The sequence below is a fragment of the Puccinia triticina genome, chromosome 12A (genome assembly GCF_026914185.1).
Source record: "Puccinia triticina chromosome 12A, complete sequence".
NCBI classification, from domain to species: Eukaryota; Fungi; Basidiomycota; class Pucciniomycetes; order Pucciniales; family Pucciniaceae; genus Puccinia; species Puccinia triticina.
The window spans coordinates 3,464,567-3,585,221 of record NC_070569.1 but is presented as its reverse complement, the minus strand read 5'-3'; the positions used below and the strand labels follow the sequence as shown (position 1 = coordinate 3,585,221).

Here is a 120,655-nt window from a genome sequence, read left to right as displayed (position 1 = left end):
GATGCTTGGCGATGAGGGAGCCGCGTGACAGCCTCGATTACGTAAGCCGGTGACACTCCATCCGGTCACGTCGCCGACAGCTGCCGGCCGCCTCGCGCAACGCGCGACCTCGCGCGACCATCTTGGTGAAGCTCTGTATTTTATGTAGGATTTTTTGCAGATGAAACAAGTTAAGGTGTTCAAATATGGTATTCAAAATTGCATAAGATTTTTTTACATAAAATCATAAACTGCAATTTTGGCTGGGAGATGTCACTTTAAGTTTCATGCACGCTGACATCTCCCAGCCAAAATTGGCTTTGTGATTTTATGTAAACAGTGGCATATGCAATTATGGTGTTCAAAGTTGGTTTGCATAATTTTATGCATGCATAAATCATAAAATCATAAAATCTTTTTTGCAGGGGATATGACTGTCTGATTATGTAATACAAAATTTCCTCACCAAAATATTTTTATGATTTTATGATTTATGCATGCATAAAATTATGCAAACCAACTTTGAACACCATAAATTTTGAATACCATAAAAGTTGAAATCATAAAATTTTCAATGCATAAAATCATAAAATCATAAAACTTTCAAGTGATGATTTCATATGTATCATTCTAGAAATGCTGCTCTAATTTGAGTGCTTGGGTGCAACATATTTTTTTCAGCTTAGATTTTATGATTTTATGGTGTTATGATTTTATGCAAGTCAACTTTGAACACCCTATCAACGGTGTACAACATTGTGTACACAATTAGGAAGCAGAGCTTGGATTCTACCCTGTAGTTTCAGGAATTCATTTTGCAAAACAGTGAGGCAATATAAATGTCCCCTATTTCCGTATATGTACTTAACTCTACAGGCCTGAAACTTTATGTCCACCTATCATGAAATCCTGGCAAAGGTTTTTGAATTCAACCCACCTTGGCTGCTCATGGGGATACATTGTTATATAAATACATCCGACGCAAACAGCGTGTCCATGATGGTCAAGCTCATCACGGAGGCGTGTTTTAGGAATTGTTTAACTCATTTCGGCCGGAGTGTGGGTTTGGAAAGAGGGTTCACACAACATAATGTTCGACATGATGTGTCAACTCCACCGTTCAGCCCGTTCTCGCAGCTCCGCGGGGTCTTTCGATCAGAGTTCAAACGTTTAACCCCAGCTTTGTCGGCTTCAAATATAGACCGAGAATTTTCAGTCCACATCCTTCATTGGCCGAATATGCTTATGAAAATGAAGACGTTCTTCATGACATTGCTGTTTATGCACCATTCGCTAACCTCGGCGATGGACATTCCAAAAGAACCACTGCTACCCGATCTTAACATTCGCCTGGAGGATCCTACCTTGGAACCTCATTCCCCGGTACCAAGTATGCAAACGCCATCGTTGATAGCAGCTACCAATTCGGAAAATGAGCTGGCAGAATCAATAACTATGCCCTCCACTCCTGAAGTCGTTGCCACCTCCGAGGCCCGATCCTCTTCCAACAAGCGTAAATGGGAATCTGACCCTTTAAATCCGGAAGTCATTAGCATCTCGAATGCTCCAGCCTCTACCTCTAAGAATCAAGAGGATGCTGGTTCTCCCCGCTTAGTCAAAGAGAAGATTCGATCCGTTGCCGTTATCATGCAGGAAACGTTGAAAAGTGCTTCCCCTCGACGTTCCCAACGGCTAAAATCCTCAGGCAAGGATCTGGAAGCACAGCCCTCCGGTGATACATTGCCAATCAAAAATCTCTCGAAACCAGGAGAACTCCCGACCAGTGAAGTTTTGCCAGAATTTTTCAACGTTTATGACTGGAATTACGTCAAAAGCAGCTCGCCAGGTGAATCCAACGCTGAACCAGAAGAAGGTTCACTTAGAGGGTTTCTTGAATTCTTGAATAATAAATGCAAATATCCGATAAACCAGGATGAGGATCGCTTTTTCTGGATTCCGAGAGTCAAAGCCAGAGTGGTTCTGACAAAGTATCAAAAACTCAAATTTGACTTCGAAAATCTATCACCGCCGCAGAGAGCCCAGACACTACGTGACATTACGTTGAAACTTTCAAATGAAAAATTAGACCTTGATAAGTATCCTGTCTTCTCCAATTTACACAGCAAGTTGGAAGCCGGCCTTAAGTCACAGCTGCGATCAGACGCAGACCCCTTGGTGCTCGGAAGGATCACATCAATTATCTCGCATGTCAAACAGTTAAACAAAATTGCAACATTCTTAATGATCACTTATCTTTCATTGTTCAAGGAGCACCCCAGCGATCACCTGAACACCGAGTTGGTCATGTCACTCTTGTCTTTCCTTGATGGATTCTGGTTTGATATTATAAATCCAGAAAAGAGTAAATCCATGCTCAAAGATCACCCTCCGCTGGTAAATTTTTTAAATCTAATTAAGATGAATCTTAACAGTCATGAAAATCAGCAGCTTGATCACAAACAGCCAGAAGAATTTTTGGAACAAGAGTTTAAGCTACTGAATTTAAGGGCCTGGGATATTGTTGGATACTGGATTCAAGTTAACAAAAAGAAGATTCAAGAAAGTTCAGAAAAACAAAAATATTATGACCTGAGTGTGACTAAATTGATTGGCAATATCATACTTTCTGCAAACTCTTACCATATCAGATACAGTTAAAAATAAAGATAAGAATACATGATTATCCCTATATTTTCTCCTATTTTACCAAATTTTGTGAAAGTAACTTCAAATCAGAAATTATAAGAAATAGATTTACCTGTCAAAGATATTATGGCTTTCATTTGTTGGGATTTGGAGGTAGACATGGTTATCTCACAATGTGTTGTAATCATGCAGTGAATCAATGGTCATTTTAGCTTTAGCTGAGTTTGCAGTGTGTTTGATTTTTGCCTAGAGCTTTTCTCTTTTCTCCCACTGCAAGAGAGTATTGATCACGTTTTAGCAGGTGACTAATGGCACATGCCTCCCTGGGAGTTTCCACTACCTGGTAATATATTTGACCCAAATGTGTGTTCTGATAAAAAATGTGACAAATCAGATCTCATTTCATTTTGGAATTTGCAAAGATGTCCCTCAAGAGTCAAGAGTTACAAAATGACTGCAAAAATGTAATTCAAATTTTCAATATTGGCCCTTGAGATTACTGCCTTTGACAGGATCATGACAATCCTGTGAGTTGGCTTTCAGGAATTTGAGCCTTAAGGGGTTTGGAAACCTTCACTAATGTTAGTTCAACCAAATGGAGGGGGGGGGGGCTAGACTGAAAGAGCCTTGAAGCAGTTCAAGAACCAAGCAAGGGGCTTTGTTGGAAGAACTATCTCAGAAGAGATAGAATCAGTCCTGGTTTTTTTTTTTTGAAACTGATGGTATAAGAAACCAAAAGAAGGAAATTGGGAAAGAGAAAAGGAAGAGATGGCTTGACTAGAGGCTCGAGCTGGTTGATTTGGAACCAGGTAACCACAGCCTTTTTTGCCTAAAATGTGCCACCTGCACCTGTAGAGAATGTCAAACAGTACCAGTTTTGGTGGTTTATATAGGCAATGTAGGACTCCAGGGATTGATGGGTAATCAAAGTTCCTTTGAGGGGGAAATAAATTGCATGATAGGTTGAAAGGCTATTAAAATCTACGGGTAGTTTGAAAGACCTGCCCCTCTAATAGTACTATGCAAATAACCAAGGGTCTTGTAATCAATATTTAAGAAAATTTGGCAGATTCAAAGATAGCTCTTACTTTTATATAGTAATCTCTATCAGACCTAAATATCTAATTCAATGTGTTTTTAGACCATTTATAACTAAGGATGACATGGTTTGTTACAATGATTTCTTCTACTGTTGTTGATGTTAAAATTTGTACTACTACTACTACTGATATGCTAATGAGGAGAATGGGTTGTTGGTTGGTTGTTGGCAACAATGGGAAGTTACGTTATCCGTAACAAAAATTAACGGATAACGTAACTGAATTGGTGCCGTTATGTTGAAATTCGAGCGCAATCACACGCTATGAAACTTGTGCGCTCGTGCGCCCTTGTTCCACGACTTTTCCTGTGCATTTGCTCCTTGACTCTGTTTCACGGCTTTGAGATCATTGGCAATCCGGCTCGATCACTCACCGCTCACCCAGTGTTTCACTGCTCACAACTTCAACTCGCTCACGGCTTCAAGTTCCATCGATTGACACAACTTGGTGAGAAATGCAACCGGCATTTCCATTCTTCGCGATTCCCTTTTCCTATCTTCCAATCACCACTGACATCTTTTATCCGTTCATTAGTTGTGCTTCAAGATCTTTGACTGTTTAATTCTTTTTCACTAGAGTTGTATTGTCCTTCTTCTCACGGTTTGTTTCCCTATCTCAATACTTCTTTTCTTCCCTCCTCAACTAATCTTGAATCCTTTCTTCTCAGCTTCTCCAAATCACCTCTAGACCACTATCTCCCAGTTGCTGCTTTCACTATCACTACTTATATCCAGGGTTTGTTTCAGGTTCTCATTATTCCTTCTCGCATATTGTTCTACATTCTTACATGTTTTTTTCTTCAGTCTCTGGTCTTTGATTTACAGAAATTCAGTCTTGGTTCTTTACGTTATTGTTGCGCTAACGGTGTGAGAATGACAGCTGGTTAGTTGGTGGAAATGTCCGCTGACCGCCTCCTTCAAGAATATCAGTGTCCAGGCTGTGTGGTTGTCAGTAACTCGGCTCCGCACTGCTACTTTCCGCTAGCCTTCAGCGCTCCTCTACTGAGCCTGATCTATAGCGTAATAATCCGCAAGTGAATAAAGCTCCACACTTCATAAGCACAAAATCCGCAAGTAACTCTCAAAGTAAAGATAAGATCCCAGATAATCTCCTAATAACTCTAGTACGTTTGTAGTTGTAAGTACAATGATGAGTCATTCCCTCTCAATCATAGGATAAATTCTATGTCCCCCCTCCTTCTCTCCGCGCACATTGCCTTTCCCACCCAATCCCGCACGTAAGTATCCCCAATACTCTGCTTGAGCAAACCCTGATCTTCTGGTCTGAATGACAACGCTCTCTGCCGCAACGTAATGGCTTCTGCCAGCAAGTGGAACTCCTCCTTGTGGAGCCATTCCGGTGGCCCAATGTTAAGACTGGCCATCCTTTCCGCCGTAATCCGCTTTGTTGGCTTGAACCTCGGCGGAACCCAATGTAGAGGTGTCTTGAACGGATCCCGGCTCCACTTGATCTCCCTCAATGGTGGGTTGAGCTCCTGCGGCATCGCCACATTCCGCGGCTGCACCTATTTCGCCGCTCTTGTCCATTCCCGCTTCCCGCTTGTTATTTGTCCCTGTCGCAGAGTCACGGCTCACCACAGTGGCGCTGTGGTAGTGCTTTGATCCTTCCACACTCAGAGATGCACACAATGGAAAGCTCACTTTGGTATTGACTCGCCTCTCTGTCCTTTCGCCAATACCCTCCCGCTTCTTAAATGTTGACCGTCCAGGTTGAGTCAAAGCTTCCTCCGCCTGGATAGCTCGGCCGATGTGGAGTTCTGGCGCGTACTCAGGGTCAAGACACTAGGAAAAAGGCCTCAAGACCATGAAGACCTTCAATCTCGACGGCGCGGCGCGCACGACACTCTCAAGACTTTTTTCAGGCTCCTGCCTTCATTTCTCCCCTCTTTCCTTTCTTTTCCTTTCTTTCCCTTTCTCTTCTTTCTTTCTTTTCTTTTGTTTGTTTGGTTTTGTTTTGATTGCCCCATTGATTTTTCTTTTTATACATGTCTTTTCTTTTCTGTTTCTTCTTGGCGCGCATTGGAGAGGATGAGACAGAGGAGGGTTGGTTTTTTGTTTTGTGATGTTGTTTGTTTGTCTCTTTGGTTTTGTTGTGGAGGTTGTTTCTCTTTGGTTGTTCTTTTGTTTCATCTTCTCATCTTAGTTGTAGAGGCGCGGCGGGCACGAGGGCTCGTCGCGCGGCATGTCGCGGGCCTGAATCCAAGTTCAGCTGAACTTGGAGGAGGGATCCGCATGGTATCCACCTCCGAACCACGAGGAATATCATCAGTTTTTTTGAGTTCTGAGCTTATTGATCTGGATCGTGTTTGAAGGGATTTCACGAGAAGACCGCAGCACAAATAGGGCACAGAGATGAGCCTTTGGGCTCGAGAGAGGACGGTGAGGGGGATAGTGCTCACCGGATTGGCTCGGATAGTGGGCTCGGAAAAAACAAAGTAAGAACCGATGAGAGTTGATTGCAGGTTGTAGGCTATGTATATATAGACTACATACAGGGAATCAACGTGTGGGCAACATGACAATGGATATGCAAAGAAGGTGATGGAATAAGATGGAACTCGAGGAGAGATTGGTGACAGTCAAGGGATCACAAGCAGAGCGAGTGCGCACAAGGAAACACAGTAGTTGGAAAGCTAATCGGGCTAATCTAGACAGGGATCAAAGTCACATGGCTAGTGAGACAGGAAGCATGACCAATCTAAAAGGAAACATCAGGTGTGACAGGCATAAGGTGATATGAGAATGACAACCAAGAGCTCTGGGGAGACAATGAGGCAGAAGGAAGAGATAGAAATCCAACAGTGTTGATCCATCCCCGCATCCGTTTTGAGTTCTGAGTACCCGAGCTTCCTGAGTTTTCTTTATTTTTGATCACGTCCCGCCTTTTCCAACGACCGCGCCGGCTTCCCTCTGAGGTACTGCTTTCTGAGCTTTTCCATCCAACCAAACCGCCGAGGGTATTCCATCCCCTCGTTCCTTCTCAACAAATCCCCCCCCCCCAACCGCTATCACTTTTGTTTGACTTTTCCCAATACTTTTCGCCGGACCACCACCGAGGGCAGCACTCAAGCAACTTCCCCTCACCTGACTGCCTCAGCTCAGCCCTGACAGGAGTCCATACCAACAACTAAAAATCCTCCGCAGGAGGCTCCGCACAGTGATGCGGTGCCCCGTCGCCCACCTCCGTCACCCAGTCTCTGCTTTGAGGCTGGCAGATGATCGTCTCGTACTGCTTCCCATGAGTCCCTTCCACCCGCATCACTTCCTCTTGCCTTGCGGGGCAGAAGCGCAATTGCACTTGAAAAGCAAAGAGAGCCGGTCGACCAAGAATGATTTCATGAGACCTAGTCACCAAGAACAATAACTTCTTGACCACTTTTGCCACCTCCACGGCCTCCGCTTCCGCTATCCCGTCCACTTCACAAGTAACCCGCCCATTGTGCGTATTTTTATGTGAGTTTTCCGCAGCACCAAGTTGGCCTCCATTGCCAGGTCCGCCGGAAGAATATTGATCATGGACCCCGTGTCAATCATGGCCCATTTTGTGACGTTTCCTACCCTCATACTCACGTATCCCAGTGGGCAGGACACAGCCGTAGACGGCAGGATGGGAAGTGAATCCAGCAAGTTTCCAAACTCTGCACACTTAAACTCCGCCGTTTTAGTGTTACAGTCAAGCCTGTGAAACCGCATACTTGTATAAGGGCATAACCTCCCAAACCACATACTGATTTGGGTCCACCAAAATTTAATTTTGGCATGTAGCTAACCCTTGTAACCACATAACCTGCCAAACCACATAGCAAATTCTGTCCACCAAGGGGTATGCGGTTTCAAGGGTTTGACTGTAGTGGTAACAGCCAACGCCGCAAGCTTCCTTTCCCCTGATGCCTCTTTCAGCACGCTAATCATCTCGTCCGCCATCACCAGGGAAATTGCCGCCAGCTCCCTCAAGGTAAGGGCTACTGTGGTTTCCGCGCCCATTGCTTGTCGTGCAACCTCTGCCGCCTTTTTCTTGTTGCCCCCCGCCATTGGAGCTACTCGAAGCTGCTTGACCGGCTCCGGTCTGGCTTTAGGAGCGGGAACGGGATCCAAATCCATCTTTTCCAAGCGCTCCCCTAAGAAGACTTCCCCCGTCTGCACACACTTCACACTGCTGGCCACTGCCGGCGGCTTCCACACCATGCCCTTGACCATTCCAATATTCACTTTTCCCTCCACCTCTTTTCCTTTTGCCAAAGGTTGTCCGGCCCGCACCACATCCCTCGGAATTGGTCCATCCACTGGTGTACAATCCAGCCAAAAGAAAGCACGCCCCCACAAGGAAACCTTTCCAGCAGCCCAATCCGTTTTGAAGTACTCGCACTGATTCCACATATGGCCGGTTTCCTTGCAGTAGTCACACACCGGAGGTCCTCGCCTCCACGGTGGTATTCCGCCAGCCTGCAGAGCACTGTCCGCCTGAGGAGCCGCGGAAGCGGCTGCTGGTGCCATGGCCGCCTGTTGCTCCTTTGGTTGCTTGTACATTGCTTTCTGCATAAACATTTTTAGCTCCTTCAGCGTATCCGCCAAGTCACTCACGTCTTTGACCGTCACCGGCGCCTGCGGAGCCAATTCCGCCCTCATAACCGCATCTCCTTGGCTGTCATTCATGAGCTCCAACACTTCAAGTTCCGCCTTGACAGCAGACCGCAACTCCTTCATGCTGGGCAACAGTTTTGGCCCTCCAAGTCGTGGTTTGACCATCAGCCCCCGCTTGTTGAGTCCCCAAAGCACCTTCTCCGTGAAGATTCAATCAAATCCCTTCAAGAAAATCCGCTTTGTTGTGCCCATATCGGCCGTCACAATCTTGTTCCGCTCCAAATACCCCAGAACCTGATCAAAACTGGTAATGTAGGACACGTACTCCGCTCTTGTCCAAACACCGCCTTTTTCCGCATACTCCAAAGCCACCTTCTCCAAGTCACTCTCCCAATACCTAGGTCCGCGGTCTTCCCACCTCTCAAGTATCTCCTCCTTGAGCTTGGTCCAATCCTTATTCTCAAACCCCTTCATGTCCTCCACTTCCTGCAAGTCCTCGCCCTCCGGAAAGAAGTTGACCACCTGGTACGCTTTATCCGCATCCTTCAGACCTTCCTGGAGAGCTGCTCTTTTGAACCGGTCAATAAAGTGCTCCACCTCCGCCTCTGAAAACTTAAGGTGTGGATAATCCCTGGACCGTATCTTTGCTCTGCTCGGCGCAGGAGCAGCAGGTTGTGGTCCACCTAGTGCTTCTTCCATGGTCTTGTCTTCAGTCTCCTCTGGTCGAACTCTGTAAGTTCCGCTCGTCGTTCCTCCAGTTGACACTGCTGGTCGGTCGTTCAGAGTGCTCCGCTGGTACAGCTGTCGCCTCCTCGCCGCAAGTGACTGATTCGGTGAAAACTGACTCCGCACCAACGAAAAAGATGATTTTCCTAGTCACAGTCCTCCCGCTAATCCCAACCACGATTGTGTTTTGGCTGGTCTCAAAGAAGAACCTTCTCCGTTTTCCGCAATTACTGTGTCTCCACTGTCCAAACCGCCTGATCCGATATGAGCTTCTTTGTTGCCTGGAGTAAAGAATTCGTCTTCCAAAGGGTTCATTCAACGTTTCCACACGAGTCTAGTTCCCAAGTATCCGATAACAACACAAAGTTGGGTTCCCGGCCAGACCCCCACTTGTGAGAATGAAAGCTGGTTAGTCGGTGGAAATGTCCGCTGACCGCCTCCTTCAAGAATATTAGTGTCTGGGCTGTGTGGTTGTTGGTAACTTGGCTCCACACTGCTACTTTCCGCTAGCCTTCAGCGCTCCTCTACTGAGTCTGATCTATAGCGTAATAATCTGCAAGTGAATAAAGCTCCGCACTTTGTAAGCACAAAATCCGCAAGTAACTCTCAAAGTAAAGATAAGATCCCAGATAATCTCCGAATAACTCTAGCACGTTCATGGTTGTAAGTACAATGATGAGTAATTCCCTCTCAATCATAGGATAAATTCCATGTCCCCCCTCCTTCTCTCCGTGCACATTGCCTTTCCCACCCAATCCCGCATGTCTGACAATTTCCCACACTAGTCCTCCAGCTCCGCCCGCTATACCACTTGTCACTTTCCCAGACTCCGCTCCTCTCTGACGCTTGACCTCCCACCGTCCTCTGTCTAGCCCCCGTCAGTCGGTCTCTCGCCACTGCCTCCATCCCGGTTCCGCCTGCTGGTGGAACCCGCTTTGGCTGTTGTGGCTCACCCGCTGACGCGCCGCTGCTACCAGTCCACGTGTGTAGCCCCGCCGCTGTCCAGCCCTGTCTTTTCCGCTCCAATCCAAATACCCGATCCAAAATCCGCAATCCGCAATCCGTGCATTCCAGTCCGCGCGTGACTTTCCGTAAGCTTTCTTAGTGTGCTTTCCTGACCTCATCCTCAGTGCTTATGTCACCGGAATGCACTCGGCCTGAGTGGCTTTGTGCATTCCCGCCCGCGCTATCCCCGCGTGGACATTCTCCCGCGCTTGCCTATATAAATCACCACAACGGCAGCGTTGTTTTAGTTACATTATTTTTTGATTTTTTTTCTGTCTTATTAGACCCGTTACGTTATCCCCGCAATCTGAGGAGGATAAAGTGCGGATAACGCGGGTTTTTTGCCAATTTTACAGTGCTTTTACGCCAGATAACGCGGTTAGCGCGTTATCAGCGTTATTTTTTGCGGCATCAAGGCAGAAAGTACCCTCCGTTACGTTACCCAAACAAGCGCAGGAACATTTCACTAGAAAACAATAACGCATTATCTGGTAACGGTGGGAAGTTACTTTACAAAAATCCCGCTGGATAACGTAACATAAGTAACTTCCCATTGTTGTTGTTGGTTGGTTTTTGGTTGGTTGTTAGTTGGTTGTTAGTTGTTGGTTGGTTGTTGGTTGGTTGGTTGTTGGTTGGTTTTTGGTTGGTTGTTGGTTGGTTGTTGGTTGTTGGTTGGTTGTTGGTTGTTGGTTGGTTGTTGGTTGTTGGTTGGTTGTTGGTTGGTTGTTGGTTGGTTGTTGGTTGTTGATTGTTGATTGTGGTTTCTACTACTGCACTAACACTCTACTGGCTGACTGACTCTACACTACTCAAGACTACTACTGCTAAACTACTATATGTGACCAGACCTCTGTAGGTTGATGGGGAAAAAAGAGAAATTATTGGTGGGGGGGGGGGGGGGGGGGGAGAAGATGGGATTTTAGCTCCAGGGAAATGTGTGCAAGGGAATTTAGCTGCAGAAATGCTGCAACAAATCCAATACGTATTCCCCTGTATTGGATCATATTGTATTGCATATACATTGTATTTGACAGCTCTGTTTATGAAGCTTGGGGCAAAAACCTGTCAAAAATAAGGCTTTTGGGCCCTAGCACTATAACTGTGCTGATGTAAACACTGGTAATGTAAATTACTAAACTTGCTACGTGGTAAATATGGCCACTACAATGTTTCTAAACACTCTTTAAAAGAGGAGGATTCATTATGTAATTAACACCAGGAAAAAAAAATAGTCACTTGATGGCAAGTGACATGACACAGCTTTGTTTTCAGCTCCAGCACTGCTCCAATGCTGCTCCTCTCCACCAGCACATCTGGGGCTCACATGATAGGTGTCAGGATCAAAGCACTCAATGTGAAAAAACCAGATGATGCTCAGCTTTGGCCCTGGCCCAGCTGATGCTCAGCTTTTACCCTGGCTCAGCTGATGCTCAGTTTTTCCCCTGGCCCAGCTGATGCTCAGCTTTGGAACACAAATCTGAGCATCAGCTGCGCCAGGACTAGTACAAAGCTGAGCATCACCTGGGAAAGGGCTGGTCAAAAGGCTTTATTCCAATTCTGAGAGTGAGCTGCGTGAAAAAGCTGAGTATGAGCTGGACAGAAACGCTGGGTATGAGCTGAGTACCAAAGCTGAGTATCAGCTGGACAGAACTGAGGATCAGTTGGGCTCATCAAAAACTGAACAGGACCTCCTTGCTAAATTTTGGAAGTTGAGGAGATGGTTGGGAGATTGGGGTAGATAATGGATAGATATTGGATAGATGGTGGGTAGCTGGCTGGAGCTGGTGTAATGTCACTTGTCATCAACTGACTATTTTATTTTCCTGGTGTAATAATATATAATTATTAATTACAGGGAATAAATTTGGCGTAAAAAGTAGGTGGTAAGGGCTTGAACTGATTGGCTGCTTGACAGAGGCGGTGGTCTGACGGCAACTACTTATAAGGATAAAGCTTTAAATATGCTAATAAGGGATTTTTGATAATTTAAAGGGTTTAATCCAGTGGATTTTGAGTGCAGGGGATGGTTTAAAGGGAAAAGGGGCTACAGTAGTAGCAGAGGAGAATATTCACGGCAAACTTACAGTTTCTGGGTGGTGAATGGTCTGGGGGATCTTTTCCTGAGGGCCAAATAGGCCCCTATTTATAGAGGGGACTTCAGTGGGCGTAAACACTGAGTCCTTTTCTCCCTATGGGAGTATCCAGGGGTGTAGCCGTGAACAGGGCTTGGCTGTGGGTAAATTATTTGTATTGTAATAGACTAATTTCCCTGACTCTGTCACATGACATGTTTATAACCAATTGTCATGTAAAAGAGCTTCAGTAGAAGTCTACATAATACTTTCACAGGGTATTTTTACACGAGTAATATTGCTCATTAATGTACAACAGTTTATTTTTTATGTACTTTGTTTGTTTTACTAAATTTTTGTATGTAATACTATTTTTGGGCGCTTTCTGGGGCCAATTCTTATTTATACAATGGGTACATGAAGGAATAGGAATAATGACAGCTCTGTTTATGAAGCTTAGGGCAAAAACCTGTCAAAATCAAGGGTTTTGGGCCCTAGCACTATAACTGTGCTGATGTAAACACTAGTAATGTAAATTACTAAACTTGTTACGTGGTAAATATGGCCACTACAAGGGTTTTAAACACTCTCTAAAAGAGGAGGATTTATTATGTAATTAATAATATATAATTATTAATTACAGGGAATAAATTTGGCGAGAAAAGTAGGTGGTAAGCGCTTAAACTGATTGGCTGCTTGACAGAGACGGTGGTCTGACGGCAACTACTTCTAAGGATAAAGCTTTAAATATGCTAATAAGGGATTTTTGATAATTTAAAGGGTTTAATCCAGTGGATTTACGTGCTGTGGATGGTTTATAAGGAAAAGGGGCTACAATAGTAGCAGAGGAAAATATTCACGGCAAACTTACAGTTTATGGGTGGTGAATAGTCTGGGGGATCTTTTCCTGAGGGCCAAATAGGCCTCTATTTATAGAGGGGACTTCAGTGGGCGTAAACACTGAGTCCTTTTCTCCCTATGGGAGTATCCAGGGGTGTAGCCGTGAAAAGGGCTTGGCTGTGGGTAATTTAATTGTATTGTAATAGACTAATTTCCCTGACTCTGTCACATGACATGTTTATAACCAATTGTCATGTGAAAGAGCTTCAGTAGAAGTCTACATAATACTTTCACGGGGTATTTTTACACGAGTAATATTACTCATTAATGTACAACAGTTTAATTTTATGTACATTGTTTGTTTTACTAAATTTTTGTATGTAATACCTTTTTTGGGCGCTTTCTGGGGCCAATTCGTAATTATACAATTAGTACCCGAAGGAATAGGAATAAGGGGTTACTTTGAGTGGGTGACCCCCCTTAATTTATGATGAGCAATCTGATTCTGCAATAATACTTCCCTAATTATTATTATTTACTAAGTTATTGCAGTTTTTTGGATACTTGATGTATCTCTAAGGCTGACAGTATTTGTATTGTACTGCTCATCCAATAAAATAGGCTGTATTGCCCCCCTCATATGTAGTATCTTTTACATTGGCTTGGTAAATACATTTTATCTGGACTGTATTGTATTGTATAGTATTAGCCATTTTGTATTTGCAGAGAAATCCAATACAAAGTATATGCATATACAACAAATGTATTGGATTTGTTGCACCGTTGGCTGCAGGGGATCTGAGTTTCACAGCATATGTACACCTGTACTACACAGCCACACAAACAATGAGGGAATTATGCTGCAGTGGACCAATGTTGTAACCGCTGCGCTGCGCTAGAAAAAGCGGTCATTTAGCGCAGCACAGCGCTTACACCGCTACGTCCCATGGGCATTTAGCGGAAGCGGTTGAAAAACCGCTTCCGCTAGCGCTAAATTTAGCGGGGTACTGCTTCATCCTGAGGGGTGACAGCGTTAGTGCAGCAGAAGCGCAAATCCGCTACGCTATCCGCTAATTTAGTGGATAGCACAATTTTATTGTGTTTTGAATGGCTTTTAACATGATTTAAAACTGTTTTTGATAACCGCTGCACTACCTCTGAAGCGCAGCGGTTCAGCGCTACGTGGGCGCTTTTTTTAGCGTGCGACAAATCACTGTTTTTTCCTGGGAAAACAAAAAGCGGTTAGCGCAGCGGTCTGACCGCTGCGCGTAGCAGTTAGCGCAGCGGCACAAAAACCGCTGCGCTAACCGCTTTGCTACGCTAAACGCAGCGCAGTGGTTACAACGTTGGTGGCACTCTTCTACACCGTATCTGCCTGCATATTTTGCACTGCCTGATGTCATGCGTTGCTATGTAACCAATCCACCTTCCATAGCCTTCAGAATGTGTTGCTATGTAACCAAGCCACCTTCCATGCAATCTGCACCTAACTAGAATATTCCTTCTTTCTAGGATTTGGGGGTCCAAGCCTCTCTCTGATCCTCCTTCCCTGCCATTGTGTCTCCATTGTGTATTCTTCCATCCAATGTGCCATGGTGACCAAAGGGTGTATGTATGTAAATGTTGTGACTGTTTTGTAAGGCTGGCACCTCCTTGTATAACGGGTTCCACATTCATGTAACTGTACTATCACAATACCTTTGCATATGTGCTTTTTGGCATTGAAACAGGCACAGCACACTACAGCAAGCGGCATAGAATGTATTCTCACTGCAGCAGAGGCAAAAATGCAGTGGGGCAGCTGAGCAAATGCTCAGTCTAAATATCCAAACAGGCAATAAGCAGGTGTGCTTATGCGTCCCATATGTAGACTGAGGGAAACCTTGAATGTACCACTTACAAAAGGCATGTGGAAATTTGGAAACAGGGAAAGCTGCAGGACCAGGGACTTGACATGGGTGCAAGGGAACCGGGGTTTGAGCCAAATTTTGGATGCACGGACTAGTGGATTGGTCAGAGTAGGACTTTGGCGGGACTTTTGGGCGGACTGAATAGTGTGGATTCAGAAGCAGACAGCATTAAAGCGGATGACATTGGGGAGGAAGCGCCAGGTAGAGACTGGAGTTGGAGGCTAGTCATGTGAGAATTCCAGCTCAGAGGAGCGGTGCCGGTCTCATAAATTGAGAAAGGTCCTGAGAACCTCAGCTGCAGATTATGGTGAGCAATTGCAAACCATTTCCGCAGTCCAAACCAGCGCCCGGGAGTCGTGAAACTAAAATCAGCTTATGATATTACAGTTCTGACAAACGTGAGCAGCAAGCTTAGGCTCAAGAAAAATCCTGGCCCACAATCTCTTATTGAGAGAATCTCAGTCAGCGCCAAAGGTAAGCAACTGTAGAGACCTCATAAGATGATTAGATAGTCACTAGCGTGCTATCCGCTTCTTTTAGACAAAACCGTCAAGAGCAATCAGACCAATCCACCCAATACCACTCAAAGATTTGGAGAAACTATTGGTAAGAGATTTGAGTTCAAATTTATGCAAAGCAAATACAAAAGAAAATTACTGAAGCTGCAATGTTCTGTAAACAGACAACGTAGCACAACTACTTAGTTGTTTTGCCAAATCGTTGTGAGAGAATCCTTAGGTCAAAGGACAACACTAAGTAAGAAGCCGATGTCCTCTGAGAAAAGAGATCAGAGGGAACCTAAACTTATTGAATAACAATGTTCTCTTAATCAAGACCAAGTCAATCGCAGAACTCAATTTCTTTCTTTCTTAATCACTTCTCTTCACTCTCAGTAGAGAGAGGCTGTACTCCTGCTCTTAGGTACTTCATTCTTGGCTTAAAAGAAGATTTATTTTTTCTTTATTCTATTAAGACATTGAGATTTGTAATTACAAGTAGAAATTCTAACAAATGAAATTATCTTAGTTCTTTGGAGTTTTTCAAGTCAGAGGGTGAGGATTCTTCAACGGCAGGTTGGGACTGGTCATCAAGAGGAGTACATGTATACTCCTCTCTAGCTGGCCATCAAGAGGACACTCTCTCTTGATGGCCCTCTCAATGACCGGTTTGTGCTGGCCATCAGCAAGGTAGCAATTTATTCTTTACCCCCCTTGGGACTTGCAAGTGAGTTTCAATGAAAAAAAAGAAGAAGAAAAAACCCAAAAAGACCGTTGGTACCCGCCTGGAAGTGCTGGGTGTCTGATTTTGGGAAATGATGTGCGGGTGCCGGTGGTGCAACCAGCACCCGGGTACATTTAAACATTCTCTATGCACCTGCACCTGCACTTGCACGCAGCGGGTACCAGCTGTACCCATGCAGGTATTTGCACCTACTACTTACAATGCGCAGACAGAAGAATTGAAGCTGTTTCACCTGAGTGGTCTGTGTATTTCCCCTTGAAGAATGTCTCCCACACATACATGGTCACAGAATCCTTTTTAAAATATTTTATATTGTAGTTGTTGCATTTAATTCAATGACACATGCATACTGCACATGAATTCTGAAGTTGTACTTGTGGAAGCTCATGGTCAATACCTCAAGTCATTGTATCAGGAATCAAGATAGTGAAGCATAATAAGAAGATGCTCATAAAGCCTAAAGGTGTTAAATGTTTTCACTTTACTAATGTCACCCTCATGTGCCTGCATAAAAGTTTGTTACAAATTGCAGGTTAGGCCTCCTTCAGATCAACAACATGTACACCCTTGTTAGAATCAACAGTGGCTTTTTATGTTGTGTTGTGTTGTCCATGTTATTTGTGTAACATAACTACCCCACTGTGCCCCATTACGTTATGATTAACAGGCTGTTTAATTGGCATGTTGTTAGGGTCTTTTTCTGATGCCATTACACTGCATTATTGCTTGGATGATGTGATAAAAAGCCCTCAAGAGCCTTTTTGGTGCTGAAATTGGCTTGTTGTTCTGGTGCGCCGTGTGCTCCAATAATGTAACAAGCGGACAATCTACATATAACTAAAGAAATGGCCTCTGGGGGCCAAACAAACCAGGACAAATACCTGTCATGCAAGTAACGCCGGTGTCGATACTTTTTTGTATTAACCGCGTCTGTTCAATGCAGATTCTGTTCCCTCTGAATTGACTCTGCTTGAACGGACTCCTGGTGTGACTCTCTGAAAGGATTGGGTAAGAGAGTTTGCTCTTCTGCTTGAACAGACCAGCGACTCCATTGAAGCAGAATCCAGAGTCATGTTGTCAAGTCTGTTCAAGCAGACTCATCAAGTGGACATGGTGATCAAATTTAACCGATTCCGCTCAACCATATTTCTTGAATGGACTCTTATCACACATCAATAATCAAGCCTGTTCAAGCAGATTGCTCAAACGGACTCTTACAGACACCATTTCCATTCAAGCAATGTTAAACTGATAATTGATCTGCATGAATTCAGCAATCATAACACCTACATAATTCCCCTCATCATATATGCTTGACAATCCCATCATCATCAACTTTCACACTCTCTTCATTCTCAACAATCCCATTATCATCAATTCTTGCCCTCCCATCATTACCAGCAATATTCACATTCCCATGTTCTTTTTCTCTGTGGCAGGAGCACTAACATTCTATTTATCAGCCTCAAGATTTTCCTCATACTCAACAATCAAATAATCCAAATCATGAGTGGTCTTCATCCCCAAATTTCCACCAACATTGACAACAGACCCCCGCATTCACAGTATCATCAAAATCATGAATCTCCTGAAAATTTCCATTGTCAAACACAAAACCAATCTAAACACAGTATCATCTGAATCATGAATATTCTTACAATTTCAATCCTCAACCACAAAACCAATCTGAACACAGCTCACACGAATCTCCATCCCAGCATGGAAATAACAATCATGGCAACCACACCTCCAGGTTGTCTATTTTTAAGTTGCTCAACTCCCAGAGTGCTTCACCAAGAAATATGCAGAGTCCATTTCAAACTTATGAATATTCTTCAAATCAATCCCCTGTGCAAATACTTGCAAACTGGAATGACCCACCTGAAATTGATTTGGGCCTTATTCAGGAACAAATTGATTCAAGTTTATCTCAAGAGCAGGATTTTTAAATGATCCTCCTGCTGGAAATTTGGTTGAACATGATTTCACAGGTAACCATTCCTTCGGAAATATTCCAAGAATCATGTAAACAGACCAAATGTATGGGGTTGGACTGAGCCTCCTGGGTTCATGCCAGAAACTTTGAGGGCAGTGAGATGTTGTGTGAAGTGTCAAGCCATAATCTTCACAGGATAAAAAACCTAACTTTGCTGCGCCAAGGTAGGATCACTTTATAAAAACCACCCCCACCCCCTGAATTGCTTCAGATCTTCAAAATTACATATCAACCCAATATACCTGAGGGAAATCAACTCATTCTATCCATCCACTTGATAAATAGCAACTTCACATTTACATCTCTTGGAGTCAATGCCTCAACCAGAGATGCACTCAACAATCAAGGTGAAGGTATCCATACATTCAAGGTGAAGGGTACAATTCACCATAACATTGGAAGTTTGCTTCCACTTTCACAGGAATTCCCCAAATTCTTACAGCTGGACATATATGACACAGAAAATGAGTTTGAAAACCACAGAGTTCATGGTCAAGATCTACTTCCAGGACTTATGCAAAGAATCTAAACAATCCTTCACCATTAATATCCTCTCATGCAACAGTTTGAATTTGTTCCATCTGAAATAAATCCAAATCACTCAATAAGGCTTACTGATAATGCTACAAATTTGGATCAAAGAGTTTACAAACTCCCAACAGGTGACAAAATTGCTTAATAATAATGCTCGGGAACCTTGATTGGACAATGGGACTTTGAAAGGTTGGGCCCAAATGTGATTTACACAAGAGTTGTATCAGGTGAGTTAATGGTTCCGTGCCCATCCCCCAGAGTCACATTCCTTTCAATCTGACCCAGATAAGTCTGGAGCTGCCTGGACTGCCTTTCAAGCTCATACACAAGAAATTTAATGTCAATCTGGCCTCCTCCCTCACAATCAATAAATCCTGAGGTCAAAAAATTGGTAATTTTGGTATTGTACTTCACAAACCTGTGTTTTGCATTGTCAAGAAACAAGTCAAGCCAAACTACTAAGGTAGTGATTCCACAGCCTGAAAGTGGCCAGCCTTCATAATAAACTTCAAAAATTGTTTAAAAGGAATTTCTCTCACATTTTCAAAGTTTTTGAGTATCTCTCATCACCATTTTTCCAAATATTTACTTTTTCAGTAACCAATTTTGTGTCTTTTCCCAAAATAAAATGCCCTTATTTCACCCAGTTTTCACTTGAAATGTTGTTTTTCAACCTATTTTTCAGTTGAAATTTGGTTTCTCCTTTGACTGAATGCATAGTCACCCTGAAATTGCATCATCAAAGGTTTGAAAATTTCATGTCATTTCCTTTGCTCTGTCCCATTCCCTTTTTGGGCCTTTCACACCCCCTGTAACCCCAAATTTGGGGGCTATGCCCTTGCTGTGATTTACAAACCCCTATGACTTTAACACCCCCTGGAACCCCAAATTTGGGGGCTTCCCCTTGTAATGATATAAGCAGTGGTGAAATAATGTAGCGCACCACTGGAAAATATGAGTCAAGTCAAGCTTGGTACCAGATTTCAGCTAGACATCCTGACTTCTTAACAAATATAAGCTTGTGAGTTGTTTTTGTGTTTGTTTGTTTTCCAATGTTGCCATGCACATGCATGTGAGCTGTGTTCCACTTTGCCAATGTCACCTTCATGTACATGTGTACATTGGGGCGACAGGTCACTGGAGGGCCTTTCACAAGCTCCATGACAAGTACAAACTGGTCAGAAAGCTGTTGAAGCCCCAGATAGTCACATTTACGTTGTGTGAGACCCCTTGCACAAGAAATTGATCAACAGAAATTAGCCATAACTGATTAATCATTGGGCATTGAAAGGCTTGCAAAATGAGCACTCATTGCCTCCCCCCAAAGGCTGTTGGGCGCACCGGGGCCGGACGCCCACGGCATCCGACCCACTCTTGACCAGGGTATTATTTTTGTGGGAGTGAATTTATTAAGGATGTGTAACATATCAACGCGCTTGAGGGAAAAGAAGAAGGAGAAAACAATCCAGCGGGAAAAAGGAGAAGGACAACGACAAGGAAAGGCGGCCCTTTGGGCACAATAGCTGAGCAGCGGGCCGCCACCAGGATTCAAAAAAACAGAAAACAAAATGCAATGCAGTAGAAAAAGTGTACAAGTCCGTGTATCTAAAAACCGACGCTGAAACGGGCCTACATAGTCTATGGGTGTGTGTCTCTGCAATCCCTGGAGAGAAAAAGGAGACGGGAGATGGGGCATCAAAAAGAAAGAGATAAAGATATATCCGCGAAGAAAGCATAGAGAAGGATACCAGTATACACACAAACAGAGGCCGAAAACAACTATATACACACACCGACCCCGGCCGACAAGGGTCTGTTTTGGTTTTGGATGGATTTTGTTTTGTGGAGGGTGAGAGGGGGGAGTCAGACGACCTTCTTGATCCAGTTGCCGAGCCACGACTTGCCGTTGTAGTTGATGCCGGACAGATTTGTCGAGCTGTGGAACAACAAAAGGGGATGAGCGGGAGTCCTCAGGGAAAGGAGGGGGGGACGGACCCGATGAGGACGACGGCGATGAGGACGACGCCGACGACGGTGGAGACGACGGAGAAGTTCCAGACCTCGGCGGCGCTGTTGGCCCTGTTCCTCTGCCCTCCGCCGTCCTTGACCTTCTGGCTCTGGGCGCGCTGGAGCGAGGAGGCGGGGGACTTGCGCCGGTCTTTGCGGGAGCCCGAGCGGCGCGCCTTCAGAGATGCCGGGGGGACGAGGCCTCCCAGGGCCAAGAAGGAGAGCGGATGGGCGGTAGAGGAGAGCGATTTGGGCCCGACGGCCTGGGAGGTGGTGGAGGATGAGAAGGGCACGTCGAGCGCGGCCCGCGGCACTTTGTGTTGCCGCTCGTCGCCCGCCGCGTCCGCACCTCTCTCGCCCTCTTTCTCGGCCTCTTTGTTAGGAGAGGGCGGGGAAGGCTCAGCGGTCTGTGTAGATACAGATCTCAGTCAACAGAGAGCCACGAATGGGAGGGGAAAATAGGGGAAGGGCGTACGAGGCTGGTCACTTTGCGTTTGCGGGGGGTCTGAGGGACCGGCTCCTCCTCGTCGTCCTACACAAAAAAAAAGGGGGGGCAAGGGTTACATGAGTACACGGCAAGGAAGCATCTGCAGAGAGAGAGAAGGGAAGGCATTACATACGTTGAGGTCGCCGACTGAGCCGTGTTCGGCGACACAAGACTGGGCGAGGCTGATTCCGGTGGCATTAGCGACGAGGGGCGGCCTGGCGGTCCTGACTTGGCTGGTCTCGATGGGCGAGGGAGGGGCGGGTGAGCCTTCGACGATCTCGGTCCAGCTAGCGCTGAGACGGGGGGAGGGGTCTGCTTGGGAGGACTTTGCGGGGGAGCGGATGAAAGTGAATCCGGGGAGGGGATCGTGGTCTTCGATCTGGCCGGCGGAGGAAGCGTCGGGCGGGGTGCCGGCGGCAGCAGCGGCGGCGGCGGCGGAGGACGAGGAGAGCGAGACTCTGCGGGACAGGGCGGGCTCGACATGGGTGCTGAGGGCGGTGAGCGCAGGGGCCTCGACGAGCTGGGAGGCCGGGGGCGGGACGAGGGTCAATGCAGGCACGGGCAGGTTGGGGGTGTGGCCTGGCGGGAGGATGGCGAGGAAGGAGGAGTGGTCGACGGGCGGCGGGGGCGGGGCGGCGAGCAGAGAGGCGGCCATGGGCAGCGAGCCGATCGGCGTCTGGGCGTGCCAGCTCACCGCAGGCTCCCCCGGACGGCCGGCGGCGGCGTCTGGGGCCGGGCGCGGGCCCAGAGGCTCCAGGGCGCTCTGGGACCGGCTGGTCTTCTTCTTCTTGAGCCGGTTCGGCGAGCGCGGGGGCGCATGTTCGATCGGGTCGCGGCTGTCCGGGACGTGCGGCTGGGGACGGTTCAAGGAGCGAGACAGCTCGCTGGCCCTGCTGTTCGTGTTGCTGTTGGACAATCCGGCGTGCGGGGTGGAGACGGCCCTGGTGCGAATGTTCTGGCCGGCGGGGTTTGGGGGTGCGGGGGCTGGCTGGGAGCCGGCAGCTGGAGGCTTGGTGGGGGGCTCGGCGGTGGCGGAGCGGGGACGGTCGAAGGAGTGGAGGGACTTCTTGACGGTCCTGGCGACGGAGCGCATGCCCTTCCCGATCACATTCTTCTTGGCGGGCGCCGAGCCGGGCGGGCTGTGCGTGCTGGGCGGGGGCTGTTCCTCCTGGATCTGCGGCTGGGGAAGGTGGTCGATCGTCGGCAGCGGGGGCAGGTCGTGGATGCCGGGCAGCCAGGAGAGCGAGCGGCGCGAGGAGGTGGACAGTTTCCTGAGGATCGACTGCTTCTTCTTCCCCGGGGAGGATGGGTTCGTGGGCTGGTAGGAGGATGCGCTGGAGTCTGAGGATGGCCGGGGCTGGTGGTCGAAGGGGATGGTCGAGCTGGTCGAGTAGGGCATCGTATTCGTGGTGGTTCGCAGTGGGGGTGGACTGGAGGGAGTCTTATTATTTATATAGGCCCAGGCTGCGACCGTCGCCACCAGCCGAACCCCGCCAGTGCCAGGCCAACCACCGTCGCACAGCAACCCAGGCCAGGCCACCCCCATCCCCATCCCCCTGGCAATCCACCAGCCATCCTCGCCCAGACACCATCCCGATCAGGCATACACCCCAGCCGGAGGAGCGCAACAAAACATGCATCCCTGCTGCTAAACCACACACCATCAATCATTCAGACACTCAATGAAACAAAAAATGAATGTGGGGGTAGCCTGGGGACAAACAAAATAAGAGAAGAGGTGCTCATCCAAAAAAGGTTTGACACAAGAGGAAGGGGAAAGAGGCCATTAAGAACTGATGACAAGGAGGCCAAGTCATATTGTTTGTTTATAGTGCAGATCAGTGAAAGAGAATCAAGTTTTACATAAGAATGAGAAGAACAGGACTCTGTCTGGGTAGAACTGAGGAGACAGAGTGAGACTGGAGTTCTCAGTGGCTGGAGAATCTGAGTGAGAGTCAGTTTGCAGGGAGGAAATGGGCAAAGAACGGGAAAGAGTAAGGATGGCTATTGGGCGGGCCGTCCAACGGGCCGCCCAAACCCGCGCAGGCCTGGGCCGGGCTCGGACACACAATTCAGAGAATTATTTAAAATCGGCCCGGCCCGTCTGACCCGTTTAGTAAACGGGCGGCCCGCGGGCGCCCGTGGGCTGCCCCCGGTCGGGGGAACAGGGGATGCAGTTCAGACCGGCTCCGGGTCCTCCGTGTTCTCGGTATCGGAACTGGCTGCAGTGACTAGTACTACCAACCAGCCATCAACCAGTCCCCCTCTCACTAACTCCCGATGGCGAAGCAGACGACACGGGCCCACCCTGATTCGTCCGAGGAAGAAGGTGATACTGACAATATCCGCGTCGTCGAGAGATCAGAACCCAAAACTCCTTCGACTACGCAGCAGGAGACTCATCGGCAGCCACCTAGAACTGAGGCTTCAGCCGAGGAATTGAATAAAACTTCTCTATTTCCGAAAAGAGAGCCAGTTGCGAGGACAAATCAGCAACAGTCTCCACCAGAACAACAACCGCGTAAAAAAAGGTAACTTCTTCGGTGAGCACCTGCACATCGGGAAGGATTCCACCATGGAGCAGTCCGTACCTGCTCAAGGAAGGCTGCTCCAGGCGGACAGCAGCTATGTGTATTGGCTGGCCGGACGGCGGAAGGTGTCTTCGCTCGCCGGGCCCGGGGAGAATATCGCTCGTTGTAATTCACTTGGCTCACCGGGCCCGGGGGGAATATTGCTCCTTACAATGCACCAGCTAGTCTACATCCTTGCCGAGGTTGCTCCCCGGCAATCACCTGCACATATGCTTGCCAAGAATGATTCATTCCCACCGGGCAGAATCCTCGGCACTTGTACATGCTTGACAATGAGACTGGCCATCGAATGGAGTAAACACTCCCTTTGATGGCCGGTCCGACTGCACATCTAGAGGAGGAGAGTCCTCTCGATGGCCACTGTCTTCTCCCTTTGATGACCTATTACATTGGCAGACATCGGGAGGGGTAACTGAAGGCCGAGGAGGCATTCTTGCACCGGGAAGGGGCTGGGTGGGACAATCTTTGCAAGATCAGCATGTGTGGGTTCTCAGGCCCTTTTTTTAGCAATTAAAGAAGTTTTATTCGGGGGTGCGCTTCAGCCCCACAGACACCAGCCCCCGCCGACAGTTTGAGCGAATCACAAGAAACCGCCAAAGGGATATCGAATGCGCCTTAATGACAAAACAGTTGACGCATTGCTGTGCACTCAAGACTGGATCAAAGGAGCCAGGGCCAAGACTAGGTCTTCATCTTAATTTCCCCTATAAATATATTTCTTTTGTTGTATGACTGGCAAAATAGTAGGTTGCCAAGTGGGCGGCCCGCAGGCCGCCCATGGGCAGCCCGCGGGCGCCCGCGGCCCGCCCGTTTAGTAAACGGGTTTGGGCCGGGCTGCATATTTAGCTGAATTGGCCTGGCCCGGCCTGTCCGCTAACTTCACGGGCTGGAGCGGGCCGGCCTGTGGACAGCCCGAGCCCGCCCAATAGCCATCCTTAGGAAAGAGGCTCTGATCAAGTTGGCACCATCCATTAGACTGAGGTGCTCCAATCTATTGCCACTCTTGGACCTGGTCTGCATAGCTCATGGGTGCATTTGATGATCTTCTCTAACTTTCACTTGAAGAGGTGCTTTGGAAGAGTAAAAGAACACTATCCTATTGTCATGGTATGTGGGTATTTGGAACTGAGGTGAAGTTTCCAAGATACACTTTGGAGTCTCAAAATTCCACTCTTGGCGTTCTGTTTTGCCACATCCACAACTCAGATCTGTCATGTTTTCTATGACCCAATTTACCAAGAATGTCAAACTCATTAGGTTTTCCAGGATCACATGTGTGGCACTGGCAATCATCCCTTGCCAATGTTCAGAAACTAGTAGTGGCAGCATTTCAACCGACCCAGTCCTATTCTCTCCAGATTGGAAATTAACCCAAGCCTGTCTATGATTCCCCAGCGCGGAGACAGATAGCTTCCTGTTGATATAAAATAAAATGTAGCCCTCTTTTTCTCCTCTTTGCCACACAGCCACTTGTGGCAACCAGCCTGTCTCCTGTTTCTCCTGAAATCTTATTATCTTTTGCTCTTCCACCTCTTTTTCCATATCCTCAACTTGTTCTTTCTTGTAGAGCTCATTGGGTGGGAGTGAACCAACTGGAAGACTAACTCTTCATGTTTATACCTTTTTTTGCTTTCAAGCCCCCTGTTGTATCACCATGTCTGGCATTTTAGCCTGTCATCATATTGGCTCCTCACATAAATATGTGTTGTCCTTAGAGCTATCTTGTATCACTTGAGTTTGTCTATACATAACAAGATCAACCCTCTTGACCAGAAATAAACATCAGCTGAGGAATATTGATGAGGGCAAATTCAACAAGAAATGTGTTGCGGATCCGCTTGAGTTGAGATCGCGGTTGAATTACGTAAGCGACTGAAGTCATTTCAACCTCCGGCTTCCGCAGGCCGGCAAGTGGTGCCACTGCAGAACCACCTCGCGCGAAATATCAGTCGAAAGCTCAAGATCACAATGGCCACTGTCTTGTCGGACGGATCCGACTTCTCCCAAGCTCTTGCGACATGGAGAGGTCCGTCAGCCATTGCATCATTCCACACGGCCAAGAATATCTCCACTGACCTTGTGCAAGTTTGAATCCACCTTCATTACAATCCGAACAGATATCAACCTCTCCACCTTGCAGAAGAGCTTGGACACATCAGGGTTGGAAATCGTGGAAAATCAGAAAGACAGTCTGATGGGCAGAAAAAAATTGGCCGAACAAACCAGAGGTAACTGGCTCGCCATCAGACGAAAGGCTCTAAGATCCGAAGCTGATCTTATTTATCCCAATTTTTGCAATAGATTTTAAGAAAATGCCCGATCAAGAAAAAGTTGGGGGCTTCAAGGGTTTACTAAAAGGTAGAAGAAACCTTCAATTCGCTTCTGCCTCACCATCCGTATTTTTTACTGACAATCCGTAGGTAACTTGAACATTTGAGTCAGCCTATCAAGCAGAAATTGACGCATTAACTAAACGATCAAAGACATCAGAATCAGCGTTTCTGAATATCTACAAACTCTTAGCAGAGGCTCCCGATCCATATCCACTCTTAGAGGCAGCCGTCGATCAAACCGTTCGTGCCTCCGAAGCAAAACTCTTAGAATCTGAACTGTCACGCGCAAACGATCAAATAAAATCATTGAAATCGCAGCTGAAAGAGGCCGAGAAAGTCGAAAAAGAATCTCAAAAGCAGGCGGAGAAGTTGGAAAAGCTGGAGAGCAAGCTAGAAGATATAGTCAAACTTCAAGTCTCGAACAAGGAGGCCGAGTTGGATGCCGTTTACGGAGAACGGATTATGAACTTTCAACAGCGTGAAAAGGATCTGACAAAGCAACTCGAGCTGACGAAGAAACAGCTTGCCGATCTCAGGACAAGCAACGAGTCGAATCAGGCCAAGATCTTGGACGATTCGTCAAGAAGAGACTTTGAGACTGTCTCTCGTCGAGCGGAGATTGAACTGGTGGAAGTTGACTTGGAAAGGTCTCAGAGACGGATCGAAGAGGTGGAGAGACGAAACGAAAAACTAAGGGCTGAAATAGAGGCTGTGAGGAGTGGTAGCGAGGCTCAAGAGCGGTAAATCATTTTGCCCTGTGACGGTTCTAACACAAAAACCATGCATATCGCGACGATGACTGACAGGCCACACCTATTCATTCCAAACGTCGCTCAGGATTCAAACTCTCGAGTCTCAGATTACAGAGCTTCAAAGCGAAACTACCAGATTATTGTCAACACTCGAGACTCAAAAAAATACAATTGATGAATTACAGGAACAGCGTTCGAAGACTGAGACTGAGTACACTCGTCAAATCAAAAAATTAGAGCAGGAAATTTCTGCATTGAAAGACAAGTTAGCTCAATATTCAGATTACGACGAGATCAAGCGGGAGTTGGAAATTATCAAGGTACGTAGCAATTTCTCGGGTTGTTGTATAATCTTCATCAGATTATGAAGTTGATTTTCATTTTTGCTCTTACATCACACCAAGTATGTGGAATTTGCATCGCTGAATCCGGAAGATGAAGACAACGCTGGATACGACGATTGCAGTCCGGATTCATCATCTCTGAATATAGCCATCAAGATGCCGAATCCAAATGCTGAGAAGGCGAACAAACAGAAAACCAAATCGTTGGAAACACTGCTGATGAGCAAGAACCGAAAGCTGCAAGATGATCTAACCACGTTGAGAGTGATGCATGATGATTTATTGGTCTCATCACGAATGAATACCATCGAACACGAAAAAGTCCAGAGTGAATTAGAAAAGCTGAAGGCCTTGAACGAAAATTTAGAAAATGATCTGTCGAGGATGCAAGCAAGCTCGACTCAGACACCCGCCGCAAACAATCTAGAAACACTTGTTGGGAAGAACCCCGATTCCGATCGGTTCTCCTCCAACGAGCTGGGCAGAGGAAGTCTAAAGGACGAGTCCGGACTTGAAAGTTCTGCTAGAGGGCTGGGAAAATCACTGCCCAATACGAGACATGAGCCCCATCGAATAACAAGCGACACATCCATCTTACCAATCATAACCAGTCAACGGGACCGTTTCCGCCAAAGGAACTCGGAGCTTGAGGAAGAGCTCCGCAAGCAATTCGAGACGATCTCGATGACGAGGAACGAGATGAAGAGCCTCCAAAACGATAACTTGAAGCTGTACGAGAAAGTGCGATACTTGCAATCGTACCGAGACAATTCAGGTGGTACCACGCTGAACGACCAGTCGTCGAGATTCAACCGCTTCAGCTCGTCTATCCCGAGCACCGTTTCTAGGAAAGATGAGGAGCTGAGCAAGTATCGCGGGATATATGAGGAGCATATGAACCCCTTCGAACGGTTCAGAGGCCGAGTAAGTGGCTGCGAAAGCAACCGTCTTTCTTGTTGCTTCTTCAATGAAATTTGAACTGACGAGTGTGTGATAGGAACGTATGGGCGCACTCCAGGCGTTGAACCCCCTGGATAAGCTCGTTTTGCACACCGCCAACTATGTGCTGGGGAGCCGGCTAGCGCGCAATCTGTTCCTCGTCTACGTCGTCACCTTGCATGCTTTGCTGTTCTTTACCTATGGCGAATCTGCGTGGAGGTGAGCATCGTTCTTGTGCAAAAAGAATTGAATTGATGGGGCGGAAAAAGCGTCTCGAAACTCGACTCGACTTATGGGACTGATTCCTGGTTTTGGTATCTTCTCGATAGGTCCGATGATCTTCAAGGGAGCACACTTCGACCGCCCATACCTGTTCGAAATTCTGCGTCCTCCTGATCGCCTCCACACTCTTTCTTTCCAGGCTTCTCTTTCCGCCCCCTAAAATGACCTTCTCTCTCTCTCTCTGATCAACCACGCCCTATTCCTGCTCCTCTCCAAGAAGTTCTGTGATATCAGAGATCACCAGACCCGTTTTCTTTTTCTTGTGTTTCTTTCTTCAATTCTTCAATTCTTCAATTTTGGCTAGTCTGCTCAAGCATGTACTGTGTATTTTTTCAGCTTGGTGTTGTTTTTGTCGGTCTTCATGTGTCAGCATTTCATGGCAACCTCTTCCATACATGGCGGTGTGTGGCAACAGTGGACGAGTGTTTGCATGCTCACGGCAAAGAACTCACGATTGCCCGCTAGTCTGTGCACTGATTGTCAGGCCTATCATAACCAGATCTTCGTAAAGGCTGTGAGAAATGGCTGCAATGTTGGCTGGGTTGAGGGTGTCCAGCTACGTAAATTGGGATGGACTTGAATGTAAATACATACAAGGCAGTTATTGGGATGCACTTGGCTCAGTCAACCAAGGTACTCTCAACCTAGCCAATTGTGCTATCACTTGTCCAAGAAAGCCCATGCAACCTTGGTTTGATAGCTTTACAACTCCCTGGACACCATGCTCCAAGTGCAATCTGTACCCATTTGATACATCGTGATTTTCCCCCATACATACACGAGATGTCTGGCCAAGCAGGGAAGCCTTGTCCGGGGCATTGTCTGGGTGATGTCCAAATGCTTGATGATCATTTCGTGGGCCACACCAAGGTCTTCCCGGCAAGGTTGCGACGATGATTGGGGCTCATGATGGCCAATCGCTGGGGGCGCCAGGCGTCAAGCAGTCCCGGGCCTCACCGCGGCGGCTAGTCTTCTTGACGCGACCAGCCTCGTGCTTGGAGTGGAGTGGACATGCGGCCCATCGCGATCTCGGATGCCGCAGAGGATCGAGAAGTCAGAGCCAGTCGGGTGGTGGGTCAGGTTGTTCGACATTCCCCTCCAGTAAATATTTAAGTATTATCCTGCGCCGGAGAGATACGCAATTCGCCCGAAGTTAAAATCGCGTGCGTATGTGAAGTGGGTGCGGTCTTAGAGAGATGGGCCAACATTTTAAGCGTCACTGTAAGTCTCCTTGGGCTGCCTCAGACTTCAGTCTTGTTGAGGTCGAAATTTGAAATAAGTTCTAATTTTTTTCGATGAAGGTCTTTCCCGCCGGAGTGAGGTTGCGCCAACCCATTATTTCAGTATTTCGTTTCTTCGCTTCATTGTTCTCGGATAGATAGTTATCCTCTTCGGCTGACTGAAGATGGCCATCGATAAGAGCACCTCCATGGGCCGGCGCCCACCCGCCAGCCTGTCCCTGTCCATCCAGACCGGCCACGCCCCAGCGGCACTCGCCGCCGATCTGCCCCTCACGGCCAACTCGGTCACCTTCCCCTCGGCACCCTCCCTCAGCTCCACGTCCTCCGCATCCACGCCCACCAGCTGCAGTTCTGCCTCCTCCTTCACCCACCATCTCCGCTCCTTCAATCCGCCCAACGTCCCCGTCCTCCGCCACTCCTCGGCATCCCTCTCCAACCTGCTCGGCCGCCCCCTCCAAGCCCACCACCCCGAGAGCCCTCACCCGCATTACCACACCATCACCGCAGCCCAGATCAAGAAATACCTGCTCACTCAGCCCAGCACCCCCTGCCATTCTCCGCCCGCCAACTCGATCCAGTTCCCGCCGAGCAGCCCCACCTGGGATCAGCACGCAGCCCCCGTCGACGCCCTCGCCGAGAGCGCCGATCCACGCGACGCGTTCGATCGGCTCATCGAGCACTGGCTGACCAGCAAATTCGAGCCCGATCTCATCAGCTCCCAGTATACCGCCTCCCCCCACCAATCACTCATCCCCGAACTCGACATCCTCGTCGGCTTCAAGGCCATCTCCGACCAGCTCAGTCTCCCCCCGCTCGACCGCCACCAGGTCTGGGCTACCTTGCGCCATGTCTTCCCCTCCGTCAGGTCCTGGGCTAGACCTACCCCTCCCGGACTCCGGTCCAACCAAGAATTTGTTGTCGTCGGAATCAAACTCAAAACCCCAACCTCCAACGACCCCGCAAAACCGGAGACGCGTACAGACGCGCCGAAAAATCAACATCAACAGACTTGCCAATTTGGTCAGTTTGTGTCTCTAAACAAGTCTTCTTTTCTCATGTTGACTCGTGCATCCATTCCCCTCCCCCCCCCCAAAAAAAAAAATCAGATAAATTGGACTTCAAGAAGCCTATTCCAAGCGGAATGCATTCGACAGAACTCATCGAATATATGCGGCAACGAATCTGCGAGCTCGAGCCGCAACCGAGCGCCAAAGTCCCGCGCCTGCCCTTCCATAAACTGAAGCCCAAGACGCGCGCCGATCAAGGTTAGGATGATCTCTGCTGGCATTATGTAAATCCGGATGAACTGATGTCGCGATTTCTCGCTAAAACAATGGACACAGGTGATAGTAAAAAGCACGACTACGCGCCCCTCCGTTTGTTTCGGTTCGATTATCCTCGACGCACGTTGTATTCTGATAAGGCCCAGCGAGATCTGGTGTCACTCTTAGGCCAGCGGATCTGGACATCCGTCATCCAGGCGTGCAAGTACACCAGTTGAGTTTCTTCCCCCTGCCTTTCTTCTAGAACCATCTTTGCATAGACAATTTTTGACCGGTCGTTCTGGTTTGGCTGTTTGCAGAGGACGATTTCCAGGCTGGGGAAATCCTGGTATGTCATGTGTCTTCATCTACATCCAATCAGTTGGATAGAGGTTTATTGACAACTTTGCTTTCCACAATACCCAGGTCGCGTCGTGGACCGAAAACATGGACAAATATGAATTTGACCGTTGAGCAGCTTTCTTTCCTTGCACCGATTCTTGCTCTGTCAGCACTCAAAGCCACACATTAACATGTTTAAACTTTGTGTGCAATTTGTAGTGATTTGCAAGAATAGCAAGTCGAGTGAAACCCGCTCGTCCGAAACAACGAGCAAAAAGACGATCAAGATCGGCTACCCGTTCCACAAAACCCACCCACCTATCAAGTTGTTCAAGTCCCAACCGATCCACGACTTCAACGCGCTAGTATTTGGCGATGAGAAGCGACAAGCCGATGTGATGATGCAGGACTATCGCAATGGAGCCAGCGCCCATAATTTGCCGCGCTTGAGAGACTTCAGAATCGTCCAGATCTCCACCTATCCTGGGCTCACGTCTCGCGATCCCAAACGAGGGGGAGTCCAAGGCAAGTTCAGCTCGCTCTCCAAAGGCGCCTTCGCCGCCAAAACGAAGACCACCTCGACCCATCTCGACAACAACAACCAGACGGCGTGTAGGGGTGGAGCGCGGCACGAGAAACGCAGGGGCAAGAGCTTGGATCTGTTCAATAACCCCCTTGTTCTCGCCCCGGTTGATGGTCGCAAGGATGGGTCCGACAAAGCTCCGCTCACTAGTTTCTTGGGACAGATCAATCAGAACTTTCATGAGAAACGCAAATCGTTCACGCTTGACAAGTTGTTCAACTACCAGCCCCAGCAGCAGCAGGATCCATCCGATTCCATTCGTCCTGATAACAAAAACACCAACAACACTTCGTCTGCTTACACGTGTTCTTCGACTTTGACCTTGCAAGAAATCACGATCGAGTTTAATTTGCTCCGCTTAAACCAACTGTGCGTCCCCAATCTCATCCACATCTGTATTCCAGACTCCTCATTTTTTTTTGTTCAGGAAGGGAGAAAGAGTGGGCGAAGGGGGGCATTATTGGCGGCGCTGACAGGCTGATCATTTTGCCCCATATTCTTTTGGTGACAGGAAAATCCAAATCAAGGTGCTTCAAAAGGATGATTCGTAGAGTTTTTCGTACGTATGCAAGAAGACGTCTGCTCAGTCGGCCCGCCATCCGCGATGCCTGGCCCGTCAGACGCTCTTACCCTATTACCACCGACACACACCACCATTTAGAAAAACCCCAAAAAACAATCACAAAAAGGTCGGAACTGTTGACCATCCTCGCGTCGCCCACTTATACCCCTTCACCCGCCCTTGATACACTCTTTGAACCCCTGTTTGTTTCCTCACTTGATCCCTGCAGCCATTCTCGCAAGCCAATTTCGTAAGCCATCGCCGGCATTTCCTCAACTTTGATACTATTATCCCCCAAAAAAGAAAATATCTTTGAGCGCCTTCATCCCATAGAAATGAAGCACCGCCACTCGTTTTATGATGGAATGCTTCTCTCGTTCATGGTAGACCTGGCCCCTCCAGCTATTCCTCACCTTATAGATCCTGTCTCCAAAAACTCACTTTGTCCACACTCGTTTTGATCACCCCTCGTATTGTTGTTGCTGTTGTCGTTCGCTCCGTTCCTTTCTGATTTACCTCCCAAAAAGTCTGGCATATTGAGTCTCGTTTTTTCAAGAAGAGTCGCCATTGTTATCTATTGGAGAGTCGATGGACAATTTTAACTTACAAATTCTCGCCGCTTTTTTCTTTTGAAAGCAAACATGCTTTCGTGAGTGAGTGAGCTCCGGCCCACATCTCGGCTCTATTGAACAAGAGGGACACAGTCGCCACACTCTTGAGTCTTAACAGCAACAGATGCCCAAAAAGAAGTGGGTTAAACCTAGAGGTCCACCAGCGTGGACCGTCGGCGTTGGTTCAAGTCTTCTTGAACCAAGGTATATCAGTCCATCAATTCTTCCTTCCTAATCAACCCAGTCCGAAAGCTCGCAAGGACCACAGCTCCTTGGGGTTGCTTCAAAAGAGGTCTGATGCGATCCAGGAAAAAACCATAAGGTCTACAAAATGCTTCCTGGAGTTCCTGAATGGCAAAAAGCTGGCATTAAAGCAGAAAGCTAACGACACCAACGAGATTCGAACTCGCGCAGGTAAACCTACCGCCTTAGCAGGGCGGCTCCTTAACCACTCGGACATAGTGTCTTTCGGTGGTGTAGTGATGAAGTGGCACGTACAAGTCCTGCGTCTATCGTGTTTCAAGCGGCAAGCCCTAACGTTCAACCTCCAACTGCCCTGATTTGGTGGCAAAGCGGAGCGGGGGAAGCCAATATGACAGCCAATCCAACCTTATGTGGGTCACTCTATTTTTATTCTCTGTCCCATCCTGGGGGACTTGCCTTATGCGCTCCGCCAGGATTTTGGCAGCATATCCTTTCCTCTTCGTCAAAACGCAGTCAATCTCAGGATGGTCAGATATTCTTGGTTTCAGATTTCAGCCGGGAAGATGGTGGTACTACAACATTCGGGAAACCTACAGCCAACTGGTTCAAGTACAACAACATCAACAATAGGAAGGATATTTTAACAACAGACCACTCTTCAGCTTTGAGCTCGAAGATCGAGTGACGATAGATAAAAAAAGACAGATGGATCGGTCGGTGTTGCAGAGGGTCGGTAGTTGTTTGCGCTTCGTTTCGCATGACTTCAATGCGTTTTGAGCGCGGCTGTCTCTTCCTCTACAAGAGCAAAAGCAAGCAGCTTTAGTTTGAATCGCGTGTCGAATCCGCGACTAATCACTCTGGGTGAAGACGTCTGATGAGGGGAGAAATAAACAAACCCGTCAAGATGCCTTCTTTGACTAGTTTTTCTGGTTCGGGTCGATGTGCAAGGGCCGCATTAAGCTTATCTTCCAATTGATTCTTCGATAATTCTGCTTGTTTGGCCTAAGTTCCTCAAATGAATGGGGAAAGCATGAGTTTCAAAGTATATGAAAAAAGGTCGGAACCAAATAGGAATACGTTACCTGTAAAGAAGGATCTAAATTGCTGAAATGTTCAAATAGATTAGAGATCATCAAGTTGTGGTCAATTGGTGTACCGCTGAGGAATCGATCAAGCTTTCATACATGGAGCGCACCCTGGTTTGAGGACGTTTTTTTCAATAAGCTCGGTTTTGTCCGGTCGATCAGCTAGCAGTTTCTCCAGCTTTCGAGTTTTCTATGAGCCACAGGCCGCGCGTGTTTTGCGAATCACAAACGAAGGAGAAAGATTAGTGAAACACAGAGCGGCTACGATCACTTCAGAGGGCGTACTTCGATTTCACTGATCCCTATATCAGAGGTGTCTATAGGGGCCACCTCTTCGACTGCCGTGGGTGGTGGGGTTTCCGTACTGGCAAGGTCCTTGGTCGGGTCGATTTCTAGAACTTTGGGAGTGATTGAAGCTGATTGGCAAACCGTCAAGTCCATAACTTTGGCCCGCTTTTCCGACAACCATAATTAGAGTGTGGATAAAGCTCGTCCACTCACCCATTGGGGAGGTGTCTGAGCTGATTTGTTTTGTGGATGAGGTTCTTGTTGCTGCCAGGCTGAGTTTGGATGTTATATTCGGCCGGGGTTGAAGGTTTTCACTGGCGCCAAGCACGAAGCCGAACTTGAAACGTCCTCGGCATGAGCACAAACAGGGTCCCCCGAACTTAACTCCCGCCACCTCGGCGCAAAACGCCCGCCTCACCGAGCTGATCAAAGTGACAAAGTCCCTCGAGGAGTCGAGACTTCGGGCCCCCGGGGGGTAGGCTGAACTCGCAAAGCAAGCCTCCGTCAGGAGGGGCTTTTCACCCCAAACTGGCCTGGTAAGATTTCTTGCTTCAATGATCTGTTTTCATTTTTTTAAAGAAAGTGTGATCTTTTAGGGATTGCAGCATCCTTCAAGAAATTCCTACAGAAAGAATCAACTTCACAACATGTACGCAAGTTGCCCAGTGCAGCTGTCAAGTCAACCACTGTCTGGAAATCCAGCAGTTTGGTGAATTTTGTGGATTTTTTGTGGGTGGCAGGATTTTTGTCAACAACCTCAAATCTTGTAGGTTGAACCAGCAAAATTAGGCCTCCAACCTAAGCTATCTTATTCCACAAGAAGTTATGGTGGCAAGGAATTATAAACTTTTGAAAATTCCTTCCACCAAAACTTGGAATCTAGCGCCCGCAAAATGGGGCAATAGGGCGTTCAGTCCCTCCTGCCAGGGGCCACCAGAGGCTTAATACTTGCAGCTGTCGGGGCCTTCTGCGCAAGATAACCAAGCACATCCAAGCTGTGTGCCCACATAAATCTATGTAACCTGCAAGGATGAATCGCTGGGATGAACCAACGGAGGTTGAAAAAGGCCCGCGGCAACCTGTGACTAGACGTTCAATGGATTTCCTTGGCAGAGGTCATTTGTGACGTGTTTCTTACTATCAGATTCACATTCTTGTGCCGCCATTGACCACGAATGATTGGTCTAATCTCGTAGGGCTAGTTTAAAGGATATCTGGGACAGAGAATTACCGAGCTTAACAAAGCCTCTTGAACGTCGAGCGTAGGCGTGAGGGAGGGACTTGTGTTAAGTTCGGAGAATGCGAGGATCCAATTGTTCGAGAATGATATTTAGTTTTTACCTGGTGTGATATGTGAAGGAGGCTGTGCGCGGCGCCCCCAAAATATATGATTGCCATATCCTTCTCATCTGCCAGATCTCATGCGGTTTGTTTCAAGCTGAGCCTGTGAGGTGCGTAATCACATCGTACCATCCATATCAAAAGAGTTGCCCCGCAAGCCAGAACATTGAGTCGAAACTCTATATCTTGCGCAAGTTCTTGGGTTCATTTGAATCGGAAGAGCTTTTCGTCTTCATGCAGTACTTCACGTGAGGGAACCGAATGGAAAAAATGGAAGCTGAAAAACCCATTGCAATGAGTGCGCCGGGGCGAGCTGCTAGCCATAAATACGACCTGCCCACTGTCCACTGTCTTGGTTAATCACAGTTTCCAGTGTTCGCACAACTCAATAGAACGCATAGGCACGAAAATTCCACACGATGATCAGGCTGGTGAGTACTAGCTTACGTCCAGATTTGTTGCCCAAATGGAGCATCCCTTGCCTCATCATCCTTTGCCACAGCTACTTTCCCTCATCGCCCTCTTTGCAGTCTTGATAGTTAGCGATGATGTGGGTGATCATAGAAAGTGTCTTAGTGGTAAGAAAAGAAAAGTTATTTAATTTTCAACCGTTTCTTGTACGAAGAGGCCCCTTTGAAAATTGACATTTCTACCTATTTTGATTGTCTGTCGTACTGTGCCTTCCACCAGGATTTATCCACCAAGGTAATATCGCATGACGTGGATATTTAGCAATTGGAAGGTAATTGGATCATTGCAAGTCACAGTTTTCTGATTGCCTCTATTGTACATTTCTCGCCCTTTCAGGGAAGACAACCGGAAGAATCTTATCGATCAACGGTGTCAATGTATACGTGGCAAATCCAAGCGGGCGTGGCCAAAGACACTCCAGCCTAACGGCCCAAAAGGCAATCTTGGTCTTTCCTGACGTTTTTGGAATCGACCTGATAAACATAAAACTGATCACAGATAAATTAGCAAATGACTTGAATACTTCCGCCTTCCTGGTCGATACATTCTCAGGCGATGACGTTCCTGATGGCCCTCAACCCAACCAGCTACCAGTAGGTTTTAATATCACGGAGTGGGGGAAGAGGCATGGCCCCGAGCAAGTTCTCCCACTCATCGAAAGTGTCATCAAGAACCTCACTGACCAGGGTGTCAAGCGATTTGCTGCCACTGGGTACTGCTTTGGTAACTACTTGCTTGTTTTTCTAAATCTTGTTCTTAAATAATCGTGACTTTGTGTCACTTGAAGATCGGGACTGAATTTTGGACCAACATTGATTTCATTGAGTAGGCGGGAAATATGTTTTCTTGAGCTCAGACAGAAACTGGATACAAGTGGGATCCACCTCCTATCCTAGCTTGCTGCAAGTACCGGATGACTTGTTGGAATTGCGAGATAAGAGCAAAGCTCCACTCTTGATCAATTCGTGCGAAATGTGAATCACTGAATTCGAGTGCTGCGTTTATCTCTTAACTACGGTTGTGTCGTTATGTCAAGTTTGAGTTGAACAATTGTTTTGTGGATCCACCTTCAAACAGTGATCCACAGTTCGGAGCTGACGCGCAGCAACGATCCGATGAACTCTTAGGTGATGGTCAAGTAAGCATCTTTCAGCATTTGTAGCTTCGTAATTATCTTGTTTAACTCATGCGATGTCTGCACTAATTTTTCTACATAATAAAATGAAAATAGTACAAGCCGGGCTACAAGAGAACCTATTACCCAGGTGCCTCTCATGGATTTGGTATTCGAGCCAACCTGGTGGGTTTCTTCCACCCTGGTTCTATCTGAACCACCATTCCTGGCTTAATCTGAGTTTCCTCTATTCAACTGGAAACAGAGTAACCCAGCAGAAAAACAGGCCTTTGACGACTCCTACAAGCAGATTGTGACTTGGTTCGGTACATATCTTTGAAGATGACTTCAAAATGAAGCGCAAAAAGAGGACTCAATTATCATTTGAGCTAGACTATTTCTTATAGTTTTAACATATTATTTCTTCATTGCCCAATTGCCCAGTGAAATTCACCCATGGGCCATCTCCATGAGCAGGATGTTCTCATATGCTTTTGTTTTGAGATCCTGTCGTTTAACTTGAAATGCGCTCCGATGTTATGAATGGAGAATCCAGTCATTTTCCTTTTATTTTGTATATTCGGCCCGAGGGAGTCAGGCTGTTGTTACATACTCGGCGAAAGAAACCCTTGACGCAAGCAAGTTTGGAGTAGATTTCTATCATATTAAGCCAGCAGAAAATGAAAAAGGCAGGCTCTGATGGCGAAAATCACAATGGTCAGCGCTGATTATTTTTCTTCGGGAAATGCTACTTATCAAAGTGGGATGACGAGTACCTGAGGTGAAGAGAACAAGGAAATAAAGGGCTTAGGGTGCATGGCTTTGACAATTGATAAAATAATAGTAAAAATTTGATCTTACAAGTACTCATACAACTTTCACAGTTCAACAAGGCAAGGCTCTAATTTTTTGGTAGGTAATGGATGGAAAAAATACGCCAAGTTGCTCCCAGTGATATCCAAACAACCGCTGATAAATAAGTGAGCCAGAATAGGAGAACGGCGGAAAGGAGTATCAGAATTCGACATTGATTGGTATAAACACATCTCTTCCGCCTGTGATTGATAGTATCACAACATCAGTCAAGTCGTCCGTTCCAAGTTGACTTCGTCGTCGATTGGTTCCAATCGGATCGATTGCGAAATGTATTTGGGTTGATTCACCTAAAAGAGGTCCAAACCGTCACGTCAAGTCGAACAAAATCCACACGACCTCTCGCTGGAATGACCAAAAAAGTAAGGAATCGAGAACTAACCTGCGGACAGATTACCCGAGAGTTGGCTAATTTTCAACCAATCTTCGCAAACGTTAGACTCCCCATTCTTGGGAACCAATTGCCAAGCGACTGAGAACTTCTTGAGATTTGTTAATTCAATGGAAGATCCCACCAGTTCGCCCCCATTGATGACAAGATTGGAATTTCCAGTCTCGTCTTGAGAAGTGTTGAGAAAGTTGAATGCGATCCCTTCGGGCACGACTTTGAGGTCCGGTAATGCCTCGTTTTCCAATCCATCTAGCTCTCTTAACAACTCATTTTGCATCTTATCTCTCTTCTCCGTCATAACCGTGTAGATCTTCATTTTCATTGTCGAGGCCACTGGTTTGTGATCACTCCAAGTGATCGATGGGTAACTGTCGTACGATAGAATCTGAATGTCGTTCACCCTTCCCGGTAAATACAAAATCCTGTCTGTATACGCAGGTATCCGCTGTTTTTCACTAATGAGACAGCAGTGTGAATAAGCGAGAAAACCCCGTCGGTCAAACAAAGTTTGCCTGATATTATGCGAACCTAGTATCAAAATTATTGGTTCCAACATCGAACTTGTAGGTCGGCTTGAACTCAATAACGCCTTCTTGGAACTGTTGAAATGCTTTTCCCGTTTCAATCTGTTGCTTAAGTTGGTCAAATGATAACAAAGCGCTGCAGTCTTCAACTGATGGGCTTTCAGCCAAAGCCTTTGCCTGTGCGTAGGTGGTGTTCAAGCGGTAGTTGAGATCACTGGAGACAGAATCATTTACCCCGGGGTTTCTCGTATTAGTGAAAATACTTTCAGTTCCAACCGAAAGCGGAAAGGGGGAGAGGATTCTTACCCAGCCCAAATCAAGTGTCTAGGAGTAAGGGAGGGAAAGAGTCATTACATCAGCCCCAGTGGCCGGAAAACTGATCAAAATTAATCATTTATGAATCCGAAAAAGCAAACTTACCCCGTGCGGAAGATATCGGCGTTAGGCGGTGGCGCAGTTGGGCCTTCGCCCGGGAACCTCAACTGGGGAATTGAAACCAATGATCGCGGTGGACCAGGACGGGTCGGAAAAGTGATCCTTCGACAGATCTCGAGATAATCGCGATTTCTTGCCTCATATTGTTCTTGAAAGGCAGCCAGATGACTATTCACCAAGGTTAGATAAGTGTCACAGACTCTGGATGGGTGAAGAACGCGAATACCCAATGATTTAGTCAGCGTTTGGCGCATTCCAGTCAAAAAAGGGACTCATGTACTTGAGACGAACAGCCGTAGCGCCCTTGTTGCCCATCCCTAATGCGCCAGTGCCAAGATAGGTGCTTGAAACATTCGAAATGTCCTTGGCAATACTTTCATCTACGAAGGCAATGATCAACAAGCCAACGAGCTGCTGACTGGAAACCTTGATCACTCTCTGCATCCCGATAGACTCAATTGACTTTTGGGCCACTTCACACCAAAAGTTTTCTCGCTGCGGAGTATATCGTATAAATGCTTCAGGAGTATCATCTATTTCTTGTAAACTGAAAAGAAAAGAGTCAGATTAGTGAAGTTATTCGTAATAAGGGAGCTGTGAGCTATACATTGGGCAGAAAAATGACAAGTCAAAGCTAGCCTGCGCCAAAAATGTCTTTTTACCCACTGTACAGCACTCAGAAGGCAATGAAACTCTTCACGAGATTTGGGGCCTTGAACCACTCACCAGATGACATAGAGATCAGATTTATCCTTCTCTGCATCCGGTACGATCCAATCTTGAAGACTTCCGATGGGTTGTTTGCCAAAGACATTCCAGGTGCAAACCCTTACTCTGGATTGATTGAAAGTCGCGGAGTCCACATCAAATTTTTTCAATTCAAGCAGTTCACAAGGGGAAGCAAAAACTTGCGGACAAACTTGATTTCCTTCGAGGTGACATAATCATCTTCGAGCTCGCGGAGTCGTTCATTCAGCCAGTTTTGCCTCCATTCCGGTAGGTCAGGGGCAATACTAGGTGGTTTCGGGAAATTGGGGGAGGGTGTACTGAGCGTTGCAGAGGGGGAGATGGCTTGAGGGGATAATACGTTGGAAGAAAATGAAATCAAGTGTAGGGTGAGTGCATGGACTCTAACATTGAAATGGGGCCGAAACAACAAAACTTACGTGGTGAAGTGAGCAACTTTGATAGGCGAGCTTGTACGGAAAGGTTGACTTCAACGGGCGAAACAGTTGGGCTGCTTGGGGATGTGGCTTTCTTTCGAGATATGTATCGATCAATCCACGGGCCAAGGAGATCAGGGTTCCAAATTTGATGCTCAGCTGTGAGAAAAAAGAGAAAAATATGGGGCGTTGCTCAGAGCAGTTTTGATGAATTAGTTTGAAGATTCAAAACACTAACCAGCAATCGCCGTGAGTCTTCGAATTTCTGAAATCGCGTCTTTCAACGCTTGTCTATCCAAACTCGATACTTCAATGAGTTGATCGCCTCCGATACTAAATTTACAACGCAAAACTAGTAATACAATGTTATTAACCAAAGGTGACAATTCATCTTCTGACGGGATAGTGCTGAGAATACCTTTGGGGGCATCCTGAGTGATGTCATCTGCAAGCCTGGTTGGTTCCTGAACCGAAGCAGTGACTTCAGAAATCGAAATGTCCATCGCTGAGACGATTGGTAAGACGGCCAAAATGACACTCGGTTGGCTAGCGCAGGAAACTAACAGCAAACTAATTGCAGCAAATTCAGCCTGTATAATCCAGTCTAAAGAATGAGCCTGAAGGCAACGAGCGAAATTGTTGGACTGACGATGATTGTTCGAATTCTGATTCCACATTACAAATTATCGCCAAGATCACTGATTTGCTTTGAGCGGACTTTGCTGGCGGAGCTGTTTGATGAGTGACGACCTCGACAAACGTAACCAATTTAACATGTTCTGCGTGAAGGATCGACTTTCTTAATTTTTTTTCCGGATACCAAGCTAGGACTTATGATCAGGTTTTCGAATTGAGAGTGAAGCAAAGACACACCCTGAGGTGATACCTTCTCTAGAACAACTGAGCTGACAGAAACGAAAGAATACTCCAGTCAGGTTCCAGGGATTATAAATTCTTGATTTGAAAGGAAAATGGCTTACTAGATATCAGTCTGATTAATCTTTGTAGGCTGCACTGTTTTCAGCAACCAATCCATCTGTGTTCTGAGTCTTGACGGTTGTTTGAAGATGATTATATGCTCTGAGGGAGACTGAGAGTTCCGCAAGCTCCTGCAGGTGGTGCCAGCTCCCGCTTATGTAAAGAGGGTACCCGAGCTTGTACCGGTTCGATCGGAGGCTCCCGAAGGAGCACTCTTCCGCCATCACGAGTCGATTCACGACTCCACCAGTCCTCCCGAGCAGATAACACCAGTCATTACGTCGGAAAGGTGCTTTTTTCAACCAAAGAATGTTGACATCGTAACGGCCAGCCGTTTCGGCTACATGGCGATCTCGCTCCTGGGCTGAGCCTGTGGGTACCTGTCCGCAGAGGGTGTGCACCTGCAATACCGCTGGGGGTGAGAGGGAGGACCGCAGGTACACATGAGAACTTCCAAGGCAGGTTTGAGTCCAGTTTTCTGGTGGGAACTGTGCCAGCTCCTGGAATCGGAACTGGATGGGTCTTGAGATCAGAAACTGGATTTCTATTTGTAAAATAGCTTGTTGTGCTCTCTTACCATAGCCACTCGAACGGATGGTCCGGGGGACCAGGCCCCAAGCAGAGTGATCTCTGTATAGAGGAGACTTTTGTAGTTTCTGATGATACCAGACTCAACCAGAGCATGTGCTCCGAAACTCGCTATTTTTTGGGGATTTGATGATGTGCGATCTCGGCGCGGCCGGCTTCCGCAGCGCTGTCAGTCTCTTCCCCCCGGGAGACGGGGGAATTGAATGGCCCCCAGGTCAAGCGGTCATCAAGTTCGCAGAAATCCTTCCACCGCATAAGCTTCAAGTCAAAGCCCGAGTGTGCAGATTACATCCGAATCGACTACGAAATGGCTGACGATGAGAACCAGATCGAAGCCGAAATTCAAGCCGAACAAAATGCACGTCTGAAGAAACGAGATGAATCAACCCAGCGCACCGACACCAACAAGGCATCCTTGACCGGCGGTCCTTCGTACGACTTGGATATCTACAGTGGCAATGGTCGTTTTGAGGGCTATGACACAAGGTAAGATACACATCCAGAAAATCTTCCTGTTGCCTCTAATGCCAATGGGTGCTTTTTCAAAAGTTGATGGTTAGCTGCTTGATTGGCCCAAACCAGTATCCAAGTTGGGGGGCGAAATGTCGACCGCATGGAAGAAGAAGAAGAAGACAGGCCGACCCGAATGCTAGATTCCTGTTGAGCCATCTTCAATTGTTGCAGTCTCATCAACTTCGCTTGCATCTGATTATCTGTGTATGCCATTTAGACACTGCGCCAAAGCAGTTTTTGCAGGAGTTAGCTGACGATGCAGAGGACGCAGAAGACCCGCTTCTCTCAGCCCTCAAGGCAAAAGAAATCCAATCCCGTCAATCCGATTACCACAACAGACGGTTCGATCGTGACCCTGGGGCGGCTGTCGGATCAGATCCGTTTGCATCCCAGTCAAATGACAAAGCTCAAGAGGAAGGCAGCTACAAGGAGGCGATGCGCAGGGCCGAATTAGAGCGGGAAGAAGCTCGGGTAATGAAAAAGATTAAAGAAAAACAGAGCGAGACATCCGATCAGATGGATGTCGATCACCCCGAAAGGGCCAAAACGCCGACAATGGAGGAACCGCCGACGCCTGTCTCCTCTACTGGTAGGAAAAAACGTCGTTGGGATGTTGCCGATCCCAATTCCACCACCACTTCAGGCGATTCCTCTGCAACGACCCCATCCACTGGTGAGTGGTCCAACACCGAAGGATCCGGCACCCCCGCCAAAAAATCCCGATCGAGGTGGGACCAAACACCAGCACCCGGAACAGCGGATGGTGCAACCCCCCGGAAATCTCGCTGGGATCAAACTCCCGTCAATAATGGAGCAGCCACCCCGATGGTCGCTGGACAATTCGGTCAAACCCCACTTCATGTTAGTGGTGCTAATGGGTTTGCGATCCTCGGAGGGGAGATGTCAGAGCTTGACAAACGAAACAGACCACTCTCAGATGAAGAGCTGGATGCGCAACTTCCATCAGAAGGATACGAAATCGTTACTCCACCCGCTGGCTACGCGCCTATCCGTACACCAGCCCGCAAACTGATGCAAACTCCAGCCAGCACCAGCGGCGGGTTCACCATGCAAGAAGACTCGGCGGGTCTTGGGGGCTCGATGAGTCTGGCTCCAGAACTTCCCACAGAGATCGAAGGCGTAGGCCAGTTGCAATTTTTCAAGCCGGAAGATGCTCAGTATTTCGGAAAAATCTTATCGGGTGAACAAGACGAATCCAATCTAACAATAGAAGAGTTGAAGGAGAGAAAGATCATGCGCCTGTTATTAAAAATCAAGAATGGTGCCCCGCCGATGCGAAAAACGGCCCTACGGCAGATCACCGATAAAGCGAGGGAATTCGGCGCGGGTCCTTTGTTTGACAAAATTTTACCACTCCTTATGGAACGAACTTTGGAAGACCAAGAGCGACATCTATTAGTGAAAGTGATTGATCGTGTTTTGTATAAGCTAGACGACTTGGTGCGACCGTATGTGCACAAAATTCTCGTGGTCATCGAGCCTCTATTGATCGACGAAGATTACTACGCGCGTGTAGAGGGCCGTGAAATCATCTCCAATCTATCTAAAGCTGCTGGACTCGCCCACATGATTTCAACCATGCGGCCTGATATTGACCATGTCGATGAATATGTTCGAAACACGACTGCAAGAGCGTTCTCGGTAGTGGCCTCTGCGCTGGGTATACCCTCCCTTCTACCTTTCCTGAAGGCAGTGTGTAAGTCTAAAAAGTCTTGGCAAGCTCGACACACGGGTATCAAAATTGTCCAACAGATTGCCATCATGATGGGATGTGCGGTCCTTCCGCATCTGAAAAACTTGGTCGAATCCATTAGTCATGGATTGGAGGACGAGCAGCAAAAGGTGAGAACGATGACTGCACTTGGCATCGCTGCACTCGCCGAAGCTGCTTCTCCTTATGGGATTGAAAGTTTCGATAGCGTTTTAAAGCCACTGTGGACTGGCATCAGGAAGCATCGTGGGAAAGGGCTCGCGGCGTTCTTGAAAGCCATCGGGTTCATCATTCCTTTGATGGATGCTGAGTATGCGAACTATTACACTAAGGAAGTGATGGTCAGCTCAACTTATATCAATCCCTATCGGTACTATTCTCATGCTCACGGTCTTTGTCTATCTCAGGTGATTTTGATCCGAGAATTCCAATCGCCCGACGAAGAAATGAAGAAGATCGTACTTAAAGTCGTCAAACAGTGTTCAGCGACAGACGGTGTCCAACCTCAGTATGTTAAGGTAGAAATCCTGCCCCAATTTTTCGCCAACTTTTGGGTGCGAAGAAGTCAGTCCTCTTTTTCTCTGTTTCAAGAAGGAATTTCGACCAGTTGGTCGTTTGCTCTTATTCCGGATAATTAACCTGGCTTCTAACGTTTCACAGTGGCATTGGATCGACGAAACTACCGCCAAGTAGTCGAGACTACCGTAGAATTAGCTAACAAGGCTGGGGTTACGGAAATTGTCAGTCGTATTGTGAACGATTTGAAGGATGAGTCAGAGCCGTACCGAAAGATGGTGATGGAAACCATTGAGAAAGTCATATCGGCACTTGGAGCCAATGACATCGACGAACGTCTGGAGGTCCAACTAATTGACGGGATCATCTATGCCTTTCAAGAACAAACAGTCGAGGATATTGTGATGCTTGAAGGCTTTGGAACCGTCGTCCATGCCTTAGGTAATCCTTTCCTTGATTTACGCAACTGAATCGACTACATGTGCTAACCAACCGCGCTCTCCGTTCAGGAATTCGTGTCAAGCCTTATCTTACTCAAATTGTTTCCACTATTTTGTGGAGATTGAATAACAAATCGGCTAAAGTTCGTCAACAAGCGGCTGATCTGACCAGTAAACTCGCGGTCGTTATCAAACAATGCGGAGAGGATCAGTTATTATCTAAACTTGGAGTAGTTTTATTCGAACAGCTCGGCGAAGAATACCCAGATACCTTAGGAAGGTATGCCCCCATTCAAACTTCTATTTAGTGGTCAACGATCAACTGACTTCTTGGCATCGTTTCATCTGCCAGTATAATTGCTGCTGAAGCTTCCATTGCCAATGTGGTGGGTATGACACAAATGAGCCCGCCTGTGAAAGACCTGCGTGAGTGATGAGTTGAGTGTGAAGTCGCAGCCACTATCTGGTGATATTCAAGCTTGATTTTGTTTTCAGTTCCTCGGATGACGCCTATCCTTCGAAACAGGCACGAAAAAGTGCAAGAAGCCTCGATCAACTTAATCGGTCGAATTGCTGATCGTGGAGCTGAATTTGTGTCTGCGCGTGAATGGATGCGAATTTGTTTCGAGTTGCTTGATTTACTCAAGGCCCATAAGAAAGCCATCCGACGAGCTGCCGTCAACTCGTTTGGTTACATCGCGAAAGCCATCGGTCCCCAGGATGTGTTAAGTGTTCTGCTCACCAATCTGAGGGTTCAAGAGAGGCAGAGTCGTGTCTGTTCAACAGTTGCGATTGCTATCGTCGCGGAAACTTGTGTAAGTACACTAGCCTATTTGACCATCCTTGTTTCGAATACTCAAGCAATCTGCTGTACTGGGTTACAGGGTCCCTTCACATGTATACCTGCTATTTTGAACGAGTATCGAACCCCGGAGTTGAACGTGCGAAATGGGTGTTTGAAATCTTTGTCGTTTTTGTTCGAGTATATGTAAGTTCTTCGTGGTCCCTTTCACTGCGCTCACTGGTGGCCTCGAGGAAGAAAGAGCCGACTTGAAATTTTTCGGGGTATCAGTGGCGAGATGGGTAAAGACTATATCAATTCGGTCGCTACCTGCCTAGAGGACGCTCTGACAGATCGAGATCTAGTACATCGTCAGACGGCTTGCTCGATTGTCAAACATCTTGCGCTCGGTACAGCGGGTTTAGGGCAGGAAGAAGCTAACCTTCACTTAATGAATCTCGTTTGGCCAGTAAGTCGTGTGTTTAAGCTGTCATTAAATCGAATATCGGTATCTCAACTTACGCTACTATCTTTCAGAATTGCTTTGAAACCTCTCCGCATGTCATTGGTGCTTGTAGTAAGTATCTTCCTGCTTGTCAATTTTTTATAAGCTTTCTAGCATCCCAGTATGGCCCTGATTAGTTTGTTTTCATCTGCTCATTCTATTTCCCACTTAGTGGATGCTATTGAGGCTATGAGAGTAGCTGTCGGGCCTGGAGTTGTACTGCTTTACACTCTACAAGGGCTCTTTCATCCTGCCCGCAAAGTGCGGGAAGTATATTGGCGAATAGTAAGCTAGTTCACTCCTTTTTTCTGACCTTTTTAATCAAAAGCGTTTTCCGTTCAGAAACTGATTGTCTTTCTTTTTCCACGCAGTACAATTCTAATTATCTCGGAGCTGCGGACGCGATGGTTCCTTTCTATCCTAACTTGGCCGATGCGTCTGATGATGTCAGGGACTATAGTCGCGACATGCTGTTGGCCTGGATTTAAGTCGCCTAATCGGTGTACATTTCATCCTTCTTTCTTCTTATCCCAAATCCTTAGCGCCGCCTTACAATCTTGACTGTTAGCATGATTTAGATCATCGTATCATTTGCGCTCGGCTTTTTTATTCTCAGATGACCAGAATTACAATTCACTCGTCAAAGAAAAATTAACTCCAAATCATACTCCACTGTGGATTGAGTTTTTAGGCCAGATGTGAGCTCAGTTGCGCGCCCGCATTGTACTGTGCTGAGCTGCCTGGGATGGCGCCGAAACCCTGCCCGGCGCCGAACTTAACTACGTTCCTGGGCGCGAAGCCCCCCCTTCCGAAGGAGAACTATGAAAGAGTCGGATTTTTGGGCCTGGCAGGTTTTTCCAACTTGGCAGGGAAAAAACAGAAAATAAAATAAATTTTCAATCATATTTACCAGGTGGCATGGAAAACATGAAAATTGTTCTACAGTGGAATTCCACTGGGTCCAAACATCACGCCCAACAATGTGTGGCCTCAAACAATTGAGATCACAACAGATCTCCCAGGGGCCAGAAAAGAGCCCTTGGATTAGGAGACTTATTTAACTTCCTAGAAATTGCTTGGAACAGATTTTAGTTGATAATCAAAGTCAGTAATCTGTCAAATCAATTGGGGGCTTGATTACGTGACGCATTAGGGGGGTTCACGTTGCAAAAAAAGCAATGCTGATTTCGCCTGCTCATGCAGCTGTGAGTAAGGTTTATGCCTTGCAGATTGCTTCCAAAGGGGAGCTGCCCAGCCAAACCTTTTTGCTTTCTCACGATTTTCAAAAGCTGCATCTGCTGGTTTTGGTTGCTGATTTTCGAAATCAGCCTTACGTGAACCCCCCTATTGGCTTACTTTCCTTTTCCTATCCATGCACGCGAACATGCTGCCTTCCCCAACGATTACATAATGCAACATCCACTGAGGTGGTCGAACGGCTATCTGCCGATCTATGCAAGTGCAGACGGAAAGGAAGTTTTCCATTTTACCAAGAAGAAGTTGGTCCCATCCCGTGGGAATACTACGAGCGTAATTGCGGACGAATCTTACAAGACGTTATTTGAGCTCGTCTCGGTCAGTTCTGTTACCCCTAAACACGGTGATGACTAACAGCTGTCGACCGGCTCTAATGGATTCCTTTCCTTCCACACTCTACAGAGCAATGATCTCTGTAACTGGGGGTCAACCTACACGGAGTTCGAAGATCCCAACCAGAAAGGCAAAACCCCCAAGCGAGAATATAAAATGGACCCAAAAGCCCTTGGGAACGATGTCTGGCGCTTTAACTTCCTTGATGATCGCTCAGGTGCCCGGCAATACTACAAGTTCAAAAAAAACTTTACGAACCTAGGAGGCAAGATTTATAAGGTGGACGCAGGTACACCTGCCAAACTGGTTGGCCTCCCCAGAAGTTAGTATCATCTCTCTGCATTTGTGCCACAACTACAGACTCGCATCTAACTCTTGATTGATTCCATTAGATCAAAAGCGAAGAGACGCCTGGTGGCATACTACTCAAGAGGTCGAGACTTTTACTCTTTCCATTGGTGATGCCCCACTGGTGGGTCCCCGCTAATCTAAAGTAACTTGGAAAAAGAGTCCTGATTCGAGTCTTTGTCCAATAGGTTGAATTGATCACTTTGATGGCCTTAGTCTTTGACAAAGCCTATACTTGTTGATATAACTAACTAACTACCCCCCTCCTCGGGCGGAGTGGCAAACCAAAACATTGCACCGACTAGATGGAGACAGGGACCCTCCCAGTCCTCCCTCTGGTTACAGAGGAGGGTCAAGTTAGAAATACTGCCTACCGATTCGGTTGTCATCCCTTGCTGAGTTTCAGGTTATAAATGGGCCGGGCTTGTTTCCAATAACTGTGGCCGAACCCGCGCTGCCTATTTGCCAGTGGACCGGCCTGGCTCAGAAATAAAAAAAAAATATGACTGGCCGAAGCAATACATAGTCGGGCTTTGGCGCGGCGGGGTTTTGCCTGCTGAACAAAGCAATGAAATTAATTTTACGACTCGAAAGTTAGAATAGTCAATGGAGGACTTCGTGTCAATCTGCAGCCCCCTGCAGAGCCAGATCTGCAGGTGCAGCTAGAAAACATTAACTTTTGCGGGGACAGACTGTCCCAGGGGCTGCAGATCTGGTTCTGCAGGGTCTCTAGATCTCGACGGTAAGTCCTCCATGTTCTGCCAAATTTTCTGGAGTAAGGATGCTTGCATCCCGCGATCACGGCTCGGGAGGGATGTGCACCTAAAGTGCGCTAAAAAAAGGGTGGCCTCTTTCTGTGGATCAGAAAAGCAGTAATTTCCTTGTGTGGTCGGTCTCAATGTCTCGGTATCCTATCACAATTAATAATTCTTGCAATCGGTATCCTATCACAATTAGTACTTCTTTCAAGAGGCGTTGTTAGACAATAAATAACGAACTTAATGGTGAAAATACTATACGCGGGTTAGGTTACGGTATAACCTGTCCGTCCTCGACTACACTTCCAAGTTCCATCTCAACATCTAATGAAGACAGAACAGTTGCTAGTCTTCTCCAGTTCATATAGCGACACCCTCTTGGGTTTCCTCGCCGACTGTTTCTAAAGTAAAAGCGCTCTCGTGAGCCATGATTATTTTTCCTCAAAATATCTGAAATCCCATTACTTCGTAGGTCAATCTGTCCAATAAAAAAAGATCATCATCAAGTTATATGACAATTGATTCATCCTTCCTATCCTCACTTGCTCGAACTGACATCCATCTAGTAGAAGTGAATCCCGGCGATTTGTTTACACTTTCCATTGCTCCATTTTGAAACTGAGGTAGACGACTACATTTTTTACGTTGTTTGATTCTTAGCTTCAGCTAAAACTCTGATTGCAAAGACGCGCTTGCCGAAATCATATTCGACCGAATGTTATTTCCCCTTATTCTCATCCTGGTTTTCCACTCGGGTAAGGAATCCTTCATGAGTCTCCAACTCCAGCGGATCGTGAATAACATTTGATTAAGATGTACTTTAATGATATTTCTGCTTTTACGATCTATCAAAAATCAAATAACAAATACCTAAACAAATCAAAAAGCATCGATTGTCAAGTGCCAGGGAACTAATCTGTGTTATCTTACGGGTGGAACGGTTCCCCTGACCAAGGAGGTGGTGCCCCCCACAGATGTCAAATGTCCTGGGGTTAGTTATCAGTCTCTTGTTTTGATTAAAGAACTCGCCTTGATTCAAACACACCTTACAAATTCAATCACAGGGAAAAACGGTATTGGGGAAAGTTCCAGACCTCCTGGTTGACAACACGCGATTTGTAGGTCCCACTGAACTCGCAACCCCTTATTGTGGCTGTATTTATTCACGAACCTTTTTTTGTTTATCAGTCCCAGATCGATTTTACCCAAAGTAAATCCAAACCGGGAAGATTTGCATTGGATAAATTCACATTCTCTGGTGAAGCAGATCGGCCTGCATTGCTAACGGCAGGCAAATTATACACCGCTGCTAATGCAGCTTTGAGAGTCAGGGGCGACAAAAATACCATAAATAAACTGAAAGTGTAAGTAATCTTTTCCATCCAAAATTGATTCATCAAAAGCTGCTCCATCTAAGATATGCGTTTTCTCTAGGGTTGACTTCTTTATCGCAAGTCAAATTGAGGCAGCCAAAGGCGAAGCCGGAAATGCTAACCAAGCAAGACTACTGGACAAGGTCAGCCTTCCAATTGAAATTATTTATGATGATATTACCCATAGACCTGGCCTGTGGTTGAAAAAAGTGTCTCTGTACTGACTTGATCACTTTTTTTCAACAAGCATAGGTCCTCAAAAACTGCATAGGCAAGAGTTGTAGTAGCAAGGACCGGGATGACCTCACTGTCATGCGCAAAAAGTTAGACAAATCATGAGAAGAGCCGAAGACTTAAACCAAAAGACAGCAAAAGCACAGTGTTATAATCAATGGCAATGTGAGCTGGAATAATGCCTAACCGCAATGATGATCTCCACTATCACAGTGAAGAGACAATTCATTTTGTATACATATGAGTCTTGAGAGCCTTACAGCTTGAGGTCACGCATCAATTTCCTGTTCAGAAATAAAAACAGACATTAAATAGCAGTTGTCCTCAAATTTGCTTGCATAATATTATGGACGATTCTGCCCGGGTTATGCAAGCATGCCCCAGCCAAAAAATGTTCACAGCTTTATCTTTATAAATTTATGTGTCAAATTTTTATCCCTGCCCTTCAGTGTTTCAAAGAAATTAATTAATCTATGGGAAATCATTCATCTTTTCATTGAAAAGGTAGATAATATTTTCATGTATTTATGTGTCTATACTAGCTTCAATTTACTCCACCACTCTTAATTAGGAATATAGTTGAATCTGTGTTTGTATGTTTATACACCCAACTTGTGATTTGCCTATGGTGTTGTGCAAGGTTGTGCACTGAGAATATTCATGATTTGACCTATAGGTATTCCATGTCCTCTGAGGCTGCGGTCAACTCAAACAAACTTGCCCAAAGCAAGACCCCTTGTAGTGTACCCCCATGGAATTGCCAGCTATGCCAAGAGTTGTGCAAAGATAGCATAACTCTTTTAACAGCTGGTGTGTTCCCTTACCTGTTAGTTGCAACACTGGGCAGTTACGCTCACCTGAATCAGAAGCATAACAGTTAAGTAGCTTTCATTTCACTCATTACCATCACTTGACCCGCAGCAGCTCTTACCAATCTTTTGGGTTTCTTGGGGCCGCTAACTAGTAGTAGTAACTACCACTACGCCATCCACAAGATAATCAAGAGCGGATGATAATATAAGGCCCTTTTTTAGACTTTCGTGCTCTGGTGCTGGTGCTGGATAGCGCTGATAATGTGTTATCCACGTTACTGGGCTAGATTTCTGCACGAAATATTAAAAGTTGACCATATGATGTATGATTGACCAACAAAAAACCCATACCGTAAAAAGGATTTAAAAATAACATAAAAATAACGAGAGAAATTACAGACATGATGGGGAAAAAGTATACAAAAATGAGAGGGGGCGTAAGAAAGCCCAGGGGAAATCTGATATGGTGACCAGAAAAAAGAACCGCTAAACAGGTGAGGGGACAAAAAACGAAGAAAAGGAGCAGCAATGTGTAGATGAGTGGGGATGCTTGAATGTAACGCTAGACAACAAACCATTTAGAAGCCAAATCACAATATCCCAGTCCGATTAGCCCACCATCCACTTGTCGGTTATAATCCTGCTTTGTTCGGGATTCCTGGTTTGCGGGAATACTGGAAGATGAACAGATGTTGAGGGTTTCCAACGAAAGTGTTTCCTCTTTTGCAGGCTCTATTTCTGATTTTCGATTGATTGCGATCATTTTCTCGGTGGCTTGGATTAGACTGTTGATGTACTAATTCGAAACCGAACCAAGAACCAAACCCAAACAAGCAGGGGTTTCCGGGGTAATTAGTCTTCCGAGTCAACTCAAACTAAGACATAGGAGAATGGTTTTTCGTCGGCGACGAATCAGATCAGGGGCACTCACACATTGGAATTGCAACAGGCCAATCTTTTTCTGACGACGCGCAAGGATATGAATCTCGAGCAGCTGGTCCGCAACATCGGTAAGGATTGTATCCAAGTCAACAGATGTCAGGACGACGAGTTCGGAGGCAAGCAAGGCTTCGTAGTCCAACAGGGGGGAAGGAAACCCCAGTTCAGAAATGAGGGTGGTGTCGTCGAAGCTGGCCTGACGAGCGTTGAGAAGCTTGATCCGGCGCTCGAAGACGGGCCGTCTGAGTCTGAGCTCGGAAGGAGGCGTGCCAGCATGCTTGTTTTTCCGGCGAGTGAGCTAAAGCAACATTTGTTAACGCCTAATCGTTCTGAGGGGGTACGGTGGTCATGGACTTGACTCACCTGGCCTGCAACTCCCGCAAGCTTACCAAGGATCCGATTCAGCCTGGCGTCCAGGGACTCAGCGCCATCTGCTAGGATCTTGAGCAGTAGTGAAGCTCGTTCGCTGAGCCGCTCAACCACCCACCACATGGCAAGCCGATCGTCATCCAGTTCATATAAGTCCAAATCAAACCCCATCAGGCTCACGTGTAAGCAACTTTCGACTGAAAAATAGTATATGAGTGTCTGTAGGCCTTGTAATGCTGTGGGCGAGAGGTCGAGTTCATTGACCCAGGTCTGATGCGAAGAGAGTGTTCATGTTTCAGCACCTGCAACCTGTCTCCACCTTTGAAGTGTGACATATTATCTCACTGTGTTATACAATGCCTTCCATTCAGTTAACGAGTTTGATAGTATCCGTCTACCTCGAGCCCGATTTGCGGCAAAAGCGCAAAGATAATTGACAAGGAACTATAGTACAAGGATCAATACACACCTTATTTCCAAAAAAAATGTTCCATCTGTCTAAGACAAAAGAAGCAAATGACTAACACCAGCAAGTCGGTTCAACATGTATCTGTTAGTATCCGATTGATTCGATGGAAAACAAAGCCGACCAGCCGACAAATCAGTCATGCAAGATTTAGCGAGCCAGATTAAGGTTTGATTTGGATCCAAGCCGATCACGTTTCCATTCTGGAATAAAGACTTCATACAGCCCATAAACAACAAATCGTAAATACATAGTTAGACTTATGAAGAAAAAGAGACAGGAAGAAAATGCACCATCAAATATGATCGAACAAATGGGAAAACTGTCGGATCGCGTCTTGAGAATGCGTGAAAGAACGACTAGGGAAAGGAAAATTGAAGATGAGTTGGGTTGAATGCAGAATGTATGGGGATATCCGACAGGGAAGAGAAGCTGACCAGCCAATCAGAGAAAGAGTTTCCAAGAGCAACTTGAGATACCAAATGTAGTTCTTCCAAGATCCGCCTAGTAGTGGCGGCAAGATGATCGAACGAGTCCGGGAAATGGACCGGGCGAGGTGGTGAGTTAGAGGGGACAGTCTGGTGGAATTTCGGGTTGAAGGCAGATCTGACGGGGTCGTTCTGGGCGGAGAAGGAGAGCTTGGAGTGGGCCGGATAGGTGGGATCGAGTCGGATGCATTGCAGTGCTTCCAGGGCCGAGTTCAGATGGGCTTCTACTTGCGCCACCATCCCGAGTGTTGGGGATGAGCTAATAAGGGCGAGGCTGTAGAGAAACTCCTGTCAGGCGAATTTAAGGCAGGCTGGAAATCAGTCCCAGGTAATGTCGGCAATCGATGGGCGCATTCACAATAAAAGACGAGAGATCGATTGAACTGACTATTCGAAATCTTACTCGCTCCATCAAAGGCATCCGATACCCATCTAGTTCTAGCAGTAACAATATTATTACCAGAATTGGACAAAAGGAAAATAAATGAGTGACGTTTTTTTTGCGGGGGGAGAGCTTATTGACCTACCATCTGGCCAAGATTTCAGGATCGAGTATGCTTCGTCTAGCGCTTCCAAAGTCTCAGTGATATCTATATCTTCGTAGATGTCGATCGTTTGTTGTTCGCTATTCACATCCTCATTCTGATGGAAATTAGGCGAGTCGGCAAGATTGAAGAGTTTACCGATGTCAAGAAGAATGATCCAAGCTAACCTCTCTCAGATTTTCTTTCAAGATCTCATCCGAAACAATGGAGCAGCACTTGACGAGACCCAACAGCGAGGCTCTGAGGACATGTTTGACGAGCGGATCGGGGTGAGATCTGAGTGGGTCCAAGTGGCGAAGATACGAGGAGGTCAGGACGGTCTGAGAGAGTAGACGGCCAGTGTACCAAGTGATCTGTCAGAGTATCGTAAGTCAACATCAGGAGCAGGTCCTTGGGCTAGAGGTGACGGCGGGGGGACCAACCTCGCAAGCGAGCGAAAGATCGAGTATGGTGGCCACTTCTGCTGGCGTCAACGGTTGCAAAGGATCGAATTGGAGATCGGCCTGAGTGCTTCTGCCGACGCCAGAATCCATCCGAGGGTCCATAATCTGTCATCAACACGGTTTATGGGAGTCAGTGACTGGTATGGCAAGCGCAACAGTGAAGAAGATGGACTGACTTCGATGGCTGAGATGATATCAATAAGGTCGAGGTGAGGAGCGATGAGGATTTCATTCTTCGTTAATTCTAGAATCACCCCCCCCCCCCCCAAAAAAAAAAAAAAAAATGTTTAAATCGAACCATCAGCCTCAGTGAAAATAAGTACAAGAATATATTTTTGAGGTAGGGAAAGGAGGACTATGTATACTGTACGATGTGCGCCCCGGATGAGGATGGAAGTGATGTCAGTCCATGGTTCTTCGTCGTCTTGGGTTGGTTCCTGTGCTGCCGAGTTCGACTCCGGTCGCTTGCTGCTTGGGCCGGAGGGTAACATGGGTTGATTCTGATATGCTGGAGATGGATATGTCGTATCGGGTCCCTTTTTTCCTTGAGCCCGGGCGTCTTCTCGGCCACGAAAACCAGAAGCACGGGAAGCGATGTCGAGAAACTTTCCCAAGAAGTTGATGTCAAATGTTGGAGAAATTTCAGCGGGCCACGGGATGACCTGATGACATCATCATCGGGCCGGAATCAGTCCGCATCTGGGATCCGACGCAGCTTCCGCAGCAAAATTTCTGCTGCTGCAGCCGGCGGGTGAAAATTGCATTTTTTTCCATGGACCCCCTTGTCAGCAAATGCAGGCACCAAAACTTCAGAGCATAGGCACCAACTGTGTGCATGTGGATAGCCCTGTTCACATTAGTGAATTTAATCAACTTCACTGATGCTTATAAAACTTCATAAATTTGTCATCTTCATTCAGTGACAGAATGGTTAGAAATCTTGATGATTTTTGTATGACACTTTCATCATAAGCATCAGGTAAACTTCTGTTATATTCACTGATGTGCACAGGGCATTGAGGTTCTGAAAATGTATGAAACTGTTTTACGCCCACTAACTTGCACAATTTACCTCACCACTCTTCCTACAATCCTATCCAACACTGCATTATCACACAGCCACACAAAGACAACCAGCTCACAAAAAAGGTCAATAAAATTATTTTGTTGAGAGAGATATTATTAGATGTCATAAGGTTTTTGGGAAAGAGACTTGAAAAACATTTCAAGGAATACTACATATTTGGATAATGACAAAAAGGAATGAGGAGTGGATTCTTGGAATAAAAAAAGGGGGGAGGAGAGGAAGAAGGAGAGATAAATATGTATTAAATCATCAGGGGGTCAGAAGGTCTAAAAAGCCAAACAAACAAAAAAACAAACAAAAAACAGATAAAATGAAGAGAAAGAAGACAAAGGTATGTACCGAGAAGGGAGTTGAGAGGAGGAGGTAAGAAAAGAAGAGCAGACAGTGTTCTTTGGCGGATCATTTGTTGTTAGTCTGGGAAAAGGTGTGGAAGTGTGGATCAAAAGGGGGAGAGGTAGACTTTAAGTAATCATACACTGAAACGTGAAGACGCATATTCATTCATGAAGGGCCGGAGGACAAGGATGACGTGGGAGGGGAACGGAGAGGGGGAGGAAGAGGACAGCCTTGGGAGGCGCAGTCTAGGCTCAGAATAAATTGGAGCGCTTGTCATTCATGGCTTTTTTCGGCAGAAAGAGACGCGAATAGAGAGCGAGAGAGAGATCCACAACTACACATGGCCATCGTAAAAATCAACTATCTATCTATCGACCAAAAAGGACTCATAAATCCGCGCCCGCTCTTCGTCTTCTTCGCTCACTCTTGGCCTTGATTTGGTCGTGTATTTTTTCGTTCGACGATCGAGTGTGGGAGATGCGGTGAGAGGGTGTAAGGATGGAAGGGGAGATAGACAGGAGGAAGAAAAGAAGGACTGATACGACTATCGCCACCAAAGAAGAGAGGGAACTTAAAGAGACAGACACGTAAGGAGGAAGCTGAGAGAAAAAAGAGAGGGGGGGGGGGATCAGAAGATCGGGCTATCTTTCCTTTTGGATCCGAGATGGGAGGAAGCAGAAGAAGGATGATGGATAGTGACGCCGATAGCGGAGGAAGCGGAAGAGGCGGGCAGTTTCTTAGCGGCGGAGTCTTCCCTATGGCTCAGAAATCTGGAGGCAAGGGTCGGTTTAGGATTCGAGGCGGTAGCGGTGGAAGCTGGTCGTTTGGTGGCGTTGACTTGGGAGGGTCTTGTGGCAAGAGGAGGGGCGGCGGCGTGGGAGGTGCGGATGTGTTGGAGCATACTGGGGATGCGTTTCATACCCAGGCCGACGGTGTCCACCGAGCAAGTCCGGGCCGGGCCCGCAGGCTTGCGGGGCGATCCGGGGGCAGTGGAGGCGGGAGTGGGTCTGAGGAAGTTGGAGACGAGAGTGGAAGCAGATGATTTTTTCTTCAGGAAGGGCGAGGGGAGCGAGTCGGGATCAGAGTAGTTATATCTGGGCGAGCGATGGGCAGCAGTGGGCGTCGCGGCATGGCTCGGTGGAGGCGCGGCGGCCGGATGGAGATGGTCGGCCTTGTTGGCGATCGGCTCGCCTACTAACGGCTCCCCGCTGTTCGTGCTGTTCGTGCTCCCGCCCGGTGTCGACACACTCCCAATCGTGCTCGTCGGCCGTCGGTTGGTCATCAGTTGCGAGGAGATTGGGTTGCTGGATGGGCCGACCAACAGGCCGTTGGCGGACTCGCTCCGACGCGAGAGTCGCCGGCTACGAGGCGCGTTGCTGTTGGCCGGAGTCGTGCTAGCGCTACCCTTCTTGTCAGTAGTCCCTTTGCGGATCGAAGACCCGCCGTCATCGGAAGTACCGATTGATTCCATGTCATCGTTAGACTTCAGACGGGTCAGAAGACTGTAAGTCGACTTGAGACTGGCCAACGATTTACTAGACTTGACGTGACGGAACGGTTTGGCGTCAGAGGGGCCGCCGCTCTGAGGGGCCGAGCCGAGCGGACTGGGCTCGCTGGGGGCTGGTGCAAGGTGTTTGAAGGGTGTGTCAAGTTTCATGGGAGAACCATAGCCAACAGTCAAATTCGAAGGATCCATCATGGTCGTGTCTGCTTTTTGCATCGACAGTCGCTTGGCATGGACGTAGTTAAGAGTAGGAGTTGGAGAGGGTGCAGACCCACTTGTAAATGCGGGTGGGTTTAACGATAACCTTCGCTCGGCCAGCGGGATCCTCCGAGACTTGGTTTCCATGAGGATCTCCGAGTCCGATCCATCATCCAATGGCAAGTGATCGGTCTCCTGCAAGTCTAGAGCCACATTCTCATCCTGTAAAGCTCTCTCGATCCGGTTGGCATGTTCGATCACCTCCATCGCGTTCTGGAACTTGGCCTGAAACTCCTGCTGTAGAACCAGATGATTTTCTTGTTGAGTCTTGAAGTATTCCTTCTCCCTCTGCAGCTTACTCTCTCGTGACTTGAGTTTGTTTTCGCGTTCTTCTAGCGCTTTCTCGCGATCCTCTAGTTCGGTTTGCTTTTTAGTCAATTCACGGGCACTATTTTTGTTTAAGAAAAATCAAGATAAGTCATTGGCGGGAATGAATTTTCGTGGGTATGACGCACTATCGATGGACTTCCAAAACACGGGTCTGATGCTTGACTTGTTCGACCATCAAGATTGTTTTAGCGTCTGGCCTAAGCTTGGGCTAAGGAAGGGTTGAATTAAAAAAAGGTGATAAATGAAATGAAGGTCTTATTCCTAAAAAGGATGAGAGGACATACGTCTTGGCGTAACATGGATTTGATGAGCGCAGTCAGCTGAGAGGAGTAACCCCTAGGCAGGTTAGGGATCTTGCCTTCCCGAATCAATTTGGCTAGTTCTGGCTGAGTCTGGGCTTGGTGAAAAGGAGGACTGTGAGAGGATAGAAATGGTCAGTTTGAGGAATTTGCCGGGGAAGGGCGCCATATTCATCAGGGGTATGGGGTCACTTAACTGCCAGGCGCATAATTCGTATATCAGGCAACCAAGAGCCCAAATGTCCGATTTCACGTCATACTGTTGCCCATTGATCAGCTCGGGAGACATGTAATATGGGGTCTAAACGAGCGAGAAGTGTAAGCTTCGATTTTAGAAGTTGAAAAAAAAAATTAGAATGACGAACGCCGACGTAGGTATTGGTGAAGGCGGCCATTTCCATGGCTTTGCTGAGACCAAAGTCGCCTAGCTTGACCAAGCCGAAGTGGTTGAGGAAGACGTTCTCGGGTTTGATGTCACGATGGAGGATGATCGGCTTCTTTTTCCCGCCCTCCTCAGAGACTTCGGAGGAGTGACAGTCAGCCAGGGCGGTGGTGATCTGCGCTAGATAGGACCAGATCGTATCTTCACTCAGATGGACCTGATCTCTTCTACAGCGGCTGATGACCCCTGCCAGATCCCCTTGTGAGCAGACTGATGAAAGAACGCGTCAGAATACGAACATCACCTCTGAAGTGCATATGAGAAGGTGTGTGTATGCGAGTGAGCGAGTGAGTGAAGAGTGGACTAACACTCCATGAGGATGTAGAGCATAAAGTTCTGTTTGTCCACATAGCGTTCGAAGTACTTGACGATGTGCTCGTTCCCTCTGAGGTTTTGTAGGATGTTGACCTCTTCGCCCAGTTGCCTGAGGTCGCGTTCGTCCATCCTTCCATAGTTGAGTTCCTTTCGAGCGAGGATGAGGCCATCGGAGGTGCGCTTGACCTTCCTGATGATCCCAAATGATCCGGTGCCGATGATGTCGAGGGGTTCGAATTGGGTGTCCATGGACTGGATGGTGTTTGAGTTCGACTGAGTACTCTGTGGTTGCTGCTGCTGTTGTTGTTCGGTGTTTGCGTTGGATGAGGGGGATTGTTTGTCGGTTGAGTTGGGTTGGGCTGCCATGGGTAGTTGTAGGGTTGTTCTCCGTGCGGCTGTGAGTGTGGGCATGGTTGCGGTGGATGTTGTTGGATGGTCAGGGTGGTCAAGAAGGAGATGGAGGGATGGAGGGAAGGAGAAGGCGAAGGCCAAGGGAAGGAAAGGAAAGGATGGAGAGGCAGAGAAGAAGGAGACGATAGAATGGTCAGCAGGGATTAAACCCGGACAAAACCATCGGAAACTATTTATGTATCAAGTGCTCGAGCTTGCCGATATGTATTCACTCCAGGTCGGCTATCGCACACAGAGCAAGCTCAACCGTCAACCGGCCACCGCTACACCACAGACCCAACTTAAAGACAACATGGGCATACAGAATACTATCAAGCACTGCCCACTCTGGCCAAGCCGAGAGTTGAGCTTGTCGCAGAAAACAAAAAACACTGCTCAACAATGGCAACGACGCGTCTGACGGCGATTGAAATGAGAGATCAAAACCTCAAAAGATCAGAAATGTCAGCCTGTCAAGAAGAGACACTCAAAACACGTGTCTAAATGTGCCAGCCACGCGAGCGAGCGACCGAGCCCGTCAGCGTGGTCCGGATGGTGATCAAACTCAAGAGCCTCTCCCGAAAAAAATATTAAAAGAACAATCCGTCGATCTGGAAGTCCTTCCAGATCCAGATCCAGAGTAGATTCCACAACTCGAGTTCCCCCCGTAGACCCTCCGGAGATCTGTTATTTGTTGACCCAGTTCTGGATCTGGAAGCGGCCTCCAGGAAGTCCTCGCATATTTAAAAGTTATTTATGTATGTAGTTCTGTTTACAATTCAAAGACACTACAATCTTGATGCTGCATGTGAGTTGACAGGGATTTGAATCCATTGCAGACAGTCCATGTTCCCGTCAAACATGCTCTCTCTTTATTTTTTTTGTTCATGATGCACGGGCATGCCTGTGCTCTTCTGAACGAGTGCTACCCACCAAACGATAGAAGTTTCAAAGGAGCACATACAGCTAGCCCGATTTCGAAAAGATTTCATGCTGCGGGACAGGGATGTAAGTTTGAGTGGGTATTATTCAAACAGCCTGGGGGATGTTTGACGAATTCAAAATCACTATTTTTACGGGAAATACACAAACTCGGATTGCAGAAGATAGAAAAAAGTTTCCATATTCGGATTAAGAAGAAGAAAAAGACCATCGCCATACTCATACAAGTAAAACCTGCAGTAAAAATGTTCATCGTATGGGTCCGGTTGGAATCAGTCTCGTTTAGTTTGCGCGTGTGTGAGGAAGGTCCGTGTATAGAAAACAAGGGACTTACACCATTCACACAGCCATCTAGTTCAGGATTATTTGTTACTTCTGTGTATTGAACGCCAGAAAACCATCAGTGTTGCAGTTTTCGAAAGAATACAGAAGATGGGAGGGGGGAGAAAAACCAGACTGACGAGCATATTTAGCCCAAACGACTTTTCCACCAGTTGTCACCAATCCCAACTCGGACACATTCACCTCGATCACTGTCCCTTTGGTTAGCACGCCCAGCTGAGTGTACATTGGTGACTGAGGGTTCTTCTTGACTCCGATGATCGGCAATTGAAACGTCGCTTGAAGTTCGGCTGTGTCCAAAAAATAATCACATCCTCCTTCAGCGACTCATTTCTCATTCAAGCCTGCATTTGGGATTCCGCTTACGATGTGTGATGTTGGCTTTCTTCACTCGAAGCCCCATCGGTCGGATGAATCGCTCCATCTTCACCGGCTTACGGGTAAAGTTCTCAGGGACAAAGGTGGCTGGAAGAAGAGAAACCGAAGAGAGATGAGCATATCTTTCTTCTATTCTGGGCGAGCTCTTTAAAATCTTCACTCTGACCTTTGGTAACCATTCGTTTCCAAGCCTTTTGTTTCCGTTTACCGGTTTTCATCACCTTGAATACTTCATCCTCGGCGATTCCCCGGACTTTGGGCAGCGGTACCGAGTACTTTCCAGCCTTCTCCTTCCGTTTCTCCTTGAGTGCACTGCTTAAAGCTTTAGCCTTATTCTCCTTCTCTCGATCCAAAAGATAAGTCGGCAGGGCTCCTGAACCATCGTCTGCTGTCGATTTCGTCTTGACATCTTTCTTCTCATGTTCTCGGATCCGTTTCTTCATCTCCACCTTCTCGCTGTAACGTTTGGCATGGAGCAGTTTGGCCTTGTGGCCATGCATCGACTGGGAGATCGATGATCGTTTGTGAACCTCTCGTGCTTCTCGTTTCCGTTTTCTCTCGTCATGATCAAGTCTCTTCCCTGAGCGCTACATGCCCATTGAAGAATTTTGTTCGATCAGCGCTTCTTCTTATTTTGATTGATCAGTTTGGACCGAAAAGCTCACCTTTTGAAACTCTTCGATATACTCTCCTTGTGGCATGATGTAGGAGCGTGTGTTTTTGAGGTTCTTGTTTCGGTCGTGTTTTGGTTGAAGTTGGTCAGCACGAAGTGCCCACAAAAATGTGTCAAGACCGAGCTGCTGCGGGGGCCAGCTGCTGCGTGGGCCGGGATGCATATCCTTGTGACACCCTCTGTACATGGTGGTCAAATTCAATTTGGTCTGCCGAGCGATCACCGACCAGGCCTGTCACTGATCTCACCAAAGCCGACTGCCACTGGAAAATGGTGACTACATACCACCCTCGATACGATCTAGTCTTCGGAAGAAATATCAACCAACCCTAGCTGTTGATATTATAAAACGAGATTGGACGAGAAGGATTTTCATCAAACGTCGATTCAATAACTCATGGCAGATCGTGTACGGACCACCAAAAAAATGAACTGATATCATTGTGCTCCGCAAAGAAGCGATAGCTGACGCCGTAATAATCGTAGGGTCGAGGGGGACGCGGAGGTTCAGGAGGGAACAGTCGAGGCAGGGGTGGTGGGCGATCCGGGGGGGATGACAAACCGAAACGCGAAGCTATCCTGGATTTGGCCAAGTTCGCTGACAAACGGGTTCGCGTCAAGTTCATGGGAGGTCGAGAGAGTTAAGTGACTGGGAAAAACTTGGCCAAAAATAAATTCCTGGACATCATGGGCTGATTTTTTTCTTCCGTTTCGAAACAGTTACTGGTATTCTGAAAGGCTATGATCAGCTTCTGAATTTGGTCATGGATGAGGTCGAGGAGATCCTGCGCGGTAAGCTATCAACTATTACTTGATTTTTCACGGGAAGACTTGATAGAAACTGATTCAAAACATTCTCGCCTTCAATTGAAACGTGTAGAACCAGAAGGTGCCACCGTCACATCACCACCAAAGACAAGGTCACTCGGGCTGGCAGTAATCAGGGGGACCAGCTTGGTGGTCATCAATCCAGTCGATGGGTTCGTTTGTTTTATTTTTACTTTTAGCAGCCATGTTCCATTCAATTTTATGAAGGATGCCCTAATAATAATTCCTCCTCATCTCCATATGAAATACTTTGACTTGTCAATGTCTCCTGTTATCTGGCATTGGCGCGCACTTACCGCTCATCAGCTACGAAGAAATTGCAAACCCCTTCATCAATCAACAGTGACTTCAACCACCCAATCTTGAAGGTAATCGCAGTCCATAACATCTTGTTTTGTCTCTTACATCGATCTATATACACAGACACGCCTCCCCATCCCTCAGATTTATGACTTAAACGAGGCCACAAATTCGACAAGCTCACATAGCAAGTTTAAAAGTCTCCAAGCAATGACAACAAAATGAAAACTCGAGTTTATTGATCCTACTCACTGATCATAAGAAAACGGAGCCTAGGGCTGTGCATCCGTTATGTTGACACCAACGGAAGTTGGTATAACTTCAGAGAGCCCTTCGAGTGGAGACCACACCGTTAATGCCCACTAGCTTTTCTTGCTCTCACCATTTTGCTTCGTCGTTGAGTGTGGGAGCAGAGCAATACAAACTAATCAACTCTCTTTTCATATGGAGAGGAATTCGCGTCTTTCTTTTTCTCCTAGACATGAGCGCAGACGATTCGACAGTGATTTAAAGCTCAAAGACTTTTACCCACGAAATTTTCCGTGAATGATTTAACCCAATGTACATTTCATTCAGAAAGGGGAAGCTACTCGTCATAGTCTACAGAATTTATATCTTGATTTGTATCATAGACTACATGGGATTGATGGGGGATAGGCTCTGAGTGTGGATTATTTGGCCTTCGAGGCCAACATTCAAAACAAGATGTCAATCAATTGGAAGGCTTCAACGTCTGCAAAGCTAGCTCACTGCACGCTCTTCGTTCTCGGGCTAACTCAGGGATTTACTTCTCGCCGGCGAATGAGAGAAAGCTGTCCGGCTACTCCAAGGCAGTGGCTGGGCCAATGTTCAGCTCTCAAGATAGACTCAGCACTCAGTTCGGAAGCTTAGGAGGCCAGGCGCATTGAGCGGCATTGACCAAGGATGGCATATTTATACTCTAGGACAGGGAATAACATTGCTCTCAATAATGAACGATGGCGGGAGGGCAATGGTAGGGCAAAGAGATTGACAATGTTCTAGAAGCAAGATGAGAGGAAAACATGGTGATTAAGAGGGAAAGTTCAGGCTTTGTGACCATCAGTGGAGTGGTATTCGCTGCTGTAATGACCTTGTCCTTCGTATTTGTAGTTGCCGTTGTAGTATTTGTTTTCACCGTTGTAGTTTTTGTTGTCGCCGTTGTAGTTCTTGTTGTCGTTGTTGTAGTATTTGTTGTCGCCGTTGTAGTATTTGTTGTCGTCCTTTCCTTGATTGCCGTAGCCGGACTGATAATCGCCAACGGAACGGCGGTGGTAGCTGCCGTGGCCATCGTCGTCGCCGTAGTGTCCCTTGGGGTCGGAGTAATAGTGTCCCTTTTCGCCATAGTAGCCCTCCTTGTAGTACCCACCGCTGTGGTCGTCATCATCTTCGTCTTTGTAGTGATGCTTCTTCTTGTAGTGCTTCTCGTCGTCATCGTCATCCTCATAGTAGTAGTAGACTTTCTTCTTCTTCTCGTAGTCGTCATCCTTCTTTTTCTTGAGGAAGTCGAAGCAGGATCGACGGTTGAGTGAACCACTCTTGAGTCTGTGGCGAAGGAAGCATTTGCCAGGATCAGTTTCGAGCTCTGCGACTGAGGGGACTATCGGAGCCAGATGACTTACTCTTTGATGTTTCCGGCGACGTCTCGAGCGGCAAGGCAAGTGGCCGACGTGTCAGCAGGGGCTTGGGCTGCAGGCAGCAAAAAGGCAATACAAATTTCAGTGACCTATTCACCACGAAGAGGTCAGACCGGTGCTCACCCAAGAAGAGCCCGGCGGCAAAGACAATGGCGAATAGCTTCATTGCGGAAGGAATGATGCAAGCTATAGAAGCAAGGGGGACACAGGCGTGCGAGCAAGATATCACTTTGAGTCAGTGGTTTTTCTCGTTTCCGGCGAGACCAGGCGACTTACATTCTGCTTGGTATGAACTGTTAGGAAAGATGTCAGGCTGGAGTCTGGGGTGCTCGGCTGGATTGAATTCCTGGATGGGATGGAGGGATGAATGAGTGCCAGCGGACAGCTCTTTAAATATTGCCAGAGGCTCCTCAGGGCATAAGGGCATGGGACGTAGAGCACTGGCTTGAGTTTGTTGCAATGGATCGACGATGACCGGGGTGTCCTCAGGCCTTCGATTCTAGTCACAGAGGAGAACTCGAAGAAGTGGTTGCAAGGTTTACTTTTGGGCTCATCATCTACCCTGAGTCGGCCTTTTCGCTCTTCATCCTCTATGAGACTTTGGACAAAGAGCCAATCTAGAGCGCATAGCATGCATGCTCAGTCAAACTCCTTCCCGCGCTTAATTGCCCCACCAAAAGCCTTCACATCTGAGATGAGGACGAGGGATGCAGTTCATAAGCAGAAGACGCGACCACAGTGATGATCTTAAAGACGAAGTGCATTTCAGTTTATCCACTCTCTGCACTGCAGGTCTCTGCCTCACATCTTCTTCGTGTTTGGATGTATGGCTTCCTCATCAATCTTTACAAACTTGATGAAGGAAAATCAAAATTCAATAGCTCAGTCGCGAATAACCAAAATTGCCATTCTACGAGTTGCTAGACTGCACGGTTTTCCTGGCTATCTCCTGTTCATGGAGAGGGATGTTCTTGTTCAGGTCCTCCATGAAGCCAAGCTCACCACGCACATTGGCTCAAAACGTGTCTTCACGTCAGACAATCAACGAGCCGTCATCAGCCTATCTTCAATGGCAGCCTCGTCTCAATGTGACATATCTTCAAGGAAATCCTCGAGTTCGCCCAGAGATTTATGGATTCTCTTCAGGGTTTATGTTTTTATCTACATACTCGACGAGTCGTTCGAATCCCAAGGTGTCCGGAGCTTCCTGAGTCAATCATCAAAGTACAGTATTTGCACTCTGAACCGAACTGAAAATTTCCATGTGTTGCCATCCCATAGAAAATTGATCTTCATTTCCACATGGCATCACCTGGCATCACACAACATTTGAGCTAAAAATATGTGACCGCAATAAACACCGAATAAACTACTAAATACGTCATGTAAAATGGATGAATAAGTCGCTGAGCCTTTCCCTAAGTTGGGCAGGCACTTTATGTACTAGAGTAATGCTCCGATTTTGCGTTGTGATTTGGGTCAGAGGCAGTTACCTCGCGGATGGAGCCTAGCTGTCAAACATCAAATGTGCTCCATTTGTTTTTTTGATCATGCTGTTGCTATAGAACTAGGGATGGTAATTGGGCGGGTGTGACCATGGGCCACCTGCGGGCCACCGTTGCAGGCTTCGAGGACAGATAAAAGTTAAGAGAAGTCCCAGTTGGTGAGAGGATTGGCTACAGCCAGCCAGGCGGCCCAATTGTCAATCTTATGTGGAACTGTTTTTTTATAAAATCAACAATCCGCTAGCTTAAAACAAAGCCAGTCCCGCCAGCCACAGCGATGCACAAGGGGGGACAAGTTAGAGCATACCGTATTTTACGTCAAAAAGTTGTAATGAATTAAGCGACACATAAAAAGTACCAGGCCTTGTGTTTTGGTGTTTCGGTGTAGGAATATTTAGACCTCAGTCCAAGTTTCTTTCCCCCGGATGGACAGTCCACGGGACGGTTCTGTTGCTTAACCCTAACCCTAACCCTGAGTCCAAATCACAATCTGGGAGGCGGCAACCTTTGCTTTCGATGCGAAAAAAAGATAAACAGGCTAAACTGAAAGGCTCAGGTGATTAAAGTCTCAAGCGCTTTGTGAGTTCTTATTTCCTTTGAGTACAATGGAAGAAACCAGCAAAATCTAGGCTGCCATACTACGTTTCATAAAAATAACGAATGGAGCGAATCAAGTGGATGTGAAGCTTTTGAGGGGGTTTTTCCTTTTGCCACCTCTTCCACCACCGCGCCCGCCACGGGCACCTCCTCGGCCTCGACCATTGGAACCTTGACGAGCCCGATTATGAAACGAAGTTTTTAAGATCGGTTGGTTTGGTGCAGGATTGGGATCAGAAGGGCCTTGATTGGGGTCCTGTGTTTGTTCCTGTTGACGAATGGGAAGGTTGGAGATCTTGGGAATCAAGTATGAGGGCACATGCTTCATGTGGGGTTGAATCCTTGTCGGGTGTAAAGGCTTGTCGTGTTTAAGGAACATCAAGTCGTTTGGGTTCTCCTCAAAGTGAGACTACGCACACCACAAGTCAGCTGAGAGCTCAATGCGGATTCGCCCACTTGGAAAATCTAAAACAACACATACCTTCAATTTGGTTGAATTCAGTATCTCGTTTTTTATCTCCTTAATCCGGGCTTCTCGAATAGCGGCCTTGGTGACTGCCCGCAAGCCATCCTCCATTCGATACCGAAAGCCTTCGACCTGAGTCATATCAAATTTATATTCTTTAGGGATCGATCCTCTTGCGATCTGCTCAGTTTCGATCTTCCTCCACATTTCAGTCTCCCTGGCGCAAGTCTCTTGAAGATTTTTATTTGTCTTGTTTGAACTGGGTTCCATCCTTGCTGTCGAAAGCACAAACGATAAACCGATCCCTGTTCTTCCTGCTCGAGCGGTACGCCCAATTCTATGCGTATAACTTTGTGTCGAAAGGGGCAAGTCGAAGTTGATAACGCATGCGACATTCACAAAATCAATTCCCCGCGAAACGCCATAATCAGTTGGTTTGTCTTGGGACTTGCTGTTGCTTTCTTCTCTTTGTTTTCTTTTTTTCGGGTTGACTACAGCATCCTCTGTTGATTCGACGGCCACTGGTGGTTGAGTAGAAATCACTGCAGAATAAAAGAGAAATGTGTGAGATAGCTATTCAATTGGTTGGCCGTACATCTTGGTTTCAACTTACGATTTGGGTCGGCTGGAGGGGGTGCAGATTTCTTCTCGACAGGAAGGTTGTTTTCGCTCTCGTCTGTTGCAATCAGGTAGTCGAAGATGCCTTTATTGAACTCCTCTACAGCATGGTACCGCGAGTTGAAAGGAAGCTCAGAATTCAGGACGCCCGAGCGGATCCCAAATTTTTCCAAGAACAACTTGAGTTGATAAGACTTGTCGGTGGAATTAACGAAGACCAATCCTTTGCCCTTAATTAATTTCAAGCGGAAGATCACATAGATCAACAAGAATTTGTCTTGTTCGTTCGGAACTTTGATTGAAAATTGGGTTAAATTGGATAGCTCATTGATCGATTCTTTGACGTAAAGGATTTCCGGGTTCCGTAGGACCAGACTCTTCAATTCGGCCACTTCACTGGTCATAGTTGCAGACATGAGAAAGCTTTGGAAGAAAGTAGGAAACCTCCACGAATGAGTCCCATTACTTCCACTGCCTGTTAAAATCGCTTTGATATCGTCAAAAGAGTGACCGTAGGAAAGGATGAGGTCGGCTTCATCCAGGACCAGGAACGAAAGCCCGGAAATGTCGGTTGATGTCGTACGAAGTCTGTCCAATAATCTAGCCGGAGTTGAGACTATAATGTCGGGTGGATTGCTTGTGTATGATCTAAATTTGGAGGTTCAGCAAAACAAAATCACGTCAGATTTACTGTGCGCAAACGTCAAACCTAATGAAGCAACCAAAGAGCGCCTTGGAACATAATCAAGATTAAGATTGACCCACTGATCAGCTTGGACGTGCTTCCGTTTCGACCGCTTTGGATCTGAGCTAGCTAGGTTGATGATTTCAATAGCATTCTCGTTTCCTAAACCTTTACAAAGACTAGATATGGCCAGAGTGACTTGTGCGCTGAGCTCGCGGGTAGGTACCAAGATGATAGCCGTTGTAAGTGTCGTAGGCGCAGTTGTGGTGGAAGTCCGTCGCTTGAATTTATTTTCCAGTATGCTTTGAATTATAGGGATCGCATATGCCAGCGTTTTACCCGAACCGGTGCTAGAGCGAGCCAAGATGTCTTTGCCGTTGAGGGCAAGTGGTATGAATTCTTTTTGGACTTGTGTTGGATAACAAAGTGATAAACTGGAGAGGGCCGATAGCAGAGCGGGGTTGATGGGTGGATCCAATTGAGCGAATGACGTCCGGTTTGGGCCTTCTGGTTTGCTGCCAACATCTGATGAGCTTCCTTGGACCGACATCCTTTTATGTACGAGATTATCGTCGAACGAAGTTCAAGTTGATACGCCAGGTTCTGACTTCTGCAAAATGGTGGAGAAAGAATTCGGAAGCATAATGAATTGAACTTGGTATTCAATTTGAAATGATCAGCTTGTGAAAGTCATGTGAAACTCTCGCTGGAAGCAATCGTCGCACCAGATCCTTCAATTTCACACCACAGCAACTTGGCAATTCTTGAAAGGCAATTAAGGTGTTCAAAGTTGAAATCATGAAATTTTCATTACATAAAATCATAAAATCATAAAACTTTCAAATGATGATTTTATATGTACCATTTTAGAAATGTTGCTCTAATTTGAGTGTTTGGGTGTACATATTTTTTTCACCTCAGAATTTTATGATTTTATGGTGTTATGATTTTATGCAAGTCAACTTTGAACACCCTAAATGCATTTTTGCATGAACTTTGAGTTCCATGTTGCAAATTGATTGGGAACTTTAGGGGACTTCACAATTGTTGGAATTCCGTCTGTCCACTCATCCCTAGAAGAATTCAGGCAATGGGCGACTTCCCGTCAAGATCTGAGGGCCCCCCAGAAGTGATCTGGGGCCCCAAAAGCTGGATTTCCCTGCAACAATGGAGGACTTCCCGTCAAGTCTGGGAGCCTCCCAGATCTCAATTCACACACCCAAATTCTTAATTTTTGACAAAAAGATAAGTGTTTTCCCAACCCTACAGTTTATTGATTTCATGTGCACTGGTTGATTTTTTGATAGGTGTCTTAATTTAGGATTTAGAGGGGCATCTGGAGCTCTCTAAATGACAACGGGAAGTCATCCAATGGAGGACTTCCTGTCAAGTCTGGGAGCCTCCCAGATCTCAATTTACACACCCAAATTCTTAATTTTTGACAAAAAGGGAAATGTTTTCCTAACCCTACAGTTCATTAATTTAATGTGCACTGCTTGAGTTTTTGATAGGTGTCCTAATTTAGGATTTAGAGGGGCATCTAGAGCTCTATGACAACGGGAATTCATCCAATATTAAGGATGCCAATCAGGCAGGCTTGGGCTGCCCACAGGCTAGCCCGGCTCAACCTGCTACATAATCAGACAGGCTGGGCCGGGCAAAATCACCTCAATTTGGTGTCTGCAATGAGGCGGACACAGGCTGCCAAGGGGCGCCCGGCCAGGCCAGATGTCCAGCGGGATATTTGGGAGCCTGCAGGCGGCCTGAGGTGGCCCATGGACCAAGTTCAATGAAGTGAAAATAGGCAAGATCATTGAATTTCTGGACTTGGGAAAACATCTGGGACTCTGTCTGCCTTCTTGAATTGTCAATATCTAGCTTGTTGTCATCCACATTTGTACTATCTGGTATCTGCCTACCCTTGGATCAAATAGCCAAAGCCTGCGGGGGCCCGCTGGGCAGCCCACGTGTCAGCTGTAGATCTTGTGTAGAGACTTATCTAGACAAAAGTTCAGTAATTCTAGATATGAATTATTGAAAAGAAAGGCTAAATACAACAAATGGAGGAGATCAGAAAGATTTGATCAAAAGAATAATTAATTGATGAATTTAATCTTGTTATCTACACTTGAGGAGTGGATACTTTCTAGTCTTATTAGACTGTATTAGCCGGTAAACCTGCCCTCTCCAATACAAGCATATAGGAGTAACAATTGGGATACGTTCTGATTGCAATAGTTTCTTGTTGGCTAGAAAGCTCAACAGGTTCTTACTATCAAACCTCAAAATGATGGTGAAGATATTGATATTATAAGATAATAAAGGAAAAGGGGAGAATTAGAGGAAGTAATCAATATAATCCTCCTGTAGAGGGGATGATGATAGGGCTTCCTTTATAGGAAGGTAGTCCTAGGCGCTTTCTCCAACAAGTACGTTTTAACACTTTCACTGTAAGTTTCAAAGGAAGTCATGTAATAAGGTAAACAGAAGAATGAAGAGCAGCTATGGTCATGACTAGGATCCTTGGGTCTTGTGGATATTTTCTGAGTTTGTTGAGGATGGTGTCCTCATACTGACTTTTGTAATAGCATTTTAAGTCTTGTTTCTGTTTATATTAGTCTGCTTGTAATATTTTACTCTTTGTTTATGTATTACATTTTCTCACTTTCTTACTTTTAGTGCGCTCTCTCTTTCTTCTCACTCTCCACTCTCTTCTGCGCTATCTTGAGCGCTCTTGAAATTTTGCACTTTCTTGTGCTTGCTTCACATTCTCTTGATTTTTGTAACTTTCTTAATTAATGATATATTTACGGACTTACTTCGCGCACTGCGAAAAGCTCTTCGCGCACTGTGCAGTGCGCGAAGTTTGCAAACACTTCGCGCACTGCGCGTGAAGGGCGCAACTTTTTCAAATTATTTTTTGACCAATCAATAGAAAAGCTTATTATTGTCCTCTGTGAATTTATTTGGAGTTTTTTGAAGCTTCCTTGTATGCTTAAAAATCCCACCAATAAAAAAAACAAGTACAGCCATTTGGGGACCTGGAATTCATATTCCCACCAGTCAAAAAATCCAAATAATTTAGTGAATAATGATACATATGAATTCAAACTTTTTAGAATTTTTTGGCCACTTTGTGCAAGAATAAGGCTTTCAAAAATTAGGAAAGTTCACCACTTACTGGCGCATTTTGGCATATCTTGAGAAACAGTTACTGGTTTTTGAAAGCCTTGTCCTTGTACAAAGTGGCCAAAAAGTTCTAAAACTTTTAAATACATGTTTAATATGATTCAATAAATTAATTGGATTTTTTGGCCTGTGGGAATATGAATTCCAGGTCCCCAAATGGCTGTACTTGTTTTTTTTATTGGTGGGATTTTTAAGCATACAAGGAAGCTTCAAAAAACTCCAAATAAATTCACAGAGGACAATAATAAGCTTGTCTATTGATTGGTCAAAAAATAATTTGAAAAAGTTGCGCCCTTCACGCGCAGTGCGCGAAGTGTTTGCAAACTTCGCGCACTGCACAGTGCGCGAAGAGCTTTTCGCAGTGCGCGAAGTAAGTCCGTATATTTATTATTTAATTTTAGTTTATTTGAAACCCTTAGGACATCTTAATGTCTCTAGGGTTGACCCCACAGCCACCTGCACCGTTTACTGACTTGAATGGGCCAAGCCAATATTAAAATAATCTGCAAAAGTGATGTCTTCCTCTGGCCCAAACCTGCCCGGTTTTGGGCGGCCTCAAACACCCGTCCCAATTGGCATCCTTCAAAATATAGAATCTTTGTGTCTACATCCACAACTGCTAGGGTCTTGGGGAAGTAATCAAATGGAGGAATTCCCATTGACTTCAAATAAATCTGGAATTCCAGATTTTGCAAAGGAATCTGGAATCTGGAACTCTGAACCACTTTGGGGATCATTGGAGACCTAGATTTCCCTGTGAAATCTGAAATCTGGTGGCTCAGATCTGACTTTCCAGATTGTCAGGAAGTCCTCCATATTTCACAGGAAAATCTAGGTCCCCAATGATCCCCAGGGCAGAGTGATCCAGAGTTCCAAAGTTCAGATTTCCCCGCAAAATCTGAAATTCCAGATTTATTCACAATTGACAGGAATTTCTCCAATGTGCAAGTAAAATTGCACCCAAAGATGTAAGCAAAATATAGCTAAATGAGCACAAACTCAAACAGAACTAAAGGCAACAAGTTCTGCCACTGGATTATATGGCAAAAATAATTTGTTAGAAAACTCTTCCTTGTGACTGTTAGAAGTATGAGTAACTTTCAATGAGTAATTATTTTTCCTTTGTCTCCTGAAGAAGCAGGTGGTATATTTCCTACTCCATTTCAAAAAGGAATTCTGCTTTTTTGGAGTGTCCTGAAAAAATTTATTGCTCTCCAGATGGAAATAAATGGACTTGTTGAGCTTTTTATTCACCTGCAACGCTGCCAGCTTGAAGTTAACCAAAGATAGGGAAAGAAGTCTATGAAATTTTAATAACTAGATGTCAAAGCTGCTACACCACCGCAGGGACAAAGCTTCCACACGCAAACCTCTCTCCCCCCCTGAATTTCACAAAAATGATAGATGATATTTATGAGCTCTCACTCATCCCATGTTACCTACAAGATGGAAAACCGGACCCGGGTAGCGGGTCAATTTTCATCCCAAAACGGGAAACCAGCACTGCACCCACCATGTTTCCTAGAACTATTCCCACAGGACCTAACAATGACAAATAGGGGGTCATCTGGCGACTTGCATGGATGTGACAATGGCGGACCCACACAATTGATAATCATTAGAACCCATGACAACCCACTCGCAACCGCTTTGGCGGCTTCGTCATTACCAAAAAAAAACCTCCAGCGACGGGGAGGAGCCCGTAGCGAGGCAAGCAAGGTTAATAGACAAGGGGGTGCGCACTTTTTGCAAGGAAACACCCCTGCAATGTGAGTTCATAAAAACCCCTCTATCTGAATGTTTGAGGACAACTGGCAATTGGGCACAATTTCTAAATTTGCCGAGATGGAACCTGAGCCGACGCCACAGGAGACAAGAGAATTTGGAGCCGCAAAAGCTTCTTTGTTGACTTCAGCAAGAATTGCAGCGGAGGCCAAGAGTGCCAAACCAGCCATGTCTACAGAGGAAATGGTCCCCAAGCAGTACCACTTTTATCTACAAATTTTGTGCAAGTCAGAGGCACAACAACTGCCCCCCAGACAAAAGTATGATTTCCGAGTGGAGTTGATCCCAGGGGCAATGCCTCAGACTAGCCGGGTAATACCCTTATTGCCCGCCAAAAACTACGCGCTGGATAAGCTGATCAGGGAGGGTCTGGAAAATGGGACAATCAGAAGGACAAAGTCCCCGTGGGCAGCTCCAGTGCTGTTTACCGGGAAGGAAGACGGTAAACTCTGGCCATGCTTTGACTAACGGAAATTGAATTCAATTAGAGTAAAAAATAAATACCCACTTCCACTCACAATGGATCTGGTCAACAGTTTACTGAATGCTGAAAAATTCACTAAACTAGATCTGCAGAACCCCTATGGCAATTTGAGGTTAGCCAAAGGGGATGAGGACAAATTGGCATTTGTATGCCGTGCTGGAAAATTTGCCCCATTAACAATGCCGTTTGGACCCATGGGATGACAGCTCTGTTTATGAAGCTTAGGGCAAAAACACATCAAAAATAAGGGTTTTGGGCCCTAGCACTATAACTGTGCTGATGTAAACACTGGTAATTTAAATTACCAAGCTTGTTACGTGGCAAATATGGCCACTACAAGGGCTTTAACACTCTGTAACAGAGGAGGAATTAATTATGTAATTATTAATTACAGGGAATTAATTTGGCGTAAAAGTATGTTGTAAGCGCTTAAACTGATTGGCTGCTTGACAGAGGCGGTGGTCTTACGGCAACTACTTATAAGGATAAAGCTTTAAATATGCTAATAAGGGATTTTTGATGATTTGAAGGGTTTAATCCAGTGGATTTTACGTGCTGGGGATGGTTTATAAGGAAAAGTGGCTACAAATGTAGCAGAGGAGAATATTCATGGCAAACTTACAGTTTATGGGCGGTGAATGGTCTGGGGGATCTTTTCCTGAGGGCCAAATAGGCCTCTATTTATAGAGGGGACTTCAGTGGGCGTAAACACTGAGTCTTTTTCTCCCTATGGGAGTATCCAGGGGTGTAGCCGTGAACAGGGCTTGGCTGTGGGTAATTTAATTGTATTGTAATAGACTAATTTCCCTGACTCTGTCACATGACATGTTTATAACCAATTGCCATGTGAAAGAGCTTCAGTAGAAGTCTACATAATACTTTCACGGGGTATTTTTACACGAGTAATATTACTCATTAATGTACAGCAGTTTAATTTTATGTACATTGTTTGTTTTACTAAATTTATGTATGTAATACTATTTTTGGTCGCTTTCTGGGGCCAATTCTTATTTATACAATTAGTACAGGAAGGAATAGGAATAAGGGGGTACTTTAAGTGGGTGACCCCCCTTAATTTATGATGAGGAATCTGATTCTGCAATAATAATTTAATAATAATTATTATTTACTAAGTTATTGCAGTCTTTTGGATACTTGATGTATCTCTAAGGCTGACATGGGAGCACCTAGTTTCTTCCAAATCTTCATGTGAGGCATTTTACTGGGCAGGATGGACAAAGCCATTTTGGGGACTACTCTGTGGGATAGAGATAGCTGCGGAGGGGATGAGTGCGTGAAAAGGCTGCCCTCCGTGTGAAATGCTAAAAAGTAGAAGACACCAATCCAAGTTTATTAAAATCACAGAATCACAGAAGGCAAGATCATGGTTTTTGCCTGTGCTCATTAGCAAAAAGCGCATAAAAAGTTGAAAATAATCCCCAAATACCCAAGGGGCACCTCGGATTGACCCTCCAGCTTGTGCTACAGCAACAAGCAAAATTGGGTTGGTCAAATTGAATTTCAAGGGGGGCCTAATCAAATGATTAGCGCGCTCCAGGGAGGGGGTAGGACAAAACCGGATCCCCTGCCGTTCACCTCAACCCATCTGTCTCTTTTTAACCTTACCCAAACCCTTGACTTTGTCTTGCAAAGTTCAACACAATCAGCTCAACGGACCCTTGTTGCCGCCCATACACATGGATTCTTCCTCAATACTCATGATCCCCTGCGGCCTGCATCTCCATAACCACAGTCCAAATGTTTTCCCTTGCCGCTCCTGGCGCCTTCACCACACGCCAAATTACACCATCACCCTCTCAAACCTTTACAGTTTTACTTCATCTCTCAATCAATCAGGCCATTCGCCCCCGTTATGATTTCAGCCTACCGCCGAACCTTGGCTATACTTTTGTTGACATAACAACGCACCCTCACTACCCCACCCTGATTGGTATCCTCGACGCTCCCCTCAATCCCCACAATGTGCACCCCGGCATGGCACTCCATTTGCTCAACCAAAACGCCCCCACCTGGGCAAATGTTACCTTCCACTCATTCACACGCTAATGCTCCAACTCATACTTTCCCCACCCTCCGCACAACCGTAACTAGGGCCAAACAACCTCGCCGACCCACATCAATTGGCAACAATCTAGGTATGCGGTGGTTTTATGATAGGTCCTTTGCCTTGGCCGAGAGGCCAAGTTGCCAAGTGACTAGGCATGAACATTAGGCCAATTCCTGAGACTGTTGAGACTAATGAGTAATAAAAGAATCTGACTAGTAAGAGAATTACCTAAGAGAAGGAACAAGGGCCTCTCTCTACTGAGAAATAAAGAGAAATTGAGAGTTTGTCTTTTGAGGAAAAAGATTGAGTTCAATGCACCACTCAATCTTATGTCTTGATCTGCCTTTTTCTCTCCTTGGAGATTTCGTTCTCCTTGCGTGATTTGGTATTTTGACCTAGGAATTCCCTCATGTAGCCTCTGCAAAACAACTAAGGAGTGATGTGACACTGTCTGGTTACAGAACATTGTTGCATCAGTCACTGTCTTTTGTTATTGCTCAACGAGGCTGAGGACACAATACTCACCAATATTTTCACTGTCTCTTTGAGCAGTATTGGGTTGATCGGTCTGGTTGTTCTTGACAGTTTTGCCTAAAGAATGATAGCACATTAGTGTCTATCTTATCATCTCTTGAGTTATCTGCAGTCACTTACCTTTGGCGCTAACTGTGATTCTCTCTTTGAGTGATTGTGGGCCAGGATTTTACTTGAGCCTAATCTGCCCGCTCACGTTTGCTGGAACTATAAAAATCAAAAGATAATTTTAGTTTCACAACTCCTGCAGCTTCTGATTTGGACTGCAGAAGTGGTTCGCGTTTGCTTACTATTTTCCGCAGCTGGTTTGGTTTGCGGCACCTTTCTCAATTCATGAGAATGGCCCCGTTTCCCTGAGCTGGAATTCTCACATCCAGATCCTTAATCCAAGCAGAAAGAAACTACAAAATATTCATCAAAGAGCTGTTGGCGATTGTAGTGGCGTCAATACCTGGAGGGAAACCCATCTTGTATACCAATCACCGGAACCTGGAAAGTTTTATGAACAGAAAGAGTCTCACAAGGCGTCAAGCACGGAAATTTTGACTTTGAAATTGTGTTTTGCCCAGGGCGACAGGCTACCAAACCAGACACATTATCCAGGTGACCTGACTTTGCCCCTAGCAAGGAGGAAAAAATGATGTTTGGCTAACTCCTGAAACCACAAAACATTACTCTGGAGAACTTTGTGGCGGTTTCCAAACTTTCCTGGTCCAAAATTGAAAAATGGTTTGTTGGAGAAACCGTGGCCTTGGAAGACGCCAACAGATTGTTTGAGATCAACATATTGGGGGTTGAGGAACCCAATTACCCGGAGGCCCACCTAATTCCAACTGATACTGAATTGATAAGTCTTATTTGAAATGCCACCCCCACTGATAGCAGACCAATGGCAATCACACAGGGTATTGGGGCCAAGGCAAAAGATTACACATACACGGACGGAGTACTGTATTGGGATTGATGAGTAGTAGTCCCCACAGACAACACAATAAAAGCAGCCATAGCAAGAAGCCACCATGACTGCTGGACAGCAGGACACCTGGGATGGTCCAAGACACTTTTGCTGATACACTGGTGCTTCAACTGGCCATCAGGACCCCGGAAAGCCCCAGCCAAGCCAACTTATGTAGCACATATCTGGGGGACATTTTTTTGCAAAATGCTCCTGATGTAAATCACCAGATACATAGCAGGTTTTTTTTTTTGTGTGATGTTCCTAATGTTTTTGTGTTTGAATGGAAAGAAACCCCTAATTTATGCATAAATCATAAAATCATAAAAATATTTTGGTGAGGAAATTTTGTATTACATAATCAGACATTCAGATATCTTGCAAAAAAGATTTTATGATTTTATGATTTATGCATGCATAAAATTACGGACTTACTTCGCGCACTGCGAAAAGCTCTTCGCGCACTGTGCAGTGCGCGAAGTTTGCAAACACTTCGCGCACTGCGCGTGAAGGGCGCAACTTTTTCAAATTATTTTTTGACCAATCAATAGAAAAGCTTATTATTGTCCTCTGTGAATTTATTTGGAGTTTTTTGAAGCTTCCTTGTATGCTTAAAAATCCCACCAATAAAAAAAACAAGTACAGCCATTTGGGGACCTGGAATTCATATTCCCACAGGCCAAAAAATCCAATTAATTTATTGAATCATATTAAACATGTATTTAAAAGTTTTAGAACTTTTTGGCCACTTTGTACAAGGACAAGGCTTTCAAAAACCAGTAACTGTTTCTCAAGATATGCCAAAATGCGCCAGTAAGTGGTGAACTTTCCTAATTTTTGAAAGCCTTATTCTTGCACAAAGTGGCCAAAAAATTCTAAAAAGTTTGAATTCATATGTATCATTATTCACTAAATTATTTGGATTTTTTGACTGGTGGGAATATGAATTCCAGGTCCCCAAATGGCTGTACTTGTTTTTTTTATTGGTGGGATTTTTAAGCATACAAGGAAGCTTCAAAAAACTCCAAATAAATTCACAGAGGACAATAATAAGCTTTTCTATTGATTGGTCAAAAAATAATTTGAAAAAGTTGCGCCCTTCACGCGCAGTGCGCGAAGTGTTTGCAAACTTTGCGCACTGCACAGTGCGCGAAGAGCTTTTCGCAGTGCGCGAAGTAAGTCCGTAAAATTATGCAAACCAACTTTGAACACCATAAATGAAGAATGTTTACCAGATACACTACATGTATTGTATTTGTTTCAGTGTTGCGGGTACCGGCCGCTGGTACCAATATTGCATCTCTATTCCCATCCCCCAATCTGTGCTCCCCATATTCCCCATGGGTTGTGCTGATGGTGCTTTCCCCCAATTGCCAATGCATTCCGCATGCTTTTGTCACCAACTTTTCAAGCTCTGAGCTGCACTTTTACTTCCATGCATATATACATTCTCCAAATTCTTAAAAACTCAAATGGGCAATTCCAGCCACAGATGGACTCCCGCCTGTGCTGCAGCTGGTGGACAGGTTATGGGTCTGAGCAGTTACTCCTCTTAACCCATACACTAACATGAAATACTTCTCAAGACCCCTAGTTTGGAGATTTAGAGAATGTTTACTGTTGGCTAGTCCAGCTTGCAGCTAGTTAGTTTAGCCATCAAACTCAACCACACCGGGCTGAGCCAAGCCTCAGCTAAATTAGCAAGAAGCTACAATTTGAGCTAACCCTTGCTACATAGAGAAACAGCTAGCTCACAAGCTAGCTATCCACCTGAAAATATCAAAAAGCTGACACACCAATATGGTCAAATCACACCTTGCTACTTTAGTTAGTGATAGCTGCAAGTCAAACCTTGTGCAAATAGCTCAACCAGTAAACATGCTCTTATTGGGGAAGCCTTTAGCATTGGCTGCCAAAATCCACATCTCTTTATGGGTTTGGAGAGGCTTTTATTCCTCAAAATCCTTTGTAAACACATTCATATCTACATGAGTCAATCTATGCACTTTTTTTGAAGAATCAAGTGATGTCTGTTTTACCTTATCAATGAGTGACAAGATGTTTGCTATATGTTTGTAAGGAATCTTTGAAGGCAAACCATTTTTATTGGCAAAACTTAACAAGCAAGTTTTCCTGCACAACTTATGAAGACTGGGGAGTTTTTTTTCATTGAGCCAGAGATGCAGCATGTTAATTTGAATTATGGTGTTTTACGTGTAGAAGTACCAAGTTGTGAGGATTCTGAGGGGAAGAGGAATGGAAATTGTTAAAACTTTGTTCAACCGTGGTCGAAGTTATGGGTTGAGACAGGAAGTTTCTGGTTAGGAGACCCAAGTGCTATGGGTTACAGGTGATGACAGGTTTATGGGTTAAGACCACTTTTTGGGCTTGCCCCACATTGGGAGACCTAGGTCTTGTAGGTTTTGCCAGGTGTGGGTTAGGGCGAGTTCTACTGTACTACATGAATAATCGACAGGGAATCAAGATGTTGAGTTGGGATGGTCGTCCTGATAGGCCTGTGGGATACCAAATCTTCCAGGCGTGACTTTCGACGGAGGGTCGAGCCCAAACCGAGGTTCCAAGCCAAAGTAAGTCCGATGATTCAGAGCGTATTGACTCGCAGCTCCCTTGACAGATTGTATCAATTCGTGCTTGTCACTAATCTCCGATCTTTCGATTTCTTTTGATTTGCATGCTGATTCGTCTAGGAAAAAAAAGATATGTGTAAGTAATTCAATTTTTTTGAAAATAGGCCGGGGTAACGATAGAGGCATCACACACGATCATCATTCCAATTCTTTCGGTATTTATAACCACCAGTGACCATTGAAAAAACCGGCTCTACTTCTTGATCGATGTCACCACTTTGATTGACATGTGCTTCAGGGGGTGCTGAGGAATGAAGCGTATCCTCAGCCTGCCAGATGGAAAGAATATTTTCGAAATCAAGAACGAGTTTCCCATCCCACGCTCGTTTCTGGTTGTTCGGCTCATCCTCGCTGGTCGATTCAATACAACTGTTGAGAGCGATTTCCAGCTCCCATGGCGTGACGATCGGTGCACCGAATTGCTTGGGATCGAATCGTTCGCCGGTTTTGCCATCAAGGGTTAGCAGCGAGCTTTCAGGGCAGTCGATCAAGACCCAGGCTTCGATCTCGGCAAAATTCATAAGTTTCTCTGGCTTCAGCTTGCCCACCGAAATGATATAAGCTTTCTTTTTGAAACTGTGCTCGATTAATTTCTTGGTCCGATTGATCATTTCCAAATAGTGTCGAACTCCAAGTGTCCCGACCAAGATCCCAAAGACGTCCGCATCACGGGCTTTTTGGATCGTGGCATACCGTCTCATTAACAGCTTCTTGGTCCGGTTGGTTTGTTGTAAGCGGGAGTGATTATTTGTGTCATCTTTACTCTGATTGGGATCGATGGCTATCACTGGCAGATCAGGATGCGTGACTAGGAAATGCGTCAATCTGGAAGATTCATTCCCGATATAAAACACCGCTTGGTAACGAGAGTAGTCGTTCTTTTGCTCTCTAGTGATCGGAGGTAAAACGGATAAACCAGATGCTTTACCAATTGAAGCGTTTGTTGTTGGTGTCGTTGGTCTTGATGTTGCACAAGCGATGGGCTGATCAGAGCAAGGTTTTGAGTCTTGGCAAGAAGATTGACTGCACGTTTGCTCACTACATTGATTGGTTGAGGGTACTGCGCTGGGTGATACGTCCGGAGGTATTGGGAGGTTTCTTCCTTCTATCAGACCAAGCTCATGTCTGACGATTGGTAGGTTGAATTTAGTATTGAGGTAGTTTGAAATGCTTTCTGTTGATTTGTTTTGAGCCCCGCTCGCACCACGGAGGAGAATAAGCAGAAATGGATTAGAGAGTTCCGTTTCTGGTCTATTGATTTGTGAATATATCTGCATCTCAAGAAGTTAAGTCCTTCCATACCGCTCTTCCAATGATATCCCACGTCATACATTAACAGTATCTGGTTCGTATGATTTGATACGTCGAATGCTGGATCCATAGCATATAAAGAATCGACCAGCCTTTGGGCAGCATGCTCGACCATCTCATCGGAAATTGGCAATATCGGAAGGACGTAAAACACCGGTAATGAAGGGGTTCTATCAATATAAGCAAGAAAAACAAATGATAAGTATCATCTCAATCGAGTTGTCTTGATATCACAGAGGAAAACTCACATGCTCAAACAAGCCTGTCCATAATGTACCACCGCCTGGGCGTGAACATGCTGGGCGGCAACATGGTCAACACAGCAGCTTCCGTAGGTCGTGTCAGCCATGATATACAACTCGATCTCATCCGAAACCAATTTCGATCTGAGTAATCTGAAGATGGGGACAGATAAAGGCAATAGCTCGTCTGGGAACTGTAAGCCGACGATAGTGAAAGCGTGTCGGTTGATCCATTGAACAGTCTCGAGTATCTTGAAGTCGGACAGGATTTCTACTTGTTGGTTTGAAGCTGAGGATTCCTCGGGGATGGTCGACTGCTTGTGCTCGGACATGGTTCGTTCGCTCTTCACTGGTTCTTGCATCAAGCCAAAGGGAAAAAAATGGTGAATCGGGGCAAGTCTATGTGCCCAGCTCGGTTGCAGCATATGTATCAAAGTATGCTTATACACAGATGTAGCCAATGCTGCGGAGTCGACTCTTGTGAACACCCGCACCTTCCGGTCCGGGTGGCTGGGTCGCTGCGGACTGCCGCCTCAAACACTGCTGCTGGAAGATCCGGCAGATGTTTGAGAGAGGGAGTCAACACATTTTAGTCACAGTGCTGACAAAGATCCATGTCAAGATAAGCAGCATGCATCCACCTCGTGCAAGCTTGATTCGCGCTGTGTCACCAGGTTTCGCTGTCCTGAAGCCCCTATATGACATATAATCCGTAGTGACCTTGGTCATCCAGGGGCTTCAGACAGCGCATCCTGATTACACAAAATGAATCGATCTTGCACTGACAGTTTTAGGCAAACCGCCGATGTGAAGCTTTGCTCACTTGCCTGAACTCCCCCCCCCCCCCCCCCCGCACCCAAGTATGTACCAGTACCAGCTCGCCGGTCCACTCGGCTTTTGTCTGACCCGGCCGGCAATCTGCCAAGCACAATTCGCGCAACTGCCGTGCAGAGTACACGCGTGCGCGCGCTAGCGGCTAAATGCAACACTATTCTCTGTACCATGTAATTATATAAATGTTGATGCTAGTTTCATGGGTCAGCTCATGAAACACGTCTGAGGAAGAGCCGTCAGCTGCCAAGAGGGGCATACATACGTAGCCATCTAATGTGTTGTGACGTGTGAGATGGTGTAAACTTTTCAGCTGATACTGACAGTGGTGATGATCTCAACGCGACTGAACTGCATGGGCCAAATGCGAAAGGCAGGTAATTGGATGACTTTCATTTGAGATCTACAGACCATGTAGACCCACCTGGAGCCTCTCGGACGAGATTTCCCCGCCATGTCAACAGGGGATGCAGAGTTGACGGCAGGTGCTCTGATGGCGGTGTAGTTGGACATGAGGTCCTACAATACACATCGTGGAGATTATTTAGCCTGATTAGGCATCCGATTTTGTGGTAGAAGTTGTACAATAACTGTGGTCACGAGTGCCGAGCTGTGCCGAGTGATCCAGATTCTTGGTGAAGAGCTAATCAATTGTTTTGTACTTCTCGGGACCTGCTATCCTGCGCACCTGACTGGATCTGGTACCTCCGGAAACTTGTTACGACGCGGCCGAGTGGGTGAACCTTGCCCCAGCGAGGCCGACCAAGCCTTCCAAAGGCCCATACCGATTGGGAGAGCCAATGGCAAAAAACACTCTGATGCTCATTTTGTCGCAGTACATACTGGCTAACCAGGAGTTTCGCTGTTGGTGAAACAATTTTCATGCTAGAGCGGAAGTGAAGCCCCGGTTCCGACTGTCGGATAAACTGTTCATCGATAGTTTCTTTCCGCCCGTGGCGGGGGCCGTCTTAGCAAATGATTTCATGAGGTTTGAACTGGCCCAATGGGGGGTATTTTCTATGCGTGAGCCAGCCGTCCGTCGTCTATAAAATGGCAGTCCGTCTGCCCAGGATTTGCCTAGCACCACACTCTCCTTCCACATCCACACTGGAATTTTCTATTTAGCTTATTTACAAGTCTTTCTCATCGAAAAATATGACTTTTCATCAATGGCGAGCCAGAACAAAATTAGCCTTGATGATAGGCTGCATCTTTGGACCATTATCCAACATCTGTGTACCACATAGCGTATTGGTTCATTGTAGCCCCATGGAATTTCTTAAACCTACTAAACCCGACGTATTCCCTTCAGCTCTGACAGGCTTTTCACCGCAAAGTGAGTTTTGTACGGAATGAACTCTTTTGCCTGTTGTGATCACGGCACTCACCTTCTCCGTATCTGTACTGTAGCTCCCAGAAAAACAACAGGGACTGTGGGTGCCTTGGAAGGACATCTGCTACGAGGTAAGGTTCTGGATTTGGAATCTATAACATTGTTGGTAATATAATGCCGACATTCTCTACATTTTTAGAGGCTCAACCTTCCGCGCTATCTCCAAAACAGAAGGTAGGAAATGCTCAAAACGGAGAAGAATTGGTTCGAAGTGAGATTTTGACCTTCTTCCGCATTTAGTGGAAAAACTCATTGCCTCTGTGACCATATGCAGTCAGTAGGCCTCCCACATTGGATCACGGGAAGGTAATAGGAGCATTTAAAAAATATAGACATAAAGTATTGATTTTGGACTATGATGTAGGTAGAGACATGCACATTTCATTTTTGAAAGCATGTGAAATCTGATTGTTGGAATCCACCCACCGCCCCAGGGAACCACGGTGCCTTTTCAATCACTCCCCCATCAAGCGGTTCCTAGTCATGCTCTTCTTGAGGTGCTAAAAAAGTTAGAGGCAGATCTAAATGTCGATGTCGTGATAATCTCTGGAAGAGATAAGGCTTTTTTGGAAGAAACTTTTGGACAATATTCCAGTTTTCACCTCTCTGCGGAGTACGGAGCGCTTTGGCGAAAACCGGGCGATGAATGGGATCAGGCTAAAGATTTGGACGGGAAGCTTGGATGGAAGCAGGATGTCAAAGTTTTAATGGACGCATGTGAGTGGATCCTTGACTGCTATACATGGTGTGCCTAGCACTTACCCCAGCGTGAACCTTCACAGTGGTCGACAAGCACAAGAACCTCTTCCAAGGCAGAGTTTGGGTCGAAGAAAAAAAGACGACACTCGTACTTCACTACAGAGAACTACAAGAAATTAAATTGCCTTCAAAGGTTGAACTTGAAGGGCTTCAAAAAGGTGAGTTGCACTTCAATCCAAACTAAATTTCAAGCTGAGCCAAACTAATTTTTCTGTTGCAACTTGCAGTGAAGAAATTTCTTGGAGAGCTGGAGAACAATGAAAAAGTGAAAGGACATGACTTGAAAGTAGAAAGTGACAATGCAGCAATCGAGGTTCGGATGGCTCTTTTCAACAAAGGACAAATAGCAAGAGAAGTTTTAGAGTCCAAAGAAAACGTCGGGATGGTGCTTTGCGCCGGCGATTCAAAAGCTGATGAAGACATGATCAAAGTCCTACACCAGATGCAAAAACGAAATCCGAATTCCATACCTTCGCTTACCACGCTCCATGTGGACAATGGCAAGGCAGGTACTGATAAAGCGTTTCATAGTGAAGCTCAGTACGAAGTAAAAGATGCGCAAGAATTTACCACACTTCTTCGCGAATTTTATGGCTTGCCACGTCAAGACGTACAGAAAGGTTTCTCAGAAATAAAACTCGCAGCAGATGCCAGACATGTCAAAAAACTAGCAGCTGCAAAAAGTAAAAATGCGCAAGAATAATTAGGATATGAGGACTTCAACGTGTTTAACCCACGCCACAAATGATCCATCCCTTCATTTATTCCTTTCAAACTTAGATCACACAAACTTAGGATGTTTTGTTGCGCCCTAATTGAGGCTGAGCGTAACAATTATTATTTTTTTGCCGCATTTGAAAAATGTTACTTCAAAAACCGAGGTTGTGCCAAACAAAAAAACATTTCAGTTGAATTAACCATACTGATTGCACTATGTTATCACAGAAACAAACAGGGCCTGAGTCATATCTATGTGCCAAAGGTTGATTTACAATCTGTGCAGTCAAGAACACCGCAACAGTTACGCTGCACGCATCGTGTTTGGGCCCGCCTCGCGCTTTTAACAGCAGGTGGCCCGCTGCGCTTTACAATAATTTTTTTGAGAGAGAAAACTCTTATATTTAAGCGGTCTGCAGCGGCATCTTGTGGCGCTCAGCGCTGAAACAGCGGAAACCCGCTGCGCTGAGCGCTGAAAACTGGCAATTATGGCTGAAATAACAGTAATTTTTCTTTGAACGCAATGAGCGCTGAAAATGGCAAATTCCGGTGAAATATCTGGGTAGCAACTAAACCTGGGATCAAGGGGGTATTCTTTTGTAGACTGCGGGTGGAATGCGGAAAAATACCCGTTTTTCAGCGCACAAAAGCGCAGCGGCGCTCTGCGCTATTGCCGCTATGTCAAGCAAATAGCGGCTCAGCTGACAAAAGCACAGCAGCGTTCTGGGCTATAATCCCTTTTTTCAGCGAAAAGCCGCTAAAAGCGAAGAAAATCTCCACCATCCGCTGCGCCGGTGGCCCTCTAGTTCGCTGCGCTGTTTTACCCCGAAAGCACAAATAAATTGCTGCGCTGCTCGAAATTCAGAATCCACGCAGCGGCTTTTTTGCTGCGCTGGCGCTGAAAGAAGCTTTTGGCCGCTGCCTGAAAAAATTGGAGCAACTGAAATAGATTGCTTTATTAGATGCTGAGAGCAATTAACTAGATACAAGTAAAAAGAGTAAAACTTGTAAGCTAAATTTACCTGAAAGCAGAACAAGATGTTGTTTGTCAGAGGGCGCGCACTGCGCCGCGACGTCTTGGATTGGTCGCCCACAGTGCGCGAAGTAAGGCCCCGTTTGGCACCGACATAAATATAGGTGATATGATCACCAATTACTTCAATAAAAAATACAAAATGCAACATAAAGCCTCCAATTTTTTTTTTGTAGGCAACCTACAGTGCTGTTCTCTTCAACTGATAACTTGGATTCAACTGATTCAGCCATCTTTGGCACCATAATACCATTATATCACTTTTGACCAATATCAAGTGATATAATGGTATTATGGTGCTGAAGATTGCTTAATCAGTTGAATCCAAGTTATCAATTGAAGAGAACAGCACTGTAGGTTGCCTACAAAAAAAATGGAGGCTTTATGTTGAATTTTGTATTTTGTATTGGAGTAATTGGTGATTATATCACCTATATTTATACGTGTTTACTTCGCGCACGGAGGGAAACTCGTTGCGCACGGGAATTTCCGTTGACTCGACGTCACGTGACGTCGGGCCCCCCTCCGTGCGCGCCACCAGCTCCCATCAAAAAACTATCCGCACACGGGGGTGCCGTGCGGTGACAGGTGGCCGGGTTGAGACACTCCGGCCATCCGGAGGAAACAAAACCCTCAATGACCGGCACAGACCGGTCATCGAGAGACTACATCCCTCTCGATGACCGCAATAGACCGGTCATCGGGAGGCTACAATCCTCTCGATGACCGGTACAGACCGGTCATCGGGAGGCTACAATCCTCTTGATGACCGGTACAGACCGGTCATCGAGAGGCTACATCCCTCTCGATGACCGGAATAGACCGGTCATCGGGAGGCTACATCCCTCTCGATGACCGGAATAGACCGGTCATCGGGAGGCTACATCCCTCCCAATGGATGACCGGAGTAGACCGGTCATCAAGAGGGATGTGACCTCTCACTAGACCGGTCATCAAGAGGGATGTGTCCCCTCGATGACCGGTCTACTCCGGTCATCCATCGGGAGGGATGTAACCTCCCGATGACCGGTCTATTCCGGTCATCGAGAGGGATGTAGCCTCTTGATGACCGGTCTATTCCGGTCATCGAGAGGGATGTAGCCTCTCGATGACCGGTCTATTCCGGTCATCGAGAAGGATGTAGCCTCCCGATGACCGGTCTATTCCGGTCATCAAGAGGATTGTAGCCTCCCGATGACCGGTTTGTACCGGTGGATGTGTCCTCTTGATGACCGGAATGCCGGTCATCAAGAGAGATGTGATATACCCTCTCAATGACCGGTCTGTGCCGGTCATCGAGGGCATTGTTTCCTCCGGATGGCCGGAGTGCTTCACCCCGGCCACCTGTCAGTGTCACCGCACGGCACCCCCGTGTGCGGATAGTTTTTTGAGGGGAGCTGGTGGCGCGCACGGAGGGGGGCCCGACGTCACGTGACGTCGAGTCAACGGAAATTCCCGTGCGCAACGAGTTTCCCTCCGTGCGCGAAGTAAACCCGTATTTATATTGGTGCCAAACAGGGCCTAAAAGTCCGTACATGCACATATTGGAATATCCAATACAATAAATGATTAGCAAAAAACATGTATTGTCCTATCCAATACAATACAGATAAACAAGCAATACTCACCAGGGGAGATATGTTCCCACTCCCCAGGAAGTGCCAGAGCTGAAGGATGTGGGCCTGATGTGGATTAGTAACTCATCCCTAAATGAATTGTAAAGTGGATGGAGAAGTGATTCAAAAGTCAGTCAGAATTATTTGGGACTCAACACAATGTTGTATAGAATTCTCTTGTTTTCTAGGTACAACTGTAGGAAAAAATATGATGAAACAATATTTCACCCAAATCCAACTCATCAATTGCTCCTGACCTGTTTACTAATGTTGAAGGATAGAAAAGCAAAATTGACATTCTCACATGTAATTCCTCTGAAAAAATGGGTTTCTTGTAATTCACATTATATGCCCTCATGTACAAAATTAAAGTAAAATTCAACTTGGTACTATTGAGTTTAGTATTTTGGAATGTGGTAATGTTGCAGTAAAATTTGTGAAACCCATTTCTTGGAAATGCGGGAATTAATTTGAATTTGGCTAAAAAAAATGGTGAAAAACCTTTTTAATAGGGTGAAAGTCTGAGTTAAGTCAAGGTTGGACTCCAGTGCCACTCCAGTTTGGCCAGATATCCTTGCCTCCTCACAAAAATGATATGGTGAATTTTGCTTTTTTTTGCTTTTCAAAATTCACATGTGCACATGCAAGTGAACTTTTTTGCACTTTGCTAATAGTCGCCCTGATGTACGCGCGTACATTGATGTGAAGTTATCACAGGATGGGCCTTTCACAGCCACATGAAAAGTAAAACCTTTGTGTTGAGACACCAATTGTCCCCCTGATGTATGCAAGTACATGAGGGGGACAATATCACAGGCTGGGACTTTCACATCTCCATGAAAAGGACACACTGGTCATGCAGCCAAGAAAGGCCTATATTCTGGATGAGTTCTGGATGAATTCTAGATGAGTTCTGGATGATTTCTTGGCAAGTTATGGTTTATTTCAGGACTAGAGGGCAAGGCGGCTTCGCCGCTGCAAATTTATAGTTTCAGGGCCAGCATCTCCAGCATCAGACCCTCTCCCCATTCTTGTCCACAGGCCAGTAAATGCCCTCTGAAAAGCACATTTTAGATATGAACTGCATCCATAAACTCCAGGTTGTGTTAAAGGAAAGATACATAAAATTATACATAAAGTTAAAGGATAGATACATAAAATTATAAATAAAGCCCTGAGTACAATAGACCTTTATCAAATTTACTTGTCTTATCCCAGCACTGATGGGGTTTTTCCATCTCAATTGCACAGGCATAGCAAGTATTGCTGGTTTGAGTAAGGCAGTGTTGGTGCCTGGAACTGGGAGTTGAAGTGTTGAGATTAAAAGGGAATCCTAGAACCAGTACACTTGATAAATCCTGATGCCTTCCCACCATCAAAATCTAAACCATAACTGCTGAACAAGTTTTTCATTCCACCATCTCAAATTTTCCCAGTCTCCAGCAATATTCAACAAATCTGCCAGTGTGCCTGAGTGGCTGGAGAGTTTCAAAAAACACAGTTCAATATGGATCCCCCGTCCAATCTCCCCAGCCACTTCCCAAGCCCACAAACACCACCCACCCAAAGAACCCACCCAGCCCACCCCCACGCCTATAAGCCCCACCAGGAAGGCGAGGCGCGATTGAGGGCAAAAACTGCCTAGTGTGGCGGGGGGAGCTTTGACAAAGTGGACACGGAAGCGGCGGGCTTGTCCACATTCTTCCCGCAGTTGTGGCGCTTGATAAAGCCTACAAAGCCAACCAACAATCCAATCAACATCTCTTGCAACCAAACAACACAAAAAGAGAAAGTGTTTATGTACCTGTGCTTGAGGCCGCGGGCCGGAGCGTGCCGTGCAGCTTGACAAAGAGGCCGCAGGCGTTACAGGGCGGCCGGCCATTGACGTAGCGTTGAGCGTCATTTCCTGCTGTGAGAATACCAGACCAGACTTAGACCCGCAGCAACCGCAAAGGAAGCTCGCGCGGCAAAGCAAACCCCAGACCCCAGCTGCTATGAAAGGTGAGCGTCAAGCCTCCTTTCGCAGTCCAAACCCTAACCCAGACCAGAAGCTAAAGTGAATTGCTTTGCTGATCACAGAACCTAAACCTTCACCGGTAGCCGCCCCGGCCAAAGCCAAGACAAAGACAGCTCCAGAGTTTAAAACCTTGTATGTTCCCGAGGCAAGATTGAAGCAGACTTTTCGCAAGGCTGACTCAATCTCGTTCTTTAAATAGAACGCTTGCGGAACGACTCGGCAACAAACCGAAGGACGCCCTCCTAGACAGGATCACAAACGGTCTAACGACTGGTAAGTGATCCAATGTCCTCAGACCTAAAAAGAACAAAGAAGAAAAGCAACAGCTGACTTGAACAAACATCGTTTGTCAAGCAGATCTAAATAGCACGACAGAGCTCTGCCGCAGGGACAAAACGAAGATCGTAAACTGACTTCGTCCTGCACACGTGAGTCAAACAGCAGACAAGAAAAAAAGGAAGGGTAGCTCGACATCATCGCTGACCATGATGGCCGCATGAACAACAGCTAGCCTTCTCAATAAAACCTCCCAGCGAACCCGCACGGTACTCGCCAAACCAGCCCACTCTTGTTACCCCAGCACAGTTCAATCACAACTCGAGTTTTCCTTGAGTTGCTTTCAGGTACTACACGCTTATACTTAATAGTTTCTTATTAAAGTTGTCTTGTGTTATGTATTGTACCAGTTTCTGATAGTAATAAATACTTTCAGTTGCTCCAAATTTTTCAGATTTACAGTCTCGCGATCTGCTCGATACAACTACCTCGACCAGTAGCTGAAAGCAACTTGAAATGGCAAATACTAGGAACCAAGGACCAAGCGCTACTAGCGATAAGACTCCCGCTGCTCCGAAGAACGACGCCTACAGTCCTGATAAGGACCACGTCAATGTCCCAAAATTCGACGGGACCAACTTCCCTCTCTGGGAGCGCAAAATCAAGATGCACCTTTGTCCAAGGCGCCTAGAGACTTACCTAGATGTGCCATTGTCAAAAGAACCGGATGAGGACAAGCTCCAGGGAGCACTCCGAACTTGCAGTATCCTCAGTGAAGCAATCTCAAACGCAATATTCACGAGCGTCATTAATGACGCCAATGAGCAAGATCCCCATGTGATATGGACAGACATCAAAACAATTTACGCCTCTGATTTGCTACTCTCTGTGTTCCAGGTCTGGAACAAATGGTTGGATATCCAATACAACAAGGATCTTAACACGTACATTATTGAAATGGAGGAGAGCTTGGCTGAATTTAGCTCTCTCGGCCTCAAGGTCCCTGACGAGCTCATCGGATGCGGCATCGTTGGTAAAATTACGAAGAAGCGACCCATGCTTATGCAGGCACTGTTCGCCGATCTCAAAGCCTTGGCAAAGCCAAAAGAGATCATCGCCAAATTAAGAGACATCGGCCGGCATGAGACGGCAACAAAGAGAAAGTTTGTGGAGGACCCCGAACCATCAGCTACAGCTTTAGCCACGGGCCCATCTCGAAAGCAAAAGAAACCGGGACATCAGATCATCCGATGCAGCGGTGGAAAGCACAATCCGAAAGCTACATCTCACACAGAAGAGAACTGCTGGACTATTCATCCATCGACTCGGCCGCCTGAGCGACCACTCGCAGACCAGGGTTGTCCAGAGAAGAAGCAGCGCACTGCTTACTATACGGCAGCTGACAAAGATGAAGAAGAAGCACATCACACGAGCGTCAGACCCTCATTCACCTACAATGCTACCACCCGCTCCAAGTCTCTGTCGACCATCCTTGATTCGGGAGCAAGCAATCACATGCTCAACTCCTTATGCTACTTCCAAGATACCACACCAGTCAACATCAGCATCTTGACGGGGAACGGCAAGTCTGAACTCGTGGCTGTGGCCCGTGGAACGGCCAAACTGCACCTTCCATCCGGTGACTGCCTTACTCTGCAGGGCGCCCTATTCGTCCCAAACCTCACTTGCAACCTGGTCTTGATGATGCAACTCATGAACAGCCAGGTGTCTGTACGCGAGCGGGATGGAATCTTCGAAGTCAAAATCGACAGCAACAGGCCCTTCCAAGTGGATGTCTCCAACGATTTGTTGGAAATTGTAGACGCCATGCCCTCATCTAAACCAGCAATCAGCCTTTCGACCACGGTTGCGCCCGAACTGTCTACCTACCAGAAATGGCACAACCGCCTTGGACATGCCAGCTCCGGGCGCATAGCGCACGCCGTCAATGGACCACTAGCCCTGGAAAAGACCCATGCGTGCACAGCTTGCATGAAAGGGAAGCTAACTCGCATTCCCTGCAACGGTACATTCAAGACAGCCGATGCCCCTTTGAGCGTTGTTCATGCCGACCTGGTCGGGCCGATCTCTCCCCCAACAAACGGCGGAGCAAGGTACGTCAATCAGTTCACCGGCCTAATCCACACGGTCATTCTGAAGGAAAAAGGACAGGCTGCGCGAGCTATACTTGATTTCCAAACGTTCTTCGAGAAACAGACAGGTTATCAACTGAAGAAACTCATCTCCGATGGCGGCGGAGAATTCGTTAACGGCACTCTTGGAGATCACCTCAAATCAGAGGGAATTCAGCACAACGTGGCACCAGCGTATACACCACAAAACAATGGGCTGGTTGAGCGCGCCAATCGCACAGTCATTGACATGACAGGTTGCCTAATGATGCAGGCCAATCTCGCTCCCGAGTGGTGGGCAGAGGCCGTCCAAATGGCGACGTCAACTACGAATTGCCTCCCCTCTCTAGGGAAAAGCAAGTCGAGTCCGCTGGAACAGATGTTCAAAGTCAAACCAAATATCCATTTCTTCAGGCCGTTCGGCTGCCGAGTTTGGATAGTCAAGCCAAAGCAAAAACGCGACACCAAATTCTCGGCAATTTCCTGGGAAGGAATTCTCCTCGGGTACAACAATGACTATTTGTCTTACAAGGTTCTCCGGCTCGAAGACAAGGCAATTGTGACAGCCAAACACGTTCACTTCGACGAAGCGTCCTTCCCCGAATGTCCGCCTCTCAACAAGAGCTACACGTCGCTTGGCGTGAACAAGCTTCCGTCATTCAAGGCAGACGATCCGCTACCGTTCGCGGAGGAAGACTCCGTTCCTGATGAGCACCAACAAGCCACTGATGCTCAACTAGAAGATGAGGAAGTCAAATTCAATAGACTTGCTCAAGACCTTCGGGCAAGCAGCCCCGCTGGTCCCGATGTCGTCACCGGAGGCTCTACCTCGCTAGAAGCACTGGATCAGGCGCCCCGGCGGAGGTATGCGTGGACTACTGCCCCTCCACCAAAGGAAATCTCCAGCAGTATTGACTCGAGCAATATCATTTCTGGCAGGCGATCTCGGCAGTTGTATCTTATTGAAATTGAGGTCGATCCCAAAAACCACAAACAAGCGATGAGCGGAAAAGATCGTGACAACTGGACAAAGGCCGAGCAGAAAGAAATCGAAAACATGATCAAGCATGAAGTATGGGTGGTTCGAGCCCGACTGGATGCGGACGAGCCGATTCCAGCAACCTGGGCATACAGACGAAAGCTCGGGCCGGCGAATGAGGTTATTGAGTTCAAGGACCGGATCTGTGCGCAAGGCTTCCGGCAGGTCCACGGACGAAACTTCAACATCATCTACGCCCCGACGGGCAAAGCTGCATCCCTCCGGTTACTCATCTCCTTCGCAGTAAATCATGGGCTGAAGATACATCAGCTAGATGTCAGAAGTGCGTTCCTGACGTGTCCGCTGGAGGACACGGTGACCCTTCTCCTGCCTCAGGGGTATGAATGCCCGCAGAACTCTGTCTTACATCTCAAGAAGGCTATCTATGGCCTACGGCAAGCGCCACTTGTGTGGTACAAAAGACTATCCTCATAATTGACCACACTCGGCTTTCACATCTCTATCTCCGATCCTTGCGTGTTTTGGAGGCGCGAGGAAAGTGGCCGCCCAGCCACGTGGCTTTTTGCGCATGTGGACGATATCGTGATCATCAGTCAAGCACCGGAAGCGTTCAAGGCCGAGATGGAACGGGAATTCGAGATCAAGTACCCAGGGGAGGCTGAGTTCTTACTTGGAATGAATATTGACCGGTTCAAAGACGGTCTGCAAATCAACCAGACTCAGTACATTGAGCGGAAGCTAGCCAAATTCAACCTTGAAAAGGAGCACCCGGCCTCTTGCCCTCTTAACCCGAGGGAGCGTCTCTCCAAAGCCACCGCTCATGAAATTGAGTCCTTCAACAAACTGAATGTCAACTACCGCGGCTTGATCGGCTCCTTGAACTATCTAAGCATTCTCACGAGGCCTGACATTTCCTTCGCAGTCAGCCAGCTGTTGCAGTACCTGGAGAATCCGGGCATTCGGCAGTACCAAGCGGCAGTGCAAGTGTTCCGATATCTGTCAGGGACCCGGCACGTCGGAATAACCTTCAAGCGCTCTGATAACTACGCCATGAAAGCCTTCTCGGACGCTGACTAGGGAAATTGTCCCGACACCAGGCGTTCAACTACCGGGTTTGTCGTGACCAGTGGCAACCATCTTCTCAATTGGAAGTCCACCAAACAACCTACGGTCTCGCTATCAACTGCCGAGGCGGAATATAAGGCTCTGTCCGACCTCGGCAGGGACCTGGCTTGGTTTGCTAGCCTCATTCAGGAGGTCGAGTTGCAGGCAAGAGTCGAAAATATCCCAGTTCATGTCGACAATAAAGGCGCAATAGACTTGGCAAATAGCGAAACGTCGCAGAATAGCTTTAGGACTAAACACATGAACATTAGACTGCATTTCGTTTGCGAACTCATCCTGTCCCGGCTCATCAACTTGCAATACGTCAAGACGCATTCCAACGCGGCTGACTTCCTCACCGAACCTCTCGGACGATCCACCATTTGTCGGTCTCTTGCGATTATAGGAGTGACTCAAATCTCTGATGTTGCTTCGAATCTGACGACTCGTCGCATGCAAGGCTGTGAGAATACCGGACCAGACTTAGACCCGCAGCAACCGCAAAGGAAGCTCGCGCGGAAAAGCAAACCCCAGACCCCAGCTGCTATGAAAGGTGAGCGTCAAGCCTCCTTTCGCAGTCCAAACCCTAACCCAGACCAGAAGCTAAAGTGAATCGCTTTGCTGATCACAGAACCTAAACCTTCACCGGTAGCCGCCCCGGCCAAAGCCAAGACAAAGACAGCTCCAGAGTTCAAAACCTTGTATGTTCCCGAGGCAAGATTGAAGCAGACTTTTCGCAAGGCTGACTCAATCTCGTTCTTTAAATAGAACGCTTGCGGAACGACTCGGCAACAAACCGAAGGACGCCCTCCTAGACAGGATCACAAACGGTCTAACGACTGGTAAGTGATCCAATGTCCTCAGACCTAAAAAGAACAAAGAAGAAAAGCAACAGCTGACTTGAACAAACATCGTTTGTCAAGCAGATCTAAATAGCACGACAGAGCTCTGCCGCAGGGACAAAACGAAGATCGTAAACTGACTTCGTCCTGCACACGTGAGTCAAACAGCAGACAAGAAAAAAGGAAGGGTAGCTCGACATCATTGCTGACCATGATGGCCGCATGAACAACAGCTAGCCTTCTCAATAAAACCTCCCAGCGAACCCACACGGTACTCGCCAAACCAGCCCACTCTTGTTACCCCAGCACAGTTCAATCACAACTCGAGTTTGCCTCGAGTTGCTTTCAGGTACTACACGCTTATACTTAATAGTTTCTTATTAAAGTTGTCTCGTGTTATGTATTGTACCAGTTTCTGATAGTAATAAATACTTTCAGTTGCTCCAAATTTTTCACCTGCGTCCGTCCGTCGGCCTGTCCGTCGGAAACCAAACCCACATCGTGGTGAGCTCGGGATCGCCGTTGGAGAGGAGAGAGAGAGGAGACGCACGGTGGTTTAGCAGTCCAGATACTGGATGGCGCTGGGTCTGGGCCCCACCGGCCCATGCGCTCCGGCCCCGTCCTGGTTGGCGGCAGTGTAGGTAAGCTGCTTGAAGCGCTTGCGCGTCTTGCCAATCGGGCTGGGATGGTTGCTCCTGTCGCCGCTGAAGCTGATCTTGGACGGCCCCTCGTCGTTGCCGGTGGCCGCAGTAGCGGCTCTGCTGCTGCAATTTCTTTCTCTATCTTGGGGCTGGTGTTGGCGGTGTTGATGCGCAGCGAGAGGCCGCCGCGACTGGAGGCCTTGCTTGAGGTGCTTGGGCTGGGCACGAGCCGGACGAACTTGTATTCGCGGGCAACGGCTCGAGCGTATCAAGGCTCCTCCCGCTGCAAAGAAGAGCTGCAGAGTCGCTCTCTCGCCTCCTTGGCCTTGGAATGCCAGATCATCTGACGAGTTTGAGTGCGAGCTCGGACAAGGGGACTAGAAGTGCGTGTTAAACTTGCCCTTGTTTGAAGTGATTGGGGACAATGTTGAGTTGAATAAATCCAAGTAGTCTGGCTAGGCCTGCTAAAAAAACCATCAACTTTAAGAGAAATGCCTACGACCTCTGGAATCTACGCAAGACAGCTGACCTTTCATATCCAGACGGATTGAGGCCCATAAGATACTGGCCCTCCTGGGAATCAGTCGCAGTGTTGGGGCAAACCAAGTACTGGTTAGTCTGCAAGCAACTAAGGTTGTCAAAGCGAGTAGGCAAGTGGTTGGCCGATTCGGGGGCGCGTTTGGGATGGTGCTGCTGGGGGAGGACCTCGTCGAATTGGTCTTGCGGACCAGTCTGGGGATGTAACCATACTCGGCAAGGTATTGGCAATGCCAATGCCAGAGAAGTCCTGAGTGAGGCCAGGTGGAGTCCTGGGAGGACTTGATGGGCAGGTGCAAAGAGCCACACTAAACTTGCCCAGCGGTCGTCAGCTTCCCCGCTGCCAGCCTTGGTGCACAATAATGTTGTTCTAAGAAGCAACATATGTACTGATCAATTGGAGCTGATGTGGGTGGCAAGGCATTGTGATACGGTTGAACTGTGGCGCGCAGGGCAAGTGATGGTTGCAACTTGCCAGTATGGTGGAGGGGAGCAACGGAGGCGCTAGCGGCATGGTTTGGGTGGCCAACGGGGCAGCGGTGGAGACAAGGTCAGGGGCACCAGTGTCAGGCTTTGGTCAACAGGTATTTAAAGGGAGTGTGAGATGGGCAATGTTCCCCCGGCCCAGGGGTTCCGGTTTTGTCCTGGCCCCTCCCTGCAGGCCCCCTACTTCGCTTGATTAGGCCCCTGCTTGAGACAACAAAATGCCAACTCTTTTTTGCTTGTTGCACTGTCACAAGCTGGAGATTCTATCCGTGGCACCTAGTGTTTGGGGGTAATCTATTCAACAGTGGCCAAATTAGGCTGCACACCAAAACTTAGATCTTTTTTGCCATGTTTTTGTGAATTTAATAAACTTGGATGATTTACAACTGATTTTGACATCTGAATTCCAGTCTTTTTCATACCTATCCAATTTTTGTTTACCAAAGGCCTCCAGCACAGTTATGGAAAAAAGTTATGGTAGGGCACTCCCTGGGGAGTGGGAAAATATCTCCCCTGGTGACTGTATTGTATTGGATCTGTTACAGCGTTGCCAAATTGCTTTACAACTGCCCAATTGGTGGCCCAGTGGGCGCACGTCAAGCTGACAAAATCCATTGCGCCGGGCATCCTGACTTATCACAAGTCCCTTGCTTCAGAGGGCTCTGGTACGGTCTAGGCTGGCGCAAAGCGCGACCTCCGAAGGAGGGACTTGCAGGTAAAGCCAAAAATTTGGCTTGAGAGCTTTCAGTGTTTTGGTGGGATTTTTTTCCCACTCCCCTTTCAGGTGTCTTCTCCTTGTGTATTCATATTGCCTGTGGTGCCAGATTAAAGGCCTGCTTTTTCTCTTTCTTTTGGTGTCAATCACCAATTTTTCCCCCTTCACAAACTCTTTCCATCCCCCTTTGAAGTTTGTGATTTTTTTGTGTTTGACCAGAAGTGTGTACGTAAATTCCCAGAAGATCCATGTGGACTCAATTGAAATAAAGAACTACATCCTCCATCCACCTTGACTGCTGAGCAAGGGCAACACTCTCCTTCAAGTGTAGATATCACAAAAGTGACACTAAATTGAAGCTGAGATGCTCAGCTATCCGCTGCACTTCAGCTTGATGACTCACAAGGCGTGTGCGCTGTGTAAGGAAAATTTGATTCAAAAAGCTGGCCAAAAGCCATGATTGTCCTGAAGCTCCCACGAGGAAAACAGTCAATAACTCATAAGCCTCCCATTGGGAATGGGAGATGCTTTGCATTGGGGTGCTCTGCACCCCCAGTCCCGGGAGGCTTAGTTAAGTCAGGGGCATCCATCTTCCATAACTCAACTGCTATCCACTAGCAGTAGTTGACGCGGAATCAGGAAATCACTTGATACCACCAATTACAAACCGCCACTGTATTTCTGCTCAATGGAGAAAGATTTTGGTGGAACAGAGGAAGTTTTTTGCCACATCCACTGGCCCATTTAGGGTTCCCACCCGCCCTTGGGTTCAGACCTTGCCACTAGGAGATCCCATGGAGGAGTAGCACCAGACTACCTACTAAGAAAGTTCCAACAGTGGGCCGCTACACTACACTACACTTCAGGGCCACTTAGCTTTAGCATATTAGTACTAGTAGCACCACATTTTTTCTGCAGTGTTAGCGTGCTGCTAATGCTGATATGCAGTGTTACGCTAGGCAACAGCGCTTTGACCTGCAAAAAATTCCTAAAAACTGCTGTAGCGCAGCGTGACAGGCGCTTTTTTGAGCCCTGTGCACGTAGCATTAGTACAGATCCGGCAGAATTTCACTAATGCTACACTAACAGTTAGCTGAATTCAGCTACACTACAGTTAGCATAGCTTGCCCACCATTGAAGGAAGCTTGAGGAACCCCCCTCCCCACTCCTCTACTTTCCCAACTGCATTGTGATACTCTCCAAGGAGGATCAAAGAAGGCACAGGGAAAGGAAAGAGAGGAGGGGATCTTCCCCCTATTCTAAACTTGGGTGACTTGGGAGTTATATAAGAATAACTCCCGGGCCACCCTAGACAATCAGAATGAAACCATGTAATGTATTTCTGTATTGTTGAAAAAGTAAAGCTACAAGCACAGGCTGGACAATTATTCACAGCCCACCTAGGCGCCTAGCATTGTAGCAAGTGCCAGCAGCTGAATTTGCGTCAATTTGCAAAAACAACAAGCTTTCAATGAGAGTTGCCTTTGTTTCTTTCTTGGATAAGCAGCTCACCTGGACCATCCCATAAGCCTCAAGGACAAAAAGAAACCTAATATTTGTACACAGTTGTCACCAACTTGACGTTTTTTGTGCTGACGGTATCAACACGTGACATCATTTGTGCTGACGGTGTCAGCATGTGAGCAATTCAAATGTACCACAAAAATAATCTGTTGCTATAGTAGTAAAGAAAGCTAAACATTCCGAGTACGGGAATCGAACCCGTCTCCTCCGCGCCCTTCAAGATGAAAGGCGGATATACTAGCCGATATACTAACTCGGATTCGATTGACACTCGATATTTTGCAGCATACAACTATACAAGACCGAGCAGAAAAGTCATTGATTTGTTTACCCATGAGTCGCTAACAGTTTAATGGGATCCTTGCTGTTTATACATATCTTACAGTCTTCTGCAGGAGTGTTGAGTGAACGGAGTACCGGATCATGCCTCAGGGGATAAAACCACTAGAGTTTTGCCCTGCTTGACCATGTCACCAACTCGGGCTTGGACATCAGAAACGGTCCCATCCCTGGAGGCCTTCAACACCACCTGCACAACAAAACATCGATGCAATAAAGTTGTAAAACTTTGGGTTTGAACAGATGAGGATAGCTCAAATGACAACTCACCTCAGTCTTCATTGCTTCAAGCACAATGAGTCCATCACCGGCTTTGACTTGATCGCCTGGAGCCACCATCACCTTGATAACTTTCGAAGGCATGACCGCCTGTACTGCGTTGCCCGTAAGACTCTTATCGGATTCTTCTCCTTTCAAAAGTTTTACCCATTTGGGCCAAGGAATTCCCAATGAGTTGACGGTGTCACCAGCAAAAACGTGATGCCTCTTGCTGAAGGCCGTCGAATGATCATTTTGTGCAACATGCACGGCAACATCCCGCTTGCCATCAACAATCGAAGTCACAGTGTTGCTAGAGGTACTCGGAGATGTACCACTGCTGGTATCTAGATACGTCTTAACTTGGTGGGAGGATCTGGCGCCTTCGGATTCGAGTGGAGCAAGGTTGATCTCGAAATCCAACGTTGATGATGAATTCGCGGTACCGGAGAATTCCAAGCTAACTGGGTAGGCTGGGGTACCGGGCGATGAAGAATCGACGGGCACCGTGCTAAACTCATACTGGCGAGAAATTTGCTGTCCCCCAAGTCTCCATCCGTGTAGCATGTCCCAAGAATTGCTCACTTGTCCGACTGATCCTCGTTGTTGTCGGGCTTTTATTTCCTGTAATGCAGAACAAATAGTCGCATTAATGAGTGCTTCTTTTGGCGGTCGATCAGGCATCGGCGGGAAAAGTTGTTCGTTGTGTTTTTCGATAAAGCCGGTCTCCACTTCACCTGCAATAAAAGCTGGGTGACTACTAAGACTCTTCAGAAATTCAATATTTGTGGATGGTCCGACGACTTGATACTCTTCGAGTTTTCTATGCAAAAGAGCAAGTGCTGAAGTTCTGTCTTTGGGGGAATGAACAACCAACTTGGCAATCATGGGGTCATAGTAAACTGTGCATACCTGTTAGTAATAGAGCTGAATTGATCTAACAAATTTTCTTATTTATGTAGGAAGCTTACCGCTAATCTCATCCCCACTTTCCGCCCCAGTTTCAACCCGAACTGAGTTACTTTCAGCGGGTGTCTTGACATGAACGAGCGGGCCAACGTCCGGCAAAAAGTTTCTGCTCAGATCAAATGACGTTCAGGCGATGAGTATACCTACAAGGGGAATGTATGACCTTGAGTTCTCAAATGAATCGACTGACCGTCGCGGGGATTCAGCGTAAATCCGAGCCTCAAAAGCGTGACCAAAGCATGGTATCTCTTTTTGTGAGATTGGAATCGGGTTTCCCGATGCGATTTCCAGTTGCCACTGAACCAGGTCTTGCCCGGTGATCATTTCTGTAATTGGATGCTGATCATCACATGCAATCAAAGGTTAGGCCGAACATTTTGGATCGCAGAAGGTAGAGGAAATGATGTACTTCAACTTGTAATCTGAAAGAAACCAAGGCATCGATACATTTTTCGAATGAATAATCCAAATTTGGCGATAAGTCGCAAGCCAAAACTGCAGCTCACCTGGTGTTCATTTCCATATAATAAAAGTCTCCGGTCGAGTCTAAGATGAACTGTGGAGTTTAAAGTGAATCATTAGCTGGGCCAGGATCCAAGGGTCTGAAAAACACAACAGACAAATAATACTCGCCTCTACAGTACCCGCGCCCACATAGTTGACAGCTTGAGCTGCAGCTACTGCCTTTTCACCAAGTTTGGTTCTCTGTTCCAAGCTCAGCCCTGGTGCAGGAGCTTCCTCAATTATCTTCTGGTGTCTTCTTTGCACAGAGCAGTCACGCTCATGTAGATGGACGTAGTTTCCATGCATATCACCAAATCTAAAGACGGTGGAGTCAGTATTCATCGGCGATAATACCCGGTTGATTTTCTCCTAATGCTCACATCTGAACCTCGACATGTCTAGGATTGAGCAAATATTTCTCCAAAAGTACCTGTAAGTATCAGAAATCCAGAACTCAATGATCAATATCGGTAATCGTTTGGATATGTTCAGAAAGAGATCAAGATTCTTACGGTCCCATCACCAAAACTTTGCTCGCCTTCTCGCTGGGCGCTCTCCAATTGAGATTGAAATTCGGACGGGTCCAAGACAATTTTCATCCCTTTTCCACCGCCGCCCTTGATGGCTTTGATTAAAACTGGATACCCAATCTTATCCGCTTCACTTTTCAAGAAATCGGGGTCCTGGTTCTTACCATGGTACCCTGGAACGCAAGGCACGCCAGCCGAAATCATGATCTATTTTTTTAAGGCTCAAAATCAGCGTTGCTTTAACGTCATGTGGAAATGCAAAGTTTCTAACCTCTTTTGATTGGCTTTTGGATCCCATGCTGATGATGGCAGCACTGGGTGGACCAATGAAGACAACGCCCGCTTTTTTCAATCGTTCGGCAAACTCGGCGCGTTCTATGTGAGCCCGAGCGTTTGGTGTAAGTAAAAACGTGGACTTTATCGTGTTGGAGTCTGGCATGATAGGGAGCTGACCTGAAAGAAAACCCCAACCCGGATGAACGGCCTAACAAGAGAGTTACTAGGTCGTACCATAAAATTTGCCCATCATAAGCTTCTATGATGAGATGTCACCTGTACTCACTTGGGCGCCACTACGAATACAAAACTCCACAATCTTTTCAATGTTCAAGTAGCTTTCTGTTGATTGAGCTGGGCCGACCCGGTAAGCCTCGTCAGCCTGCAATCAAGATAACAGATCCAGCAAAATATAAGGACCTGATCAATCAAACATAAAGCAGTACATCTACTTGAACTACTTACCATTTTCACATGTCGGGATTCTTGGTCTGCGTCCGAGTAAATGGCTACTGTCTTCACACCCAATTTCCTAGCAGTTCGAATGATTCGACAAGCTACTTCACCGCTAAATCAAGGCCTGTCATTAGTCCCCTGGTGGCTTCTTTCTAAGCTGAAATGCCTCCTCACCGATTGGAAATCAGGATCTTCTTGAACAGCGGTTTCGAGTTAACCTGTGAGCTCCAAGCTGAGCGAAGCGATGAGCTGATCAGACATATTGACCCGGGAAAGTCCATACTATGAAAGGCAGTGAACGGACCATCAGAAGCATCACTATGAATCGAGGCGGGTGACATCATTTTTCTGGAGCTCATAAACGGACTGCCATGACTCGGTCGATAGGAGATACATGACCAGTGGGTCAATCTTGATCGAGTGTTCGCTTTTCCAATGGTTAGCCGAGGGCCAAACCGGCTGACCGCCCTAATCATGATTTTAAGTGCGACCCAGAGGAGTTGAACAGTTGACTTGAAGGAGGAAAAGGCGGTTTGGCGGAGTTCTGTGTGATTATCACAGACCCCAGAGTTTATAAAATACTCATGGTATTTATGTAAATACATCGGTGCAGCTTCGCGTGACGTCATAGACAAAGGGTGGATCACAAGACCTCTGTCACGGGTGCTCGCTGTCACAGGAGGTCACGTGACCTCCTTGTTGAGTATAATACTCAGGTTGTATTCTCATGTCTTTTATTCTGCTTCTCCCATGTCCCGCATCTCTCACACACATGTCACAAGATGTATGTAGTCTATCTGAGGCAGCAGGCGTGGAAGGACCCTTTCACCATCCTTCCACGACTATTGAACACCGCCCCGTACCGTGCCTGCTGTCCTCAGCCCGTTTCTCTCTCATCACTCCTGTGACCGGCCCCTGCCGGCAGGCCCTTCGGGGCTCTCTCACTGGTATAGCAGGAAAGATGCGAGCAAATTTGGTTTGCTATTACTTGTAAGCCAGAGGAGTGAGGATGAAGCTCGAGGTGATTGCGGATAAGATACAAGAGGGAAATGATGAGTCTCATTTTTTTGATAAAAATGCAGATTTGATTTGCACTTATGGTATTCAAAATTGCATATGTCACTATTTACATAAAATCATAAAACCAATCTTGGCTGGGAGATGTCAGCGTGCATAAAACTTAAAGTGACATCTCCCAGCCAAAATCTCAGTTTATGATTTTATGTAAAAAAATCTTATGCAATTTTGAATACCATAACTGTGCATATGCAAATTAGGAGAGCAATGTTGCCATGGGAGAAGCCATAGAGAAACAAACAAAGCAAGAGAAGGATATGACCACATGGCTGAAGGGTGATTCATGGAATGAAAGATATGAGAGAAAGAGATGAAAGAAAAGGGAGTGAGGCAAGAGAGTATGGGTTGAGAAGCGGAAAGGAGTTCCAGAAAGGGTTGCCGCAGGATGACAGCTCAGCAGCTGCTGTTCGTGTTTTTGCTAGTTGAGGCAATCTAGCCAATAGCCGCAAAAATGCCTCTGTGGCTCCAAAGTCCCGGGGATTATTCAGGAGCGTCCTCCTCCTAATGGCATTGGTGGTGATTCCTTCCTAAGAATCAATCAGGACATTCTTCTTGCTGAGACGTACCTGGAACAAGAAACCAAATGGTGATCAACTGTTTCTGGGACGTCACACTTTTCACAAATGGGAAATGGTGATAATCTGCATTTTAATTGAAAGGTGTTGAGCTGAATGTGACCTGATTGAAGTTGGTGAAAAGCTGATTGGACGGGGAAAACCGTCATGGGTGAAGCTTTCCATGTCTTTTGGTGCGCCATCAGGCTGGATTTTGCCCTTGACACACTGGTACATATCCTGGGGTCCAGGAAGGACAGGTTTCTGGCCTTATCTGCCAGTTTGTTCCCAAAGACTCCTACATTTCCTGGGTACCATCTTTTATGAGCCATAGCACGGGCTCCGCAGCGCAGACTCACATGTACATAGACTACATGTACATGTCATGAACCACACTCAAGGTTTGAGAGCCTGGAGATCCAATCCTCTTCCTCATCCTGCAATAGGGGGGTTCAAAATTAAAATCCAGGTCTCCAGGAGCTCGCACAGGTCCCAGATTCCAGGAAAAAAATCCCCCGCCAAAAAAGAGGTTCTGGGCTATCAACTTTGAATGCCCCATGTTGGTCAAAAGCCACCTGTACTTGCATTCCTGAGCATCAGGTCTGGCAGTCTGGGGTTTCAGGAAGTCCCCTCCCACAACCGGGGTCCCAAAGTTCTGCCAAAAAAAAATCCGGCTTGGTTTCTCTGCAGTCATAATCGGAATCCACGGCATTCAAAAGGGTGTATGTACCACATACCCTACTGGAAGCACCACTCCCCTCCGTTGACAAGCACTGGCTGGTCAGCCAAAGCAGTACACACCGGCCACCGGGAGCAACATATTCCCATCAATGGCTGGTCCATTTGTTCATTGGGAGGAGTACGCTGGTCTGTTTGTTCATGATTGGGAGCTCCCCTTGATGGACTGTCATTTTCATCATCTTGAGGAGTATGTACTCCTCAAGATGATTGGTTCTTTCCAGCAAGTGAGAGGAACTTACTCCTCTCAATGACCGGTTTGTTCCAGCCATCAAGGGAGCATGTACTCCTCCCAATGACCGGAACAAACAGGTCATAGAGAGGAGTATGGAATTTTCTAGATGACCGGAACGGGCCGGTCATACAGGGAAGTGATTACTCAGATCACTTCCCTCGATGAACGGTTTGTTCCGATCGTCGGGAGGAGTACATACTCCCTTGATGACCGGCCTGTCATGGCCACTGAGAGAAGTAATCATTTTCCTTAATGACCAGTTTTTTCTGGTCATCTTGAGAGGTACATACATACTCCTCTCAATGTCCGGATTGTTCCGGTCAACTTGAGGAGTACGTATATAACCGGAACAAACCAGTTATCAAGAATTATAGCAAATGGCTATCAATGGCCAGCACAGACACGGCTTTAAGGGAGGAGTGTACTCCTATCAATGACCAGGCCGGCCATTAAGAATATACAGCCTACTGACCGGCCATTGGTCATGGTGGAGTGTGTATGTACTCTGCTCAATGAATGGCTTGTGCCGGCCATCAAGGGTGCAGTGAGCTGCTCCAATGGCCGGTTCTTTCTGTCATGTGTATACATTTGAGGAGGATAGGCCCCACTATACTTGTGGGTTGGGGGTGGCCAGTGTGGAAAAAGTCTTTGATGAAGTTGTTTCCTGTTGTTTCAGCCTGATTCCTGGACCTGGAACAACCCTCCTGGAGCCTCTTGCTAAGCAGGCCCCCAGGTCCCCAGGAGGCTTTCAGGTCCGATTTTATTCCTGGATTTTCGGACCTGGAAAGCTTCCTGGATCAATTTTGAACCCCCCTAATCTACCATATTGGATCCAGAAACCTCAGAACCCCAGACCCCAGACTCCCTCTTCCTCTCCACAGAACAGACCATAACATATTGCAGGATCTACTTCATGGAGACAAAGATTAAGAACCCAACAGACAAGCAGAAACCAGATTGCTCCGCCTCCAAAACCTTGAATATCCGGACTCCGCTCTTACAGAAACCAGATTGCTCTGCCTCCAAAACCTTGAATATTCCGACTCCGCTCTTAGAAACCTTGAATTTCCCGCTCCAACATCACACCCAAACTTGCTCCCAGCTATACAATGTATGCCTCCAAAGCCACCAAACTCCAACAACAACTGGCCAACGTCACTAAGAAGGCCAATGAAGAGGAGAAAAAACACCGCCAGGCTGAGGCCGACTTAGCGGATGCACTCCAAGCTCAGAACCCACCCCTCCTCCTGACGCAAGTACCAACTGCCGGAGCAGGGGTAGCCGCAACCAAGGCCCCCAAATTTGCCCAACAGGAAAAGTTTAATGGCAAACGCTGAGCAGTGGCGGAGACATTTGCCCGCCAGGTTGGCATCTATATGACCTTGAACAAGGCCTTGTTCCCCGCCGACACAACACAAATACTTTTTGTGTCCTCCTACATGACTGGACCGGCGGGCGTATGGGCCGCCCCATTCCCTGACCAAGCAGCAGCGGACCCGCCCACCCTGACGTATGCGGAATTCACGGCGGCCTTCCGGGGCATGTATTTTGACCGGGAAAAGAAGGCAAAGGCGTAACAAGCTCTTCAAGCACTGAAGCAGACCAGGTCCATGGCGGACTATACCCACTCCTTCATCCAGCACACTTCCGCCGTGGGATGGGAAATCCCCACCCTGATCAGCCAGTACCGCCAGGGCCTGAAGCGGGACCAACGGTGCAACAAATACTATACATGTATTTGTATATGGCATGTATTGTATTGTTTTGTAAAGCATATACATTGTATTTGTATTGTATTTTTTTATCCAATCAATACAATTTATTTTTTGCATAATGTATTGCCCTCCCCCAATGTAATATTTTGTAGATTGGAACGGTCAATACATTTTTTTTTGAAATGTATTGTATTGTAGACCAATGCAATCCAAATACACCAAGACATTTTGTATTCAAAAATAAATACAATACAATTTATATGCCTATACAATACACATATTACATTTGTTGCACCGTTGGCGGGACATCCAGATGGCGCTCATTGTTTCCCACACCTCATTCACAACTATTAACAAGGTTGCTAGCTTGGCACTGGAGCTTGACACGGCAATGAGCGGAGCAGAGACCAGAATAGCACCAACCAAACAGAAGATTGACCCTGACGCTGTGGTGCTCCATTCCAAACCATAAGTAGTATTTTATTGCTTTCCTTTACATATATTCATCATTACATTACCCATTTCCCCATAACCTTTCACAAATACCTCATTAATATTGCATATTCAGATTCTACGCCAAATTTTACCTACAGTCACTCATACCTAGTACCCCCTTATCTTCAATGGTTCAGTGGTTATAGAGGATATAAGACTTACAGAAAACCTACAGTCTTCATTAGTTACAATACTCATTTCATTAGTAACTTACTTGAATCATTTCATTACATTCTTTTTACAGATATATTCTCACATACTAAACCCTTTACATACATTACTCATTATGTACTATGGCTACTGTACACATTACATCATTGGATCTGTGCTTACCCCTTCCAGTAGTGCTCATCATTACAAGTTGTTACTATGTTCACATCACTTTCCCCACTTGTACAATCTTTTATTCCCATAGCCAGAACCTTTCCCCATTTGTACAACGTTCATTCCCATAGCCAGAATTCCTCATTGTCTGTGCTTATTCTCCTTTCATATAAGAACTGTCCTTCCCCCCTCACTTGTACCTCAGGCAGAGAACTATATACAGAATTTATGCAGAATTTTAGATACAGAAATTATAGTGCCCATTCTCATCAACCCATTGATATCAGTGCAGTTGCTCCTGAACCCATTGCTATTGAACCTTTGCCATTGCATTCCCCTCTCTCATCACTGCTCCAACCCTCTCATCCCCAGTAGTCAGTAGTCAGCTCATAGTACTAGCTCCTAAGATCAAGTAGAAATCAGCCACACCTTTTCTTTCTTTTTCTTAGTGTTACTCTCATCCCCTCAGCATTAGTCAGGAAGGCAGCCTCATCAGCACCCTTGCATAGCTTACATTAGTACTAGTGTTGCTATCCATTTCCCTTCCAAGCTCTATTATCCCCTTTGAGAAGTTCCACAACGCCATGGTCCTATTGGTGTTAAATGGCCGACTCTCCAACTCCAAGAAGACCTGGATGATGCGTGAAGGCCTCTTGGTCCAATGGGAAAAGGCCAAGGGAACACCAGGATTGTGGTGATGGAGAATCAGATCCACCAGCTAGTGGACGGGATGGCGGAAATGGGTGGAGGCAGACCAGTGGATCAAGGCGGAAAAGGCAGGGCCGACTTTTCAAAAAATGGAGGTGCTCAGGAATGAAGGTTGTGCCTTTCCTGAGTGCAGCAGAGTTGTATTGTAGCATTGGTGCTAGTCAAACTTTTAACAAGAATGAAATTGATCCCCAATGTTTCATCTCTTGCACCATCACAACTCCCAGAGCCACACCCCAGACCCCCTTGCCCCCTGGAGCAACCCACAATGTGCTGAGCAAATCCTACGCCTCCACAGCGGGATTACTCAGCAAATCCACTGCCTCAAAGCGGACCGTTGTGATGAAAAAGCGGACCGTTGTGATGAACAAAAGTGGTCACTGTGTAGAATTGGCAGGACTCCGCCGTTCCAAGATGATTTCCGGGTAAATTTAGGTGATCTGAAGAAACTCCGCTCCGCCGCATTGTAGGTCTCTGAGTGGGATAAATAAAGTAAAGCATGTAAAATAATAAATCTCCACAGATGTAAAACATAAAATAAAGCTCCAACTCATAAAGAAGCTAACTCCGCAAAACCACAAGTAAAGCAAGGCACAACCAACACTGGGTCGCTACGCTACGCTACACTATTTCAGCGCTACGCGTTAGCGTAGCGGCAAAAAGCGCCCATCTATTTTGCATAGCGTTAGCGCGCTGTTAGCGCCGCTACGCTGCGCTAATTTTCAGCGGCGCTAACAGCGCGCCAATTCTTTGTTAGCGTTAGCGCGCCGCTACAGTCGCTACGCTACGCTGCGCTGCGCTACACCGCTTTTAGCGGAAAAAAAGCCCTTTTTTCCCGCTAAAGGCGCTGTAGCGCAGCGTAGCGCGCGCTCTTTTGCGCCCTGCATGCGTAGCGTTAGCGCAATTGCGCGCATCTGCGCTAACGCTACGCTATCAGCTAAAATAGCTGCGCACCGCGTGCGCGTAGCGTTAGCGCATATGCGTGCAATTGTGCTAACGCTACGCTAAAAAATTGCGCATTCGCGCTGCGCTACGCTACGCTAACCGCCATGGTTAGCGTAGCGACCCAGTGTTGGCACAACTGTAACACATAAAGCAAGTCCGCAACGTAAAACTCCGCTCCACGAAATACGCAAAGTAAAAGAAGCACAACAATCCTCCAAGTAAAGTAAAAACCGTAAAAAGAGAGTCTGTGGGGAGTATGATGCAGAATCCACCCCCCCCACTGTGGTTTTATAGAGAAAAGGAAGAGAACTAAAAGATATCCTCTGCCCGCCTCCCATGCACTCCCTCCGCTAACTCTGTTCACACACGCACACTTGTCATCCGCCAAGCGCTATACACACACGCACATCATTGGCCAAGCTCTGCTCTCACACTAACTCCTGTTGTCTCCGCCGCTTGCTTTTGACCGCTGTCAAACTCCTCTCCCTAGCTTCCATGCCCCTGTCTAGCCTATGATGTCAGGATCCCACACGCCGCCCTTTTGGCTGCCACAGCTTCTCCCAATCACCACCTCCACTATCCAGTCCACGCTGGCCTGCTCAGTTTGAGTCCAGTTCCGCCATTGAGCTCCGCGCACCGCCACCTTCAGTTGTGCGCTCCGCTCTGCTCTGTTCTGCACCGTTTCTGCACCGTTTCCGCACCGCCTGTGCACCGCACTGATTGCTCCATGGACAATTTGACATGTGTTCCAGAATTGATCACCACACCTTCTCCAGATTTGATGGCTCCACATCCTATGAGATTGACTTGACCCTGAATGAAGAACACCACCCATCAAAATTCATCATCACCTGACTGAAAGACACGTACAACAGCATGCTTGGGATGCCTTGAATCCGCAAACATGGACACCAAATTGACTGGACCACCCACACTCTCCTCTCCAATCACTCTGATATTGCAACTGCTTCCACAGTTTTGTCCACTCCAAAAGCATCCTCAACAGAGAGGGCCCATGATGGGGAAATGGGTGTGTGTTTTACTGCCCCCGCAATGTGAGTTCAATAGACTACCCTCATCCATACTCCCTGAAGTGGCTGGCAGGCTTGTTTTCCCCGTAGATAGCACTCCACACCCCGACTGGAATCCCATCCCTCTGCAACCTGAATGGAACTCTGCTGACAATTTTGCTACCGCTCTAGCGGTATTGTTCACTCTGCAAACATCCTCAACAGAGGGCCAAGGGCCCATGATGGGGAAAGCTAGGATTTCTGACAAGGGTGTGTGTGTGTGTGTTTTACCACCCCCACAATGTGAGTCCAATAAAGTTTTTCCGCAATCATTCTCCAAAGCAGCTGGCAAGCCCCTTTCTCTCCTAGAACATCACCCCGCAGAGATCAGTGCCGCCCAGACATTGTGGTCAAACTCCGCCCGGCTGGCAGTGGCAGGAAAGGCAAACATTTCAGCGCGGACCACCAAAGAATTAGTACCACAGTGTTATCACCGGTATATCAACATAAGTCTAGCACCACAGAGAAGATATGACTTCTGAGTTGACCTAGTCCCCAGAGCCACACCACAAGCAAGCAGGATCATTCCACTATCACCGGCGGAGAACCAGGCACTTGACGCACTGACCAGCGGAACAATACAGAGGACCACATCCCCATGGGCCGCCCCCATGTTATTCACTGGAAAGAAGGACGGAAACCTCCACCCCTGTTTTGACTACCAGAAACTCAACGTGCTGACAGTAAGAGCATCTCCACCGCGGGCCCTAAGTCAGGGGACTATACCAAATTTAGTCCCCCAAACTCAGTTTAGTCCCTCCACCGGAGGCCCTAAATGACAGCTCTGTTTATGAAGCTTAGGGCATAAACCCGTCAAAAATAAGGGTTTTTGGGCCCTAGCACTATAACTGTGCTGATGTAAACACTAGTAATGTAAATTACTAAGCTTGTTACGTGGTTATTTGGCCACTACAAGGGTTTTAAACACTCTTTAAAAAGAGGAGGATTTATTATGTAATTAATAATATATAATTATTAATTACAGGGAATAAATTTGGCGTAAAAAGTAGGTGGTAAGCGCTTAAGCTGATTGGCTGCTTGTCAGAGGCGGAGATCTTACGGCAACTACTTTTAAGGATAAAGCTTGTAAATATGCTAATAAGGCAGTTTTGATATTTAAAGGTTTAATCCAGTGGATTTTACGTGCTGGGGATGGTTTTAAAGGGAAAAGGGGCTACAATAGTAGCAGAGGAGAATATTCACGACAAACTTACGGTTTATGGGCGGTGAATGGTCTGGGGGATCTTTTCCTGAGGGCCAAATAGGCCTCTATTTATAGAGGGGACTTCAGTGGGCGTAAACACTGAGTCCTTTTCTCCCTATGGGAGTATCCAGGGCTGTAGCCGTGAAAAGGGCTTGGCTGTGGGTATTTTAATTGTATTAAAATAGACTAATTTCCCTGACTCTGTCACGTGACATGTTTATAACCAATTGTCATGTGAAAGAGCTTCAGTAGAAGTCTACATAATACTTTCACGGGGTATTTTTACACGAGTAATATTACTCATTATTGTACAACAGTTTAATTTTATGTACTTTAATTGTTTTACTAAATTTTTGTATGTAATACTATTTTTGGGCGCTTTCTGTGGCCAATTCTTATTTATACATTTAGTACATGAAGGAATAGGAATAAGGGGGTACTTCAAGTGGGTGACCCCCCTTAAATTATGATGAGGAATCTGATTCTGCAATAATAATTTAATAATTATTATTATTTACTGAGTTATTGCAGTCTTTTGGATACTTGATGTATCTCTAAGGCTGACACTAAAGGAGGTCCTAAACTAGGAAAAACCCATTGGGGCCCTATACCAGTCCCAAATTTAGGACAGCATAGCTCCCCACATAGTCCCTCTGGCTCACATATCACACAGCCATAGGCTTGTGATACTCTGCTCATCACCGCACACAAACCCCAATATCCCCAACCTCAACATGCACGTACACTATTCTCGGCCATTACCGGCCGAGCTACAGTATCTACATAACACTCCGGTCAACGGAGGTTGAACTCAACTCTTGATGGCTTCCACTGCCATCAAGAGGACTAAATAATACACATTGATGTCCGGTTGGTACCGGACATCAATAAGTACCTCTGGATGGCCGGTATTGGCCATTGATATGTACCTCTCAATGGCCAGTACCGGTCATCAACACATACCTCTTGATGGCTGGTACCGGACATCAAAATCCCCCAAGGAATCCCCTTCTTCCTCTCCGACCAATACAACTAGATCGGTCCAAGCAGAAGACAGAGGGTTCCGAGTTTTTCTCCTTTGTCCAATACAAAGTATTGGATTGAGAGGAGGGCACTTCTACTGACGGACATCAATATCGGCCATTGCGAGGACCAATTGATGGCTGCAATATTGGCCATCGAGAGGACCAATCAATGGCCGGTGAGGTGAATGACGATGTCCAGTCAGGACTCAGCACCGGCTATCAATAGGGGTGTCTCCTTTTGAGGACCGGTCATGGAGCAGGGGGGAATTGGGGGAGCCCCTTTCACAACCTGGAGGTGCTATTTTGGGGACTCCGCGGTGTGAAAAATTCTTTGGGCGGAGGACTAAAACTGCGCCGCAGTCGTGCAAGTTGGGGATTTATTCCCTCAGATAGTCCCGCGCGGTGGAGATGCTCTAAAGAACTGTTAACCCCTCCCGCTGACAATGGACCTGGTCAACAGCCTACTGAAAGCCAACACCTTCAAAAAACTGGACGTCCGCAATTCCCACGGGAACTTACTTGTGGCGGAGGGTGATGAAGATAAACTGGCTTTCATCTGCAGGGCAGGGCAATTTGCTCCGCTCACCATGCTGTTTGGACCCACCGGAGCGCCAGGCTACTTCCAGTACTTCATACAGGACATTTCCCTGGGGAGGATTGGAAAGGACACCGCGGCATACCTTGATGACATAATGGTGTATACTCAGAAAGGCTCCAACCACGCTGAGGCAGTTAACAGAATCCTGGAAACTCTGAGCAAACATCAATTATGGCTGAAACCGGAGAAATGTGAATTTTCAAAACCAGAGGTGGAATATCTTGGACTGTTAATTGTGTGTAACCAGATTAGGATGGAAACCGCAAAGGTGAAGGCGGTAATGGAGTGGCCTGCGGCGCAGAACATTACGGAGCTCCAACGGTTCATTGGATTCTCCAACTTCTACCGCCGTTCATTGACCACTTCTAGGGGAAGACCAGACCTCTGCATGACCTGGCTAAGGAAAAAAATCTGTTTGTGTGGTACAAAAAAAGCAACTCCGCGTTTGAATGTCTGAATACTGCATTCAACTCCGCTCCAATACTCAAGATTGCGGACCCGTACAGGCCATTTATCCTGGAATGTGACTGCTTTGACTTTGCTCTTGGAGCAGTCCTGTCTCATGTTTGCGACAAAGACAAAAATCTCCACCCCGTTGCCTACTTATCCTGATCATTGGTGCAGGCGGAGAAGAATTATGAGATGTTTGACAAGGAACTGCTGGCCATTGTTGGCGCTTTCAAAGAGCGGCGGCAGTACCTGGAAGGAAACCCACACTGCCTGACCACCATTTTCTACACGGACCACCGGAACTTGGAAAGCTTCATGACCACAAAGGAGCTCACCCGGAGACAGGCGCGGTGGGAAAAAACCATAGGCTGTTTTGATTTCAAAATCATATTCTGGCCGGGCCGCCAAGCCACCAAATGTGATGCACTTTCCAGAAGACCCGACCTGGCCCCCGCCTCTGGTGAAAAGCTGACCTTTGGACAGCTGCTGAAGCCAAGCAACATCACGGAGTGGATGTTTGCGGAGATATTGGAATTCAAAACCTGGTTTGAGGAAGAGTCCGTTGACTCGGAGGATGCGAAGCACTGGTTTGAGGTCAATGTACTGGGGATGGACGCGGGGGACAAAGCGGAGGATGAACTGGCAATGTTGGATGCGGAGATCCTCGCAAGAATCAGGGAATTGACCCCACTTTACACCCAACTGACCAGATGGATAGAATCTTTGAAAACCCCCGCAGGAAACCGGAACAGGTATGTGGAGGCAGATTGCATCTTGTATGACAAAGGGCAGATAGTGGTACCGGCGTACCCGGCATTGCGGACAGAAATATTAAAAAGCCAACACAACAGCAAAGCGGTGGGCCACCCAGGCCAATCCCGCACCGTTGCCCTGGTCCAACAAAGTTTTGTGTGGAATGGGCAGAAGAAATTTGTCAATCAATATGTGGATGGATGCAACTCTTGCCAACGGGTTAAACCCTCAACACAACAGCCTTTTGGGACACTGGAGCCGCTCCCAATTCCAGCGGGGCCGTGGACAGACATCAGCTACAATTTAATCACAGACCTCCCTGAATCCCGCTCATGCAATAGCATACTGACCATTATTCACCACCTGACAAAAATGGTGCACTTTATTCCCTGCAGAAAGTTTTAGGGATAATTAGATACTTCAACACACCATGAGTGAGAATAACATATCAGGTCTTTCTCAAATGAAGTAAATTTTAGTTGAATGGAACAAACTGAACAATCTTTTTCACTGCAAGAGATAAAGAACTGAGTTTAATGGTTGGTGATTCTGGTAGATAAAGAGAAAAGAGCCACAAGAAGAAAACATGCCAACTAAATACAACTAGGTCTTTCTTTTTTTGGGAGGAGCATTTGCTTCTTCAATTTGATCATTCAGACCACCTATTTTTAATTTTTTTTTCATAATGCCCTTGAATATAAGCAGTGATAGCTTTTGCCATTCTTTCGTTTATTTGACAAGAAAATCCAAGTCTGGTGTACATGCCAGACGGGGAACAGCCAGAGAGAGTTTGGTGACGATAATCTTGGGAGCGGAACACACAGAGGGTAACACCCAGTGTTTTATTCAAGTCCAAACACACTTGAAAATCACGAAAAGTAAACTGCCCACCAATCATATCAAACCCTTCATTGGCTAAGATTTGAGGATTGTCGCCGTTTTGAGGATTGAAGATTGGGATCCAACCCACCAAGGTCCAGTCGTTGACGTCGTTGTCGTTGTGTGGGAGATTGTAGAAGTCATACATAGTGAAAGTGAGGAAAGAGGCGAAGTCGGAAGATGTGTAAGGTTCGCCAAATTCTGTGTGATTCATCGAAGGATATTGGTTGATTGTTAGGGTTTCGTGATAGTTTTCGTGCACAGTGGGTGCAAAGGCTTTCAAGTGGTCTGAGAGCCATTTGCCAGCTTCGAGTAAACGGGCCTTCTGGTCATCGGGGTCGAATCTGAGCAGGCACATTTGTTTCCGCAGCATTTCAACAGCACAAAACCTTCCAAAGTGCTCAGTGTTCTTGGAGCACTTACGCCAACCATCACCCCACAAGGTTCCACCTTTCTGTGGGCCGTTTGTTTTGACTTCGGCTACATAGTCAATTCGGCTGAGAAGGTGCAAGACAAATCTTTCCCACCCTTTCTTCTCATCGGCGGCCATTGTCTCGAAAGGATACCAGGCGGCCATGCAGAATGGGGGGAGGTCCTCGGGCACAACGATGCAAACACCATGTGTGAGCAAGTAGTATTCTTCCTTGATGGTCTTCTGGCTTGTGAAAAGTTCGGAAGGGCACGGATCATGTTGACGAGATTTTTCAATAACACAATGGTAGATGTGGTGATGCTGGTTAGGAAGACAAAGCAGTGCTTCTCGTTTTTCTCGCGCTTTCTCATGGTGTTTCATTTGTTTCTGCGGTCGAATTCGGCGGTGGGGCCTATGAATAGGAGGCAAATAAGAAAAATCAGTAGCAAACCACACTTAATTTCAGTGTTGAGAGTGGTGCGATGGGGGTGCAGCCAGCAGCATGAGCGCGGCCAAAATGATGGTTTGGCCAACACTCTTCTGCTTGCACCCGAATAACTTTCCCTCAATCAGATAGCATATTGTAGGAGTAGCCGTGGCGAAAATGATGGTTTCACCAACTGCACTACTCCTACGCAATACCACTGACAAGGGAAGAAGGAAATGCACGAAGGGAAGAAAGGACATACACAAATGGATTGGTTGGATATTCCTCTTTTGCAAGCAAGGAGAATATTGGCGAGAGAGGTTGACTGGCGGAGGTAGGATTCACGGGGATGTTGAGAGTGTGGTAAAGTGAAGTATTGCTGAGCTTTCCCAGATTTGTTGCCTGACCACCCCAAACGTAGATGGATTCGTTCCAAGAAGCTAAGAGCTGGCCACAATTGATGATTTGCTCAAGGCCACCGACCGGCAAAGCATACCAAACATGAGCTGAAAAATTTGTTGGAAGTGAGTCATACAAAAAGATCAATTGGAGAGAGAAGCAAGGAAATAAACACGAACATTTTAGGTTTAGAGCATACATGTCGTGGAGTATGGCACCATCATCGCCAGTACCACCAAGAACGTACATGTAGTCTTCAATTCGGGTTGCTGAATGCAGTTTGCGAGGAGCTGGGATTAAACCGGAGCAAGAGATAGGCTTCCACTCTTGATTTTCAAAAGAGTACTCCCAGAGATTGTTGAGTAGATCCATACCGCTTGTGCCGCCAAAGATGATCCAGGATTTCCTGTACTGTACTGCTGAGTGCCTGGTACGAGCAGGAGGTAGTTTCAGGTCCTGTGCAAACGAGTAACGATGCCAGTAAAGAGGTGATGGAGCTGGGTTGTTGTACATATAAATCAAATTGCAAAAATCAACTCTACTGGGTACCAGGCGCATGATTATAGACAGATGATGGCTTACATGTATCCCAATCCACACCTATTCGCCAAAGGTTGCCATTGATGGAGCCATCAAGGTTTTCACCAGCAAAGAGGTAAAGAAAATCCTCAAATAGTGTAGCAGTTGAGCCAGCCACAGCATGGGGAGAGGGGCCCGACGTTTCTGAGTGAGTCCAGGAATGTGTAGACAGCTTAAGTACATAGAGATTCGTGTCTTGCTCGGCGAGGCCCTCTGAGGAGAGCTGGCCACCCCAAAGAAAAAGCTGGCCATCGTTTGCAGCCAAAACGGCATCAGAGCGAGGTGCCGGGTTGGAGCCGCGTGTGTTGAGAACAGAGACTGTGAGGTGCAATTCGGGACATTGAGGATCAGGAGAAAAGGAGAAGAGATCTTGCTGCAAACAACCATTGAAAGAACCACCAAAGGAAAACATTGTAGGTGGAGCCATGAGAGAAAAGTGAGTGGTGGTGGCCGAGCCAACACGGGGGAATGGTGGCTTCACGGAAACCTTCTTGTTCCAAATTGTCTGTCTGGTTGCCCAGGTGTATCGCAGGGGATGATGGATCAATTGGCGATGATCCTCGCAGGCAATGTATTTTTCAATCCAACTTTGTTCCGTTGATGCTGTTGAGCCAGCATATACATAACCAAAAAAAATTGGTCAGAAAACGACAGGTATGTTGTTTGTTTACTACTTGGCAGGACTCACTACCCTCAGGCCAATCTTGAACAGCATTTTGAGCATCCTGACCCATTGATATCTATTCATAAAATTGAAAGGAGTGGCGATGAGTAATTGCTGATTCAGGTAGCAAAGAGTTGGAATTAATGAACTGACCGAGGTAGATTGGTCTGTCTGATGCAAGCGGACAATATCCACCGAGCTGGATTGATTGGTTGATTCTGGGGGAGCTATCGCTAACACAGGCAGGAACGGGGTTTAATCAGATCAGTCTGCATTTTCTGCTGAAGTTGGTCGCGCCAGAGCTCACGGTTGTTGATCCAAGACTCAACACATGATCGATTGTCCTATAAAAAGATTCAATGATCCAAATGGAGTGGACGAACAATTACCAATCAGTTATTTATCAACAACAGATCGCTTCAACAACATAGATAGAGGTACTTGCCATTGAATCGCGCGATCGAGCGGAGAAATCAGCATTGAGAGAGATGAAGACAGCTGCGGGGCTTGTGCTGGCATTCGCTCCTATTGAGTTATCGCTGCTGCTGGCAAGTTGCGATTCGGGCATGCTGGTTTTTTTCAGGGGAGATTGGCGAGGTGATGGCGAGTGTATGTTCAGGGGCAATTGGCGAGGTGATGGCGAGTGTTTGTCCAGGGGCGATTGGCAAGGTGATGGCGAGTGGATAGAAACTGAGTGGCAAGGTGTGTGCAAGTCTCGATGAATGGAGTCTTGGAGTTGGTCTCAAGGGCAACGGGTGAGGGTTTCACAGTGAAACAGCAAGCTCGGATTTTCAAACACAAAGCAAGACAGCTGGGTCCGACCGGACATGGTGGGCAGGAACACACATCAATTCCCACACGTGCCAGTCTGAAACAAGCACACAAAAACTTTGAAAGAATCTCAGCACACGAACCATATTTTGTTCAAATGTGGACAGCTGCCTGTACTCCCTACGTGTGTGAATTTTTTTGCTTATTTTGACGCAAAATGTATCAACACATTGAAATACATACATGACAAGATTTGGCACATCCCATGATGAGCACAGCGCTCTCATCAATAACAGGCCAAATTAAACTGAAATAGCAACTAGAATTGAATACATGCAAGGCAGTGCAGCCAGGTCAGCATTCAATGAGGCGAGGGAATTCTCAATAAGCCTGAGTGATGCATATAGGTCTGAGTGATATGTGCGGGAGAAAAAAACTAAACAACCACTTGAACAGTAAATCCAGCTTCATTTAATAATCATCATTGACATCAGAGTGTTCTGATTGATGAAATGAGGTCTAGAAGCGGTATGTTATGAGTGGTGGAAAGTTCAATTTACTCTGGCATGAGAGAAGACGTGAATACCCAAGTGGTGAGAGATTGATTAAAGATGAAGTTATAACAAAAATTAAGTTGGTTTAAAAGTTGAAATCAAAGCTTTGAGCTATATATACTATGGATAATTCAAAAGAGAAATCCACCGGAGTAAACTTAATTAATACATATATGTAGCAAAACGTCATGTGATGGGTGTATTCATTCAGAAGCTCAGCAGAAGGGCAACGAGTTATCTCTGCATCAACTGCTTTCAATCTGATAACCTTTCTAAAAATAAACTTTGTGAGTGTGGGGGCAAGTGGATTTGGGGAGCAGAACAGCGGTACAAATATTCAATGACATCAATGGAGATGTGGGAAAAAGGATGAGTATTGTCACCACTATGTACGCGCGTACAACACAGTGACATCAAAATAGACATCTCAAGACAAAACTAGGTTGCCTTCACATGAATCTGAGATCAGCCTTGGAGGTAAAATGCCATATGAATGTCATGGGAGGACAAGTGGTTGATGATTTGAATGATAGAAATGGATCATGCTTCTGAGGAGCCATGGATGAGCGGTGTATGAGGGGGAGAGCTGTTCACGCAGTATTTGAGAAGCCATCTGTGTATGTATAACAAGTGGTACCAAGGGACGACTTGTGATTTGAGTATG

At 46.6% G+C, this 120,655-nt stretch overlaps 18 protein-coding genes across 18 annotated transcripts; 9 read left to right on the top strand and 9 right to left on the bottom strand.

The window, feature by feature from the left end:
* Positions 1–1,284: 1,284 nt before the first annotated feature.
* On the top strand, positions 1,285–2,479 carry PtA15_12A324 (uncharacterized protein; the record flags this gene model as incomplete). Its single annotated transcript, XM_053161921.1, has 2 exons — positions 1,285–2,373; positions 2,447–2,479. 2 exons carry the CDS (start codon positions 1,285–1,287, stop codon positions 2,477–2,479), a joined length of 1,122 nt encoding a protein of 373 aa, XP_053025890.1.
* Positions 2,480–20,514: 18,035 nt separating this feature from the next.
* PtA15_12A323 (uncharacterized protein) lies at positions 20,515–22,544 on the bottom strand (the record flags this gene model as incomplete). The annotated part of the gene is made up of 4 exons (XM_053161920.1): positions 20,515–20,587; positions 20,647–21,065; positions 21,134–21,190; positions 21,279–22,544. 4 exons carry the CDS (start codon positions 22,542–22,544, stop codon positions 20,515–20,517), a joined length of 1,815 nt encoding a protein of 604 aa, XP_053025889.1.
* Positions 22,545–25,704: 3,160 nt separating this feature from the next.
* Positions 25,705–28,500, top strand: PtA15_12A322 (uncharacterized protein; the record flags this gene model as incomplete). The annotated part of the gene is made up of 8 exons (XM_053161919.1): positions 25,705–25,762; positions 25,854–25,964; positions 26,038–26,094; positions 26,179–26,809; positions 26,907–27,141; positions 27,226–28,089; positions 28,163–28,323; positions 28,434–28,500. The coding sequence occupies 8 exons, from the start codon at positions 25,705–25,707 to the stop codon at positions 28,498–28,500; spliced, it is 2,184 nt and encodes a 727-aa protein (XP_053025888.1).
* A 1,291-nt stretch (positions 28,501–29,791) lies between these two features.
* Positions 29,792–32,365, top strand: PtA15_12A321 (uncharacterized protein; the record flags this gene model as incomplete). Its single annotated transcript, XM_053161918.1, has 7 exons — positions 29,792–30,647; positions 30,734–30,892; positions 30,971–31,123; positions 31,210–31,238; positions 31,316–31,358; positions 31,451–32,183; positions 32,326–32,365. 7 exons carry the CDS (start codon positions 29,792–29,794, stop codon positions 32,363–32,365), a joined length of 2,013 nt encoding a protein of 670 aa, XP_053025887.1.
* A 1,589-nt stretch (positions 32,366–33,954) lies between these two features.
* On the bottom strand, positions 33,955–34,717 carry PtA15_12A320 (uncharacterized protein; the record flags this gene model as incomplete). The annotated part of the gene is made up of 5 exons (XM_053161917.1): positions 33,955–33,986; positions 34,088–34,193; positions 34,274–34,295; positions 34,387–34,466; positions 34,562–34,717. The coding sequence occupies 5 exons, from the start codon at positions 34,715–34,717 to the stop codon at positions 33,955–33,957; spliced, it is 396 nt and encodes a 131-aa protein (XP_053025886.1).
* Positions 34,718–36,324: 1,607 nt separating this feature from the next.
* PtA15_12A319 (uncharacterized protein) lies at positions 36,325–37,963 on the top strand (the record flags this gene model as incomplete). The annotated part of the gene is made up of 9 exons (XM_053161915.1): positions 36,325–36,336; positions 36,408–36,483; positions 36,596–36,610; positions 36,713–37,099; positions 37,206–37,350; positions 37,454–37,514; positions 37,608–37,676; positions 37,756–37,816; positions 37,935–37,963. The coding sequence occupies 9 exons, from the start codon at positions 36,325–36,327 to the stop codon at positions 37,961–37,963; spliced, it is 855 nt and encodes a 284-aa protein (XP_053025885.1).
* A 541-nt stretch (positions 37,964–38,504) lies between these two features.
* Positions 38,505–41,912, bottom strand: PtA15_12A318 (uncharacterized protein; the record flags this gene model as incomplete). Its single annotated transcript, XM_053161914.1, has 14 exons — positions 38,505–38,653; positions 38,746–39,209; positions 39,283–39,492; positions 39,585–39,602; positions 39,699–39,914; positions 39,994–40,260; positions 40,440–40,547; positions 40,634–40,784; positions 40,880–41,035; positions 41,115–41,228; positions 41,295–41,446; positions 41,526–41,655; positions 41,750–41,781; positions 41,857–41,912. The coding sequence occupies 14 exons, from the start codon at positions 41,910–41,912 to the stop codon at positions 38,505–38,507; spliced, it is 2,223 nt and encodes a 740-aa protein (XP_053025884.1).
* Positions 41,913–42,749: 837 nt separating this feature from the next.
* On the top strand, positions 42,750–47,417 carry PtA15_12A317 (uncharacterized protein; the record flags this gene model as incomplete). Its single annotated transcript, XM_053161913.1, has 13 exons — positions 42,750–42,928; positions 43,025–43,101; positions 43,173–45,028; positions 45,095–45,251; positions 45,348–45,644; positions 45,713–45,923; positions 45,996–46,069; positions 46,139–46,458; positions 46,528–46,631; positions 46,716–46,893; positions 46,962–47,001; positions 47,102–47,214; positions 47,301–47,417. 13 exons carry the CDS (start codon positions 42,750–42,752, stop codon positions 47,415–47,417), a joined length of 3,723 nt encoding a protein of 1,240 aa, XP_053025883.1.
* Positions 47,418–48,339: 922 nt separating this feature from the next.
* On the top strand, positions 48,340–49,109 carry PtA15_12A316 (uncharacterized protein; the record flags this gene model as incomplete). The annotated part of the gene is made up of 4 exons (XM_053161912.1): positions 48,340–48,504; positions 48,589–48,841; positions 48,912–48,991; positions 49,056–49,109. The coding sequence occupies 4 exons, from the start codon at positions 48,340–48,342 to the stop codon at positions 49,107–49,109; spliced, it is 552 nt and encodes a 183-aa protein (XP_053025882.1).
* A 1,231-nt stretch (positions 49,110–50,340) lies between these two features.
* On the top strand, positions 50,341–51,337 carry PtA15_12A315 (uncharacterized protein; the record flags this gene model as incomplete). Its single annotated transcript, XM_053161911.1, has 6 exons — positions 50,341–50,380; positions 50,513–50,616; positions 50,690–50,743; positions 50,814–50,989; positions 51,060–51,141; positions 51,251–51,337. 6 exons carry the CDS (start codon positions 50,341–50,343, stop codon positions 51,335–51,337), a joined length of 543 nt encoding a protein of 180 aa, XP_053025881.1.
* A 1,269-nt stretch (positions 51,338–52,606) lies between these two features.
* On the bottom strand, positions 52,607–54,546 carry PtA15_12A314 (uncharacterized protein; the record flags this gene model as incomplete). The annotated part of the gene is made up of 7 exons (XM_053161910.1): positions 52,607–52,840; positions 52,976–53,281; positions 53,347–53,622; positions 53,698–53,796; positions 53,878–54,021; positions 54,130–54,177; positions 54,256–54,546. 7 exons carry the CDS (start codon positions 54,544–54,546, stop codon positions 52,607–52,609), a joined length of 1,398 nt encoding a protein of 465 aa, XP_053025880.1.
* A 2,799-nt stretch (positions 54,547–57,345) lies between these two features.
* Positions 57,346–60,276, bottom strand: PtA15_12A313 (uncharacterized protein; the record flags this gene model as incomplete). The annotated part of the gene is made up of 6 exons (XM_053161909.1): positions 57,346–58,867; positions 58,935–59,017; positions 59,094–59,223; positions 59,306–59,409; positions 59,474–59,760; positions 59,859–60,276. The coding sequence occupies 6 exons, from the start codon at positions 60,274–60,276 to the stop codon at positions 57,346–57,348; spliced, it is 2,544 nt and encodes an 847-aa protein (XP_053025879.1).
* Positions 60,277–61,416: 1,140 nt separating this feature from the next.
* PtA15_12A312 (uncharacterized protein) lies at positions 61,417–62,618 on the bottom strand (the record flags this gene model as incomplete). Its single annotated transcript, XM_053161908.1, has 6 exons — positions 61,417–61,431; positions 61,532–61,572; positions 61,659–61,829; positions 61,906–62,004; positions 62,084–62,504; positions 62,583–62,618. The coding sequence occupies 6 exons, from the start codon at positions 62,616–62,618 to the stop codon at positions 61,417–61,419; spliced, it is 783 nt and encodes a 260-aa protein (XP_053025878.1).
* A 369-nt stretch (positions 62,619–62,987) lies between these two features.
* On the top strand, positions 62,988–63,764 carry PtA15_12A311 (uncharacterized protein; the record flags this gene model as incomplete). Its single annotated transcript, XM_053161907.1, has 5 exons — positions 62,988–62,999; positions 63,077–63,230; positions 63,311–63,382; positions 63,471–63,570; positions 63,725–63,764. 5 exons carry the CDS (start codon positions 62,988–62,990, stop codon positions 63,762–63,764), a joined length of 378 nt encoding a protein of 125 aa, XP_053025877.1.
* A 3,784-nt stretch (positions 63,765–67,548) lies between these two features.
* Positions 67,549–69,794, bottom strand: PtA15_12A310 (uncharacterized protein; the record flags this gene model as incomplete). The annotated part of the gene is made up of 4 exons (XM_053161906.1): positions 67,549–67,884; positions 67,957–68,483; positions 68,555–69,207; positions 69,325–69,794. 4 exons carry the CDS (start codon positions 69,792–69,794, stop codon positions 67,549–67,551), a joined length of 1,986 nt encoding a protein of 661 aa, XP_053025876.1.
* A 10,945-nt stretch (positions 69,795–80,739) lies between these two features.
* Positions 80,740–82,822, bottom strand: PtA15_12A309 (uncharacterized protein; the record flags this gene model as incomplete). Its single annotated transcript, XM_053161904.1, has 4 exons — positions 80,740–80,963; positions 81,041–82,081; positions 82,210–82,388; positions 82,467–82,822. 4 exons carry the CDS (start codon positions 82,820–82,822, stop codon positions 80,740–80,742), a joined length of 1,800 nt encoding a protein of 599 aa, XP_053025875.1.
* Positions 82,823–84,446: 1,624 nt separating this feature from the next.
* PtA15_12A308 (uncharacterized protein) lies at positions 84,447–86,146 on the top strand (the record flags this gene model as incomplete). The annotated part of the gene is made up of 7 exons (XM_053161903.1): positions 84,447–84,627; positions 84,702–84,755; positions 84,824–84,895; positions 84,959–84,990; positions 85,119–85,401; positions 85,467–85,601; positions 85,671–86,146. The coding sequence occupies 7 exons, from the start codon at positions 84,447–84,449 to the stop codon at positions 86,144–86,146; spliced, it is 1,233 nt and encodes a 410-aa protein (XP_053025874.1).
* A 14,358-nt stretch (positions 86,147–100,504) lies between these two features.
* PtA15_12A307 (uncharacterized protein) lies at positions 100,505–103,756 on the bottom strand (the record flags this gene model as incomplete). The annotated part of the gene is made up of 15 exons (XM_053161902.1): positions 100,505–100,612; positions 100,693–101,582; positions 101,652–101,755; positions 101,840–101,988; positions 102,059–102,071; positions 102,156–102,205; positions 102,283–102,469; positions 102,534–102,583; positions 102,666–102,890; positions 102,955–103,058; positions 103,137–103,167; positions 103,246–103,341; positions 103,425–103,527; positions 103,590–103,647; positions 103,720–103,756. 15 exons carry the CDS (start codon positions 103,754–103,756, stop codon positions 100,505–100,507), a joined length of 2,205 nt encoding a protein of 734 aa, XP_053025873.1.
* Positions 103,757–120,655: the final 16,899 nt, after the last annotated feature.